Source organism: Orbicella faveolata, unplaced genomic scaffold (genome assembly GCF_042242905.1).
Source record: "Orbicella faveolata isolate gen_17 unplaced genomic scaffold, um_ofav_v1 contig_1, whole genome shotgun sequence".
In the NCBI taxonomy this organism is placed as follows: domain Eukaryota; kingdom Metazoa; phylum Cnidaria; class Anthozoa; order Scleractinia; family Merulinidae; genus Orbicella; species Orbicella faveolata.
In genome coordinates this window covers 30,655,108-30,798,004 of record NW_028301536.1, presented here as the reverse complement: position 1 = coordinate 30,798,004, position 142,897 = coordinate 30,655,108, and the positions used below count along the sequence as shown (strand labels likewise).

At 39.2% G+C, this 142,897-nt stretch overlaps 6 protein-coding genes and 2 long non-coding RNA genes across 9 annotated transcripts in view; 6 read left to right on the top strand and 2 right to left on the bottom strand.

The window, feature by feature from the left end:
* Window positions 1–29,310, top strand: part of LOC110053595 (talin-like) — a 41,774-nt gene extending 12,464 nt beyond the window's left edge. For both annotated transcript variants that reach the window (XM_089272158.1, XM_089272163.1), the window contains 49 exons: window positions 116–181; window positions 727–828; window positions 1,191–1,267; window positions 1,629–1,720; window positions 1,980–2,068; window positions 2,648–2,788; window positions 3,021–3,129; window positions 3,875–3,926; window positions 4,303–4,465; window positions 4,579–4,677; window positions 5,285–5,554; window positions 5,965–6,195; window positions 6,670–6,801; window positions 7,183–7,311; window positions 8,779–8,892; window positions 9,254–9,367; window positions 9,497–9,631; window positions 10,017–10,145; window positions 10,278–10,361; window positions 10,508–10,735; window positions 11,559–11,678; window positions 12,160–12,357; window positions 12,846–12,985; window positions 13,288–13,381; window positions 13,655–13,744; window positions 14,272–14,394; window positions 14,602–14,745; window positions 15,079–15,240; window positions 15,531–15,671; window positions 16,456–16,637; window positions 17,068–17,200; window positions 17,646–17,747; window positions 18,261–18,431; window positions 19,521–19,667; window positions 20,216–20,335; window positions 20,764–20,883; window positions 21,180–21,326; window positions 21,525–21,694; window positions 22,050–22,233; window positions 23,021–23,146; window positions 23,574–23,690; window positions 24,028–24,213; window positions 24,667–24,771; window positions 25,362–25,467; window positions 26,084–26,208; window positions 26,768–26,893; window positions 27,183–27,245; window positions 27,490–27,672; window positions 27,840–29,310. In XM_089272158.1, coding sequence (XP_089128284.1) covers window positions 116–181; window positions 727–828; window positions 1,191–1,267; window positions 1,629–1,720; window positions 1,980–2,068; window positions 2,648–2,788; window positions 3,021–3,129; window positions 3,875–3,926; window positions 4,303–4,465; window positions 4,579–4,677; window positions 5,285–5,554; window positions 5,965–6,195; window positions 6,670–6,801; window positions 7,183–7,311; window positions 8,779–8,892; window positions 9,254–9,367; window positions 9,497–9,631; window positions 10,017–10,145; window positions 10,278–10,361; window positions 10,508–10,735; window positions 11,559–11,678; window positions 12,160–12,357; window positions 12,846–12,985; window positions 13,288–13,381; window positions 13,655–13,744; window positions 14,272–14,394; window positions 14,602–14,745; window positions 15,079–15,240; window positions 15,531–15,671; window positions 16,456–16,637; window positions 17,068–17,200; window positions 17,646–17,747; window positions 18,261–18,431; window positions 19,521–19,667; window positions 20,216–20,335; window positions 20,764–20,883; window positions 21,180–21,326; window positions 21,525–21,694; window positions 22,050–22,233; window positions 23,021–23,146; window positions 23,574–23,690; window positions 24,028–24,213; window positions 24,667–24,771; window positions 25,362–25,467; window positions 26,084–26,208; window positions 26,768–26,893; window positions 27,183–27,245; window positions 27,490–27,672; window positions 27,840–28,076 — 6,618 coding nt within the window. In that variant the 3' untranslated portion in view covers window positions 28,077–29,310. The remainder of the gene's footprint in view (window positions 1–115; window positions 182–726; window positions 829–1,190; window positions 1,268–1,628; window positions 1,721–1,979; window positions 2,069–2,647; window positions 2,789–3,020; window positions 3,130–3,874; window positions 3,927–4,302; window positions 4,466–4,578; window positions 4,678–5,284; window positions 5,555–5,964; window positions 6,196–6,669; window positions 6,802–7,182; window positions 7,312–8,778; window positions 8,893–9,253; window positions 9,368–9,496; window positions 9,632–10,016; window positions 10,146–10,277; window positions 10,362–10,507; window positions 10,736–11,558; window positions 11,679–12,159; window positions 12,358–12,845; window positions 12,986–13,287; window positions 13,382–13,654; window positions 13,745–14,271; window positions 14,395–14,601; window positions 14,746–15,078; window positions 15,241–15,530; window positions 15,672–16,455; window positions 16,638–17,067; window positions 17,201–17,645; window positions 17,748–18,260; window positions 18,432–19,520; window positions 19,668–20,215; window positions 20,336–20,763; window positions 20,884–21,179; window positions 21,327–21,524; window positions 21,695–22,049; window positions 22,234–23,020; window positions 23,147–23,573; window positions 23,691–24,027; window positions 24,214–24,666; window positions 24,772–25,361; window positions 25,468–26,083; window positions 26,209–26,767; window positions 26,894–27,182; window positions 27,246–27,489; window positions 27,673–27,839) is intronic.
* A 1,080-nt stretch (window positions 29,311–30,390) lies between these two features.
* LOC110053609 (centrin-3-like) lies at window positions 30,391–35,680 on the bottom strand. Its single transcript, XM_020759861.2, has 4 exons — window positions 35,389–35,680; window positions 33,360–33,474; window positions 32,115–32,306; window positions 30,391–30,980 (listed from the first exon to the last, which is right to left on the bottom strand). Exons 1-4 carry the CDS (start codon window positions 35,542–35,544, stop codon window positions 30,937–30,939), a joined length of 507 nt encoding a protein of 168 aa, XP_020615520.1. The 5' UTR covers window positions 35,545–35,680; the 3' UTR covers window positions 30,391–30,936.
* Window positions 35,681–35,737: 57 nt separating this feature from the next.
* LOC110053608 (uncharacterized) lies at window positions 35,738–42,265 on the top strand. Its single transcript, XM_020759860.2, has 6 exons — window positions 35,738–36,090; window positions 36,392–36,536; window positions 37,170–39,122; window positions 39,933–40,145; window positions 40,599–41,075; window positions 41,581–42,265. The coding sequence occupies exons 1-6, from the start codon at window positions 35,810–35,812 to the stop codon at window positions 41,776–41,778; spliced, it is 3,267 nt and encodes a 1,088-aa protein (XP_020615519.2). The 5' UTR covers window positions 35,738–35,809; the 3' UTR covers window positions 41,779–42,265.
* Window positions 42,266–54,018: 11,753 nt separating this feature from the next.
* Window positions 54,019–58,716, top strand: LOC149118738 (uncharacterized). The gene is made up of 2 exons (XR_016201678.1): window positions 54,019–57,685; window positions 58,411–58,716. It is a non-coding gene; the product is annotated as an uncharacterized LOC149118738 (long non-coding RNA).
* A 21,722-nt stretch (window positions 58,717–80,438) lies between these two features.
* On the top strand, window positions 80,439–117,497 carry LOC110053534 (uncharacterized). Its single transcript, XM_089272127.1, has 17 exons — window positions 80,439–81,031; window positions 88,434–88,679; window positions 91,388–92,096; window positions 93,780–94,183; window positions 95,017–95,092; window positions 96,565–96,761; window positions 98,146–98,284; window positions 101,793–102,048; window positions 102,653–103,200; window positions 106,459–106,631; window positions 109,775–109,976; window positions 110,815–110,948; window positions 111,155–111,226; window positions 111,661–111,759; window positions 112,155–112,359; window positions 113,568–113,672; window positions 114,985–117,497. The coding sequence occupies exons 1-17, from the start codon at window positions 80,468–80,470 to the stop codon at window positions 115,521–115,523; spliced, it is 4,668 nt and encodes a 1,555-aa protein (XP_089128253.1). The 5' UTR covers window positions 80,439–80,467; the 3' UTR covers window positions 115,524–117,497.
* LOC149118737 (uncharacterized) lies at window positions 106,638–109,675 on the top strand. Its single transcript, XR_016201677.1, has 2 exons — window positions 106,638–109,343; window positions 109,419–109,675. It is a non-coding gene; the product is annotated as an uncharacterized LOC149118737 (long non-coding RNA).
* A 2,564-nt stretch (window positions 117,498–120,061) lies between the features above and the next one.
* LOC110053612 (transmembrane protein 267-like) lies at window positions 120,062–122,444 on the bottom strand. The gene is made up of 2 exons (XM_020759864.2): window positions 122,028–122,444; window positions 120,062–120,448 (listed from the first exon to the last, which is right to left on the bottom strand). The coding sequence occupies exons 1-2, from the start codon at window positions 122,427–122,429 to the stop codon at window positions 120,113–120,115; spliced, it is 738 nt and encodes a 245-aa protein (XP_020615523.1). The 5' UTR covers window positions 122,430–122,444; the 3' UTR covers window positions 120,062–120,112.
* Window positions 122,445–127,421: 4,977 nt separating this feature from the next.
* LOC110053614 (uncharacterized) overlaps window positions 127,422–142,897 on the top strand; it is a 23,143-nt gene continuing 7,667 nt past the window's right edge. The window contains exons 1-17 of the mRNA XM_020759867.2: window positions 127,422–128,147; window positions 130,926–131,333; window positions 132,012–132,208; window positions 133,080–133,302; window positions 133,838–134,068; window positions 134,271–134,501; window positions 134,656–134,934; window positions 135,189–135,339; window positions 135,824–136,032; window positions 136,654–136,838; window positions 137,454–137,540; window positions 138,478–138,636; window positions 139,019–139,180; window positions 140,144–140,329; window positions 140,736–140,947; window positions 142,109–142,149; window positions 142,274–142,370. Of these exons, the coding sequence (XP_020615526.2) occupies window positions 128,033–128,147; window positions 130,926–131,333; window positions 132,012–132,208; window positions 133,080–133,302; window positions 133,838–134,068; window positions 134,271–134,501; window positions 134,656–134,934; window positions 135,189–135,339; window positions 135,824–136,032; window positions 136,654–136,838; window positions 137,454–137,540; window positions 138,478–138,636; window positions 139,019–139,180; window positions 140,144–140,329; window positions 140,736–140,947; window positions 142,109–142,149; window positions 142,274–142,370 (3,173 nt within the window). The 5' untranslated portion in view covers window positions 127,422–128,032. The remainder of the gene's footprint in view (window positions 128,148–130,925; window positions 131,334–132,011; window positions 132,209–133,079; window positions 133,303–133,837; window positions 134,069–134,270; window positions 134,502–134,655; window positions 134,935–135,188; window positions 135,340–135,823; window positions 136,033–136,653; window positions 136,839–137,453; window positions 137,541–138,477; window positions 138,637–139,018; window positions 139,181–140,143; window positions 140,330–140,735; window positions 140,948–142,108; window positions 142,150–142,273; window positions 142,371–142,897) is intronic.

Below are 142,897 nucleotides of genomic sequence, written 5' to 3'. Positions count from 1 at the left end.
GACTGCATTGGAGTTTGGCTAGTCAGAATAATTCTCTGTTATTAAAGACGTTCTTATCCACAGTGTGTAGATCTCTACTGTAAGATTTGATACTATTTTCTTGTGTTAACCTCAGGTGATGAAGACCTGGCCCCTGACTACAGTCAGACGCTGGGCAGCTTCACCAAACAGTTTTACACTGGTATGTTAATTCTCACAACTTTTAGCCTGTTACTTTTGTTAATTAAAAGCATACTAAATTATACACTGGCGAAAAACGGCTTTAACTTCAACTAACTGCTTTGTGAGAACTCTATTTAAACCTTTAGTAAACTGATTTGTTTTGATTGTGGGATTTGTTGAAAAACTGTAAAGTGTAATTTACCATGGAAGAAGGACAGATAAAATAATTTTGTAGTTCTACAATTTACAAGTTGGTGAAGTAAAAGTAAAAGAAATGATGTTATATAATTATTTTTATTTGCCGTGCTTTCATGAAAATAGTAACATTTTAATGCTGTGTTAAAAGATTAGATTGAAGTTACTGTTGGTCTATACAGAATTACAATTAACATCCTTTTGCAATAGAGATGTTGAGTCCACTGGTACCTATTCTTCTAATGGAATTTGTTAGTACAGGAACTGAAAGTTTTTAGTGGTATGTTTTTTATCAATGCCTTCAGACTTCATATGTTTGCATGCGAATTCTTACCTGCCAGTAAATGTACTTGTACTTCCTTTCAACAGGATTTTGGTGATTACCTGGAGTCTTATTATTCAGTACAAACAAATGAAGGAGAGAAAATATCTCAGCTCATTGCTGGCTACATAGATATTATTTTGAAAAAGGTAATTTAAAATGATAAATGAGAACACCGCAGACCACTATGTCTATACTTTCCACATTATTAAGGTCTGGTTAATGATTGCAATGATAATAAAATATAATTGTGTACCACCGATATGATAAGAGTTGTAAAGGTTACATGACAAATTTGGTACTTTGAAGCTGTTGGGCATATGTACTTGTCTGTAATGTAAATTATCAGTTTATGACAGTTTCAACACCTAAATTGACAGAACGTTTGGATATTTTGACTGGGTGACCACCCCTTCAAGCATTAATGCATAAACAACTGAAAGACACCTTTTCAAAATTTTGTTTTACTACATTGTTTTTAAGGGCTTGTGCTTTTTTCCCTTACCCACAGAGAAAGGGCCAAGATGGTTATGATCCTGACTTTGACGAGGAATCAACAATGGTAGAGGATTCTGTGACTCCATCAAAGTAAGCAGAGACTAGAACTGCAGCCTATATTAAATTTTCAAGCTCAATGTTTTCAAATTTTCCCTGAATTACTGAATCTATTCCATTATAAATGAAACCTTGTTGGCCAAAAACCACCTGGTGCTGAACTGTCATGGCTCAGCTCAGTGGGGTAAAACTCACACAGAATGAGGCACAACATGCTCCAGAAAATACAAGGGAAATTGTTGCTGCCTTCTGTCGTACTAGGGTGAAGAGGGATTAAATTAGTAAGTTTCAAATTGTAAATGTACAAATGGCAGATTGCTTCACAACAAGGTGTAAATAAATTATGCTCCAAATATTGTAACTTTAATGTCTCTGTTTTTTTTGTTTCATTCAGAGGTACATACTTGGAGCGTCAAACAAACAAGGTTGGCCATGCTGCTACTGGCTCAGTAGCTTTGCCAGCGGTGATGAGAGCTGGAGGTCCAGGTATATAAAGCATCATACATGTTATGTAAAATGTAGAAGCTGAGCATCTTTGCTAAAATTTTTGGACATCTCTTTAAATTGCAAATTTGAGTTACACATAATATGAACAATACAATACATGTGCTATATTTACATGAACACAAATTTTCTGACTGTTCTGCAAAGCACATTTAGCGAAGGACCAAGGCCCTGCCTAATTGTTCTGTATTAAAAGTTTATGTAAGTAGACCACTGGTTCACTGTTACAATGTTTTTTCAGGGGCATCTAGATACAGTGTGGGTAAGATGGAGCCAGCCCAGTATGGGACAGTTACAGGATCTGCACACTCTGCTCATAGGCCTCCCATGGTGAGAAGCAATTATCCAGAAGTTAAAATTGTATGAAATATAGAGCTTTCTGGTGAAATAATTAAAGTTTTTACTGCCTTGTGGTTTACTTAGGGACAACAAAGTTCTTGAATCTGATTGGTTATCAGCAGTCCCTATATTTTGAACGTGTCACATATACGTGGTGTTATGGGACAGTTTGTGCATCCTTCTTGGTGTTTACTGGACAGTATATATATTATGCCTGATTGAGTGTTGATTGAGTAGTTTACATTGGACAGTAGCACTTGATTGTGTTTCATCTCTCATGGATCTTAGACAATTCAACTACTTTCATTTTCCAAAAAGTTAAATTTTTCAACTTTTACTTCTCAAATTTTGTCATAGTTATGATTGATAGGTGACAAGACTTAAAGTAGTCCGATTCAGTCTGTTATCATGCTCAGGATTAAATGAACAGGACTGTCACCTCATGGATGTCTTCTTAAAATTGTGTATTTCTTAATAGATGATTGCAGACCGAATTGGACTACAATCAGTCATTACCATTATTAACCACTCCTCTCATCTTGACTACTGATGTCGTATTATTGTTTACAGGGCTCACAAGCTAAGCTTCACAGTCTTACTCCTGCACAGAAGGCATACATGAGTAGTCTGAGTCAAGGATTGGACACCATTGTTTCTGCAGAACAGGATCTGGGTTCTCCTGCTGAGATTCCTGCCCTTGGATCAGATCCAGTAAGATGCAAACCTCTGTAGTGTTGCACATCACCACCAATGGCTGCTCTGTGTCCCTAAGACATTCTGTAGTCAATTTGAATAATATGAAGTTTTTTTCCATTTCTGCTGACACTGAATTCTCAAAGGAAAATCAATCTAGTATGGAACTGCTGACAATTCTTAAAGGAAAGTCAATCTAGCATGGAACACAATATGAATGTTTAATGTGGTTGTTTTGGAATGTTTTCAGGCATCACTGAAGTGGAAGCAAAACACTCTAGATCTTTCCAGACAAAATGTGGCATCCCGACTGGCTGCTCTTTCAGCGTCATGTGCTTCAATTGTCACGCTGACTTCAGGTAAAGACAGGCTTGCAAAACCATATAAACTCTGAAAATTTTTTATCAGTTTTGTGAAAACTGTAATACCCCGTCATTCACCTACCATTTGAAAGAAGCTGACAGAGATGAAAATCACATATGTTTGCCCATTTTTAAGAGCATCATAAAAATCAAAAAACATTTTAAGAGCATATGGGTTTGGGGGACATTGTCTCAAGATTAGAGACATTTGTATGAATTTTGAACCATGTTTCAAGGTCTCTAACTTGGTCCCTGTTCACCCTAAAAGCATCAAACTTGGTCAAATGACTACTCTCAATGTGGTCTTTCATGTGGTGGTGTCAGTTTATCGATTGGTTAAAATTTGAAACTCGCCCCAGTTCCCTGCGCAATTTTGGAATGGCCCATGCTCAGGGTTATAACTGGGAGCATGAAAGGGTCAAAACAACTGCACCCTTGAACCATATGTAATTCCTGTTCCTGTGCCATCATTTTTGACTGTGCTGTACTTTTGTAATGTTCTGTCATGATTCTCCCCCGTTTCTTTTATTTTAACCATCATTATATGGTAGTCTTATTAACAGACAAATAGAGATGTCAATAGTACTCTGGAAAGAGGAGACTGTTTAAAAGGAGTTGGGATATTCTTATAGCTGTTAACTTTTGATAAAGTGCCTGTACTGAATCTAGTTATGCATAGTGGAATGTATAATGTAATTTGTTACTTTGTTGAGTATTCATAACATTGCATTTCTTATTCAAGGAGAGCCAGAGGAAACAAACTACACTGCTGCTGGGGCAGCTGTGAATACCATGTAAGTTCATCTCCCTCTTAACGGTAGTGTTGTTTGTACATTTTATCAGTCATGTACTAGCTATTTTGCCTTGCACTACTATGTTATAAATATTATTTATGACCAGGAAGGACACATTCTCTGTTGTGTAGAGCCTTCTTACTGTACAACTGTACAGTACTTGTATGAGTGTATATATGTATAGGGGTAAATGGATTTGTAATAAGACTTCAAGATTTGGTCTTCCTACAGCAAACAGTTCAGGTGTGTTGTTTGGTGTAATGTGACTTGCATAATATTGGAACACTGTTTTTGTTTTCAACATGTATTGTTGTTTCTTGTATGATATCTACTGAAACGTTGCAACTGCATAACTGACTTTAACCTTTTCCTTCAGCTCATCTAACTTACAAGACTTATCAAAAGGAATCAAGATGATTGCTGGTTTACTGGATGATGACGATGATGGTAAGAACCTTTTGGATGCTACACGAGGCTTGGCAGGTGCCTTTTCGAATCTTCTGAAAGCTGCCCAGGAAGGAGGCGGAGCAGACAGTGAGGTTAGTAAGATAGCCAACTTTTCCTGTCATGGATTCTACAGATTTATTTAGTTTTCATTGTCATCAATTTCCATTGATTGCCTTGCAATCAGCACATACTTTTCACTTTTTAGTCTAGAGGCAAGTTGTTGTCAGCTGCTGGCAATGTGGGTTCATCTGGAGCAACACTGTTGCAGTACATGGGTGAACCAGAAGTTGATCAACAAACTCAAGTAAGTTCAAGACCATGTCATGCATCTGATATTAAAGATAAGTGATAGATAGGCACCTCAAGTTGCATAACCTTTGATTTGACTAGTGCCCCCAAGACTTTTAGGCCTCACTTGCTTGTGGTGCCACACTCCCCTTCAAGGGATGTCACTCAGATATTTTTTGGGAAGGGTGGTACAAATGTAACTTGGGAATCAGAAGGGTTTTTAACAACTTTTTCAACTGGTTTATGGTAGAACACACTGGGGAGCTTGGTTGAGTGATTAAGAGTGCCTGACTTGAAATTCAGAGATCACTGTAGGTTGACGGACTGCTAGTTGGAGTTTTTTCCTAGTTCAGCTGCTTAGCCAACTGGTTTGCCTCCTACCATTAGGAGTTTTGACCTTGTTATCTTAATTTTAGAAGGTTTTTTAGAAGGTTTCTTACAAAGATTTTTAGAAGGTCAGCCATGTGAATCAGCACTTGTGCTAAATTACTTACAGAGCATTAAGAAATGTCCTAATTTATCAATGCAATCTCTTAGACATAACATTAGTCTGGTGTATACATACAGTATCTACAAAGACTATACCAAGTAGATTGTTCAACTGACCTGTTTATTAAACACAGGAAATGTTACTGGCTCTGGCGCAAGCTGTGGCTAATGCAACAGCAGCTCTGGTCCTGAAAGCCAAGAATGTCGCTAGTCAGTCTAATGACACTGGAGCTCAAGGCAAGGTGATCACTGCAGCAAAGGAGACAGCCAGAACCACAGCACAGCTGGTAGCTTGTGTTAAGGTGGTTGTTCCGTCCATAAGCAGTCACATGTGCCAGGAACAAGTTGTCGAAGCTGCAAAACTTGTTGCTACAGCTGTCAATGACACTGAAGGAGCTTGTAAGGTAAGTTTTCAGACAGATCTGGTAAAATTTTAGATACTCTTTGGCGTGTAGTTTGAAATTTTGTTTTTCATACAGTGTCAAACTTATCTTGTGGAATAAGGTCCTTCAAGAGGGAGATTATTTCTGGTAATGAGATCCATTTAACTAACACCACACAGCTCTGATGTCGTGCAGTGGAAAATAGTACCACAAAACCGATGCTTGTAGGGCTAGACGGGCTGTGAGCTGATCCAAAGTATCTGGCTTTCTGTCATTTTGCATAGACTTTGTAATGCATATGCCTGGTGATTCCATGATCTTGAGTAAAAATATTTTTTTCCATTGAACCCTCCCATATAGTCAGTAAATGTATGGTGTTCCTTATGACACTATTTTTTTGGCTGTTTATGATAAATCTGTTATAATCCCAGGAAGCAGCTCCTGAAGAATCTGACTTGCTACGAGAGCTAATGACAGCAGCGCAGGCTGTACGGGACGCTTTGAATAGTCTGCTGGTGAAAGTGCGAGATGGAGGCTGGGATGCTCAACAAGCTGGACAGTATGATGCAGCATGTGATGACATTTTAGGAGCTACAGACAGACTGTTTAACAGTATGGGGAATGCAGGAGAGATGGTTAAACAGGCCAAGATCTTAGCTCAGGTGTGGAAACTATACTGTAGTTAAGAAATGAAATGCCATGTCTGAGGAGACTTGACAGTACAATTTGCATACCCTCTGGTTATTTCTCTCGAATATTCTTGCTATTTTGAAAACTTTTCTGTAATCCAATCGGGCTTGGTTTCCTAATTAAAGATTGTATTCGCATGGTTAGATTTTATTTACACCCTGAGATTATATCCGTCTTGAACAGAGTTTTTACTGTGTGCGGTAGAGAATGGTGGGCTGTCAAACCTGCCAAAATGCAGAGACCATCATATTTGAGCTTGCTAAATTTGAAAGATCAAATGTAACATGTTAAACTCCCAAGACTTGAACCATTTCACAGCTTTCAAATACCAGTTCCCCCCCCCCCCCCCCACCCCCCACCCCATCAGTTTTCAGTGATTTATGGAGGCTAAGTGAGGGTTGTGCATTAATAGGACATTACTTGTCGACATCTTGTATCCTATACAGGCATCATCGTCATTGGTAACTGGAATCAAAGCAGAAGCTGAAACCGAGGATGACTCAGACTCACAGAAACGTCTCTTAGCTGCTGCAAAGGTGTTAGCCGATGCCACTGCAAAACTTGTGGAAGCAGCAAAGGTTTGTTCATTTCAAGTAAAATGTAGTCTTGTAATTTTTCATTTTGTAAGGAGTATACAGTGTAAACACTTTAGAGACCACCTCAGGCAATTACAAACTTCTGTTGACAGGTGAACATACCTAAGGTGTTGCAGGGCATGTTTTGATAATTATTGGAAATATAGGATGATAATTTGGGTGAAGCGTCTCAGAGAATGAATGCATGCATGTACAGATTACTTCTGTGCTAAACCAAATTCATTGCATCTGAATGTAATAGCAATGGGGGACTGAGGTTACATGAAAGTTGTTGCTTATACAGCATGGTTTTAGATTATGGAAATGTTGATATATATAGAATGACCATCAGTTTATAAAATAATTAATGTCTTTTTCACACAGGGAGCAGCCAGAAACCCTAATGCTGCTGACCAACAGCAGAAGCTCAAACAGGCGGCAGAAGATTTGAGATCAGCAACAAATGCAGCAGCCAGTGATGCATTGAAAAAGAAGCTGGTCAAAAGACTTGAGGTGATTCTCATGTCAAATGTGTTGATCTTAAATCTCACTGAGTAATGGTTTGGTGTAAAGCATATGCTGTTAAGCATATGCAGTTCTTGTCATTGTAGAACAGTCTGGGTCTCAGTTAAGTTGTCTGCTAGAGATGACAGGGTCCCATAGGCCTGGATCATGTCCTTCAGTGCATCTCTCATCATAGGTCACTTCATCGATTAGTTATCACTACAGCACCATAGTTAGTTTTTTTGGGCGTGAAGGAAACAAAAAGTGTGTGTACATTATCTGTGGCAGTTAGATATAGATTTTAGCAAATTTTGTTCCTATTTTGGAGCCGGAAATCTTAAACAAAGTCCGACCTATTGATTTGCTTTTATGATGAAAAACAATGCAAAACAATTTTTGAGATAGTTACATCTACCTGCTACCTGCCTAAGCTGAGTAGTAACCACAGGTATAACATAAATAGATTGCAATTGCTTGCAGTGGATAATTGTTATGTGTTCTGTCTGTTCTATTAAGCCAAAATATTAATTCTCTTGAATGGTAGATGGAAAGGACCTTCAGTAACTTTTGAGTGACTATAACTTACTATAGTAAACTATGGGCGCTTTCCAATAGACCAAAAATTCCGGTGGGAATTTCCAGTAATTCCATGGACGAATGGTACAGACTTTTCCAGTGTGGAAAATGACAAGCCGCACAGTTTTGTTCGCTTGGAATTTTTCAAAGACTTTGAGTTTAAGTTGCAAATATAGAAGCAAACAGAACACTGATATGTCGACATCGTGACTTTTTACAGACCACAACAGCAAAAATGTTGCAAAACAAAGGGTTTAATGAGTCTTACAATGGTTCTGCACATGTTACAAATCTTTGTACATTTCTTAGCCAACCTATGCAGAACAAACAAGTACACCACAGGGGCATTATTTTTATAAAACACTTTCTTCACGAATTTAGCTGTAGCTAGTATTTATCGACATATAAGTGGAAAGATTCTAAAGTATTTCAATTTTCAAATACGCGTCGCCGTCATCCTTGCATGAGATGTCCAACTCGCTGTCATCGTGGCCAAAAAAACTAGCGCTGGGTAGAAAATTGCGAATTTGCATAATTTCTGAAAAAGAGGACAACCTCGTGATGTATACCCAAATTTGCGAATATATTTTCCTGGAAATTTCCGTTCCATTTGATTTTCGTCCCAGAATTTCCAGAATTTTCAGTTGAATGGTTCACTTTTCGGAAATTCAACAATTTCCGGATTTTCTGGAACTTTTCCCTGGAAATTTCCGTACCATTTGTCTCCGTTTCAAAAATTTCGGAATTTTTGGTCAAATGGAAAGCGCCCTATACCATATCTTTTTAGTAACTAAACAGACAGCGGCTTGAAAGCAGCATTGCTTTTCCTTGATTTTTTAATCCTGATTATGTTTGCTTGCCAGCAATCAGTGAGAACAATATATTTTTTGTTATTGTAAGGCGGCAGCTAAAGAGGCAACTGGCCAGGCTACTCAGCTAATTGCTGCAGCTCGCAGTGCAGGGCCGTCTAATCGGAATCAGGCATCACAGCAACAGCTGAATGACCAGTGCAAAGTAGGTCTCATGATTCTCCTTGCTGGTGCCATGCATCTCTTTTATAATGTTAGTTCTTAAGAATGTGGTTGTATATCAAGACTGTAATTATGTCCTTTCATTGATGGTCTTTGTTTTTTCTTAGTGTTAACTGTCTGCTTTTTATTGAATTGATATTGTGCCAGAGAAATGAAAATTAGCAACTCCTAGAAATCAGGCTCAAGAATCGTAAAGAGGAAATCTATACTTGCCTTGTCCTTTGCCTTAAGAACATGTGTACACTTTGTTAAGTTTGGAGAGTGCTACATTTGATAAAATACCGTTGTGAAAGGATTATTGTTTGCTTTTGGCGAACATAATATTTGGCAATATTCCTTTTCAGCCAGTAGAAGAACACATCAACCAACTTGTTGAAGCTCTTAGAGACACTGCAAGAAATCCTGACATTGCTGCTCCTCAGTTGGCTCTGATAAATGCCTCAAAAGAGTTTATTCAGGTAGACGATCTATAATTTTAAGGCCATTCACTGGTGTATCATAAATAAATTATGTCTATACTCTTAATTATTACAAACTTGCACAATTTTTTTTCTTTTCCATGATGTAATATGCATTTATTTTTATAGCCAACATCAAAGCTGGTTGCCAACTCTAAAGCTGCACTTCCAACCATTGGAGATCCAATCACAGCAACACAGCTGGCAAACTTTGCCAAGTCTACGGGTTCCTCACTGGGAGACTTACGAGATGCTGCAGATAAGGTGAGAGTGGTTTACTATGATTGATGAATAGGTATCTTTCCTCCCTCCTTACCCCATGTTTGCTTCTTTCATTGTACCGTATTTTTTTATTTGGTTGGTCTCTCGTGTCCATCCATGTCTTTATTTTCAGTTGCTTGCTATCACTTTCATCTTTTTTGTCGTTCTTATTGCCAATTCTTAGTCAGCTTGAATTCATTAAATTAGAGATATGTAAGGAGCCTCTGGTACATTTGACAGAATTTATTTTCCACCTTTAATGCTAAGTCTCAAGGTGATAGCCGTCAAAGCTTGTTTTGTTCTCTAATGAAAATATTATGTGTGTAGTGCTGTTTTGGTAATTTTAGGAAAAAATGACTTTGTGTAATGTCCTGTTCTTACTTTGCAGGCTACAGAGGCCTGTGGAACACTTGAGATTGATAGTGCTTTGGATACAGTTGGTTCTCTTGGTCGTGACTTGGAGGCATACGAGAAGAGTGCTGAGGATGGAAAACTGCTTCCCTTACCTGGAGATACTGTAAGTTACACAGGAAGACACATAATTTTGAACAAAACTTTGTCTTTGTCTCAATTTTGCTGTGTGATTTTTTTCTGCTATTTTTACAAGTTTGTAAGTTGTGAATGTTTCCTTGTCATCTTCAATTCTCAGGCAGAATCGTGTGGTCTTGAACTTGGTGCCACATCAAAGTCTGTTGGATCGTCAATGGCACAGTTGTTAACTGCTGCTTCACAGGTAGCTGAATTTACCTTAGTTCCATTATTTTCTTGATCCTGTCAAGATGGCTGTTATTTTCTATGTAAAATATTGTGTTTTTTTGGACTGAAATGGTGTGTACATCTAATTAATCAAGAAAATTGATGTAATGTTTTTGCTGACAGGGTAATGAAAGCTACACAGGTATTGCAGCAAGGGACACAGCTAGCGCCTTGCGTGTTCTGACTGCAGCAGCCAGGGGTGTTGCAGCAACAGCAGATGACAGAGCCTTGCAGATGAATCTTATCAAGGCAACCCAGGCTGTAGTTGCTGAGTCAGCAAAATTAATTCATGAGGCAAAGAATGCAGTGAACAATCCTGGAGACCCTAACAACCAGCCCAGACTAGCACAGGTAAGTACTGTGATACTGTCTTCAGTAGGCAGGCTTCACTAGAACAAACAGTGAGGAACTTAGAAGTGTTGTGATACGTTTGTTACAGTGTTTGATAAATACAAGAACACTGTTGACGTGTTCAGGAAAGAGATAGGCTGGAGGGGACTCCCATATGAAAAGGACATGGGTGCTCGTTGGAAATTTTGAAAAGAACCCCTAAGAGGCACCAAGATTCTGCTTTATGAGCGTGCTTGAAATGTTTTTCGCCCCTGAGAGGTACGAATTGTAAAACAACACATTATTTCCTATCATATGTTTTCGGCTCAGTACCCTTAAAGGTACCACAAAGAGGTACCAAAACCGCGTTTTTAACTTCTAAAATGTAAAACAAGTACCCCCATCCTTTTATATGGGAGTACTTCCAGGTAGGGATAGTCATTAAACGTTATTGACTGGAGTCTTTCTGAAAATAGGCTGTGTAGTCCGAGTTTTCAGTTTTGCATAACATGACTACCCAAAGAATATAAAAAATTTTAAATGACATGTAGAATTTTAAAACCATGCTGAATTTTTTAGGTAATCAGAGAGTGCAATTAAGGATTTACACTATTAGTCATATTTGAAAATTCTCTTATAATTGCATTAGCCTTTAGCTAGGGAGTGCAATTTGAAATAATTTCCAAGTATCACTCTAATTGGACCAGCTTTCATATGAACACGTGCCCGTTGATTTCCACTGCAGTATTTTGCAAAATTTGCTCAAACCATATTTGACTTGTTCTTTTCTTTTGTCAAGTCCTACCCCAAAATTTCATTAAAACAACACTCTCTCTCTACGTAGGCTGCCAAAGATGTGTCCCACGCATTGAACAACTGTGTGAACTACTTGCCTGGTCAAAGAGATGTTGATGAAGCTATAAAGGCCGTTGTCAACTCCAGTCAGAGTTTAGCCATAGAGGATGTGAGTTGAATGTAGCGGTGCTTAGCCTTATTAACTTACTGTAGTTTAAGACTATCGTGCAGACAGCTCTTTCCCTTCTATACACACACGTACTATTCATTACCAGACTCTCTTGGTCCTTCAAGGTGGCGACCGTGTCAAATTCCCTACCCTGGGACATCACATAAAATCGAAATCCCTACCCACGGAACAGACTTCACAATCAAATTTCGTGAATGGCCCGCCCTGCCCCCTTGGGCTTGGCATTGATCAGTGCATTAGCCAATCAGAGCATGCATTACATCGGCAACAAAACATCGTATCGCCTCAGCTGAGCACCCTTTTAAGTATCCTTTCAATCCAGGTCATCTTCGTGGGATTCCTTTTTCCATTATTATCATTGTAGTGCTCATAAGTTGTCACCAATTACCATGCTACTTTGGAAGGTTTTAGACTGAGGCTGGATGCTAAACCAACAGACAATTTATTTTTGGTTACCTAGTTCCCACCCACCTCCGAAGGATACCAAGTGGTCCAGGAGAAGCTCAGTATGTCAGGTGCAGCCCTTAATGCGGCAGCTAGTGACATGGTGACAGCATCACGAGGAACATCCAATCAACTGGCTGTGTCCACTAAGAAGTTTTCACTGTCTTACCAAGATCTGTTGGACAGTGGAATGAAGCTTGCTGGGCAGGCCCAGGTATGATGTTTCTTTGTTGTGGTTTGGCTTCGAGCTTACCCACGCACAGCCTTCACTGAAATCCTAATTACTCAGTGATGTGACATGAGATAGGACAACCTTAGTGGGTAATAGTAAAATATTTCTCATGAAACTTGCGGTTCATGAAAAATTGAGATAATCGATTAAAGTTGTGTTAACGTTTAAAACAGCTGCTTACAGTGGACAAAAAATTCAAGCATTGACAAGACCTTGCAAAAGCAGCAATATGGTAGAACTCTGATTACTTAAGTTACGAAGGGAAGAGAAAACGCTGTAGTCAGCAACTTGTAAATTCACCGTTTAAGTGGCCACTTGAGAATCTTTACCTTATCAAGCAGTTTAAGTATATTTCGTTAACATGATTCTGTCAGTGGCTGGTTTCACTGTGTTTATAATATGCATGCCTTTTGAATAACTCAACAGTGTGACAACATTAAGTTTACTGTAAAGCTTTATTGTAATTATAGGATGATGCAGCTAAAGATTCTCTGGTACGCAATCTGAAAAACACTTCAACAGCATCCAGTAAACTCCTTCTGGCTGCTAAATCCTTGGTGTCAGATCCAAATGCACCTAATGCAAAGAATTCATTGGCTAATGCTGCAAGGTATGTATAGTGCATATGACTTTCAGTGTACCAGCTCGGGGATCAGCAGTGTATGTGTTTATTCCTGTTGTCTCTCAGTTTTTAACAACAATCGATACAAATTTTAGTGAAGAGTGCTATTGTATTCTTTTGTTTAAATACTCCCACTCGAATGTTACGTTTCGTACACGTCCATTTTACTGAAATGAGTGTCTCGCCAACCTTGCTTCAAAGCGCGTTTTGTATCCCAGCTGTCTAAGACAGTTGGTATGACAGCTGTGAAGTTTTTATTCATGTAAGCGGTTGTTTTCCTTATGTTACAGAGCTGTGACGGACAGTATAAACATGTTGCTAAATGCTTGTATGTCCGCTGCTCCTGGACAAAAGGAATGTGACAATGCCTTGAGAAATATTCAGGTATGAACATACTGTGCAGTTTCTAAAATCATTTCATTGCCTACATTTAAGGTTCTCTGATATCAATACCCAGACACAAAAAAGCTCGAAAGGGGAGGGTGAAGTAACAGTTAATTGAAGATGTTCCCCTTGCTATTCATGATCACCATACCTGTAACCTCCATTAAGCAGACACTCTTCCTCTCATTTTCTGCTCATTTTCTGACTTTTACCCCTTAAAGGATGATTAGCTAGTACCTTGCTGTCACTAACATTTTCTGTTTTACTTTGTAGGCTGTCAGTAACATCCTGGACAATCCTGTTGAACCTGTTAACAACGACACGTTCTTTGACTGTCTGGATAAAGTCACTCGCAAGTCTCAAGTAAGTTGAAGTCTTCAATGCTGTTAAACTACTCTGGGTACATTCATACATGTACTTACACAATACAGCCACAGACCTGTTTGACCTGCTTCCCTTGGCAAAGAGTTTCACAGCTTTTCTAGCAAGATTGCCAATGTAAACCCTCATTACTTCCTATTCACTTCTTGCTTGGCTATTCGTGAAGGAAAATTAGAGACTACTAGTAGACTACTACAAGTGTCCAAAACGCTAACGCGAATAAGCTACGGGGCGTGTTGTGATTGTTGCAACATTTTAGTTTACCTTTCCTAAATGCTGACTTGTATAAATTATGCCATTGAGTGCATGTCGCCATTTTCCCAAATTGCAAGACGAAAAGGTGGTGTCGGCACATGTATTTTTGTTTTTATGAGTATCAGAAGTGTACATTTTTTTAAGTGCTTCAACTGATTTCAACGCAACTTCCGTAGACCCAAAGTTTTTGTCTTTACTTTTATTATTACAATACCTTTTTTCCAAGACTTCATCTGATTGAAATTTTATTGCAGGATCTAACAGAAGCCATGCCTAGAATCTCCAACAGTATCAAGGCTGGTGACTTCAATGAGTTTGATGATGGAGTTAAAGATGCCTCAGGAGCTGTTTGTGCACTAACAGAGTCTGCTGCACAGGTCTGTCTTTAACTTGATTCCAATGCGTTTTGGAGAGCAAATACAAAAACATACACAGGACGTGAATAGTGGGAGCTTCCTAATATATCTTTTTTTTTTAAATTTAGCTATTTTATAAGTTGTTTTATAGTTCAGGGATTGATACAGTCCAGAACATTTAGACATGAACTATGTCCAGTTCTGAATGGGTGATATGAATGTTTTCAGGCTGCATACCTTGTGGCAGTAGCTGATCCGTCGAGTGTGGCAGGAAAACCAGGTCTGATAGATCAGGCGCAGTTTATTAACTCTAAACAAGAGATCGTGGACGCTTGCGAGAGTCTTCTTAACCCAGAGGCCAGCCAGCAGCAGGTAGTGTTCAACCTCAAGATTTTTCACGTGATATTCGTCACTACTAGTATGATGTGAAGGTGTACAGTTGAAATTGGCTCACCAAATCTACTGAATGGTTTGTTTTACACAGGTCCAGGTCTGAGCAAAGCGTAAATCAACAACAGACTTGAATAATAAGTTTAACTATTTCCTCCAAAGTGCCTGATCATAAAATTCCACTTAAGTGACGCCATATTCTGACTGATTGTGCTGTACTGTTCCCTTGAGTTTATGTATCCTTCGCTCGGTAAACTAAATTCATTTTTGACTCCTCAACCAAGTAGTTTAGTGATTGTATTCTTGTGTTAACAGGTCCTTGGAGCAGCTACATCTGTCGCCAAGCACACTTCAGCTCTGTGCAATGCTTGTAAAGCAGCGTCTGCTAAAACCAATAACCCCGCAGCCAAGAGACAGTTTGTGCAATCAGCAAAGGATGTGGCCAACAGCACAGCTTCTTTGGTCAAGAACATCAAGGTTTGTACTTTATAATTAGCTTGTTAGCCAGACTCAGCTGCCGTTTAAGACTGCCCGACTACACTAGTAGTAGCGTACTACGCAGACGCTCTTTGGGGTCGTCATGCAGTCTTCCTCCCCCATGAAGGGAAAGGAAGATTGCGCGACGAGCCCAAAGAATATCTGTGTAGGAGGCTAGACGGCTTCGTCTGCGACGCAGGCCTCTTTCCAATTTTGTCAGAACTGTCACGCCAATGTTTCATCCAAGGTACGCTATCACGCAACTGAATTCTTGTGACTTTTCGTTTCAGGTGCTTGCCAGTGACATGTCTGATAACAACAGAGAAGCATGTGCAGCAGCAACCAAGCCTCTCATCGACAGTGTGGAGAGTCTCACTGCTTATGCACTCTCCCCAGAATTTGCTCCAATACCTGCGAAAATCAGTGATGAGGTGAGAAAACGTTTTTGATCTCGTGTGTTTTCACAGTGTTGAGTTGTGCACACAGTTATCTTGAATAACGAAAAGAACGGTGACTCTTATCCTCTTTAGTCTTCTCCATCCTTATACATTTCTCTGAGTGGTCCAAAATTTCATTTCTCTCTACTGTGCCAATACATTTTCAATCATATCGGTGATAAGAATTAACAAAGTCATCATTCAGCGATCTTGTCTCATTCTGGAACTACATTGTAGCTTTAAAAAGAATTGTGTGACAATTATAAGTAACGAGAATTTCTGTCTTGAGCATTACTGAAAAGGTAAAAGTCTCCTAACATTTTGTACAGTGGAATCCCGATTTTTCAATTCTCCCGTTAACTCAGACCCAAAATTGTTTCCCCCTCCTCAGTCGAACATTTTAATTTTACTCCCGATTTCTCGAACTACCCGATTTTTCAAACCAATTTTCGTTCCCCTTGGGAGGTTCAAGAAATCGGGATTCCACGGTATTGCACCCTCTGTTTTCACAGATATCTTCTCTTTCAGTATTATACTGTCAGAATATGCGGTGAAAACAGCCTGAAAAGACCTATTTAGGTAGTTCATTTAGTGTGATCACCCGAGTGAGGTTAGTCCTGAAAAGAACTGTTATTGGTGGCTTGTGTTTAGATTCTCGGAAGTCGTCAACAAAAAGTTCTTTTGAGGGAATAGGCAAGCCTCTCTCAGAGAATTATTTGGCAAACGATAGAAGAAATGCATACCTACAAATCATTGAACGAGGGTGTTCTATTTGTAGGCTCGTTCAGCTCAGGTTCCTCTGATAATGTCAGGAAAATCTATGGCCACGTCAAGTTCAAACTATTTCAACGTAGCCAAAGCACTGGCTGTGAATTCTAAAGACCAAAACGGATTGCAGCAGCTCGCTCAACAGGCCAAGGCTGTGTCGGACGCTATGCGGAGACTTATTACAGCAATCAAGTGAGTTTGAATTTATCTTGCTAGACTGCTTGCATGCACTCAGGTTACAGTAGGACATCTTGTAGTCATTGGGTAGCCTGAAATGTCAGTCTTCTTCCGCCCTCAGCCTAATCTCCGGCCCGGGGATAAGGCTGAGGGTGAGAGATTACTGACATTTCAGGCTATCATGGGGGTTTCCTTCGGCTGATCTCAAGCCCACTTTTCAAATTCCCTGTTAGAAACTGAGAGCAAGTGGTCAAGAAGTGTAAAGTATAACCGAGTAAGTGATCCTCTTTTAAACAAAGAATATACCAAGCTTTATTCGACGTTTTGGTGTAATGTTTTCAGGCATTCTGCGTCATCCGTTCCTCATAATGGGCTCTTCATTACTCAGGATTTAACAGGCTCCACCAGAAACGTTTGCTGAACCTGTTTATATTTATTATTTCAGAGACAATGCTCCTGGGCAGAGAGAATGCGACGAAGCCTTGGAGCAAATTAACTATACAATAAATCAGTTGGACCAAGCATCTCTAGCAGCTATCAGTCAGCAGCTGGAACCAAGGCCTGAAAACACTCTACAGGTGAGCTATAAATGCATATAAACTGTTCTATCTAAATATTTCCCCTGTAAGTCTTTTATATTGTTTAAACAAGGTAGACCATGGATTATGGAGCACTGAACGAGAGCAAGTGACTTTTGCGCAGACGTATCCTGTTTCCCTTTATCATCCTTTGCCACTTATCTGACCCAGGAAAGTGATCCCGAGATGTCAAAGCAGAATGCTAGCATTCCATTGATTAATTACGTTTGGTGTTTGTCTTCAAATGTTGTAAAATAATGCGACTGTAAATTCCTTAAGAACACGGCAGAGCACAGCCCTTTTAACTTTACTAGTGGCATGACGAGATTTTTTCGTTGTATCTCTTCTCGTTTTCCCTTACATTTTGCATGTTCATAATTATGTAGGCTCTGAGACTTTCCGTTGGTCTGGAACGGTAATTTAAACAGTATTTTTTTGTCGTTAGGGTTTCCAGGAGCAAATGATGCAGAACCTTAGTCAACTGTCAGACGTTATTGATCCATTAGCAACAGCAGCCAAGTCTGAACCTGAAAACATTGGCCATAGGGTACGTGTCAACGGTGTTGTCCCTTAGGTCTCGTCCACACAACGCTGGAGGAATTTGAAAACGGAGTTTTCACTCTGAAAATGCATCAAATATTTTCCGTCCACACTTACCCGGAGGATTTCAAAAACGCAACAGTCACCGGTCATTTTTGGATTTGTTTGAGGAAAACTCGATTAGGAAAATCACATGATTATCGTAACGCCATCATTTTCGAAATGTTTTCCGTCCACATGAAAGCGAAAAGCTGGCGTTTTTAAATACCTCCGGTTTGAAGAGCATTTTCGAGAAGCTTGGGGGATTAGTGTGGACGGTAGGCCTAACCTTAGAAATAAAGCTGCGTTTTCAAATTCCTCTGGCGTAGTGTGGAGAGGGTCAGTCGCGTGGAGATTAGAAGAGACACTCGGTATTATATCATACCGCAGTAATGTATACACCAGTGAGGATTGCCGTAAATGATAGTTAATCCGTCAAGTTATTCAGCTTATTGATATGTGTAATTACTGTCAATCTTAGGTAGCCCAGGTGTCGAGTTTCATTGCTCCGCTGGCCGACCTGGCTGTGGGCGCAGCGTCACGCACGGCTGATGTACAGCGCAAGGTGGACTTGTTAGATCAGGCCAAGACTGTGGCTGAATCAGCAGCACAACTTATGTATGCTACTAAAGAAGGCGGAGGAAATCCACAGGTGATAAGATATTTACTTTTCCGAAACCCTTAAGTGCATAGTACGAGAGTCGATAACCTCTTACTACGTACTATCGGTACTCTTGCGCAATGTTGACAGCAGTTATGGTCATTTGGTTCGTTGAACACTACTTCCTAGAGAGACGTTACGTGACGACCCAGATAGCATTAATTTTGCGATATGGCTGTTACTGCTGTAGGTCAATTCTTGTTCAAATATCTTTTCACACTACTCCCCTGGATTGAAAGTGAACCATTTATCAATCTTCCGATTGAAATGTGTTTTCAGTGTCAAGTTTAAATGCCTTTATTAAGTATAGGTAGAACCCGCCAGCCTAAGAAATAAAGTCGTGCAAGAGCACGGGAGAATGTCTTAAGTCACTCCTGGAGTTCTACAGTCGAGGCGTCCAAACGTTTTGCAGCGAAGTCTAGTTGCCCTCAAGGAAACCGTTAGAACGGAACAGAATGTTTTTGTTTGAAATAAGCCAATTTTGTTAGATTGAAATAGCACCAAGGCTTAGGAGACTGGAACAAAAAAAATGTTTATTATTTCTCAATCTCGATGTGATTTTCTCGAGACATTTAGCACCAGTGTTTTCACGTTAACCGTAAACAGCAAACGGCAGTTTTAGGTTAGGCGTTTGCCGTTAGATGTTTGCATTGCGACCTCTATCGCTTTAGCTACGAAGACGTGGGAGAGTTATTTCACTTAAAGAAACCGCCATATTAAATTTCCAGACAACAGCAGTGTTTGATTTCCAAATGGCAACAAAAAGATATATTCTAACTTTTTGGCTAAACATTTAATCTAAACCTGTACTAAAAACACTGGTGTACTGATTTTCACACTGAGCACGTGGCATAAACAAATTCAGGATAAAAAACGTTCAGGTAAATCACTTAGGTGAAAACCTACTTCTCGGCGTTGAAAACCCGCGTTGCGTACGGTAGTACTCAACGCGGGTTTTCAACGCCGTTTGCCGTTTGTGGTATCCTCTGAAAACAGTGGTGCTAAGTGTCACCTATGTTGGTATAATTCCCTGTTAGAGCTGAGGTTGCTTAATGTGCTTAAATATGATGCATGTTTCAGGCTGTCGACATCCATCCAGACATCAATGAAGCCGCTCAAGGAATGAAGGAGGCTGTCCGGGATCTTGGACAGACACTTGAAGAGGCCGCTAGTGAGACTGGTGTGGTGTCTGGCTTGATTGACAGCATAGGGAAAGCACTTGCCGAGGTGAGATCTCATTTTATCTGACATGCACCAACGAGTCCAACAATGACTGAGAGCTGTTTTTGGGTGGCAAACTGAACCAGTGACATATCGAATGAAGAAAAGATGACTTGCAGAAGTTTGAACATTTTGGATTTGAATATGACCGTTAGTCCAAAAATCAATCATCTCTCTTATCGAATTTGAAAAGTAATGTAAAGTGTTAAATCAGTATACGAGCCGAGTGGCCCATCATGTTGGTGGTTATTCCTGTCAGGGTATCATGAAACGACTAGAGGTATTTCTTTTTCCCCTGGATGGCATGCTAGTCCACCACAGCGCTATCCCCTAGTGTTAACTTCGCCGGTACCCATTTGTACACCCTGTTGGAGAAAGGCCCCGTGAGAGTAAAGTGTCTTGTTTAAGAACACAACCCAGTGTCCCCGGCCAGGGCTCGAACTCAGACCGCTCGCTCCGGAAGCGAGTACACTAACCATGAGGCCAACGCGCCTCCATAACTTTGAAAGGATACATACTTTCGGTGTCACTATTTTGCGACTTTTGGTTGTTAGATTGACCAGCCCCAGAATGATCGAGGAGATAGTGCTGATGTGATCGATGAACCGTTTGTGAATTATCAAGAGAGAATGACACGTGCCATGAAAGAACTGACCAAGAAAGGTCATGACATGGTGAGTAAAACGGAACACATGGAGTTTGTCAGTTTATGTCCAACGTCTCTCTTGCCGTGAGGCTCCTCTACTCTCCTCCGCATTAACAGTCCACATAGTGTTACTTAAGAGACCCACGCAAAGAAATTTCTCTTTGTATTTTTTGAAACGGTTCATTATTGAGGAAACGTTAATAAGCAAGGTAGGTACAGTGTACACGAGGTTGCTGATCTGTAAATTTGCCTGGTTGTGGAGAGATTCTAAATAGTTAGGTTGATATGAAACAAACGTGTGTTGGCATTAATGACTTTTTGAAAGAAGCGTCTGTTTCTTGTGCATTGTAAAATTTATCGACGAATCTCTGCTTTTGTAATGAACCCTTTGGAAAGCAGTTGTCCAGCTGGCGTCTGTAACTGGAATATTCATGCCATAAATTTACTTTGTTTCAGGTTGGTAAATCGACAAGAGATCCCACCAAGCTTGGTCCTCTGGGTAAGGACATCAGCAAAATTTACAATGACATTGCTAAAGACACCAGAGGAGCAGTCAAAACTGTTGGTAACCCAGAGGTACGACATGAATAGTGGCATTTGTGCAATAATTTTCACGTTAAAAAAGCGAAAACTATAGCCTGTGTAGCCAGCGTTCCGGAGGAGAGGAGTCTGGTCGCGCGAAAAATGGGCGACAGCAAAAGATCGACAAGTCGGGGCCGCTCCAATTTAGGCGCGGCTAACATATGGAAAAAAGCTCTTCGTATGTGAACGCTTGCCACGCAGGCTACGAAAAATATGACTCACTCACTCTATCAGATCTATGATCTGTACAACAGTTTTATATAATTTCTCTTTGGTTTTTGTTTTTCTAGATTGCGCACCGTATTCGCACTGGTGTCCAAGGGCTGGGAGAGGCGTGTATTAGCTTGATTCAGAGTGGTGGAGCAGTACAGAGCAGCCCCAAAGATCCTTTCTCTAAGAGAGAACTAGCGGAAAATTGCAGACATGTGGCTGAAAAGGTGACTTTTTATAACATTTGTTACAGCGCCTATCCTTTGTTTTACTTGGTACTATTTCCGCTTGGTTCTACTGGATCAGGAACAAAATCAGACATAAAAAAATCTGAGGCAGTACTCAGTTTCACCCGCGCTATCATGGTTATTAAAACATTAAAACCTTATTCGTATGTAAGTTCCAAACTCTTTACTTCTTTTTAGGTGTCTCATCTCTTAGCAGCCCTCCAACAAGGTTCCCGTGGTACTCAGGCCTGCATCAACGCGGCCAGTGCGGTGCAAGGAATTGTGGGTGACCTTGACACCACCGTGATGTTCGCTGCGACTGGAACGCTGCACCCAGAGACCGAGGGCGACACATTTGGGGATCACAGGTTGGTGTAACACGCGAACAAGCAACTTCTGGCGCATTATACCTCGTCACATTTTCGTGCTTTTCACGATTTCCTTAAGATCACGAACATTTTATGTCATTATTACGTTTAAGAATTTTGAAATTAGATGTGCGTGGCGTAATTAAGGTTCAGTTAAAATCGACGCACCTGCTTGCTAGTGGATTCCTTCGAAGAAATCAAGAACTGTGGAAGGAAGAAATGTCATTTGTAAGATAGATCCCAACATCGCGAATGTAGAACTCACCTGACAACTTCGTCTCTCATAGTTCTTGCATTTTGATCTATCGTTGTTTGAAAGTTTCATGACCTTTCGTTTAATGGTTGTCTTCTCTAGAGAGGCTATCCTTCGTACGGCCAAGACTCTTGTAGAAGACACCAAGAATCTAGTCTCCTCGGCACAGGCATCCCAAGATGTGCTGGCCACGGCTGCCCAGTCTGCGGTTGGCTCTGTATCTAAGTTAGCTGATAATGTCAAGCTTGGAGCTCTTGCTCTTGGACCAGATGACAGTGACGCACAGGTAAAAATCTTCTCAGTTAAAATTTGGAGATCTCCGCGTTCTCTCTACTCTTTAGCAATAGATTTGTCTGCTATCTCTTTAGAAGGGTTTTGGTCCACTACTGAAAGCAAACTTACCATTGGTGTGCTTCATTAAATCCCAGCCATTGTCTTCTATAAACACATTCATGTTGAAAAGGAATCCTGTGAGACACGTTTGGACTCCTTCGTAATCCTTGATGGAGATCCTCCCTCACTGACTCAATTAAAAATGTGGGCAAAATGAACATGTATAAACAGAATACTTTAAACTATACATATAATTAGAAACTGGCTATTGATCTGCTCCTGAAGGCGTTATCAATTAACTACAATCATGGACAAAAGTCTTGGGACAAATTTGTACTTTTGGCGCTTTTGCACACACGCCAGACACGAATACAACTTTACTTGCCTAACCTCTCCCCCCACCCCAGATACAACGTTTAAAACTATGTAGTACCGGCAATTTCTCCTTATTTTCAACATTGTATTGGGTGGGAAGGGGAACAGTAACGCATTTTTAAAAGGATTGCAGATTTTTTTTTCAAACTTCAGTTGTAAAACACAGATAATTCGTTACATTACAGAAGTGTCCCAAGGACTTTTGTCCACGATTGTAGGTAGTAGGTTTCACCGGCATTGGAATCCCGTGTACTAAAACCTCAGAGAGTTTTTGTGTGTGTGTTTCATTGCTATTGCTTTGCATTGGAAAGTTACATTTTCTTCAGCTTTTTTTTTTTTCTTTTCCATCGTTGTGTTTTTTGCAGCAAATGTTACTGAACGCAGCTAAAGACGTGGCGTCCGCCCTAGGAGCGCTGATCAACGCGACCAAGAATGCATCCGGAAAACCCAACAACGACCCCTCCACTGAGGTGCTCAAGACAACTGGAAAGGTACTGTATTGGTATCAAAACCCATCCACCCTACCTTGTGTATCAGCTCCGAGTCTTTAGTGGCATTCATAGCGGTCAATCGTTTCGCGTGTACATCGCAATTGTCACTGACCATTGCGTATTAATGGTCCTTCACTTCCAAGCCGAGAATGAGGCATACACTGAATCGTTAAGCTTTTTACTCCCCGACACATGAATTCGTAGTTAATATCAGTTGTAAATACCATGAACTAGTTTTGTCGCCTCAGTTGGATATGTGGCTTAAGCGTTCTGCACATGAGTACTCTAACAAAGCTAAAGACAGTGAATTTGCTGTCTCTGTGTGAGTGTGGTGGCTGAAGAATCAAATTCGATACATGTAAGATATCTTTTCAACAAGAGTTTAGTTGCGTGCTTGTGTAGTGACTGTAGTTGGATTTTTTTTCAGGCGATGGTAACCAACGTGTCTTCGTTGCTGAAGACTGTTAAGAGTGTGGAAGATAAAAGTCTTAGAGGTACAAGAGCCTTGGAGTCTACAACAGATGCTGTTAAACAGGCTGTACTAGTAAGTGTGTTTTGTTCCGCCATTCCATACCATTACAGTGTACGCTGTCTCCCTCAGTTTTCAGCGACAGTGTATGTAACTCGGTGACACGTTGTTATCTATATAGGGGAAATAACGTTGCACAGGTTAACACAAGGTCAAGGTTAATGCGAGACAGCTTCTAATATTTATTGAGTCCTTTAATTAAGAGCCTTTCAGTCGTGTAAAACTACAATAACTGTCTGCAGTTTCCCGATTGCTGGCGTGTTTTTGCTAACAGTTCTATGTAGTTTTATTTTAGCTCTATGTTGCGTGGGGTTTTTATTGAAACCTTTAATTTTCTATCATATTTGTTCAGGTGATACAAAATCCTTCTTTGCCCGTCCGGGACGCCACGCCTGAAGACCTCATCAGGAGCACCAAAAATGTCACCTTGGCAACGGCGAAAGCTGTGGCTGCTGGGAATTCTTGTCAGCAAGATGACATCATCACAGCTGCTAATATGGGCCGCAAAGCAGTAACGGAGATGTTAACTATTTGCAAGGTACTTCAACTGAGTTTTATTTTGTTTTATAACAGCTTAAACTGCTAGGCACCTTCTCTTTAATATGTTCGCCAAACTCGGTAAAGAATCAGATTCCAATATCTTTGCGTTTTTAGCACTCATATACAAAACATTATTTGGAAACAGTTTGGGCTTGGCAGGCCTTAATCACGGTGCAAGGACCAGAAAAAGGTTGTTAAATGCCTTGCACAGCATCTGGTCAGCACTACCGTACGCAGTATAATAGATTTTACAAATATTTGCACAAACCACCAGAATTCTTGCTTCAGTTTATGTGTTCAGAGGAAGAAAGAACAAAGCTTTGCTACAACAGTTGGTGAGTTCATCGGTAATCTAAAAGCACGTCCAGTTCTTTCCCGGTAAGTCACGTTTTTAACCCGGTATAATGAAACATACATGTAGAGCATTGGTTTACTGATATTTTTTCATTAGGGGGCTGCTCACAAAGCCGACAGTGATGAAGCCAGGACGCTGGCCCTTAGGAGTGGAATGGAATGTGGCGCGTCATTTGGAGAACTGCTTGATCTTGTACACGACGTAAGGATAGTCATAATAGTTATTTACAAGCTCTTGTGTTCTTCAAAAGTGATTTTGTTGGTTACAATCACAAAACTTCACTTTTAAATACCGATTTCTGGTCAATCCTATTGACAATAGACCATATTCGTATTCTCGGTACTGGACTGGAACTAGCTTGTAATAGAGGCTCATGCGGGGGAAAATCATTATAAAGAGATTTGTGTCATTTGCATTTGACAAGATTCCCTGCATTTGCCTCAAATTCAAGCTAGCTCCATTCCTATACCGTGAATACGAATATGGTTTATCGGTTCAGGGAATCTAAAATTTTGGGGTCACTCTGTTTTATTCTTTGTAACGAAATTGTTTCTTTTAGAGAACATAAATATAGACAGACGTTTCTGACTCGTCATGTTTGAAATTCGCCGAGAAATGGTTCAATAGGGAACATACCTAATGTTAGCGAAGTTTCTTTTTTGGCAAGCGTGATGAGTAGGTCACGCGCAAGTCACGCTTTCTGTGTCTTTCTTGTATTGTGTGATGATCTTAAGAGAGACTATTCGCATTCTTTTGTAATGTTTAACATCACGACATTTCTACACTAACAGATTGTACAGAAACCATCTCACGAAAAGAAACAGATGTTAACACCACAGTCGAAGGTTGTGGCGGACAAAGTAGCTAAACTTGTCCACTCCGCTGAGGCGCTTAAAGGTAAAAAACGTCGGTATTCACAGCGGCCACCATCGAGGAATGCTGTAGTGTTCGTTTAAAACAGTTTCCTATAGATATGAAATACCACTCTAACGAAAGTTGCATACTCGTGGGATACATGCCGAGAGATGTGTTTTTGTTTCTTTTTGTCATTAAAAGCGGCAAATGGCGATTGATTAATAAGAAAAACAAGTTCCACGAAGGGAGCAGATTTTTTGAACATGGATTCGAAAAGTGGAAGATGCAGAACAAAGCGCTTTTTAGCGGTGGAAGTCGTAGCTTCCTACAGTAGCCATGACCGTTTTAGACATTTTAAGAAATACCTACAAACCACTAAAAGGATCTTGGGTACTTTCCGCTCACCAAAGAGTGTCTGCTTATTATAGGTTTGACTCGATTCGACTGTGCTTCCGAAATCGGTTACTACACAGAAAATAATGAAAAGAAAAATAATAATGAAAAACGACAGTGTCAACATGTAGGCTGTATGTTCTTTCTCAAGACATCTCTACCAAATTTCTTTTAGTACTGATATCTAGCAAGCCTGTTATGTACATTGCATTTTTGACTAACACCACAAACACACCCCACGCACTAATTGTTGTGGTTATTTCAGGTTCTAACTGGGTCAATCCTGAAGACCCCAATGTCATTGCTGAAAACGAACTCCTTGGCGCTGCTGCTGCGATTGAAGCGGCTGCGAGAAAACTGGCCGAGCTTAAGCCCAAGCCAAGACCTAAGGTAAAACCGCTTGCCCGTGTGGAATGGACGTGCTAAATGTTGGAGCAGGGTTTGAGTGATTGCTTCTGAGCTAAACATATTTGTAGGATTTCATCATACTCTACTGACGATCGTAAATGTCGTTCTAAGCCAACGTGAAAAAGTCAGTCGACGCGAGAAAATGTATAGCCTTCAGTTTAAAAACCGTTCCATCAGCGTAAAAATCTGTTCTATAGCCAGACAGGAAACATTCTAGTGACATGTGGGTGGAACAATTGCATACCTATTTAATCCCAGGAAGTACGTCAGTCTGCTTCACGCTTCCTTGTTTATAAATATCATCTTCAGGAAGCTAAAGCTTGTTTTAACATACCGAAAATCCTGATCGCTTGAGAACTCTTGAAAAATGTCGAAACTGGTACTTTCCAAATTCCACTGGTGTTTTCCAGAGGATATCTCTCTTGATGTCAAATGAGATTCTCCTAAGTGACATTATAAGATACGTGTGGCGACGATTAAGGAGAATATGTGTGTTGAGATTTTTACGCTTCATGCTGTTGGATTGTCTTTGTTTTTTTAGGAAGCAGACGAGTCACTGAACTTTGAAGAACAAATCTTGGAAGCTGCTAAAGCCATCACAGCTGCAACTGTAGCACTGGTGAAATCTGCATCAGCCGCGCAAAGAGAACTGGTAGCGAGTGGCAGGGTAAGCCGCTGTTGTTTGAAGCTTGCGGTTGTTATAAGGGAGACTAGCTATGCTAGATAAGAGGCTGTAGTGTCTGTTAGTTCGACTGCGAATGCATACTGGGCAATTCAAGGCGGCGTTTCACGTATGTTTTGTTGATATTAGTTTACCTCTTTTATAATCCACAGCAAGTTAGAACACACTACTTAAAATACACTACTTACAAAGTAGTACTTATACTACTAACAATACGGTACTAAAACGACTTAAAGATATCAGTTTACTTCTAACCCACGGACCGGTCTTCCAGGTGTGTTCGGCATCCACTGATCCCAGTGAGGATGGCCAGTGGTCTCAAGGGCTTGTGTCTGCGGTAAGTGATGCTGTCAATGTTTGTACAATTGTAAGATCTCCTTTTTATTGCTTATTTGGATCATCACCCATTGCTTATTGTCACAACGGTTATCTGGTTGTCACGCAGCTCCTCACGGCGAGAAATGTTGTTTGGGACTTCATTGGGAGCCTGGGAGGAGCGTGGCGTGATGGCTCAAATAAGTGCTGTTCTTGAGAAGTATTGCGTGACGACTAAAATACTGATCACGTGAATTTAATTTCAGGCGCGCATGGTTGCAGCGGCCACGACGACATTGTGTGACGCTGCTAACGCTGCTGTCCAGGGTAACGCAAGTGAGGAGAGGTTGGTCGCAGGCGCTAAACAAGTGTCAAATTCCACCGCCCAACTGTTGCTAGCTTGTAGAGTGAAAGCTGATTCTAACAGTGAGACGCAAAGGAGACTGCAGGTACGTGTTTTAAGCTATTGATGACATGAACCCTACCTATGCTAACGTCGAGCGTTTGTTCATGTTTTTCTCCTCTTCCTTTTGTTTCCATACTTCTCATCTTGTTTGAAATTATTTTACATTGTAGTGTGATTTGCTGTGCTATAATGTATTCTTCTTCTTCCCAGACTGCTGGCAATGCCGTCAAAAGAGCTGCGGACAACTTGGTAACCGCGGCCAAGAGTGCAGCCATCTTTGAAGAACAAGAAACCACGGTCGTTATCAACCAGCGTTTCGTTGGTGGAATTGCGCAAGAACTTGAGGCTCAAGAGAAGATTCTTCGTATCGAGAAAGAACTAGCTGCAGCAAGAAGTAAATTGAGTCAAATAAGACAGGCGAAATACAGACCAGAAGACGACGACTAAACTCAAGAAAAATGAATCTATGGAATAATTTAATATTTGTAAAAATAAACCTAGGCTGCTAGTGAGTGTGACCGACAATTACCACGATAGAAATTGCTCCAAATGTTTTCAGTATAGCTTACATGTCTTCTGGTAATTTTAGATAGTATTAGTGCGAAATAATGTTGGTCTTTGATTAGTTTCTTAGGTTAATCTTAAACTGCATTAGAAATGACAGAGAAAAACAGTAGTAAATCAAGTTTAGTTTGGACTCTGGAAGAGAATCGGTTACATTATTTTAAAGATCTTCTCAAAGAGGCAGAGTGGTTGTTTGCCTCGTGGCTCTCGTTAAGAACCGATTGGTAAAGCCTCGCTGATAAAGAACTGCGTGACTTGCGCAAACTCGAGAACGGCCGTCGCGTGACAAGCATAATGCAACGGCTTGTCACAAAATGTGTCATTAGGATAACGGTGACGGCAAATGCATATCTAACAAAGAACTTATACGTGTTTAAGGTGCGTAAGTCAACATTTTTGCAGAAATCTATTTTTCGTTGATATTATTATATTTTTCTGTAATACAGAAGTTTTTGTTCTCATTTGGTTCCTTGTATTGCCTCTAGATTTTGTGAAAATAACTTTTTTCGTTTTGTAATATTTTGCTATTAAAATAATCAGATTACATTACTTAAGTATATCCAAGACAAGGTACCGCATACTAGACATATATATATACTAGATAAGGAGTTCTACTGGTAGTATTGCTTTTTGTAGACCTAAGCTGACGATGACCACGTTTTTCGGTTTTTTACTTATTACCGGTAAGCAACAAATTCATTGTAAACTATTACATTTTCTGTGGTTTGAAATTTATAGATTTCAATCAGGAGCTTTGTATTCTAGGACTTCTAGCTACTTCTAAGATCAGTCATTCAGTGTTCTGTGATTTAAAGTTACTAGACAAAAACTGGTTTTGTGTGAAGATATTATATTGAACTAGCTTTATGAAGTCATTTTGTTTTGCGATGTACAAACTAACAAACGGTAAAAAGTTAACACTTGGAATTATTGCCCGGTTGAGTATTGTAGGAGCCAAGTTATGAGTAAGAATGTCGTGTTGTTGTCTCTCCATGTATTAATCAAATTAAATAATTGACTAGCGAATATATACACATTTATCAGTTTGGAAATAATCTTCTTGAGATAACGTGGAAAGCTACAAAGGAAAATTAAATAATTATTTTGCTTAATAAAATATTGTGTCCCTTGTTTTTATTTAGAAAAGTTCCTATACAGCTCCCTCTTTAGCCCCCAATAGAATTATAACATGAATTAAGTAATACTAGAGTGGTTTTCAATTGAGTGTCGAAAGTAATCAGACTATTACTTTGGTTTGATTACGGTTTGAGTTTGGCTGAGTAGTCTAATTGGTAAGTAATTGGTTTGGTGTTGGTTTTACGACTCACTCTATCCTCTTACACTATCATTTACTTCTCACCATGCCAGGACTCGTTTTTAATACTCTGTAAAATAAACGTTGAGATCGACAAGGGAAAAGTGACAACTCCCACCCACCCACCCCATACCAGGCATAAGATCGAGGAGACTGTTACTTGACAGACACGTGCTTTGGGATCGTCATCCAGAGGGGGTGCATGACCAGTTCTACAGGAGTTGGTTAAAAAGGGACTCCACTGCACCCCTTTTATTTGGGCTTGGCAAAGTACCATGGCTACAAATGACAGATCTGCATAGTGTGTTCACGTGACGTCATCAAATTGTCAAATCCAAAACCAAAGAGCCACTAAAGGTTTTATTCTCATCCGGCATAAGAGGTACTAAATTCATAACTGTTTACAACTTTCTAGCTCAGTAGCGTCCTTCGTTTGGAAACCAGCGCATTTTGAATTTCTGAGTTGTGGCGGTGTGTGACATGAAGCTAATATTGCGTTTGTCGAAAAATATACAATTATCTCGTGAGTTTTAGCCATTTCAGGAGGTAAAGTATTAGGAAAAGTGCTTGTGTAAATGCTTTTTGGTTCGGTTCAGATAATCAGTCGACTCTATAGCCAAAGTAAGTTCCAGATGTTTACACAATTTTCCGGCCGCCATATTGGAGGACTATGGAGGTCCACCAACATGGCGGCCCCATGCAAGGCTCTGTAATTTTGCGCGGAACATTTCGACGAATATCTCAACTTTGGGACGAAGCACACATCTTAAACTTGGAGAACTGTCTTCTTTATTTATCGTCTATAACATTGCAATTTCTTGACTATATCCACGGAATGGTTTTTGATTTTAATTTTAATTGCGTGACAATGAACACACTCTATACAGCTTCAACATTTCTTTATTCAAAAGTAGTAAAATCTCTACCCTGCTGTTCCTTATAATAAATACATAATACAGTAACAAAATAAAAGCCATACTTCCTAATCAGCTGAAATCAAATAATTTAATTCAATAACACCAGCAGGTTTTGCCTACATTACAATGTGGACACTCAAATTAAGACCATTTGACATTTTCAGTACATCTTTGGGGGGTGCCTGTAAAATAAGGACTCTTTAAAGAATGTAAATACTTTTGTTGATAAAAGAGCCCTCATTCTGAGCTTTCCCCCAAGAATGTCAAGTGTTCCTGGATTGAATCCACACTGTAATAAACTTGAACTTCTGATTGATTTTTCCTTGATCATTAGTGATTTGCTGTCATATTACAAATAACTTCCTTGCATATATATACTACAACAGTAAGTCCCATTTACATCCTTGTTTGGTTATTTCCTTTACAAAAATATGTAATTGTTGACGACTATGTCCAAAGATTTTGCAACAAAATATACAATGTAGTTTCTTCTTTCCTGGGTCCCTTGTATTCATGTATCCCCTGTCATAATGGCCAGAAATTCCTCTTCATTTACTGCAGCAAAATAAACAATACGATAGCTTCAGTCAAATTGAAAATCATCAAAAACACTGACACAAGGCCATTCATGATCACCTTCCTACAGAACAAATGTAATCATCTTGGACATTACAACCCTGATACAGAGCCACTTCCAAATCAGCATACATACATGTACCATAATGATTCAATGTAGTATCTTCCTTCCAAAAAGTGCCCCCTGACAGCCAATATGTAACAATACTTAATGAAAAATAACAGACACTTCATCTCAAGCCTGGCTTTTATATCCATATTGTTCAATATTATACAATTGAGAAGAGAGAGAAGACTTCTCCAACTTGTTAATAATTCATCAAGTTAAAACAAAGAAAATTGCAACCATTGTAGGAGGTTTGGATACCCGTCTTAATGAGTATAGAGTTTGATAATTACCGTTTACTCTTTAGTTTTTGTTTCAATTGAGAAGATATATCAAACACTAAAGACAGTGTTTCATCGGCTATCCTAACACCTGAAATTTTGTCAAAAATACTCCGCTGTGCGTCATATTTTCAACTCTCTTTCTTGGTGTTTGGATATCTCAATGAAATACTTGTCTCTCATGTTTGATATATTACTTCATAAACTTTGACTTAATGTTTGGGGCACTTATCAGAACAGGGAAGCTTATTAACAACAGAAACACTCACAAAGAGATTAGTGCTTGTTAGAAAGGGGGAGGGTTTTCTATATGAAATAAAGTAGCTGGAGGAAATTGTAAAGTAGGCGGAGCACAACTGGCTTGCCATAAAGATGGCCCTGTGGGGATAAGTCCTGAAGTAGGTTAACCACTCCTGCATCAGGGAGACAGGGTGCCAGACCTGGAAATGTTTGAAAATCTGTGTGCGATGAAGCGCATTGTGGTGAATTTCTAGTACACAAAAGTGATCTTGTTAGAGGCCACTGTACTCTTTATAGAGTGACCCTTCTCATTAATGGCTGCCAATTAGAAATTCATTTGTAGGTACTACAATTAGCCAGACTAACTTTGTTTTTCAGTTAATCATGTACACACTACAATGTATCAAAACTAGAAATTAAAGCAAAACAAAACAGCTCTACATGCCACACTGAAACAGGCTGCAAGTAAATTAGAAAGGAACTCACTTTCTCCGTCACCATCTTTATCAAACTCATCAATCATGGCACGAAGCTCCTCGTCTGTCATGTTCTCACCCAGTTCTCTAGCTACTCGTCTGAGATTCCTCAGGCTGATCTTGCCACTGTCATCATCATCAAATAACCTAAATGCTTTGAACACTTCTTCCTGGGGATCTCTGTCCAGCATCCAGTCTGTCACTAAACAAATCAGAAACAAAGCCTTGAAAACGGATGCAATTGTTGCAACCATTAGTTTGTAAATTGTACGATAAAATGTTGTCTGTTTTAAATTATTTTTTTCTTTCATTAAGGTGGGTTAAGACTATAAATAATACAATTTTTCCTTACATACAATTAGGTTTACCAACTGGGAGCTGGGCACATTGTAAGTTCATAATATAACCAGTTGGTAGAGTACTGCACTGGAATCGTAGAGGTCATGAATTTGAATCCTGTTCAAGCCTAATTTTTTTTGGCTATATAACTGCGATGATCAATCATGCTTTCATACCTTTCTCAGCAGATTATTGATATTTTACCTTTTACCTTCACCATCTACGGGTATATTACAAACTCACAATATGACAAGCCCCCAGTTGTCTTAATAGCTCAGTTGGTAGAACACTGCTTCAGTATCGCATAGGTCCTGAGTTCGAATCCCCTCTGAGCCTGAATTTTTTTCAGCTTTAATTTTGTAACTGCTGAAGTTGTGTATACAACTGCGATGATCAATCATGTCTTCACAAAGTATATCATCATCAACCACCACACAGTACAACCATACAGAATAAAGCAATCCTATACAAAGCAACACTGCAAGCTCTTGTGTATAACCCAGGCCCAGAGAGGTTGACATGAGCCCGACTGGAATGAGTCATCGGGCCCAGCAAACACCCATTCAAAATTCAACAGTGTCTACATGTACATATAACTTCACCAGATACAATCAGTTCACCAGGTACAATTAATTTAATAAGCCATCTGCAGTATAACAGCCAAACTTTTCCCATCTGGTGCTCCTAGCCATTGACTAATCTCCTACTTAATAATAACTTCACTTGTATACCAGTGGATAAATACATGTACATGTAATATCATATGAAAAAAATAACTGTACAGTGTACAGGATTATTCACTGCAGATCCCTTCATAAAAAAAATTTCCTTTATGCATACATGCATTTGTACAGTTGTAAAAGCATTACTGATTTGTAGCCTTTCACTTGTGGTACATTTATATGCTTGTACTTACTGACTTCATTGAAGTCATCAAATGTAATTTTGCCTGAAGCTTCTCTGTCATAATCCTTCATGATTTTTAGAACATCAGCCTTCTTCACATCAAATCCAAGAGCTCTCATTGCAACCTGTGAAATAACGAAAGTAATTAGCACATTAGTTTAAAAATGTTCTCTTTTCCATGCACTAGATGATCCAGACTGCTATCTTTTCAAAAACAAGCCTCCCTCCCAAATCATTGGCGCAAAATGTATTTTTACAAATTAGGTCTTCCCATAAGCAAAAATGAGCTAACAGGCTGCTAATCAAGACTTGATATACATGTACATGTACTGGTGTAAGTCCCTTACACATTGTACAGTAATTCTGTACTTTATATTGTTTTTGTTTTGTTTTTTTGTATTTTATATTGTTACATAAAATGTACATAACACTGTAAAAGACATTTTTAACTGTATATTTATTGTGACTGAAAAGCCTCTTCTGTGTTTCATATATTGTGATATGCACAAGAAAACACTCTTGATTTCCTTTAAAATAAATTGATGACTGTGCTACAAGACCCAGCATGTGCATGGACATCATGTACATGTACCATGCGATATTTTTACAGGCAAGAAAGTGCTTGTAGAATAGGGCTTTTTTTTTTTCCAGAGTTTAGCAAACAGCCTTTTTCTGATGCTACCCTAGCCTGTCACTTATGAGAACATACACTTCCTGAGATTTTTATCATTCCTGCAGGCTACATGTACATGTACAAGTAGTTCTACTTTCTCGATAAATCAATTAATATGGACCAGTTCCTAAATGTCAAGGGATAAAAGCAAAGAAACATTGAACCATGACATGAACCACGACATGAGACAACTCGAATGTTCATGATCAATTGTTTACCTTCCTAGATTTGTAAATTATCAACAATTGGTCATCTTACATGAATGTAATTTGAAAAAAGGAAGAAGTACACACTAAAAAATGCCAAAGGCATTCTCAAAGCACAAGCTCAAAGTGCTTTTGTACCTCATACAACTATATCAAGGATGTTTTAATAATCTCTTCTTTCATGCTCTCAAAGGCACAAATGGGACTGACATTTAAATGACATGGCACTTAACTTGTCAAAACCATTAATTGAATTTTCTGACAAGCAGAATAAAATTAAAAATTGGTTGTTATCATCTGAAGAAAATTGCACTCTTCTTACAATGCTCAGCAATTGAAAGCTGAACAGGACTCTGTTGAACAGTCATTCCCACCCAATCCCAAATTATGCTTGATCAACACATAGCTGCAGACAGTGAGTTTTCAAATCAAATGCCCTCCAAAACAATACTCTTTCACTGGATATTTCGGCATGAGATATGTGTATAAATCTGAGAAGAACAATGTGCATGTTGATGCAGATCAAACCAAACGCAGTCTTTTGAAACCTTCCAATCGAGTCACAAAACTTCTCGAAACTGGATGAACATTTTGTTATTGTTATTAAACTGCAGAAAATTTCGTATGCTGTTTGAATAAATAAAGAACAGGAAATTGAACACCGACAGATTGCGTTCAAATTTGAGATGTAAATGAACAGAAACACGTCACCTATTTGTATCCATGTGAAGTACTTCTTTCCAGTATAAGCGATACATGTAGGCTTACGTTTTTGTCAGCAGAAAACGTAATTGACCTTCGGAGCAGGCCTTCGCTGGTCATCACCTCGCTATTTTCTGGCGGGCCAGAAAAGGCTATAAAACGGCCCCAGACGTCGATTTTAATTCCACCGAACTGCAGCCATTGTGATCTTTATGAATGGTTTCAATTCACCGGTTTTGTTTCCTGACAATGCCGAAAGAATAATTTCTTAAGTATAAAGGTCAATTAGTAGAAAAGTCCTGCTCAAAAAGGAGGTCACACAATCATTAGCGAAACAAAAGAGAAAGCAATTTCAAAAATCCCTCCCCAGTACTATTACGTTCTACAAATTAAACCATTTTAAGTCATCAAGATCAGTGAAAAATCCTTTAAAGTTGATCGTTTAAGGTATGCGTTACCTTGAGTTCATGGTAGTCTATCGCCCGATCCTTGTCTGTATCGAACAAGTCAAAAGCCTCTTTGATTTCTTGTTTTTGCTCCTCGCCCAGCTCGCGCCGTTTGCCTTTTGAGCCTCTTCCTTTGCTGAAATCAGGCGTCTTTAGCGAAAGACTCATCTCTGCTAGCTATGATGGCTCCGATTCAAAGTTTGAAAAAGTTACGGCGGTTTTCGAAGCTGTTGTTGACGCTGTGATCGTTCACGCGCCTGTTGCTTTGGAAAATGACGCGCAAAATGCGATTGGCGGTTAGACCCTTGGAACGCATGCGTATGTCAACATCATGAGCTCCCAATGTTTTGTGGGACAGGTAATCAAAATGGCGGACGAAGAGTGAGTTTTTCATTCCAAAAGTTTGGTCAAGTTTCTTTGCTGATTTTTCACCATGAACCCGCCTGATTTACGCTACATCGTCAAAACAACCATTCTAAAGTATTTAGTTTGTAGCAGTGACATCTCACGAGATCATTTGGTGATGCTGGAGTATTTTCGAGGTTGGGGTCAAGGTGTTTTCGACGACGACATTCTTACACAGATCATTGAAGACTTTCCCAGTCAACTTACTGATGAACTGCTAGTTATTCTGACACCTCCTCATCTAAGACATCTAAAACTCACCAACTGCACCCGTCTGTCGTGCAATGGACTTCAAAAGACAGTCGCGAAGTATGTGTGTTTTGAATGCTGTTACGCTGTTCTCGTATCAGCTGTTGTATATGAGTTTGACAGTGATGAAGTGTTCTCGAGATTCGATCATGACCTAGTCAACCTGGGTTAAAATCCACCCATGCACATTTAACATGTAATTTTTCAATGCCAGTTGATGCTTAAGGTCATGACTTTTAATTTCCTGCATGTGCATGTACGTATGCAAAGTGTTGAAGTGCCCCTAGCCCCACATTTTCTATATTTATTTGAAAAAAGAATACATAATTTGGTGAAGATTATGTATAAATTTTTATTGTAGGTGTCAACAGCTCCAGGCACTTGACTTCAGTGAATGTGTTCATCTTCTTCATCCAACTGTATTTTGCTGTATCAGAGAAAAAGCTACAAACCTAGTGTCTCTGTCCTTAGAAAATTCAGAAGTTGTCTCTGATGACATAGTTCAGGTTTGTTGCAAAATTGCAGGGTTTTTTTTTCTTTAAAAATTGAGCATTAAGCATGTCATGAATGCCTGTGGAAATGAATGTGTTGTGGATTAATTTTGATTTGGTTGGGAATTTTCTATTTTCCTTTTTTTATTATTCACTATTCATTCATATTATTCACTATTTATTATAATCTAACAAAAAGTAAGCTACAAACTACATTTATTTCAAAAATTTCAGGCCTTAAACAAGTATACAGTGTAAAGTGTAACAAATGTAAAGCATGTAATTTCTTTTCCAAGAAACTGTGGAGCCAGGTAAAAGGTTGTTGACCTTTTTTGCAGCTACATGTTTGTGTAGGTTTTCGGCACAAGTTATCCTGCTCCATTCAGAAGACCTCTCAGAAAGACATTTTCCTGTTGGGTGACATTTTTGAAGATGTTCTACACATACATGTAGTTCTTCCAACCGGAGTGGAATCTGTGACACTCTATCAATGACCTTCTATATAACAGTCAAGAGGCTCAGTGTTATAATTGCTAAGTTAAATATGTGATCAGATATTTTATAATATACAATCAATACAATAATCATGTAATTCAATGTTTTCAATTGCCGTTTCAGAATTGTTCTGAAGTTATGTTTCCTGTTTAGGTGGCCTTGATGTGCTGTCCTTTCTTGAAACATCTCAACCTTTCCAGCTGTAAAAGCATAACTGACGCTGCTTTTGCACTCTCTAATACCAAGAACAACACATCAAGTACAGCTTCTTCTAATAACTCACCTCAACCTGGACGTAGTCTCACCAGCATTGATATATCAGGTTGTCAGTCACTGTCAGCTGTTGCAGTAAAATATCTTGTGGGTTTATGTGGGGCTAATCTAACCAGCATCAGTCTTGCTTGGACAGGAATCAATTGCACAGCACTGCTGTATCTGGCAGGACTGAACATGGAAAAAGTGGCAAAGATGATGTGCTGTGCCGATCTTGTACAAACTGATTCTGTTCCATCATCAAGTGAGGCAAAACAGAAACTTGCATGTGCTAATCTTGATGAGTCATGCAAGGCATTGTATGGCAGTCAAGACTTCTCAACACAAGGCTTTTTAGGTTCTAATCCAGTAGAAAAGTCTGCAGAAGATACTTATGGCTTCAGTGATAGTCAACTGAATGAGATGGAAGTGTCAACACTCAAGAATGTCCTACCCATCACATGTGAACCTTCATTGTTGCAAACAACAGAGGGCATCCTACATCTACAAGAATCAAATGAACCTTCTGAGGTGCCTTGCCATGAAGAGTTGACCACTGATGTTGATTTAATACGTACATGTAGTAGTTTCCTACCAGAAAAGGTAACAAGCAGCACAGTGCATGAAAAGGAGAGCACATCAAGTGATGAACAGTTACGAGAAACAGAAGATAAAGAAACATGTGTGCATAGTGATGAAGACATCGTGAAGAAAGCTGCTGATATGGAAAGAACATTTCAATGCTGGGATGTTCCTTCTGAAGTTGAACCTTTGAAGGACTCAAAAATGAAAGATGAATCTTTCAACAATGTGTTATTACCTTCTGTTCAAGAACAGAGTCTCTTAAATGGATTGAAGACTGTGCTCATGAAAAGAGAGCACAGTATCGAAAGAAATCCCACAACATTGACTACTACTAAGAAATCTATTGGAGAACTTGAAACAGAGGACATTCCTGAAGATGGGTTTGATATCGAGAGTCATCCTGTGGAAGATCAGTTTAACCATGGTTATGCAGTTGGAATGAGCAGTTTGAGAATGGAGTGTGACATTCCTAGCATGCCAACAGTAGTGTTGACACTTCCAAGCATTCCATTGGTCAATGGAATGGAGCCTGAAACTCCTACAATACCTTGTGAGAAAGTCAAGGTGAAGGAGTCAGTTGTTATAAGTGAAGAATCTGGCCATCCAATTGTGACACCAGCAGGAGTGAAACATGAGAACTCTGTTTGTCCAATCATACCTTCAGTGGAATTACACAAAATGGATGAAGAAGCAGAATGTGAGGAACCCAGAATACATTGTAAGGTGGAAGGAGTGGAGAAATCTGTTTTGCCCATGGTACCTTGTATGAAAGAGACAGACTACAATAATGACAGCCTTTCCACCATTCCATGCATAATGTCTGAAACTGCTGAATCGTCCACTTCATCTATCACTGCTCGCAAAGATGAAAAGGGAAGGGAATTTGACCACTCTATTACAACTTTTTGGGAAGATGAAGCTGTGTTACTTGATTGTGAGACAGAACAGGATGAACAATCAAGTTACTCTGTAATAGTTCCTGATATAGGAGCCACTGCAGAGAAAAGTTTGCAAGACTGTACATTGTCACACAGCAAAGTCATTCAAGTTACTGATTTGCTTCAAGCACAGTTGTTTCAGCCACAAATTACAAGTTTGGACATCACTAACATGTGGTATCAGAGCAAGCCTTTAGGTCAAGCATGCTTGAAGATATTTTCAGATGCCAACAAATGTTTGAAGAATTTTGCAGTTTCATGGTCTGAATTGGATGACAGAATGTTGACATATCTCCTCAAAAATGAACCTGAGCTGGAGTGTTTGTCTCTGGTATGTTGGACATATTAAATGATTCCATTTCTTTACTTATTGACCCTTTGTAGATCTTGTCACAAGATCTTTTCATTGCCAATTCTAAGACAACTAATATACATGTATACATATAAGTTTGAGATGAAAGCAATGGGGTATTTGAAGATCTGGAGTGTGCTGGAACAATGTATCCAGACAAATTGATTCTGATTTCTTATAATATGGTAAATCATCTGATTATACACTGTGCATATGTTGGTAAGTCTTGATAAGAGGCTATTCTGAATCACACACTCGGGTAGTTCTTTCACCATTAAAATATAGCCTGTGAAGGAACTGCTAAAGAATATTTTTGACATAACCTGTAAAAATATGGGCACCCTAAAGTCACTGGGCTGTCATATTGTGCTCTTGAATGACTTTGCAAGTAAATTGCAACTAGAGTAGTTTTGTACTCTCTCCAGATTTTGCTGTCAAATATTTCAAGAAGTCATCTCCATGATTAGATGTGACTCTCTGTTGATTTCAGCACAACACATACAGTAGAAGGATCGTTCATAGCAAAGCAATCAATATTATCTCTTTCTCCATTGTCCTTCATCTTAGTAACCAATATCACTGCAGTATTTGCTACTTGTATTCAGGCTGTGAACACCCAAAGACTTTTCTTTTCTTCAGGGAGTTACAAACATAGTGTGAATTTTGTTGCTGCACTTAACACTTCTTTGTGTACTGTGTCAACTTTATGATCTGGGTTATCCAATACTTTTGAGATATGGGACACTCTATTTACAATAATATTGTTATTGACTTGTTTTGTTTTATTAGGTTGACTGTGAAAAGCTTAGCAATATTTCTCTGAGCTCCATTCCTATACACTGCCCCAAGCTGAGCAGTTTTGACCTCAAGGGTATGTGTTATGTTACTGATCATGGTCTCATGCCCCTGACAAGGAGCAATCATCTTCAATCATTGTCTCTGGCTGAAGCTCCCATCACTGATTGTACACTTGACACCATAGCAAAGGGATGTGGAGCAAAGGTAAGGTGCCAGAAAATGTTAGTGGGGTAGTCTGTGATGAATAGATTGCCCAAGAGAACTATACTGTAGGTACACAGCAGGTATTACTGGCATCATGTACAGAGGAAACTGTACGCATAGTAGCCTGTGAGCAAGTTGTCTGTATCGTAAGAGAACTTGCTCACAGGCTGTAGAGCTGAATTAGAGCCGATTACAGTAGTCTACCAGGAGGATCAGAGGTACAGTGGCCTAATAGTGATTGTGCTGGAGTCTGGATTAGAGGATTACATACATTGTAGGTGGAGGGAGGGGTGGGGGTAGTGTGAAATCTGGACGGCGACAATACAATTAGGGTATTATTTTAAGCTTATTTGACAGTGGCCAAGTGCAACTCCCTAACAGTTATCACAGTAATTTTATAGCTATATCTATTTTTGCAATAATGTACATATAATTTTTTTTCGCTTTTATTAGTTAAAAGTCTTGGATATTTCTTGGTGTGAAGACGTCACAGATCAGGGAATGTCAATCATCGCAAAAAGCAGTTGTTCCCTTCAACACCTCGGCCTGCGCCAATGTGCTGCCTCTAAGCTCACTCTTAACACACTTGCGAATAATTGCCATCTTGTTTCATCGCTAAACATTGCTGGAATTGACAACTTAACAGACGCAGCACTCGGCAGCTTGGCGGAAAACATGCCGCTGCTTATAGAAATAGATGCGAGCTGGAATTCGAGTTTGTGTGACACGGGGATCAGCGCCCTGTTAAGATGCTGCAACAAGCTCAAAAAGGTGGTTTTATGTGGATTAAAACTCATCACTTCTCAGCCCTTCCTGGGGATTATTGGAGATTTGAAACGCTGGCAGTTGTTGGAAGAGTTATGGCGGTGCAGCAGGAGACCCCAGACTAGTTCCTCTCAAGGGAAAGTTGCTTTGAAGACCTGTGACTTGGTGAGTTCTGAATTATAGAAGTGACAGTTTCTTAATGTTGCTGGACATGACAATTATAGTCAACCTGGCGCTATGAAACTATGGTTCTCCTGGAGTAATTCCTACAACTATGTATTTATATGTATACTGCTACGAAAATTTGGCAGCAATGCATGTATGTATTAGCAATGGATTATAAGTGCATTCTGATTGGTTGATAGCTACTGACTATTAAATTTTTAATGGTAAACAACAAATGAACATGGAATCATCATCATAGAAATCATAGAAATACGTTGTGTGTTGTTTAAATAGTAAACCGTAATAGAAACAATTAGGTTCGTTGATTTGCAGTTGCACACGAACATGCCTTATTTCGTTTTTATCCCGTATTTGTAAGTGGACAAAGTGTTTTGGCTCACACTCTCTTTTGGCGCCTTTTCTTGCCAGGCACAACTCAGGAAAACAAAAGCTGCTTATTCGTGCTTTATATAAACAAAAACTTATGCTATCCCTTTCGTTGCAGGAAACAGCCAAATCACTGGGAGATGAGATCCCATCTCGCTCCATGTCTTACGCGCCATCGTTACGTCATATGGTACTTGAGTACAGCGACAAAGTGAACGATGACCACTTGGCAGCAATTGTAGCAGTCTGTAGGGGAACTTTGTATGTGAAAGATTATTATGGACAGCAAATTGAACCCAAATGGATATTTCGATAAATTAGCAACTAATAATATGTAGTAACAATTGGACCTAGGTTTTCATTCATTAGGACAAACACTTCCCTTTGCCCGTTCCCTTTTCATCCATATCGCTTGTGCAAGTCAGTTGATTTAAGATGCCTTCCCATCGTTAGATAATAATAGCAATCATTTTGATCAAGCTTTTTCAGTCCAAATATAGAAATGTTGTCCTTGTTCAGTTGTCTTTGTTCACACTCGAACCAAATATTTCAACACCTGACCATGTACAGTGGAAGCAAAATCTCACTTAATGGCCTTAATAAAGGTAATTAATGCGATGGACAACCACTGACACAGAAAACGATAACCTGCAACTGGAATGACATTTAGAGTAGAGGAGACCGAGTAACTGTATGGGAGCTAGAAAAATACCTCTGAGAACGACGAAGAACTAGAACTCCTGTAAAAGACCCTTCATTAAAAGAATACTTTCTCGACTGCCAGTAGTACCGGCACAAAGGACGAGCTAGCGCTTCCCTTGATTGCGCTCTTTTTGACTGCGCTCCTTTGGATTGTGCTCCCCTGGATTGTGTTCATCTTGAATGTGCTCCTCTTGATTGTGCTCCTCCGGATTACGCTTTTCTGGATTGCGCCGCTCCTCTGGATTGCGCTCCTCTGGATTGCGCTCGTCTTGACTGCGCTTCTCTTGGTTGCGCTCCTCCTGATTGCGCCTGAAAATATATATATGTCTAAATCTAGTCTGTTCTAGAATAATTCCTATACTGCAATGCAAACATTTCCCTGGGTTTAAATCGTTATTTCTATAAATGATTTTTATGGTTTCATGATAAGTTTCACTACTAACGAATCGCGAAAGTTAAAACAAATCAACATTGATGAGACACAGTAGCTCACCAGCATGTAAATACCGGCCATACATTGACAAAGATTCGCTAAAATCAAAAGCCATTATAACATTTCAACACAATCATTTCCTATGATCAAACTTGCACAGGTTTGTGGGTTAGACAGCGTATTTTTGTCCCAGACCGTTTTCCCTGATACAACGATGTTACTTCATCCGTGAATACTTAATTCATTATACTTGATTAGCTTACATCGGAGATCGCGGATGAGTTCGCGTCGTTGATTTAATGTACACTCGGTTTGCAAGATTAAACGTTGTGTTTCGAGGTTCTAGTACTTCAATTGTCTGTCTTAGCTAAGATATGCTTATTGTAAAACAAGTTTCCTCCAGTTAAAACTGCGGGATTAGAACAAGCATTTCAAAAACTGCTTCTGGTTTTGGGAAAGTTACTGCAAGAAATTTTATCAGTGTATTATTAAAAAACAGAAGGAAACGACAGAAATTCAGGCTACCAATATACATTTTTTAGATGAGTTCAATTCGTCGGCCGTCTTCTCGTACCGTAGGTTCATTTCAATGAAATAACAATCGTAAAGCGAATTGTTCTCGGTAGCTAGCTCAAGCTAAGCGTATATCCACGTTAAATAAAGCATTCATTCATTCATTCCTTTATTCATTCGAGAAAAAATGTAAACGGTGGCGCTCCGAGTCTACACGAAATTGATCGGAATTATACAAATTGCCAAGAAAAAAAGGTTACAACACATAAAACAACGTTCTTAACGACAGCAGAACCCTTTTCTAAATAAAAATAAAATATCTAAGTATTTCAACGACAAGTTATTAAAGCTGCAAACAATTTCTGCGGGGAAAGCGATCAGTTTCTTTAGGCGCTCACAGTGGAACAGTTCTATTTTTGAAACTGTCGAACGTGTAAAATTGATGTAAGTAAGCGAACAGGAAGAGGGCAAATTAATTGCTACTTGAATAAAACTCAAAGGAGAAAGAAAACATGGGCTTATCTGAAGGAAGCACATCGAGATGCGCTTCCTCTTAATTGTGCAGTTGCAGTAAATACCAGATTGGGTGTGTCGGCCAACTCTTCAATATGTACCTCAATTAAAATTCAAGTATTCTTGACGCGAGAAACATGGTCATTATAAAAAAAAAACTTGAATTATACCTGTTTTCTGAATGTTTCGTTTTTTTGTCTTCATTAGGTTTTACCATGAGACGAGAAAAGCGCTAACTTCAAAGCTTATAAGGAATGTCGTGTGCACTCTTTTTTTTAATAAGAATATATTTTATAAGAATATCGAAGCTGAAATTTTCGAAATCCTAAGTAAATTTTAAGTATAAATCGCCGGCCGAGGCTGAGATTTTGAAAAGAATATAATTTTGTGTGTTGAACATTTGTAAATACATAGAATTATATGTTGTTAACTTAACCGTGTAAAATTAGTCCACTTTCTAAACGGCAAAACTAGCCAAAAACCAACAAAAACAGCACTAGCCGTATGTTCGATGCTAACGACATTTCTGCAAGATGTTATGTGCGTGATATTAGGCTTTAATGCCTGCAGACTGGCTCCAAAATTAATTCGGAAATATAAATGTCATCCGCTATAATCTAAGAATATCACAAGAATATTTCTGGCTAAAATCGGCAGAAAAATTGGAATATTCAGCCTCGGCCGGAAAAACAATACTGTAAAATCTCACATTAAAGCCCCCTCCCCGGTTTTAAGGCCCCCGGATATAAGTCCCTCTATTAATATTTGCTAACAAGGATATCATTCCGGATATAAGTCCATCTAACGTATAAGTGCGTTCTTTTTGATAACCTTAAGGCTTGTAGTTTTTTGACTTTCGTTCGATCTGTTCCGTTCCAGTTGTTTCAGTCGCATTCATCGTGGTGTTTTATAGATATCTATGAAATAAACTCTCCGTTTAATGGCATGAGACTCACAATAAATGTATTATAAATGTAGTAGCTCTAAATGTAATGGTATTTTAGCTTTAATTCGTTTCTCAGATACGTTTTATCTCGTCGTTCCGAAACATTTTTTTCTATTCAGTCGGATATAAGGAACTTCCCCCGTTTATAAGCCCACCCAAAACCCCTTATTAAGTTATATAAACCCAGAGCTTTAACGTGGGATTTTACGGTATTCTTATCGAAAAAGAGTGTATTTTTTTAATTGAGTACTTCAATGGCTTTGCGGCAGGGTTTGGAGATTTTATCAGAGAAACACCCTGACAACAACTACAAATGCAAAGAGGTAAAACTGTTCGTACAGTCTGAATGTAACACTCATAGCAGTTTGAGAACAAATTTGTTTGCATTTTACGGAATGCATGTATCAACGAAATGCAAGAAAGTAGAAAACACTCGGCTTCAGGCGCGGATCCATAACGGTTTCCATCCTTTTACGAAAATTGGTCAAACTTTTCAGAACGACTTAGAAACGCAGGAAAGGCGACTTCAAGGAGTTGAAATCCATAACATTTCCTGGGGAGCATCGACCGCTCTAGAAGCTTGCATCTTCGGCGTTCATTGTTTCGGAAATCGGTCATCGTTTATCCTAGATCCCCGCCTGCTCTTCACACAAACAGTCACTGGAAAATCTAAAAACTCACTTCCGATGTGAAGACTACAAGGAACACGTCCCCAGTTTTCAATCGTGGATGTTGGGCGAGAGGTACAAAGATCTACACATTAAGTCGTGCAAGAAATGGGACAATAATATTTACTATAATAACTATTTCTGGACATAGAGCTGATTCATGCACCTTCTCATTCAACTCTAATCCAAGTGACTCAAGCATTTGACTTCACATATTTTCCATGCAATTGCATATTTGTCCTATTTGAACATAATGGGCTTCTAGGAAAAAATTCGATGTTCACAAAATTGTTTCGGGGTTTGGGTGCGGGAGAGTTCCGACGAACAACTTTCTAAAGGAGGGTTTTAGTAGCTAGATGGCCGAGAGGGGCTTAGAAAGGGTGACTAAGACTAACGGCGCTTTCACGATAACTTCTACCACAAAAAAAAAAAAAGAAAAATTAAAATGCTCATAATTGTCATGCTGAAGTCTTCCTCTTCCCTAGCGATCCACTATAAGACTGTTACAACAAGTACCAACGATGCCATTGTGGCAAGCCGCTGACAAACGAGACTGAACTCACTTTCACTCGATGCACTCTGGGTAGGATTAGTACAAGGCGCGGGAGTTTTTAAACCAAGCAAGCTTTTAAAATGCCATTTACCGATGTTTATGTTACGGTAAATTGGACGTAATCTAGTTTTAGTAGCTATGTTTAACCACTAGCTGCTGTTGAGTGTCGCAGAATCTGTTTGACTTGTTTACCGAGCTTGAAACACTCGTCGGAAAAAAGCAGTGACAAGCTGGCCCACGTTGCATTGTGCGTAAAGGTAAGCTCACAAAATGTTGTTAGGTGTGTACGCTGTGGTTATAAACTAGTGAAAACCGGTTACGTATGTTAAAAGCAGTGCTTCATTCCCTTAAAAATTATGTTCCCATGATCAACTGTGGACCAGTTAGTAAACAAGACCTTTCGGTACAAGTTTAATAGTCAAGGCAGTCTATTATTTAGCCTGGAAGCCAGCTCATTTACCGCTTATAAACTGTGATCTACTGAAGTGTTCATTTACTGAGTTTTCTTTCTTCTGCGAAGACAAGTTCATGCGATTATTTATTATTTGAAAACTGCATACGAGTTTCAAATTGGTCCCACGTCGTTACTTTGCAGAAATTTGATAGCTGTTGATAGTCAGTGTTACAGTGAGTACATAAATAATTTTGTTAGTCTGTTTGGCTAGCGTAACAAAGATATTTGCTGTATACCTGGCCAACTATTTATATTAAAATGACAGTTTGTCTTTCTGGTATTTCAGTGCTGTTACTCCATCATCACTTATCATCACTGTAATGTTTATGAATAACGAGCAGCAAAAGGTGGGACTGAACATGTATGTTGGAACAGTTTAAGTCAGTTTTCTGACTTAACATAATCATTATTGTAATTAATTACACGACTGTACAGAGCTGGCTTGTCAATGACATTTACTATTACCTAAAAAATAGCTCCTCAGTCCTAAAAATTTCCTCTGACCTTACTCATGTACATGGACAGACCTGAGTGAAAGGCAAACTTTAGTCTAAGTCAAGTATCCATCATGCCTTAATGAAAAGAAGGTACCTTTCTTCTAGTTCTTGAATTTTTTTTGTCCAAATTCTTAGTTCTCTTGCCGAATTTCATAATTTGCTGTGGCTCGCCTTTTGGTGGATTTGCAAAACATTCTCTCCTGCTTTTGTCTGTGTTTGTTACTAATATCCTTTTTTCCTTCCAAACAATTTGTTTTTAAATTTTAACTTAAAGAGGGTAATTTGTATCCCAAAATTATATAATAAAAAATATAGGTTACCGTCATTATTCATTTCTGAGAGAACAAGCATATGTTTCGCTGTCATGCTTAGCTTGAAGGAAATCTCTTGATGTTTTGTATGTGCATATACTTGTGAGCATACACTTAAAAAAAATGATGTGAAACTCATGTGCAGTAGGGATGCGCAATGCAATACTAAGGAATCACCTCAACAGTAACATTTTTTGCAAATGTTGGGAGGGGGTGGTGGGGTAAGTGGGTGGCGGTGAAGAATTGATGGCCTTGTGGTTTGTCAGTTGGACGCTAGATTGGCAGGTCCAAGATGGAGCCCTAGCTGGGAACACTGTGTCATGTTCCAAGGCAAGACACCTTACCCTTGCAATGCTTCTCTCCACCCAGGAGTGTTAATGGTACTGGCCAATTTGTGAGGGCAACCTGACAATTGCTGGGGGTTACCTGTGATGGACTAGCATCCCATCCAAAGGGAGTAGCATCACTCCTAGACACTTTACGTCACAGAAACTGGAGTTGAGCACCCATGCTGATGATCCATCTGGCTTCTCTGATCCCTTAGGAATGGAGCTGATTTTCGTACCTAGTAGCCAGTGAAAACATCACTGGAATGTTCTCATTCTTAGCCTTGGAGACTGGTTCCAGGGTGATTTCGTGTCCTGTACGAAACAAACCTTTTACCATTTAAGTCCAACACCCTTCACTGGATATACCGCAGAACTTTTAAGTGAGGGAGGGATAGAGCATTTGTTAACATACACTTTTAGCAAGCGGTTATGCGACAGATGACTGGAAATGCGGATTGACAGATTGGAATTAGGGCAGTAATGGATTGTGTAATGGCGTGGGAAATCAGGGATTGGTATCCCTTGAGTTTGGTTGTACAGTCAGGTTGATTCAGGAATCCACATTGAAGGACTACTCTTCAGTAGTAATTTGGTGAGCACATGTTATTGTGGTTGTCAAGGTTAGGATTCAGACCTCTGAATGAGTTGTTTTGTTATAGGAAAAAGATGGGTTATAGAGCAACAGTTATTTGTACTTTATATGCAGTTGGCACACCTTATTTGGATGATGCACAGCTTCTGATTGGCTGTTGAAAATTGTGAAAATGATGTATTGCATGCTTGTCTGGGATGATGTTGCATGTCTTAAGCAATAACAGAGCAGCTGATGGGTTGGAAAGTAAGACATGGTGAACGATCCTTTTCTCATTTCAGAGACTCCTCCATCCTTGTGGCATTTAGCTCGAGGTGTTTGAGTGTATTTCTTGCAGGAACTACAGTGCGACGATTTTCTGGCTGTGACAAAGCATCATCTCCCATGTATTTAGGAGAAGCCTCAAGTGGTGAACTGACACACCTTGATGAGGGAGTAGCTAACATCAGTCACATGAACTGAGGATGATTCAGCATGCTTCTGCACAAACGTGTTACAACAGCAAAGATGGAGGCAATGCAGATGTGGTGATGGCGTGGCGGAAGCGCACGGTTGGAGGCAAAGGTCGGCGCGCGTGGTGCAGGGGTGCACGTGCGACATCTTTGTTGCTGTGATACCTTTGAGCAGAGAACCTGAATTCTCCTCAGTTCATGTGATTGCTGTTAGCCACTTCTTCATCAAGATGTGTCAGTTCATCACCTGATACTTCTCCTGAATGCATGGATGATTTTGCTTCATCGCAGCCAGAAAATCCTTGCACTGTAATTCCTGCAAGAGATGCACTTGAACATCTTGAACTGAAGGCCAAAGGATGGAAATGTCTCTGACGTGAAGGGAAGATCATCCATCATGACTCACTCTCCATCTTACCTACTGCCATTATGGCCTGGAACATGTAACATTATTTCTACTGAGCATGGAATGCATTATTTTCCCAGTTTTCAACAAAAATCAAAAGTCGAGTTTCATCCCTATCAGATGTGTTATCTAAATATCAAAAGGGATAACTGTTGTTACAAAGACTGCCCATCTTTTTTCTGTAACAAAAAGAAAGCTTTTCAGACATCTGAATTGTAGCCTCGGTTACCACAACACCACATGCTGACCACATTACCACTGGGTGACTGTCCTTCACTGTGCGTTCGTGAATCAACCTTACATACACACACACACACACACATAAATACATACATACATATACTTCTTGTTGAGGCACATTGGTTTGAGGCAACCTAAAGGCTAGTGGGGACCTGTACAACCGCACTTGAGGAGCACCACTCTCCAATTCCCCTCCTCATTCCATGATCCACCATTGTCCTAATCCCAACCTGCCATCTACATTTTCATCCATCTGCTGTGTAGCTGTGTGTTTGAAGTGCATGTTAACCAATGTCCTTTTCCCACCCTCACTTGAATGTTTTGTTGGCACATTCAGTCAAGGGGGTTAAACTTTTATGGTGAAAGGTTTGTTTCACACAGGACATGGAACCCCTCTTCTGGTTTTTGGGGCTCAGAACAAGAACACTTTAGTGATTATTTCACCGGCTCCAGGACAGGGAAGTCTGATCCACTTCTTTGGGGTATGGAGAACCCGGATGTCTCATCAGTGCTGGTGCTTACCTCTGGTCTCTGTAACATGAAGTGCCTAGGGGTAATGCCACTCTTCTCTGGGTGGGATTCTGGTCTATCACAGGTTACCCCCAGTTTTTTGTCAGGTTGCCCTCACAATTGGTCAGACCCATTTCCACTTCTTGGAGGAGAGGGGTACTGGGAGAGTCAAGTGTCTTGCCTGAGAACATAACACAATGACTCCAGCTTGGGCTTCATTTTGGACCTATTGATCCAGATCCCAACTGACTAACCATTAGGCCATCAACTCTCCACCCTCACACAACGTCCCACTCCCCCCTCCCAACATTGGCAAAAATGTATTGTAAAGAGTGCACACTAGCACTTTTGATGACAATTACATGTAGAATCATGAAGAATTTTGATTGAGTACTATTTATAGAATTTTAAAATTTACATCAGTATTATAAAATATATATGGAAAGAGAAATGTTACGTCATATAGCCTATAAAGAGAATAAAAAAAAATTGTGTGTGGTAACCATAGTTGCCATTGGCTTTCGAGCTGGTTACCACCATGTTAAAGTAGATGCAGAGAACAAAAAGACATTAATGAGAATACATTACTGGAAATAAATACACTACAGAAATATAAGAAATACATACTGTATGCTCACAAAAGCAGCCCTACATCAATTTTCATATCTAAGCAGCCGAATTTACCTGCCTCGATACATATACATTGTTTCTCTTCCTGTTTCCAATAAACTTAGTTGCTCTTGGCACTACTAAGTAGCTAATGCAAGCCAATTATATTTCCGTGTAAAGTGAATATTTATCTATCTAATATCTATTACGTGTATTAGTATGGTGGATACTTTGCTCATGATTAAAGTCTGTTCTTTATCAGATTGATCGCCTAACATGGTGCACAATAGTGAGGAGTTTAGTTTGAAATAAGTGGTAATTATGTAACTACATCTGAAGGAGGTCATTCAACTCTCATGACTTGCAATGCCATACCAACCAAAATTTTGCAGGATGCAAAAGTGAAAAAAATATTATTTTTCAGTCAACATATTTTGTCAGTGTCTAATTTTACAACATGTACAAAGTGATACAGTAGATCTGCCTTTCAAACTGTTTTTTTCCAGCTTTGAGATCAATAAAAGCAAAAAAAGAATCGGCAATCAGGGTGGATAACCACCCCACCCCATCCCCGGCAACTATCCTATTGTTTGTCAACAGAAACTGTTATTAACTTTTTAATACATACAATTGTGATTGTGGCACTTTTACTGGAAAACTAAAAGCTTTGCATTTTCAGTATGGAACGTAAAACTTAATATGAAATATTCTTTGAGGTTAAGTCTAAAACAGGTATGATTCATGACAATTACATGAAGCTTGAGAAATTCAACTGCACAGGATGGGATCAGTGATAATGTTGTAAGAAGACCACAAATGATGGTGGAGCTTGAATGTGGATTGTCAGGACAGTACTGACAACAGCTTCGCGTTGATGCAAAATGAATAACCGGCCCATGGGAGCTAAGTATCAGACACCATGCATGAACTATGTAGTGTGGGTTGGGTTGCTTGAGATTACAGTATGTTCAAAGTAAGATGAAGTTACATTGTAGTGTAGTCAGTTTTGTTCATTTTGCTTTTGTTCACATTTTGTATTATCATTTATTCTATTAAACAAGTTTTAAGAGATATACTTTAACACCTGCAGTGCACCAGGTGCTAAAATTTACCTCTTAATTTGATCTTTCAACAAAAAGCCTACTGTTGCTTCAAAATGGTGGAAGCATAAGTGGACATCACAGACTGTAAGGGTCGAATGATAAGAATTCTCCATCTGTTTTTAAATTTTTATAGAGAGATGATGAGTATTGATTTCAAATAAACCCTGTCATCCATTTTAAAATTTCACTCTATGAGCAATCAGTTGCCCAAGAAAAAAATTGTGACTTGGTGACATTCATTTTTTGTGCTTCTGTGGCTAATGTTTATTTGCCTCAAGTTCTAAAGTCATTGATTTGAGTTGTGTTGTTTTTCTGTTTCATGATAATCAATTACATGTACAATATTACACAGAAGACTTGATTTACAACTGCTTCAAAAGTGTAAGTGGGAGGCACGGTGGCCTCATGGTTAGTGTGCTGGTCTCCAGATCGAGCGGTCCGGGTTTGAGCCCTGGTCAGGGACATTGTGGTGTGTTCTTGGGAAAGACACTTTACTCTCTCAATGCCTCTGTTCACCTGAGTGTATAAATGGGTGCCGGCAAATTTAATGCTGGGGGTGACCCTGTGATGGACTAGCATCTCATCCAGGGGGGAGCAGAAATACTCCCAGCCACTTCATGCGGCAGAAACCGGGATAATCTCTGGCCTGATAAGCCACCTACCAAAACTGTTATGCTCTTGAACTGATACAAGAGTTCAGTGCAATTTAATGAACTGTTTAGTCAATACCATTGATATAACATTTGAAACAACATATCACTAAATGAATGGTTTTTAATTGTTATAGTTTATACATGTTCCGACTTGACATCCTTGTCAGTTATAAAGAGTTTTGAAAAACTGTTTTCAGAACTTACAACGACCTAGTTTGAGGAGCATACATAATTACATGTAACTATAATTAATAACAAAGTTCTTGTTAACTACAGCTGTAAACATGGGCAGGATTATTTTAAATAAGTTAACCAGTAATCAAGCCTAATTAAGAGAATGATTCATTTTTCAGGCAAAAAAGTGATGAATTTCTGATTGACTCAGAATCATTTTATCTCCAGACTCTGAAGTGTTGCTGCATCAAAGTAAAATGTAAGGAGTGGCCAGGCCACATAGTCTAAAGCTATATAAAGTCTTCTACAAAGCAGGGATCACACAGAGTGTGAAGATGTACACACATAACCATACATTGTATTCTTGAATACACGAATGCAAGGCCTCAGTGCAAGGAATTTTATGTTTCAATTTAGCCTGGCAACATTACTCTGAAGAAAAACAGCAAAGAAATGTGTCAGTAGCAATCTTACATCATGCCTTAATCCAAAAAAGAAAAGAAATGTTTATCTCTATTTGGAGACAAACAAAATTATTCTGGAAGAACAGCATACATTGAAGATTTTGCATGGTAGGTGGAAAACAAATGAGCCATTACATTTGTTACCAGATCTTCTGTCTTATGTGTAAATCCTATGGTGTCAAAAATGTTTCATTAAAAAAGAACCATTAAGCATCACATGCATGTCCTAGGATTCCTTGTCGGTGAGTGACGATTGTTGACTGCAGGGCTAACCCTAACCCAAAGTGTTAAATGAAGTGGTTTCAAAGTGTCTTACAGGATCCTTAGCTACAGGCATAATTACATCCAGTTCCATCTGCTTAAGTGTCACTGGCCTCCTGAATATTTCAAGCTTCAGTAGCAGGAAAACACAGTGTTAGAAGTGAACAAAGTCAGAAATCACTTTCATTTGAAGGTCTGTGTGAAAGTTTATTGGCGTAATTTCGAGATTCAGCTACTCACAATAGGCTGTTAAGGGAATGCCCAGTCTCTAGATTAACAGGATGTATAGAGGTTCTAATAGAGGCAGTGAAATGTCAAAAATGCACAAAGAGCATCTTAAAGAAGTAGTGCCTGATCCTCAAAATATAGTTCATGTAACAGACAAACAGAATCCTGGAAAGCAAAGTATAGTCTTTCAAGCCATTGACAAAAATCCAGACAAAGTGAACCCTTAAGGTCCTATGTGACATTTGTGAAACTGATCACCTTATGACACAGCCAAATGTCCGGCTTCTGGCAAGAATGAGTCTTAAGTGTGGTAAATGGGGACATTTTTCTGTGAAGTGCTAGGAAAAGAAGCATGCCCAGCTATGAGTGTTTCAACCAACAAAGTACATCAAACAAGAGCTACTCATGAGAGAATATGCCGAGGGAGGCAGGGAGTTTGAATGTTGATCAAAAACTGAGTTTGATGCTTCTATCTTAAGTTTGTCTCTGAACAAATGGCCTTTCAGTATATGGTGCAGTTGAATGTAGCCTTAAAAAGATGCAATACCTCCAAACCACGAGATATTCGTCAATTGTTAGAAGAAAGTGATCCAATCAATTCCAAAAAATAAGCACCAACAGCTGCCATCCACTACACCTCATGCTACCACGACTAAAACAATCATGAACAAGTCTAAGATGTGAGAGCTGCCAGCTCCCTCAAATAAACACTCAATGTTTTAAAAATAGTTTTATCAACAGGTTATGTTTCAACAATAAATTAGCAATATAATCTTACCTCTTTGATTTTACCTTTTTAAATTTGTAAAGTGCTTTTTAGATATTTTTAATCATTTTATCATTTATTTCATATGTAATTTTATCACATGAATTAAGAAATTATTCTTCTAGTTATTATTATTATTATTGCTATTCTTATTATTATTATTATTATTATTATTATTATTATTTTGTAACGGAAAGATGGTACCACTTACGTTTCACACAGTAAATTTATTCATACCCCAGTGATGTCACAACTCGGCTGGACACAGGAGCAACATGCAGTGCAAAGTCTTGAACAGATCTCTTCAATGTATTACAGAATGGTGAAGCCAACTTAGACCCCTCTGGGGGAACACCCGCTAACCTTTTGTGAATTTTTGTGCTTGAGTGCTGCTACCATGCCCAAGAATGACACTGTTTAGGAGAGCTTGGTACTCGGAATGTCCTGTACACTAGAAAACTGTTTTTGTGGCAATGAATGCATTAGCCTCCTGACATGTAAAATATGTATAATACTGTGTCCAAATCTTAACAACCTAAGCTTTTGGAATCAAGCCTCTTTCATTAAAGAAGGATCAGAATGAATAAATGATAGCTATATTTTGTTGAGGTGTGAATGCTTTCACAAACCAATTTTTTGGTAGGTTTATTCAAGTGGTCAAATGGGTAAATGGTTGTAAATCGCGTGGTATGAAAAAGGATCAATCATAATAAGTGCTATTACCAGGAGATGGCAACTGTTGACAGAATGACCTATAACATCTGAAAGGGCCTGTAAAATTTTTGCACACTTGCTTGCTTACATGTAAGTAAGTAATTACTTTTGACACCATTTTCTCCATGCTCTTTGGGGAACAGATAGTAAAATTCAATTGTTCTTGAACTTAGAAATAAACTGAATAAACAATACAACACTTACACCAAACTGTCAATGTCTAATCTTAGTATTAGCTGTATATAACGTATTAACTGAATCTCAAGTCAATTCTGGCATTGATCAATAAATAAAAAAATGTCCTCTTGGAAGTGGATTGGCTTTCTTGCAATTCAGCCACTCAAGGTCTGGAGAGTTTTTTTGGGAGAACTGTGCGAGGTAATCAGGTCACGGTGTGACTGTGTGCTATCTAGCCTTGTAACACATTGAGTCACATTTGGAGGTAACTCTTTCACAGCAATTGTAGCCAGTGAAGTAGGCTTTTCTTGACTGAGAACTTGTTTTGGTTCTAGGTCTGTAGACCTCACACCAGTTGTAGGTCTTGTGTATTACTAGACATTGTTTGTATATTGGTACTTCAATAGGCCATCAATGGTGTATTTTGGCACTGACTGAGTTGTGGATTGGACAGTTTGGCGTGGTTGATTTGCTCAAGTTTGTGATGCCGATCATGACATTTCAACTGCATCAACATAAGCTGTGATGCCTCATGAATTCTTCTAAGTCCGATCCTTGGGAGGAAGGCTGAGAGTGGTTCTCTAGAAAGGGTATCAGCAGCTGTGAATGTTAACTACAATGACAACACGATGTCTAACTTAAGACACATGAGGCCCTTCAAATTGCTTTTGCACATGCTTTTGGTAGTAACCTTAATTGTACAAATTTGGTGATCCTGTGATCAACAGGTGTAGCTAAAATTATATTATCCAAGAGTGTTGCTTCCAGAGTTTTAAGAGCTGGGGAGTTCTTAACTTGAGAGAACTGAGAAAAACAAGGTAATATAGTAACTGCAAAACACTGATAGCAAATCAGTGATGACCTGTGATTTTACTTAACATCTAAAATAATAATAATAATAATAATAATAATAATTTAATATGATAATATCAATCAATAATAAATTGATATTGATAATAACACTTTTAAAGCACACACCTCTCCATTATTTGTCCATGGCATTTAATAAAACATTCCAAAGAAAAACGTTATAAAAGAAACCCTAAACCCTTAAGGTAGAACTTTGCAATTACACCAAATTTTAGTCAGAAAGAATGTTACTCTGGCCAAGGTACATGCTGATAGCTGCAAACCTTGTATAGAGCCTCCAGGCTCAATATTTGTACCTTTTTAATGGGTGTGTAAGTTAAATATTTAAATTGTTAAGTAGTAAAAGAGCAAATAAAATTGTTGTCTAGACAAGGCAGTTCCTTGTTTCACTCTGACAAATCCTTTGTTAGCAATCAGTGATCGTTAAGTGTAATTCAATAATACAAGATAAAACTAAATGACAATGAGTATCGACAATAACTATTTCAGTTCTGGCAGTGGACAAAATAAAACTGAATGACAGTCAGTATGGAGAATTGCTATTTCAGTTCTGACACTGGACAAGGTAAAACTTAATGACAATCAGTATGGAGAGTTACTTCTTCAGTTCTGACAGTGGACAAGATAAAACTGAATGACAGTCAGCATGGAGAATTACTATTTCAGTTCAGGGACTGGACGAGATAAAACTAAATATGACAATCATTGAGAATTACTATTTCAGTTCTGACACCAGACAAGATAAAATTGAATGACAGTCAGTATGGAGAATTACTATTTCAGTTTCGGGACTGGACGAGATAAAACTAAATGACCATCAGTATGGAGAATTACTATTTCAGTTCTGACACTGGACAAGATAAAACTGAATGACAATGAGTATGGACAATGACTATTTCAGTTTGGGCACTGGACAAGGTAAAACTAAATGGCAATCCGTATGGAGAATTACTATTTCAGTTCTGACACTGGACAAGATAAAACCGAATGACAATCAGTATGGAGAATTACTATTTCAGTTCTGGCGCTGGACAAGATAAAACAATGACAATCAGTATGGAGAATTACTATTTCAGGTTGGGGACTGGACAAGATAAAACTGAATGACAATCAGTATGGAGTGCTCTTTCAGTTCTGGCATTGGACGAGATAAAACTGAATGACAATCAGTATGGAGAATTACTACTTCAGTTCTGACACTGTACAAGATAAAACTGAATGACAATGAGTGGAGAATTATTCTTTCAGTTCTGGCACTGGACAAGATAAAACTGAATGACAATCAGTATGGAGAATTACTATTTCAGTTCGGGGACTGGACGAGATAAAACTGAATGACAATCAGTATGGAGAATTACTACTTCAGTTCTGACACTGAACAAGATAAAACTGAATGACAATGAGTGGAGAATTATTCTTTCAGTTCTGGCACTGGACAAGATAAAACTGAATGACAATCAGTATGGAGAATTACTATTACAGTTTGGAGACTGGACAAGATAAAACTGAATGATAATCATTAAGGAGAATTACTCTTTCAGTTCTGACACTGAACAAGATAAAACTGAATGACAATGAGTGGAGAATTATTCTTTCAGCTCTGGCACTGGACAAGATAAAACTGAATGACAATCAGTATGGAGAATTACTATTACAGTTTGGAGACTGGACAAGATAAAACTGAATGATAATCATTAAGGAGAATTACTCTTTCAGTTCTGACACTGAACAAGATAAAACTGAATGACAATCAGTGTGGGGAATTACTATTTCAGTTTTGACACTGGACAAGATAACTGAATGGCAATCATTATGGAGAATTACTACTTCAGTTGTGACACTGGACAAGATAAAAGTGAATGACAATCAGTATGGAGAATTACTATTTCAGTTCACTGGACAAGACAAAAGTGAATGACCATCAGTATGGAGAGTTACTATTTCAGTTCTGGCACTGGACGAGATAAAACTGAATGACAGTCAGTAAGGAGAATTACTGTTTCAGTTCGGGCACTGGAGAAGTTAAAACTGAATGACATCAGTATGGAGAATTACCATTTCAGTTCTGCCACCGAGCTGGACAAGGTAAAAGTGAATCACAATCAGTATCCTATGGGTAAGATGGTTGGACATTGGCAAAGTTCTTGCTCTGTGTGTTTATGGACTTGGACTGCGCTGAGGTCCATAATTATTTAAACATGCAAAAACAAGAGAGGCCATTATATCCAGCCATCTTCACTTCAATAAAGGAGTTGTAATGTGGGGAAAGAACTATTTTTTTCAGAACAAGCTGGGTAATCTTGAACCCATTGATCTCTTCAACAAGGTTAATAGAAGGAAATTTGCTGATACGAAACTCTAAAAAATTTCCAGTTTGGATGCAGCTGCAAATTTAAGTTTAATTACATATAAATAATATTACAATTCAGTTTGACATCGCTTGAAATGAAGTGAAGTTTACTTTTACTTTAAAGATGTTGAGAAATTATTTGAAATCATTCTTTGAAGGAATGTTGAAAAGAATTCTACTAATTAATATCTTGTAACTTTGTTTCCAGTCTCTATGGGGTGATAGCTGATTCATCTTTCCTTATTTTGAAAATCTGAAGACAAAAGTTAGCTGTAGTTTGTTAATGCACAATTATATAACCCAACACTGTAAAGTTTTACTTCAGAAGAAAAAAACTGGAAACACAGTATAGTAACACAGCAATACCTGTATTTGGACAATTCACTGCATAATTAATTAGCACATGTTGATTCTAGGTAGCACAATCTAATGTATCATTAATATTTGATTCTATCAATAGGTAGGCTGAGGGATAGTCAAGAACGTGAGCAATAAACTCGGCACCACAGTGAAGATCTGGTTACAAGACAAGTGCAGGAACACTTTAATAAACGCTTTGAACTTGGAGAAAAACATCATTCTCTTTTACATCTTTTGATTCTGGCAGTCATGCACATATTTATATAAGATGTCATAATCATGTATGAAAATACCAGAGCAAAAATGAAAAAGAATGTGATTTTAGTAGTTAAAGAAAATAAACTTCACTGATGTAAAGAAGGTGTTAAGAGCAAATTAAAGACAAGGCTCCAATAAGTTCCTAAAACCTTCCTATAAATTAAATGATAACCAAAAACCTTAGCATGGAAAAACAAATATGCTGCAGAACCAGTAAGGTGAATGTGGTAGAACTTGTGTTGTTGTCCTTTTTAATTTAAATTTGGTTTACTTCTATCAACACTCTACACTTCCAAACCAGAAATACCGGGGAAAGTCTCCTATTCTATTTCATGCTCTCTTCTCGGGCAGAAACCTGAGGGACAGAGTTTAGACCCCTCCACAATCCTGTACTCTTCTGAAGAGGATTGGGGAATTTTCCTTCTTTCCAGAAAACACTTTATAGTAGTTCAACTCTCATTTAAAATACTCCACTTTCCTATAAGCTGAGATTATCTGAAGAGCTTTATTTCCTGTCCCCAACCCTCCTGGACTTCCCTGAATGAAATAATCGTGACTGAAATCCAAAAATCTCCAGGGTGAAGACTTGAAGAGGAAGTTTAACTCTCACCCACAGTACATCCTCAAACCCTTTAATAAATAACTTTTATTGGGTAAACAAATTTCTCTAAGAGGTTGGAGGAGTAAACATGAAAAAACCACTGCCCTTCATGTTTTTACCAATATTCACTAACTATAATTTGGGATAAAAGTTCTCCCTCAGTTAAACCTTTAACAATACAGAGGCATTAAACGTAATTTATAAAATACCAAGCTTGGTTTTCTAAGGCTAACATAAAATGTTAAAATAAAAGTTTCTACCAGCCTGATCTGTTTTAATGAGACCAATTTAAAGATGGGAGTAAACAACATTACAGTGAAAAAAACTGCTGATAATGGTTGATAATAAAAAAACATTTTTTAACTTGTGCATTTTCATTTTTTCATTAAGTAAATTGAATATATGAATAAATTAACCCTGGAAAGGTGGGAGGAAGAGTAATCTTACTCCCTCCCTCCCCCTCTCCAGGGAGTGGAGAAAGGTGGGAGGAAGAGTAATCTTACTCCCTCCCTCCCCCTCTCCAGGGAGTGGAGAAAGGTGGGAGGAAGAGTAATCTTACTCCCTCCCTCCCCCTCTCCAGGGAGTGGAGAAAGGTGGGAGGAAGAGTAATCTTACTCCCTCCCTCCCCCTCTCCAGGGAGTGGAGAAAGGTGGGAGGAAGAGTAATCTTACTCCCTCCCTCCCCCTCTCCAGGGACAGGTGTAAGCTTTGACTAAAATGATGGACTTTGAGGCATTGGCCTATTTTAAAGACTAGGATGTTAGAAACTCAGTGAAATTTGGTTCGTCATCTTAAGGATCGCAGTTTTAAAAATTAATAATGTGTTTCAACAAACACCAAATTTATACTCAAGACGTGCCGGCATCATATGTCTTTAAGACTTGTGACATCATTTCAGACAGGTTGACTGCAGCATTTCTTTAAAGTACCACAGCTCGTGTTTTGGCCTTATTCCTTCTTATCTCTGCATGCCTGTTGACAAGATTATAAATCATTATTTATCAATTAAATTGCAAGGAAAGTTCTAAATTGCCCGAGGATTTTCGCAAAATATTTTTGTCCGAATAATTCGAGACTATGATTTATTGTTTTTTTCCTTTTATTAATTTCTTTCATATTATTCTTAACTCATGCTATAACTAAAGTTTTTAAGTTTAAGATATGAACAGCAATATTTTGTAGCTTCAAAATCACAACGACTCCATGAGGAAAAACATGTTTACTCAAAAAGAAAATTAATGTTCTCGCACGTCGCTGTTAGAAAATGCCAGAAAAGAAGTACCGATTTCTTGAAAAAGATCATCAGCAGACATTTGAATTCCGGCTGTACTCAAAACTACCAAAACAAAATTGAAGGTAGCAGGGTTTTTTGTAGGTTACAGGTCACAGGTCACAGGTCACCTCTAGCCCACGAAAAATGTACCAAAACGTCATAAACCTCAATTCCTTTTATAAGGATACAGTAGTTTGAAGGGATTCCAGGAACAACTGCTAGACAATCTCCAATGTTTTAGTGCAGACTGAGTTTCTTTATGCCATTAACAGGTCGGGTGACATTGTATTGTGAAGGGCCAATTATCCTTGCTGCAATGCAGTTTTGTGATAACAGACACGTTTGATATATCAAAATTCTAACGTGGCTTCGACACTCACTCATCCTCATCGGGCCCATGAGTACTCTCGAGGCCGGTTTTGACGTCGGTTTCGAACGTGGCTTCGAGGCGTTGCTTAAAACAAATTGCGAATTTTTGAACATTCTTGTGTCTTTTAATTTCCAGACAAAACTTGAAACAATTAGCAAAAACCAAATATGGAATTTTAACCAGGAAATCTTGAAGTCGTGTTAGAATTTGGATATATCGAACACTGGCTACTGTTGCTTATGTTTAGTACATACTCGGTATAAAGATTTTAAAAAGATAGAAATAAACCAGTTTAATTTGTTATCATATTGAATTGTCTTATTTCAATGAAATATATGTAACACGACGTGTCGACGTCTGAAAGCTACATTTCAACCTATTTAATGCATAAGCCACCTCTTGAAAGTTTTCATTAAAATTATGCAGTAAGACATTTTTAGCCGAGGTTTGTTTTATGAAAACATCGATAAAACCTCCTTGGAATCTCGGGCAATTCTTACATTGCGAGTATTACTGAGTGCTTTTTGATTTTGATGTGACCTGTGACCTGTGATCTGCAAAAGAAACCTGCCGAATTGACGGTGGCTGTACCGCTTACCTTTAAGACAGGGGGTAGATCAGGCTGAATAAATCTTAGAAGCAGCCATAAGAAGGTGAATGTTGTCAGTTCTCTGGATGGAACATGGCAGTTGACTCTTGCAGGTTTTGAGCTGATCAGCTTTATCTGTCCTCGTTACCCCATGGGACGCATAATCTACAAAATAAATAAGCAAAGTGTCATGCCTTTCTCACCTTCTGAAACCTTCAACCCAACTTTTCAAGGTGTCTTATTATTTGTATCAGTCGTATAATATTCCTTTGGAGGTTTCGAAATAAATAAATAATCGATTCCTGAATCACATTTCTTCATTTTTGGATGTTTTCATATACAAGTCATCTTGCAAGAACTTCACAACATTTGTCTTCCAAAGAAATATTGACTTTTCTTTGTACTGATGCTTAAAACAACAGTATACATGTATCATTGTTTGCCAGCTCTAACCTAGGAGAAATGCCCCATTGCTTTACTATGGATGTGTTTTGTGTCTAGCATTTGAAAACATACGACTTTGCGCAGAGAAAGGCATTACGCCAGAAACAAATTGACTACAAACATTTAAAGAACTTGTGAAATTAACCTTAATAATTGGTGATTTGTTTCGCTCATTGGGGGAAATATTTTAGGAGAAATTGGCTTTCAAAAACTGCAAAAATTTGTGGGTGACAAAAGCGATAATGAGCTTATACATCCTTTGTAAAATTTTAAGTTTGCAAACCCGCGTAGCACAACGAAAAGTATTCAATACATCGGGCTAAAATTCTTTGGGATAGATAATCGTTTTGTGCTCTTTCAATATTAAGAACTTGTGTTTTTGTAGCTCCATCAGAAACTGTATCGCTTATGCTATTGAAGCAAATATTGTAAACAAAGATCCTCCTATACCTGCAGATTTAGAATGTCACAACAACAGTTTTTAAAACCTCTAGGTTATTTCATCATACAGCCTAAGTTTCTAAGTTAAAGGCAATGGTAATTTTGAGAAAACTAATTGATTTCACTTCTCGTGCACTTGGCACAATTTTTGGTGTCACTATTAAGCGAACTTTTACAAAGTTCCCAAAGAGCTTAATCGAATTCCATTCTTAAGTACAAATTCTTGTAGAGAAGGCTTTTAAGAGCTTGAAAACTGTACGTTAATTTCTTTAACCTCTGATACTATGTAACAATGAATGAAGTCAGCTTTAAATGTCATACATTAGACAATTTAGTGCTGGTGATGTTTGGTGTCAAAAAAAAATCGGTACGGAAAAAAATCCTTTATTAGATGGGCTTTTTGATTGACAATAATATACATGAAAAAATTACTCGATTCTGATTGGCTGAGAGCAGTGCAGTTCAAGTGTAACACCAGTGCAAGTTACGGATCGTAATTCTGGATTATGATTGGCTGGAAGACAATAGGAAATTTTCTAAGCCAATGATATCACGTAAAATGACAACGAAAATTCTGTGCGGAAACTGAAAAAAGTTTTCTAGAGTGAAAAAAAATGGCTTCAAGAAAGATCTTCCGGCACTTTCTCCGCGCGAATTTTTTCATGTTTATATTATTAGTAAGTAATCATACGGTTTTTCTCGTTCAATTTGGAATTAATTTGCACTTGTGAGTTTTTCAAAAAAGACCACACCTGCAAATTAATTCCGGATTGAACTCGAAACCGTATCTTTACTTATACAAATATGCAGGCTTTAATAATCTTAATACCCTACATTGCTTGTCGTATATTTCTTTTATAGTTCTATTATAGTAATTAAATTTGACAGTATATTTGGGAAAATTGACATCGAGACAATATCCCTTGGTTAACGTTTTCATAATTCTCATGACCTACGTGCTTGAAAATGTCTTGCTACAATAAGGAGAAACTATAGGTTGATCACTGGCTCTTGAAAAGTGAACAGTTCATTGCTATTAACCCCAGTACTTTGTAAGTAACTGGAACATTATTGTCCGCACAAGAAAAGTGGAAATCTCTAATTGGCCTTCCATTGATACTGAAGCAAAAAATGTAATAAGAATAGCCAAGAAACAAAACCATTTAAACATTGTTATCTCTCAAGGGCATTATACAATTATAAAGTTTTGAGATATTTTTAGAACCACCAGCCTATAACTGAGCTAAAGCCTGCGGTTTTCATTGGACTTGTTCTATATAATTCATGACTGCAAATTTATTCGCTCGCGAGGAAGAGAAAGTTCTACGTTTGCTAATCAAATCGAAAGCAAAGAAAACTCTTTAAACCCAACTAAGAAATATTGGTCCAAGAAAAGTATAATGGGAAACAAATTAAATTCCTATATCACGCAATTACTGAACATATAAATTTTTTTTTTCTATATACATGTTGAACAGCAAGTAGGTTTACATGTGTACCGAACAGCACTTGAAGCTACTTAAATTCTGCAAATAAAATGACCCCTAATAAATTGTAACAACTCCAATATGCAAAGATCTTTCTGATTGGAAGCTCTCTCTGAACTTAAGGTAATTCCTCTGAAATAAAAGTGACAATAGATTTTTGTTCAAACTTTGTCCACTGAATATTTGTCATATGATAACTTCAATCTTGAAATAAAAAAGGGGGGTGCCCATGCTCATTAAGGAGCAGTGAAGCATTGAAAATGCCCCATTTTGGCATTATTTAACGCTTATTATAAAAACGCATTCCCAGTAATTGTAAAATCTTTGTGAGCCCAGACTCATAACAAAACGCATTAAACTACAGTCAATACATTGTGTCGGACACAAATAAACATTTTAAGTTTAATTCAGACAGAAAGCTAAATCCTTGATTAAAAATTTGAACCAAATTTCTTGACGCGGTTACCGACTGCAAAATAGAAAAGACCAGAGTGTATCTGCTATTTTTCTTATTTATTCAATTTTCAGCAATAGAAATTAGATCAGTCTTTCCTCATGCGAAGCTTATGATTAGTTGATTACAATGACTGGAAAAAAAATTGGGGTGCCCATGCTCGTTGGTGAGCTAGAGCCATTTTTCAACTGAAAGAGCTCAATATCAAGACAAATCCGTCATGTTTTCAATATGCGCGTGCACGGGCGCGCGCTAATGACGCCATAAATTATGCGCAGTAAGGATGCGCAATGCAAATGTGAGGAATGACCTCAATTACAAATGACTAGAGGAAAAAATTATCTCTTCAACGAAAAATTCAAAAACCAATCATGATGGGGCAAACAAATTGAAAATTGAAATGAAAATTAACTACGATTTCAACCGCTAAACCTTTTTATTAAACATTTGCGTAGTTGAAGAGCCATTAAGTCTAACTATACCTGTTTGATCATACGCGCGTAGAAATTTTGTTCATTATTTACTTGTCGCACTCGCATTGCAAAACGAACTGACACGTTGGCGTAGTCGGGTGTAACGCAAATTTCTGAGAATTATTCGCCTTATGAGTCACTGGTGACCCCGTCACTACAGAGCGTGAGAGTTGAGTTTTAAAGCCCTGGAGTGAATGTAACAGTGTGAAATATAAATGTCTCGCGGCTTTCTTCTGAAATTACTCGCAGAGTCTGCTTCCTTTTTTTTTTTGGTATTTTATTGTTTTTATTTGTAAGTTGTGCAATGGACGAGCAAAGAGATACTGTAATGCTAGTTTTACAATTTTACATTAAAAAGGGATACACACACAAAAAAAAAAGAAGAAAAGGGGTGGTAAAGAAGCCTATTACAATGTAAATATAAATAGATCTCTACATACATCATCACAAAAACATAAACTAAATTAACGGAAGCAAGGTAGAAATTTGTTCCATTTTTTATAATGTTTTACCAATTTATTGCTGTTAGCTGCAATTTTCTGTTCAATCTGGCAAGTTGCTTTAACCTTAGGTATGAAGACCTTTAGAGAAGGATGTATGATATTTAATTTACAGTTATAAATGTAATATTTAGCTAATAAAATAATATGGTTTAGAATATGAAAGTCCTCTGCGACAACGTTTGTTGTACTAACATAAGACCACGCATCGAGACACTCTTTGTAGAAGTCCGGTAGATAAATAGGAAGTTTACGGGTGTCAAAATTGCAGCATAAAATAGATTTTCCGCCAATGTCACCTAAGAACGCTTCAAGGACGCTTTTCCAAGGGCTATTGTAGTTTTCAATAAATCGTTTCAATGTAATAACTCTCTGTGACAAATCATTGATTGGATATCGAGCATTTTTAGGCCACCGTTCTCTATATCATTAATAAGAGTAGTGCGTTTTATTCTTGTCATTCCCTTTCCAGATAAAACCATAGAGCAGTTTGTTCACATCTTTAATAAGATCTTCTGAGACTGAGATTAGCGAGGCCTTATACATAAATTTGGGGATAGCAAACGTTTTAACGATTTGAATTCTGCCGAGTAGTGCGAGACCTCGCCACCTCCACATATTAAGAGCTTTTTTAATAGACTTGAGAATAGAATTGAAGTTTAAATTCCTTCTCGTTGTCTTATGATAATCAAAATAAATTCCTAATATTTTAATCGATGTGCACGTTTTATGATAAAATTCTTCTTGTACTAATTTTTGCGGTCCAATTGCAAATAGTTCAGTGTTGTCATCATTTACACGTAGACCGGAAAACCTCGAAAAGAATTTAAGAATTACAAATAGGTGCAAATAAGAAAGCCTATCTCTTAAGAAACATGTTACATCATCAGCAAAAAGGGTTAATTTTATTTCCTCATTGTTGATTACTAAGCCGTGGATATTACGATCTTGTCTAATGAAACATGCAAGTATTTCTAAAGATAGAATGAAGAGCAGAGGTGAAAGCGGGTCACCTTGTCTGACTCCACGGCTGACAGAGAAAAAATTGGTGGCGAGACCATTGTTTAAAAAGCAACTTGATATATTTGTATAAAAAGTTCGGATCCATTGGAAAAAATACGTTCCGAAATTAAACTTTTACAAAACTTTGACCAGGAAAGCTCGGTTAAGGGAATCAAAAGCCTTCTCAAAATCAATTGCTACCAGAATTCCGGATCTGTTATTTCTCTTTGCATATTCTAAAATATCATCGATTGTTCTTATCGCGTCAAAAATTGATCTTCCTTTGATAAACGCATTTTGGCTGTGATGAACAAGGAAGGGTAAAATTGATTCCAACCTCATAGCCATTGCTTTAGATGCAATTTTGACATCCATGTTTATCAGCGAGATTGGACGCCAGTTTTTTAGAAGTATTTTGTCTTTATCTTTCTTTTCAATTAGCGTAATCATTGCTTGCTTTTGGGAGGTGGACAATTCACCATGGTGATGCGCGAAATTTAGGCATTCAACGAGACATTTTCCAACAAGAGGCCAGAATGCTAGATAAAACTCAACCGTTAATCCGTCGTTTCCAGGTGTTTTATTTTTCTTAAAAGTTTTTAAAGCTGCGAAACATTCACTCATAGTTAGTTTTTTGTCTATTGAATCGCGTTGTTCATCTGTTTATTTACTGGTATTCACTGTACTGAGAAAAGATTCAATTAAATTTTCGTCCGAACGGTCGACCTTCTTATCATACAGGTTTGCATAAAATAACTGAATTTCATTTAGAATCTCTTTAGGATTTGTCGTACTTTTGTCATTTCCTGTGTTTAGTTTTCTTATGCAGCTTTTCTTTTTTCGAGAGTTCTCCAGATTCAAGAAGTATTTATTACTTTTTTCGCCATATTCATACCAGATCGCCCTTGATCTTACAATTGCTCCTTGTGCAATAAACTCGTACATACGGTCATAGTCTGTTTGAAGAATTTCCAAATCCTTCAAATTTTTTGAGCTTGGGTCTTTATCACATGCCATTTGACAATCTTTTATCTTCCTTTCCAAACTCGTTAATGTTGCTCTTCTTTATCTAGCCTTCGATTTACTATAGACAATCTTTTCTTGTCGAATTTTATATTTAATATAGTCCCACAGAACACGAGGATCTCCAATTTCTCTACCTTCCTCAATCCACGTACAATATTTATCTCTAATGAGTGATACATACGTTTCATCATCAATTAAGCTTGCATTGAACTTCCAAAAGGAGGGCCCATGACATTCGTCTTCAATTCCTTTAATAAACAATGTGATTGCTGAGTGATCCGATTTAATCGCAGGTATAATGTCTACGCTCTCTACATCTTCTTGCAAACTACTTGATGTTAGTCAGAAATCTAATCGTCGTTGAACTACTGGATTTTTTTGTCGCCACGAAAAACGCCTCTCATCCGGATTCCTAACTCTCCAGATGTCTATTAAGTCAAATGACAGGCGGATTTGTTCTATTATTTTGACGGATTCTTTTAATTTAGGCTTTCCTCCTAAGCCATCAAACTCAGGATCTAAGATTACATTGAAATCTCCTCCAATGATTACATCACAATCAGCTTCTATATTTAGACTATTAAGCTCAGTTTGGATCTCCTTGAAAAAGATGCATTGCTCGCTGGTTTTATTTGGAGCATAAATATTGACAAAAACAAACGGCTGCTCCTGCACATTGCCCATTAAAATGATATAACGGCCTTTCTTATCATGTGTACATGATTTCAATTCAAAATTAAGCCTTTCTTTGACAAGAATCAAAACTCCTCTACTATGCTCAGAGCCGTGAGCAAAGTAAAGATCTCCTTTCAACTGGGTTTTCCATAAATTTTCTACATCTGGCGAACTGTAAGTTTCTTGCAAAAAGACTATGTCGGCCTTATTTTTAGACAACCAGTGCAAGAGCGCCTTTCGCTTCTCAAAAGTTCGAATTCTCCAAGCATTGAGTGATAACAATCCAAAATTTACATTGCGCTTTGTGAATTAGACAAATTAAGTACAGAAAAATAACTTTTACCTTGCTCCTTTGTGTGAGAAAACAATGTGAAGGACTTATGTGCGACGAAAATTAGAATGAGGTGATAAAGCCTCCCGAAAAATGAAAACCGGTCAATGACAAAAAACAACAGTATTGAAAACATACAAAGAACAAACACGTCACACAATAATATGGAAAAAGGTATTAAAATAGCAGCCAGCGTAAAGCTGTTAATTAAGCTACCAACAGACAAGGTCTTGCAACTAGAATGGTAAATACAGACAGTATAAATTAACTTTGTGGCTCCATAACATTTCAAAAAGGGAATAGAAAAAAAAAGAAAACATAGTCTGAGTGGCAAGTCTAAGCAGAAAATAATCTGCCATCAATAAACAGTTTATCAGGCTCAGCCCTACTGAAATAGGCCGACTTGCCCGCCTTCTTTGGAGCAAAAAAATTAGGCAGCACCTTCTTTCTTTGATCAACAATTTCTTTAGGCAAGTCCGCAGATATTCCAAAATTTTTACCTTTCAATTTCCTAGCGTTGCTCATGACCCTTTCACGATCCGGATAGCGCAGAAAACGTGCGATGATCTGTCGAGGTTTGGGCGCTCGCTGGTTAAAGCGGCCAGTTCTGTGAACTCTCTGAAATTCTATATCGCTGGCGTCTTCGATGCCAAGCTCTGACTGCAAGAAATCTACCAGCACTTGCCGTAGTTAACGCATTTACTTTAGCGTCCACGTTTTTGACAGCTTCCAAGGTTGTCGAGTTTTGTTTCCATCGCCTCCAGTTTTTTAAGGACAATGTCAAGTTTAGGCAACACGTCTTCCGCCATTTCTAGTACTGAATGCACTTCGTCGATTCCGCAATCCTCTTCTGACAGGATAAGTTTCGATCTTTTATCTTCAGATAGTCGGTTATCCTCCTCGCTAGAGGTAGAGCTACTCTTTCTGCTTTTTCTTTTAAGTTTTTGAAATAAATCTTCCATTAAAAACTTCAAAAAACTCCCATAGATTCAAATTAAGTCGGAGCACACAAAAGCGCGTCTACTCTCGCTCCATGCCCGACCCAGTCCCAGTCTGCTTCCTAGTAATTTCACAATTGAAGAATTCAGTAGCAAGAACTTATGATATCATTGGTCTTATTACTGTTAAGAGGGGATTAACATCGCAATGTACATCCTCTTTACACAAATCGTCTCGTAAAAAGCTACCATGCTCAATCCAGTATTTCGATGTTCTCGTATTTATAATCGAAAATAGGGTTTTAATTATCACCAAAAATCGCCTGAATATCTTCCTGGAAATTCTCAAAAAAGTTTCTAAATGTCACAAATTTTTTCTAAATATCTCGAAAAACCCTCTAAATATCTTTTACTTTTGGCTTAGAAATAAACCGATTTTCAATCACTTAGGCCAATTAACAATTTTCAAATTTTTCTTGCTGTAGAAGTAGTGGAGGAAGAAGATTTAGGCACTTCGATGTTACCAGCATCCTCCATTTTTAAAAAATAGCAATTTTAGTGACATGGAATACACTTTTTAAAGTGGGAAATCGCTAAACTGGATTGTTTCTGGCACAGAGCTGAGTATTGCTTCAAGAAAATAGCGAGGAAAACAAGGGGCTAAGCTCCAAAAACGCTAAATATCTTGATGTTTTCTTAATATCTCGGAAACCGTTAATAAATATCCCCAAAAATATCCGGATATTTAATTTAATTTGTGGAAAGGCCTAATCAAACACTTGCAGCCTGATTACCTGTCTAGGCTGTTACCTTCAAACTGAAATTTTCTGAAAAATGGAGAGACCAGAGTTCCTATTTAAGTTTCAAAAATCCTGGTTTACTTGACAAAAAGAAGTTAACATAATTCCCCCTGAATTTTTCGAACAAATTTTGTTGAAGTTCAGTTGAATAATGTCGTTTCCACCGTTTTAACGGAAATCGGTCAGAGTTTTCAGAATGACTCAGAAACCCGAAAAAGGGGACTTTTAGGGAAAAAAAATCCAGAACATTTCCTAAGGGTCATGTATGGCTCTCGACCCCTTCAGAAGACACTCGTTGTTTCGGAAATCAGTCACCATTTATCCTAGATGCGCGCCTCAGTGAATATGAAACATCATTTCGTGAAGTTTACTATATATAAATCTACGAACCGCAAGCTTAAACCTTTGAACTGAGATACTTTACAACATCCTCTCAAGATACTCTTCAAATTTACAGGATGTGAGCATGTAATACAACTACAACAAGGCTTCTCGAAATTGTTGGAAAAAAACAAACAAACAAACAAACAAACAAAAACAAAGAAAACAAGAGAACTTTCACGAGTTGGTTCTATTCATTTGATAAACCGTGTACATGCTTAAAATTCTATCTGCAGTTGCTTTTCATTTAAATTTTTCTCGAAAAGCAGCGACCCTTATTTTCAGTTCTATGGGAAAAATATTATTTTCTAAGCTCTTTTTTGAAAACGTTTGGTTCTGGTTTTGACGATATGTCGTGCGCATAATACGAAATAGGAATAGAGTTTTAAAACCGGAAGATCCCAAGACACAATATTCGACAGTGTCAGGGTGATTCTCAAAATAACAAACCTGAGTGGTAGCTCTTATAAAGGTACATCTTCAAAAGGTACGTGCTTAAAATGTTAATTCTCCTTACTGGTTTGTAATATTCTATTAATATTAATTCTGAGAATTTGGTTCTTCAACAATACAATTACTTTCGTTAGTTATTTTCTTTTTGCATATCATTCTTGCATTGAAACTGTTAAATGTCAAGAGCACAAATAATGTACTTATCTGAATTTTATGTTTCCAATGGTCAACTTGCTCCTGAGACCAAGAGTGCTCTGCGATCCAGGATGGCGGCACTTTCTTTCAACACTGATCTGTTTCCAGCCTTGAGGATAAAGAAATATATCAATAAATACCACTCTTTTAGCTCACTCAGTCAACTGACTAATTTGCAGTCGTGTCACATACATCAGAAAACAGTAATGATCGCGATTTGCTGTGGTTTCGCATTTTGTCTGAAGGTGAACTTGAATTCTTTTCTGGTATCCACTGTTCATCCGCTCCCCCCTGTATCCCTCTTCTCCTAAATAACTGATTGCCATTCCCGATTCCCCTGATCCTGATTCGCCGAAAACACTCCCTCCCTTCTTAGACGAAAAAATTCTTTGAAACATAAGTTCACTCCGAATATAAACCAACTTGCTTTTATTAACATTGTCTCGAAGAAAGATGCAACTCTCTTATTATAAGCGTCCCCAACGGAAGATCTGTCTTGCTTTGCATGGAGGGCTTGTTTCGTCTGTATTTTACGCCGTTATCGTGGGACTTTAGAGTGACGTTTACTAAACTTGTTTTGTACTTCACATTGTCATGTGTGGAGAGTTCTATCTCGTGGCCTCATGGTTAGTGTGCTCGACTCTGGTCGAGCAGTAACAACAAAAGTTTAAGTTTCGTCTTATCTTGTTTTCGTGCCATGATTTGTAAGTTACAGTTCCATTTTCTCGTGTAAAATGTCCAGTTTAGTGATCCAGATCTATGATCAATTATTATTAAATTGGTATTATAATTTGATTTTTCTTGCAGTGGTTTCATCAGACTCGGCGCTTTTTTTGACGAGTATTAAAGCCAATCACAGCTTAACCAGCTCAACTTAAACAGGTCGCCAGTCAACCTAATTTATCATCATCATTAAAAGTTTATAAACGACGTTCAGAACATACCAGCCAAATTACTCAGATGGTATCTTCGTCAGCTTTAAATGCTGACATCATATTTTCTTTTTACAGGGGTTATACCCAGGTGTATAAGTGATGATGAAGAGGAGAACTAATAATCAATTATTATACCGCATCAAGAATTTTCTCTTGACCGCATAAAGTCCAATTGGGCTTGCACAAGACCCCCCAGAAAAGTCACACGGGCCAGAACGAATCAGGAGTATTAGAGTGCACCTTTCCTTATTCGTCATTTATCTGTTACAAACCGTTGCATTGGCCAACTGCACTCAGGGAGTTTACGCCATTTGTCAACCCTCTAAAACAAGTTCTTCAAGAAATTTGGACCCTAAACTTAAACAAGACTTCACAAAATTTCTAACCCAGAACGGTTCTCAGATCGCAAAATTTAAATCCTTGAGAGACCCTCTCACTTCCCCTTCTTTATTACAGTTTAACCACGTTACTTCGAACTCTACGCTATCGATCTCACTACGAGCATGCACTTTCCCTTGGATACAATGAAATTTTCCGTCCTTTACTATCGGTTGTCTAGAAACCCCCACCGTATAACTAAGTACCCACGTGGTTCCATGCCGGGCCTGTCAACAAGACTTGAAATGAGAGAGATGAGATGAGACTTTATTGAACCGGCACTCCCCGGCGGCGGTGGCCTCATGGTTAGTGCGCTCGTCTCCGGATCGAGCGGTCCGGGTTCGAGCCCTGGCCGGGGACATTGTGTTGTGTTCTTGGGCAAGACACTTTACTCTCACAGTGCCTCTCTCCACCCAGGTGTATAAATGGGTACCGGCGAACTTAATGCTGGGGGTAACCCTGCGATGGACTAGCATCCCATCCAGGGGAGAGTAGAAATACTCCTAGTCGCTTCATGCTACAGAAACCGGGATATAAAGCTCCGGCCTGATGGGCCACTTGGCTCGTATGCAGACTTTACTTTACTACTCCCCGAAGGGGTTTTTCGGTGATCAATTAACCCGATTTCATGCCAAAGAAAGACCACTGAGATTATAGAAACGCCTATTTAAAGCAAATATAGTCACAACTATGATTTACTTATCTGTAATTCAGTTGAATTGTTTCCAACGCGAACAAGATGTAACAAACAGCATCTTCTCGGGAGTCCATTAGTTGTGCCACACTTCATTTCAATTCAGTCGTGATGACAGAGTTGGTCGTCAAAGCAGAGCAAAACACTACCAATACTGGTCTTTTGGATTCACCTTTGCTGGCTCTGTTCGACTTGTGGAAAACAACAACAAAACCATAGTTCAGGTTCAAGCATAGTTCAAGCTAAACCATAGTTCAGGCTCAAATAAAAGCGATTAGACTTAAACTAATTAAGTGTAGTTGCGAAATATCATCAGTAGGGTTGCCGAATCTCTTTCGCTTTTAATAATAATTTTCTCTCATCATTTAGAATAAAACTTTTAAACGACTAACAACAGGGTTGAGGGACTGGAATTTTCTTCAAATATAAATTAATGTTCTCTTTATGTCAGAGCAATGGGCAGGGGCGGATAATGTTTTCTGCTTTCATATAAAGGAAGAAAGTGCAGATGGTCGTGCTTGGAAAGGAACGGCGATGAGAATACATGAACAACATGACCTCAAAACTTCTCAACATGAAGACTATATTGGACCATTAAATGGTTGTGAAAAGCTAGGGAAGCTAAAGGAAAAGTTAACAACTAGTCAAACAAGAATTCACACAAGAGAGGAAGGAGAAACATAAACTTGCCTGAAGAACACACATCGACAAAGACGTCCTCGCTCTTGCCTTCCCTACAATGTAACGGCGACCGACGCTAAAATGGGTGTGTCATTTTACACCTCTTTATATACCGATATTAAAATTCATCCCAGCGATGGGAAATATGTATTGCACAAGAGGAATGTCTACACGTCGCGATTGTAGGCTTTCAGTATACAAAGGGTGAGAAAAGAAAAACTTGTCAGAAAGCTCGCATGGGAAAATATTTTTATTCGGGGTTTATATTGCCAAGACGGGGTCGTTTAAATTTAAAGCTGTGTTATTATGCGTGGACGTCGGGAAGCAAAGATCTAGCATGTACGCGTGCTCGGTCTCATCCCTCCCCTCCCCCCGTCATCAACAATCTACTCGTTAACTCGCCTTACTTCTCCTCGTTTTTCATTTTTGTTTTTGCTTCAACTTTTTTTTTTGCTTTAATAATAATAATAATAATAATAATAATAATAATAATAATAATAATAATAACACGATAAAGCAGCCGCGTATATACATTGGAAAGTCTGTCGCAACTATAATATAAAGACATCAGAAAAGTGCTATGACCATGAGCCGGAAACAGTTACAGAAAACGAGGATGTCACGATATTATGGGACATGCCAATACACACAGACAGGAAAATAACAGCCAACAGACCCGATATATTGATTAAAGACCACAAAACGAAAACCTGTAAATTTATTGACATGGCAATACCATCAGACAGAAACAAATCCGTGAAAGTCACTAAAAAACTATCCAAATATAAGGACTTGGAAATCGAAACGAGCCGAATGTGGGGCATGAGAACGGAAACGATACCAGTTATCATTGGAGCACTTGGAGCTATCAAAAAGGGACTAGAAACTTATCTTGGAAGAATTCCCGGCCAAATAAGCATCAGTGAACTACAAAAGATAACCTTGCTAAATACAGCACACATTTTGAGGAGGGTGCTATCAAGCTAAAAACTGGCTATCCCCTAGTGCCCCAGGACCATGGTCTTGTCTCGGCCCTAAGGACTCTAAGCAAACATTACGTGAGGACGATAATAATGATAATAATTAAACCGCCCGCAAAAATCTAAAGTCGTATACAAAGCCAGCTGCTGGGATTGTGACGCTTTCTATATCGGCAAAACAAAGCGACGACTGCATGACAGAAAGGTCGAGCATTTAAAGCCCTTACGCAAGTGGGTCACGCTTCCGCTGTTGCTGATCACGCAATCTCCACCGGCCATAACATCAAATAGGACCATTTCGAGGTCTTAGCTAGTGGACAATGTGATTTACATTGTAAAATAAAGGAAACATTGTTTATACGAGACTTAAAATCAGCACTTAATGACAATGCTAGCAGTGAAAAGCTGTCACTTTATTAGCTATCACCTTTAGTTTTCGTTATTGTTTAGTTAGTTACCAGTACCTCGCTTTGTAGTTTTAAGTTTTAAATCTTTCGGTTTTTTGGAATCGCCACTTCTGAAGATGCGTGCTGTAGCATGCAAAACGTCAAGAAAATTTTAGATTGTTGTTCCAAACCATGCGTAGCTCATGTGTTATGTTTGTTGCCGCTGTTTGCATTTTATTTCTTATTCATTGAGGTTATCGCACAATAGTAACATCACTGAAAAATAGGTCCGCAATGCGTACTGGGGTCTTATGCTTAGTTTTATTCCTTTCGGTTGGAATGCTGTTTTCAAATGTCAGAACCTGGGAGTTGAATTGCTACAAGTGAGAAGGTAGACATAACAAGTTTTTGCAATTTTTAAGTGGGAAATGTATGGCAGAATACTGTTTACTTACTTACTTTATCCTCCAATAATAATTATCTATTTAGCTCTTAGTCCTAATGGGATATAACACAACAACAATCTCTCAATTTAGCCCTGTTTTGTACAGCATGTTGTGCCTTGTCCCATGTGAGTTTTAACTCTCTGAACTCGGCACTGTTTACACATGTCAAGTGAACATGTACATGTAGTGTCAAAAGGTTTTGCTGCTGTAATGACTAAGCCTATTTTAAAACATCACAACATCAGCAACTGAGTACCGCAGGGTTGTCAGTTTTTTTTTTGAGTAGGGGGTTCCATCTAAAATGTAGGCAGGTAGGGTTTGTGTGAAAAACATGCCGCGAAGCGGCTGGACAAATTAAGACGCGCACTGTGCATCATTCGGGGAGAGTATGGGAGGGGGTCGCCCCCTCCCATTAGGAAGATTTTGAAAAGTAATTCCCTGAGATGCAATGTGGTGCTTCTTTTAGCAAATATTGTGTACATTTGTTGATGATTTTCTCCAACCTAGTGTTCGTATAACGTCGCGGCAAAAAGGTTAGGGAAGATTGACTCACTCAAACAAATCGCTCCAAAAACAAACAAGTAGAGGATTTCAATAATAAGTAGAAATTTTTCATTTAAGTTTCGCCTGCATCACTAGTGTTTGTTTTTTTTCTTGATACAATGTAAATTACACTTGCACCGTTACTTTGCACATTGTATCCCTAAATTGGTTGCCTGTTAATGACAGACTTTACTTGAACAATGCCGTAATCATCTTTAAAAGTGCTAATAAACTCTTCCCTGAGTACTTAATCGAGAAATTTACTCGGCGCTCACAAATTCACACTAGAAATATTAAACAACGCGGTCAACCGAACATTTCAAGGTGCCGTCGAACCACCGGACAGCGGTCCTTCACCCACCGTGGGGCAAGGCTCTGGAATAATATAAGATCTTCAGACTCCGATCATCGTTTTTGGAAAAGAATTGTTTACCTACTTTTTTCAGATAAATCTATCAGAATCCATTGTATGTCACTAATTTTTTAATGCATATTTATTACCTTAGTTATTTGGTTATTTTTTTAGATACAGTCGACTCCCGATAACTCGAACCTTCAGGGGAAATAGTAAAATGTTCGAGTTATCGGGAGTTCGAGTTATCGAGGGTAAAATTATATAGAAAATGGTCTGAAGGGAAATGAAAATGACTTCGAGTTAGCGGGGGGATTCGATTTAGTGAGGGTTCGAGTTGTCGAGGTCAACTGTATTTCAACTGTATTTCAGTATAATAGTTATGTAGTCTTGTAACTGAAAAACCCTTGTAGGGATTTGTAGTAAAGTATGTATCATATTTGTATGTATTGTATCTCTACTGTATTGTATTTGTGCATAAGGAGGCAATAAAAAATACCTTTTCATCTTTTTCTTCTTGGACTAACTTCACAAAGTGCACTATTATACAATTGTCTTTTTTAAAAACTTAAAAACCCAGAGAGAATAAAATCTCATCAAGAGCCTAAAAAAGAAATTACCATTTTACTACAGCAGGAGCTTCCTGAGACTACAGTCAGAAGCGATGTCTTGTCTGGCAGATAAATTTGGCAATTATGCACACAGAAACCACGGCTTTGAAGCGTTCGATATTTTGGCGCTTTCTTGGCTTTATCCCATATAAAATTTAATTTTAAAATAAGATTATTTCACGTTTCTTTCATATTTTAACCTCATGTTCGGAATTTTAGGCTTTTTTTTTATAATAGCGAACGTATTTGACACGCACGCGTTATCTGATAACCATCTCGTCTAGACTTTGCTTACGTACATTATTTTAAGTTAGCATTTGCAGTCGCGTGTTCGTTTCGCGAGGTCATTTATCGTAAACAAACTCCGTGCGACTAATTCGAGTAATTTCCCTGATGAATAAAGTAGTCTTATGGATCTTTCCTTCAGAGTACTTTTCCACCGATTCCAAACAATAAAATTTCGACCGGATAAAGACTGAGCTATCTGTCGCGACTGGAACTAATCAACAAATGCAATCAAAATGTAGCTGTTCCCACGGTTATCATCCCAAAGCCAAGTCGTGTTAATAAACAAGGACAATTCCCTCAGATTTCGATAAACGCTGCCGTCGAAGCGTTTAAATTCGCCAAAATCTGACGCTGAGAGCACATAATAGCGAGACGTACGGCGACTGAATGGAAAGAAGCCAAAGAAAGATCCATCGGAAAGACGAGCTCACATGGCCTGCTCACATACTCACATGTTCGCCACATGTCCTATCACATGTCTTAGCATTAAACGGTACCAGTTTACTGGCCGTGACATGCCCCTGCAAAAATCAAGCGGGGTGGCCATTTTGGTGTCCTTACAGGAATGTGGTTTTTTCGGCCTAGAACCGTGCACAGGGAGACCAACTCTGAAAAGCCACAGGTCAAAATTAGGTTTGCGTTCCACTTCGTCGAACGCAAAATCAGTTTCGATTCGTGTCACGCACTTTTTCAGCAAATACTTTATTCCCTACGATCCAATTTGAGTTCAAACAAATTAATAACTGAACAATTTTATTTCCATTTTATTTCTCCAATATCATGCTCAAGACTAACCTACTAGCATTCGGAGTAGGCGGCGCAGGTTTCGAGAATGCGCCGATCGCCGGCTTATTTTGACAACCCTGTAACAGCTTGCTTGTGGTGTAACCTGATTTCAAGCCAATGAATGTGGGTTTGCGAAAGCGTATTAGCTTCAGTGCAATCCGCACTAATCACAAGCCGAGTCTAGATATGTTGGCTTGCGTGTGTAAATAATACACCGCATTTTACATGTGCCGAATCTAATTCATAATTATGTTAAATAAATTAGGTTAAATCAGGGGCGGGGCAGAAGACTCCTGATCTGGATCATTCACCAAAAAGTGACGTCACATCCGGTTTAAACTGTGCCGCCCAGCTCGTTTCACAACGCGAAAAAATGGCGTTTCGATTGGGGAAGATTTTCCTCTATTTGCAAACCATCAGGTTAGTGTCCTTTCTTACTGAGGATAGAAAGATGTTGCAGGTACATTTCTTCGACTTTTTAAGCAAAACGTTCGGCCAAAGAGAACAGTTTAGTATTGTTTTGAAGGAAAATAACGGAGAGCCTTCTGTCATCGAATGGCCGATTTTAAACATTTGCAAAACTTGTGTTGTTCCAACTTTTGGTTCTTATTGTTCGTGATTCGGTGATAACACTAAGTGCAATAGCCTGTAATGTTGAAAACAACCTGGATGAAGTATTGCTGGCCACAGTTTGCACTGTGTACAACGGGAACATGTTTAACAGAAGCCGTTTTTTTCTAAAAGTGAACACAGTTGAAGCTCTGTATCCACGTGAGTGTGGTGGAAAATCGTACACTCAAGGTTAGTATCCTATTTCCGTATCTCTTGTTGAATACTTTTCTTTCTCTGTAAGAAATAATCTATGTTGAGAGCTAGAGTTCATTGTAAATGCGTGCTTTGGGGATATCAGATTTCCCCGAAAAGATCAACAAAGGGGTGAAGCAGTCCAGATGAGACTTTCCTTCAGTCATCCAGTGGTTAATTGTATATTCCTCTGTATTGTCTGAACCGCAATGCCGACCTGGGGATCAACTTCTTTGAGCAGTTCAAAAAGAGGGAATTGGCCTGTTTAGGGTTAGCTCCCAATAGAATAGTATGGTATATCCTTACCTCTTAACTTTACCCCCGCTTTTGACAGGTACCCACTTCTACTGTGACCTGGAGGGGGGTGGAGGTACTCCCTTATATGCACAATATAGATATGTGTGGCCCCAAAGGGTATGGTTTTTCAGCCATTTTGGTCATAAATAGGGTATCGATTTTGGCCACTTTGCTCTTAAATAGGGTATGGGTTTTGTACTCTAGTCTTGAATTGGGTAATGTTGTTTGGAAGAAGCTACTTTTTCATCGTTATTGACACGACCATAAACAAAAGGCCTTCAAAAAATATGTTTAAGGCAACTGTGTCAGTGGCAACGGTTGCAAATAGGTTGTCCAATTTTTGGTCTGTGTGGGTCTATTCTTATAGCAGCTTACAGTGTGATCCGATTAACACCTCTACATTACTCTCAAGTGTTTGTCAAGGTAAATTTGAAAAAATGGGCTTCTGTTAAATAGGTTCTCCCTCGTCTAGAAAACTGACATTACGCTCTTCTCTTAGTGTAATGCCTACCTAAGAGAATAGGATATTTGAACTGAGCGTAACTTACCTAGAACTCATTATTTCCACGCAAACGATGACTCCTGTGGAATTCAGCGAAGAAGAAACGACGACATTTCGTAAAAACACACGCCTTCAAAACAGCGTGGTTTTGAATAAATAATCGTTCTGCTCCTCAAAGAAACGATATGACGATGAAGACGTCAAAATTTTGTTTATCGTGACCAAATAAAACGTTAAAAATATCCCGCCGATTAAGAAATATTGCCATTTTACTTACTAAGAGAACGATTATAGCGCGCTTTTTTACCGGATGTGACGTCACTTTTTGGTGGATGATCCAAACACAAAAATAGTGCCAGGCGTCGCAGAGTGTTCTTCCCCGCCCCGCGGGCCCCCTGAGTTAAATAGATTATGTTTGCTCGAATGGAAATTAACACGTCGCTATCGCTCGCTCTCAGCAATTTAATTCGGCAAAAAAATCAAACTTATTCATTCGAGTCGACTAAAATTAGTATTTGATTCGGCGCATGTAAAGTCCGTCGTTTAAACCGGGCCTAAGGAGCAAATCGGAAATTTGCCCAATAACCCTGAGCTGATTACAAGTAAAGCGAGGGCCCATGACAGGAGATGGTTGCCCCTCCCCTCCCCACTCGGTTACGCCATCGTCTTTAGAACCGAGCAGTGTTAGAGAGCAAAATCGGAAGATGTCGGAAGAAACCGAGGGCAATCTACCATATCCACCGAGGAGTTAAAACAAAAGCATTGTTCCAAACGTTGAGTTAAGATGGAGTTGCAAGGTCAAATTTCACGACAGTCTATTTGCCCGGGCCCGTTCGCGGGCTCGCTTCCGGCATTTCCTAGAACTCGAACAAGAACCCTGCAAACGACATGGAACAATGATTCAACGGCGCAATTAATACGGACAACCTTCATTGGGAACGCCGCAATAATGAGTGCTTCTGAGCGAACACCGGCTGCAGGAACCTCTCACGAGATTGAGTATACTGTCAGACAGACTGCGAAGATCCATCGCGAAAAGGAGGAAGATTCGAGGTCTTCAGTGTGGCTTTCTGTGGCAAAATGCATCGTTGGCATCCTCCTGTTCGCTTCCGTGCTAACATGTCTTGTCGCCAGCAAAATTTCTTTGCTGTCTATGGCTTCCTTTCATTGGAATAGCGCAAATGCCACTGAAATACAGAAGAAAGACCCAAAGCAAAATCGAGAAACTCTTTTCATTATGACTGTACTAGTCTTAATGATCCCAGAGGGTTTCTCGTTCCTGAGAGCTTGTTGGACGAGTCTCTTCAGCAAAAATCGTAAGTGGCCGTGCAAGAAAGCCATCATCGTGGTAAGCTCTTTTTTCCAAGATAACAGTAAGTTTGTGACTGCGAAGTTTTCTTAAGTTTTAGCGGTTGCTCGCAAGTCGAGATAGCTGCATAATAATTGACCTGTAATAATTCAGATTGCGCTAGGCTAGCTGAGTGCGCACGAAGTCAACAGATACCCCTACAGGATTTCCTCACACAGTCAAGCAAGGCCAGAGCTAAGGCTAAGGAGAACCATCAACTAAGGGGAATAAAGGGATATGAATTTAACTGCAAATATAGGCATAATATTTACTTTTGGGCTGTATTAGCGATTTTTTTCAGCTAGGCGAAAAATGGCGAAATGCTGTAGAGAATGTTTGTCCCTTGATGTCTTGTTCGTAGCCTCACCATGACTGCAAGGCAAAGTGTTCAAACTTCACCCTACCCCTCCAATATGGTGTAAATTTCTCCACCCATTTCCACCTCCCCATCTTGGGACATGTATGGGAGGAAGTTCATGTCTGCTTGACTGATGGCCAGTACTGAAACCTGGAAGGGCGGAATGCTGGAACAGCGGAATACTTAAACCTGGAACGTCAGAATACTAAAAGCAGGAATACTAAAGTCTGGAACACAAAATTGCTAAAACCTGGAATGCATGAAAAAAAATCCTACGAAAACACAGGATTAATAAAATGCAGAATGTCAAAAAATATAAAATAAATAAATAAGTAAATAATCATCTGGAATACTGAAGACAGGACGTAAAAAAATTCCTGGATTTCCTGAGCTTAGCTCAGTTTTACGCAAAGGCAATGCGTTGGTCAGTGGTTGCAAGCTCAAGCATTTTGTGATCAGAATTAAATGGAATTAGAGAAACTATTTCACAGTGTATTCCCATAGAAAAACTGTATCAAATTAGTGTTATGTAAGGTTTTCCTTGCCACAGCATGACAAAATAAAATGAGGAACCAAGACCGCAATGAGGTCTATTGATTGTTCAGTGGACATCTCCACGGCCAATGCACTGAGTCAAATGTGAAATCTTCGATCTCATTTTCATGGATGACAGGTCACTAGCTAAAACAACTGCTTACCTTTTTTTGGGATTGAAACTAGCAAATATAATTGGTAAAACAATGATTAGTGAGCTGATCTTTAACCCTTTGTACAACTTAAGTGGAAAGAAAAACGAGCTAATTAATAAATGAGAACAAAACTCACCTTGTGGAAGTACCCTGGGGGGGACTCTCATATGAAAAGATCGGGGTGGACTCTGGTCTCACCCGGGGGGTACATGTACTTTAGGAATTTCTGGAGCTAGTTCAGCTGAATTTTGCTACCCTATACTAGAGTAAACTCCCCAAATCCCCCCCCCCCATCTATTGACATTGTGGAGGCTTATTTGTGTAAATTTAAACCTACCGATTTGATTTTTTTATATTTTTGAGTGGCAATTCCTGGTTTCCTTAGTCTAAATAAAATCTTCAACCAACTGGTCAGTTTCGCGAGAAATGATACCCTATTCTAGACCCAAATGCTCTGATTTATATACCCTAACCTAGCGTAAACTGCTTGAAAACCATACCCTTCACAGCGGCACATACCTATATAGCCCATGTATGACAGCACCCCCCCCCCCCCATACTCCCCTGGTCTCACTTAGAGTGTTGATGGCAAAACACCACTTTTTAGCTGTCAAAATATCTTTTAGGGTACACTCAAAGAAATAATATAATAAAAGAAATGCTCTGATTTCCGTTTATAAGCTCCATTTCTGCCGGTTTCTTAAGTCCGACCTACTAATGAAGGCTCTGTAACACGTTCGGTTTGGGTCCACTATCAGGAGACGTACAAACGGCTCTTCAGGAGTCAATCGAAAGTGCTTTTAATCAGGTCTCTTACTTTCGTGATCTTACACGTTCAGTGAGCTATCGAGAGTATTGAATATGTAAGTGATGCCAATCTTACTATGATCAAATGTCATGTGAATCATATCAATGTCAATAAACAATCTATTGTGTCCATATTGTAACATCCTTTCTCTTTAAAAAAAAACAATAAAAATAAAATTTAGGTGAACAAAATAAAGAAACGCTAAAACATATAAGATATAACTGTAAGCTCGGCAATCATGCAATGTTCAGTAGCACACATAATCTTTAAAGCGTTCTGGAGGCCTTCGAACACGTGCAGGCCTCAGGGTCATTGGTGAGGGGTTGACACCTGATCCATTTGATTCACAAGCTGGCTCTGGCGGTGGAATGGTTGCAGGAAGCGTTTCGGATCTATCAGTTGGGTTGCTTAGCGGAAGCGGTTCATTGTGCTGTTGGATTATAGGTGGTTGCTCTTGGGTCTTTCGAAGCTGTACGCGGTTGCGACAGTACACTCCACCATCCGCTGTTTCAACTGTGTACGAGCGCTGGTCACGTTTCTCGATTACCAGTGCTTTGCGCCACTTTTTCTTGCCCAGACGGAGTGGTTTCATGCACACTACGTCACCCTTGTCGAGGGGATGAAGATCTTTGGCTGTGCGGTTGAAATAGTACTTCTGTCGATTTTGGCGCTCGATGAGTTTTTCTTGCTCATCAGATGGTTCGCTGGCTTGCGGCTGCAGAAGCTTGCCCGTTGCTGGTAGCAGGGTCTTCGTTCTCCGGCTCATAAGGCACTGGGCTGGGCTGGGCTGGATCCCACTCCTTGTGTAGGTGTGTTGCGATGGTCTAAGATCGCCAAGTAGGGGTCAGAACCAGCTTTACATGCTTTGCGAAGGAGTCGCTTTGCTGTCTTTACGGCGGACTCAGCTTTTCCATTCGCTTTGCTGTTTCCTGGACTGATGGTGCTATGTTCGAATTCCCAGGTCTGAGCGAACGTGGCAAATTCTTTGCTGGAGAACTGTGGCCCATTGTCGGATACAACTGTATCTGGACATCCATATCTGGCGAAGTGGTTCTTGAGTTTCAAGATGACGGTGCTTGCCTTAGTGTCAGGTAGTTTGTCCACTTCCCAGAAGTTACTGTAGTAGTCGACTGTTACGAGGTAGTTCTTGTCTTTGAATTCAAAAAGGTCTGTTCCCACCTTTTCCCAGGGTTGTGATGATACTTCATGCGGTAGGAGGGTTTCTTTCTGTTGACTTTTCTCAAACGTCCTACAGGTTTCACATGCTTCGACTAGTTGCTTGATCTCTGCAGACATTCCGGGCCAGAAGACGTAGTCTCTCGCTCATCACAGACACGATTCAATTCCCATGTGTGAGGAGTGAATCTTGTTTTTCATCTCTTTCTGTAGAGTGGCAGGGATCACTAGTCTTTCTCCTTTAAAGATCAATCCGTCTTGGACTGTTAGCTCATCTCTTAGGCTGTAGTAGGGGGTTGCTTGTGCCGGTAGATCGCCCTTGTCATCTGGCCATCCCTTGAGGATTAGGGACTTTACCACCTGTAGTGTTTGGTCAGTGTCTGTTTCTTGCCTGATCTCTTTTATCCTCTGGTCACTGATGGGGAGGGCCTTGATCATGTTTACTAACTCAAATTCTTTGTCGTCTTCGCGTCCCACTTCAGGGAGGTACGCTCGGGATAATAGATCAGCTATGTACATCTTCGCACCACATTCATAGTGTACACTGATGTTGTACTTTTGAAGTCTCATCATCATGCCTTGAAGTCAGCAAGGTGCGGATGATAGAGGCTTCTTGAGGATAGATTCTAGTGGCTTGTGATCGCTTCTCACTGTGACTGGTCGTCCGAAGGTGTACTGATGAAACTTCTCGAGAAAGAACACTATTGCCAACATTTCTTTCTCGATTTGGGCGTATCTCTCCTCAGTATCAGTGAGTGCACGGCTTGCATAGGCGATTGGCTTTCCCTTTTGAAGGAGTGCAGCTCCGAGACCCTTTTGGCTTGCGTCGCATTGTATCTCGAGCTCTGCTTTGGGGTTGTAGTAGCTTAGTATAGGAGCCGTGGTCACAAGCCTCTTGATTTCTTCGAATGATTTCTCCTGTTCCTCAGTCCTCTGCCATTCCACATCTTTTCTTGTTAGTCACCGCAGTGGTTCCGTTACATCGGCCAATCCAGGTAAAAACTTTGCAAGGTAATTGATGAATCCGTTAAGTCTTTGTATGCCTTCAACATCTTCAGGCTTCGGCATTTCTTGAATAGCCTTCGCTTTCTCTGGGTCCATCTTCACACCATGACTCGTTAGTATGTGACCCATGAAAGACACTTCTTTTTGCTTGAGCTTTAACTTATCTCTGTTAAGGGCAATGTTGCGCTCACGACATCTTTTCAGTAAGGCTTGGAGGTTCCTGTTGTGATCTGCAATTGCTTCTTGTTCGCTGTTTCCAACGCCATATACTAGGATGTCATCTGCGATGTTAAGAACACCGCTCAAGCCTTCTAGTGCTTGGTTTACTCGCTTTTGGAAGATTTCAGACGAGACTGACAAACCGAAGGGCAATCGGCACCAGCGGTATCTTCTGAATGGTGTTGCGAACGTTGTGAGTAGGCTTGACTCTTGGTCGAGAACACAGTGCCAATATCCTGAACCCAGGTCAACAGTGGAGAAGACCTTGGCATGAGATAATTCTGGCAGAATTTCATCCAGTACAGGTATCTGGTAAGTTTCTCTTTTTAACGCCTCATTCAATGGCCGTGGATCGATACACACTCTCAGCACACCTGATTTCTTAGTAGCGACTGCCAGACTGCTTACCCAAGGTGTTGGTTCTTCCACAGGTGCAAGGATTCCTTGTGCGACGTATCGACTTAGTTCTTCCTTCAAGTCATCTTTTAGTGCGGTAGGAACTCGTCTCGTCGGGGTGATGATAGGTTTTAACGCTATCGTCAACTTCTAAGTGGACTTCACCGGGAAAGGTTCCCAACGGACGGTCAAATACGTCTGAGTATTGCTTTATTACTTCTTTGGCTGTTATCTGTTTAACTTGTAGCTCGTTTTCCTTTGGAGGAGGTGAGGCTGCGATGAAATTTTCATCATGAACAGTGATTAGCCCCATTTGTTGAGCCGCTCTTGCGCCGATCAAAGGTGTTAAATTGCTTTCGACAACGACGAATTCTACAGAGTACTTCTTCCTTGTTCTCGGGTTACGCATGATGAGCCTTGTCGTTCCTATGGGTTTCACCTGAGATCCATTCCACATTCGCAGAGTTTTCGTGATCGGCTGGATTTCGTGACCTGTTGCGTGTTTCACTGGGATGATTTTGATTGATGCTCCACAGTCAATTTGAAGGTTGACCTTTCTGTCATCAATAAGCATCTCAGCGTAAATTTCTTTAGCGTGACGAACAGCGTGGATGTCAGATTCTTGAGAATCCATAGCAACTCCAGTTAGAAGCTCGATGTCGCTCTCTTCTGATGACACGTCTTCAGGTTGGTCGGAGATTCCATGGACTCCTCGGGATTTGGATTTCTTGCAAACACTTTTGAAGTGGTTTCGGCCGCCACATCCGGAGCATTTCTGTCCCCAGGCTGGACATTTCTCCTTTTTCAGTGGGTGTTCACCTCCACAGAATAGACACTTCTTTGCCAGGTTTCGGTGGCACATTCCAATCATTCTTCCCATCGTGTGAGCGGTGTTTATCTTTCTTGCCAGTTTGTCTCCAATCTCTTATTTTATGCACGCTATCGTCCCCAGAAATGGCTTTTAACTGGGTCGCAGTGGCTTCATCACTTCTACAAATATCTACGCATTGTTTGAGGGTGAGACTTCACACTTGCAGAAGCTTCTTTCGTATGGTATTGTTGTTTATGCCTAGAACAATACGATCCCTGATCAAAGTGTCACGCATGCAATCCCAGAAATTGCATGACTTAACTAGATTGCGAAGGGCAGTGACATAAGCATCAATGGACTCTTGTGCCTCTTGGTTGCGACTATTGAACATATATCGTTCATAAGTTTCATTAGTTTGGCCCAGTGTAAACTCGTCAAACTTTTCAGAATCTTCTTGTCGTTTTCATTTTCGAATTGGAAGCCATTGTAAATTTTAAGTCCTTCCGTCCCGACACAATGCAGAAAGAATGCGACCTTGTAGTCCTCTGTTTGCGAGTTTAGCCCAGAAATAAGAGAATAATTCTCCCATACCTGTTTGTAGGATTTCCAAGCGTCTGCCAGATTCCCTGAAGTGTTGAGCTTTCCAGGGGGTTTAAGGCCATGCGCTGGAGAGGACATAGTAGTGTGCGTGATGGGTGCTGTCCCAGTCCCAGCTGTTGCTGTAGTTGTCGTTGAGGTTGCAGCCGTTGAAGAACTTGTTACCATTTTCAGAATGAAATCCTACCACCCGCTGCCACCATGTAACACATTTGGTTTGGGTTCACTATTATTAGGAGACGTACAAATGGCTCTTCAGGAGTCAATCGAAAGTGCTTTTAATCAGGTCTCTTACTTTCGTGATCTTACACGTTCAGTGAGCTATCGAGAGTATTGAATATATAAGTGATGCCAATCTTACTATGATCAAATGTCATGTGAATCATATCAATGTCAATAAACAATCTATTGTGTCCATATTGTAACAGGCTCCATTTTGGAACAGCGGCTGGTAATTGAGTTCAGTTTCGTTTTAAGTGGTATCTTTTAATTTAGGAGTCAAATAAAGCTCAAGCCATGCCCAGATTGGTCTCCCTTGGGGGTTAATTCAAAGTTTCCAATGAACACCCTGACCTTTTCCTTTTGGTTTCCCTCCTCCCCTCTCCCAGGATTAACGAACACCTGACTGCAGTAAACACATTAACATAATTACATTTTGGTGGTATCACCTAATTGTGCACAATTTCTTTTGCTTGAAGCATGTGTTTTAGTATTCGTGGAAGTACAAGCTTCTATCTAAGTTCTGGGTTAAGTAATCCAGCGTTAGGGTTTCTTATGTGTTGCTGGTTTTAGTAATTTTGTGTTCCGGGTTTCAGTATTCCTGGTTTTAGTATTCCAGCATTCCAGTTTTAAGTAGTCTAATGTTCTGGTGTTCTGGTGTTCTGGCGTTCCACTGTTCCAGGTTTCAGTACTACACTGTACTAGCCCTACTTGAATGATATAGACAATGAAAGAACAACATTTCTTCAAATACAAGCTGATGTTGCAATGAAATTTTAGGCTTGTTAATTTAAGTGCAGTGTCAAATGCAATAAAAAGATGCTATTTCAACTCTCAGAATTTGCAGGTTTTGACATTTTGCAAAGTTCCAAGGAATTTAGGACTTCCAGTTGTTCTGTGCAATTAGCAGAGTTCATTCTGCTCAGATGCAGTTGGATGACAATGGAAATTATGTACACAATGCTTCTCATAATAAAATCAGAACAAGCCATAGGTTGTGGCTTGCTTTCTAATTCATTTAATTATTATTTTGTTTTGTTATTGATGCTGACCAAAATGATCATGGTCCCTTTGGGGATGAAGATGGGGTAAAAATATATTTATTTCCTTCCATTATATTCCAGGGTTTAGTTTCTGGCCTTCTAGAAGTCTTTGGCCTGTGTTTCTTCACAGTTGTTATCTTGGTGCAGACAGATATCCCACCTGATTTACGCATTATCATGATGAATGGAGTGTTTGTTTTTCCGGTACTTTGGCAAGTGTATAAAAAGGGACCTTGTCGTCGAGATCAGTACTCTTGGATACAATTTCTGGCGTTTACCCTGGCGCTGATCCTGGAGATAGCAGGAGTTGGATTCCTGATGTATCTGGTGAGTGCGTGTACATGTAGCTGTACTGTACATACTGTACATGCTATTTATGCAACGCTTTCGAGTGGTATACCACTCTGAAATAGTTCAAACAGTGACTTTGAATGTTTATTTCGTTTCTATTCGTTTAATCTGCTTTTTGTTAATTTCGAGTGATTTCCGGTCAGCGGTCGTTTACTGTATTTTAGTTGTGTCATTGCTTACATTGCTACTCGGGAAAGTACTAAACATGTTTTTCGTTCCCACTCAAAAACTCGCGCAACATTACCGCCATGTTTGTAATGCTGTCGAACTGAAGTGAAATATAGTTGAGTTCCTGTCACTGTTGTATTTCCTGCTTCCCCACAACCATGGAATATCCTACTAGTCACTTGTATTTTCTCAGTATACACGCAAGCCTTTTGGCAAGTAAAGGCTTGTGTGTATTCCAAGAAAATATAAGTGATGAAAGAACAACAAAAAAAATAAATACTGTTAGTAACTATTTTATATCATGCCATAGAAAATACATTGGCCAAACAAACAATGCAACATACGCACAGCGCACAATGGGAAAGTTGGGTGTAATATCGTGGAATATACAGTGGCCTTCCTGTATTCTGATTGGCTGTATTTTCTGTGGCATGTTATAAATATTAGTGGGGGTGGGGGGACAGGTACATTTTGTATTTTTAGTGGGAAGTAAGGGTGGAAGTGGACGTTCAGACTGCCTTACTTGCAAAAAATTATGAGTGATTTTAATTTCAGACAAAAAAGTGTCCGAAAATAAAACTATGTGAAATTTTTAAGTGTCCGAGATTTTAGGTGTCCAAAATATTTTCAGTAAAGTATAAAACTTTTAAATACAATGTAGCTCCAAAGCCACTAGTCTCCTTTATTGAGCGAACCAGGGCTTGACACTAATGGTAGCCAACTAGCCACAGACTGGTAGAAATTTAGTTTTGGCTAGTAGGTTTTGGATTTCCACTAGCCACTTTGGCTAGTAAACAAAATGAAATTGGCTGAACTGGTTTCTGTGTACCTCAGGGAAGACAAACACAAACACTTTTCTCAGAAACAAGGTGAGAACTTCATTGTGGATGTATCATGTTACCAGGCATGTGCTGTCCAGCACATGTGCAAATTTAAGTTTGTATACTTTTTGCTGTGTGGTACATTGTATGTATCGCGTAACTGAACATGTTATTATGTTGAAACTTAGAAATATTTGATAAACAAGACAGCTTTTTCTGAAAGCACACATTGATATTCTTTTTTGTTACAAAATTAGTAGTACAAATCATGAGCTTCCTGACAAGATCATGAGCAAAATCTTGTGGAACTGTAAAGGGATAACATTTCATTTAGCATAACGACACATGGGTGATTTGTCATTGTATGCATAGTGACAAAACTTACCACCACAGAAAAAATTAGATGAGAAAGATTTATTTCTTCAACATTTAAATCAGCGATTTTTGGCAGTCAAATTTCGCCAATGATGGTTTGCAGTATTGTTCAGATAGTTGGTTTGCTTTTGAAACATTTGTACAGCGCCTGTCTGTGAAGAAGTCTCAACAGTTTTTACAATAATGTCTCGGGGTCTTAATATTTTTCCAAGGAAGTCTCAAAGAAAAACAGAGTCCTGGGAGTCTTTTCGGGAAAGTCGCTAGATTTTTCTTTGTGATCTGTATGAAAGTGAGTCGCTTACGTTGTGCTTTGAAGTCTTGCTAGTAATTCTGCTGTTATTGGACCAAGCCAGCATCAATGCTTGGCCAGTGAAAAGAAATTTTGGCTAGTAACATCGAATTTGTCACTAGCCACTAGGCTACTAAGTTGAAAACTTAGTGTCGAGCCGTGGTGAACCCTAGTTGAGACAGCTTGAGATACGTAATGGTTCAAGTGATAGAATTTTCCTTATTTTCCAGTCAGTGTATCTGTAAAACCTTGAGGGTGCAGTAAAACTATCATTTTCACAGATGCTGTTTTAGTCTAAAACGTGTTTTGTGGCGGTAAATTTTACATTAGCTATGTTTCAGTGAAGTGTCCAAAATTTTTGTTCGAAATTTATCCAAAGTGAGATATAAAAAGTATCTGAAAATTAATTGTCTGAAATATGATGTCCAAAATGTCAACGTTTGGAATTTTTATTGCAAGTAATAAAGTATGCACCGTACATGCAGTTGATTGCTTTCAATCCCAAGTCATACTGTACGGTACATTTCTACTAGAATGGTTTGTTCCCCTTGTAAGAACTTTATCAAGTGACATGCCCCCCATCCATGTATATGTGCATATACATGCATATATGTTTGTTCTTATCTCCCTATATATAGACAATATACATGTAGGTGCATCACTCCCTTGAAAAACAGTGGCTTTCAGTAGTCTTGGATTGCATGTCATCAGGTCACAAGTTAGTGACAAGACTACAGTGATATCATGTCTGCTTATTTATTGTTACCATCAAATAAGCACAGTTGTTCTTACATGTACATGTACGTGCGTTATCCAGTTTGCCTTTTAAATTGTAATTTCAGGGCTGTGCTCTAGAAGCGCCCGGGTGCCACAGGAAACTAACTTTTGCCTTTGGGCAACTGGACAAACTTACTCTTTTCATATAAGCTTATACTAGGTGCTTGGACTCCCAGGATTTAATGTTTAGGAACGTTTAGGCTCCTCATTATTTTTCTTAGACCACAGCCTTGAATTTGTTCTTTTGTTTGTAGGTGGACAAGAAATCATCTGAAATTGTGGTTTGGGCTATTCCATTAGCACTGCTAAGCATTTCATTTGCGTGGTGCCCCAAGATATTCAAGATAGCCATTGAACCACCCGAAGATCAACCACCTCCAGGTCACAACCAGTCCATCAATGAGTCAGTTCAAGTTGAGTTAAGTGGTGTGTCTGTGACACTTCCACAAGGGCAAACAATTCTTGGTGTGGCTACTAGTTCAAAATCTGCACGTGGAAAGGCAGCCATTATCACCAGCTTGTGGAAACTCCTTCTGATTCCTTTTGTAGCAGCTTTATTTTGCCATGTCTACAAAACAGCAGACTTGGGACAGCTTCTTTATGGGTTTTCAGAATTCAATGTCAAACACAGTGCATTTCCTTATTTCATGGTTCAAATATTCACCAGCTTTGTTGGATACATGTTAGGGATACTGGCCTGCTCAATGTGCATGCAATTTCTTGCATTTGCATTCCCAATGACTCTAGCAACACCCGTAACAGTTGCCTTGGTACTGATCAACGATGGTGTTCTAGGTGATGTTCTTCATTTCTCTAATGGGAACGAAAAGGAGGTTTTGCTTTATGTCATTGGTGCATGTTTCTTGTTTGCACAGTTTCTCTCTGTTGGCTATTATTTGTTCAAGGGACAAGATTTTATTATGGCCAAGGAGTCCAGCTTGTTTTGGATGCCTACGTATAATGGTATGGAACTGTTACCTGTTACCTGCTGTTACCTGTCCAGTTCGTATGAAACTGTGCTTGAATTATTTTTTATTTTTCAATGTACAATTGTTATGCACATGCATAATAAGCAATAAGATTATGGGCTTGAGATTTCTATCATGCATAGAAATCGAGAGCGAACAATCTGATTGTTTTAGTATAAATCTACTAGTCGTTCAAAACTTCATCTAAATCCTCTTCACAGACACTTCGAAAATGCCAAGAAGTGGCTGTCATTTTGTTAACAAGCGCGCACTTCACTATCTACGCTACTATGCTACTCACTTTCTACATTTATTAGTAGTTATTATTGATTAGTGAATTTATGGAAGCTAATGCATAATATTGCTTTCAAAAATTGTGAATTCCTGAGCATCTAACTTAACTTTATTGTAAACATACAAGTCTTGTAACCTTGGAAATTCTGGAAAAATGTCTGATTGCAGAAAGCCCTTCATTTTTAAGCGATGACATATTGTGTGACGTCATCGCTTTAAGCTGGCATGCTGCATTCCTTTGGATAGTGATTTCTCACTTACTTCGTCACGCTTATGTCTGTCGCACTTTTGTTGTGCACGATTTATAGCTCTGTGGAAGCGAAATGCACTCTGGGATTTGCTGTTTGTAGGTTCAGTGGAGTGCTTTTAATTCTAGCTTTTAAAAGACGATTTAGGGGTGGATTTTGGTTTATACAGTATCAGATAAATTTTTGTTCATGGGCAAACTCGTAATAAGAACGTATCCTCCATACATTCAAGTTTAGATAGACAAGTAAGTCACAAAGGCAATAGGTGAGGGTTTGCGGCTTTCCTTTGCTGTTTGTAGGATCAGCCGAGTGCTTTTAATATCTATGACAAGTATACAGTTAAAACAACAAATTAATTTCCAGTGAGGTAATTGGTGTTGCCAAATATTTTTAAAGATAATAAGGTGTTGATTTCAGAGAGAGTAACTTCTCCTTTGTGGCTTTCCTTTGCTGTTTGTAGGATCGGCGGAGTGCTTTTAATTTCAGTTTTTATACAAAGATTTGGGGGTGGATTTTGGTTTATACAGTGTCGGATAAATTTGCGCTCACAGGCAAACTCATAATAATTTATCTTCGATACATACAATTTTAGATAGACAAGCGGGTCGCACGCCCGATATGACAAGTATTTGGTTAAAACAACAAATTAATTTCCGGTGAGGTAATTAGCTTTGCCAAATATCTTTAAAGATAATAAGGTGTTATCCTCGCTGAAACAAAAACAAAAGTTAATGTAAGAAATTTGAAAAATACACTGTAACAGAAATTATTTTATTATGTATTGGAAAATTTAGTTATTAATCTTTCTTTTGGGTTGGTACATTTTGCTGACCCCTAGTACATGGACTTATACGATGGACATGGTACATGAACTACTTGAATGAACTACCAGTGGACTACCCCCAAATGAATGTAAACCCCTAAAATTTCTAACACAAAAGTTCTACAGTCTGCTTATGTTCCAATCTTCTAGGAACAATTTTTAAACGTCATCGCTTCTGCATGCACTGTGTGTTGTTTACGCTTATAAGCACTTTACTTTGTGTCAAGCTTGGGTCACGCACATGTTTGTACAGTGTAGTTTGACATTTGGACAACTTCTTTAGATGGCTGACGTATAGTTGTATTTCTTTTAGGTGTGCTTTTGGAACAACATCTTTTGTTGAATCGACGTAACAAAATCACGGATGACTATCAGATCAACCACAGAGAGCTGGTGAACAATTCCTGTGTGTATATATGTACAACAATGTACCATGAAATTGAACAAGAAATGGAACAACTGCTCCAGTCTCTTCATGACATTGACTGCGCAAGGGAAAAATCAAAACGCCAAATTGAGTCACACATATTCTTTGATGGTGCAATCAAAGGGGATGTTTTGAATAATTATGTTTTGCAGTTGATCTCATTGATTCCAAAGACACTGAAAGTAAAGATTGAACATTGCATGAAAATCAAGACTCCTTATGGGATGCAGATGCGCTGGAGACTGCCAGGAGGCATGTTTTTTCATATCCATTTGAAAGATAATTTGCGGGTGAGTGTCATTTTTGGTGCATTGTGGGAGACACTGTGATCTAGTGGGTAATTAATTTGCTGGTCCCAGTTGTTTGAAGGGTGTCTACTAGATAAATCACTATTCAGTGGATAATTGTTAACAAAACAAACCATGCTATTGGCTGGATAGTAATTTATAATGCCCCACCTTTCCAACAACACGGATGCAGACCTTGGATCAAGAATTCTGGGTTCCCGCCCTGGCTGGGGTCATTGTGTCGTGTTCTAACGTCTTTCACTTAACTCTCATGGTACCTCTCTTCACCCAGTTGTAGAAATGGGAACCAAAATAGCGGGGCGGGGGGGGGGGGGGGTTTAAATTCCCCTAGTTACTTCACGGTATGGAAACAAGTGGCACACAGGGTGAACATTGGCCTGATCAATGAGCTGCTCACTTCCAGTGCAACCTTTATGTACACTGTAGCAATGCAGAGTAGCTGTTGTGTTGAATTCAGATCTACTAATTAATAATGATCCTATTTTTTGCACATATGAACTGGCCTTGGCAGCACGTGCAATGTACCTCTTACAAAAAATCTTGCAATTTTCCTCTGTTGACAAACATTATTTTATGGTAGCTTCAAAGTAAATTCTGAACAGAAACATTTTGAGTCAAAATTCATGCTTTGTTACATGTATTTGCCCCATTTCTTGTATGTAATGTAAAATTCCAGGGGTATACCAAGGAGACGCTCAAAAAACACAGTGAGGGGGTCCTGTTTTTGATGTTATTGAATTTTTTGATGTCTTAATGCTGCCCAGTGTGGCACAAAACACTGTGACAGTTATAATGTTTCCTGAAATTACTTATAGGTAAAGAACAAGAAACGCTGGAGTCAAGTCATGTATATGTCTTATGTACTGGATTTTAAAGAAAAGCAAATGGAAGGTACACATGTGCGATTATTATCTGGGAAAAACCTCACTTGACAAATACATGTACATATAGTGCGCTCATTCAGACATTGTCTAATCAAATTTGTGAAATTGTCCAACTAATTTTACATTATGATAGGACATCATGACTGAGCAACAAAATGACCTAGCTAGATCTTGTTTATGCATACTGACCATGTTGTTCACTTCCAATCAGTGAGCATGTTAAAAATCACAAATCATATGGACCCTTGAGTTGACATTGTTAAGCATTGCTAAGCACACATCTAATTTACATGTAACTGTGCTTGCCCATATATATGAATTGTGGGGCAATTTTCAAAACAGTTATAGTAAATTACTTTATGTTCACCTACGGATTGAGGAATCAGATTTTTGTGTGTGCAAATTACATATTAAATTATTGATATTTGACCACACTCTCGCCATTCCATATTACATTCCATTCATTTAGGATAGGCTGGTGTAGCCATAGTTGTGTATGGGGTTCAGTTTCAGTCATAGGAATAGAAATTTCCAGGAGACTAAAAAAGAACAATTTCTTTAAAAGACTTAACTAGTAACACAGACAAGAATATGATTGTTAAAAGATTCATGCAGGTGCCAGTTATTTACCACGCCAAGATACTTGAAAGACCTGGATTCTATTATTAGGGTTGGCTAATGGTCCTTCAAAAACCACGGGTCTCACAAACTTTTTAATACAAAGCTTTCTCAGAGTCTTGATTTTTTGCAAGGCTAAGAAAGTGTCAAAGTCCTAATTTGTTTATGACGTATGGATGTCTTAGAGTCTGAATGTCACTATAAAACACTTTGAAGTCTCGCTGCTGAAAAAGTCAATTAAAATGTTTCAAGCTTGTAAAGAAAAACTCTAGTCTCACCTTCTCACATTCTCATTTACCATTGACCACCCGTATTATTGGAGTTTTATTATAGGATGGCCTTAGTTAGGCTTGATTTCCACCACTTTCTTGGGTGCCTTAGTTTACAAAAGCAGCATCATAATCAGAATGTTATGTAAATATTTAAGAAATAGAAAACATTTACTATCGAGTTATAGAAACACGAGTGGAAGTTTGGGAGAACGAGAAATGCTGTGGGAACATGAGCCGCAGGCGAGTGTTTCCACAGCTTTTTCAAGTTCTCCCAAACTTTCATGACTGTTTCTATTAAACTCGATAGAAACACAGAGAACATGTTTTCTACTTCTTTTAGAAAACAATGCGACGAAAAAAAGGAAAACAACTTGTTAACTTTGATTATCAAATTGTAAATTCTCTTTGCTTGCGCCATCATTACGTCAACAGCTCGTGCTAGTTCTGTGTTTCCATCGAGTTGTAGAAACACGATTTTTAACCAATCAGTGCACGTATTTTCTTAGGACTGTTTTCTAAAATATTATAATGGATTTTGCCATCATGGCTGCCATGATTATTATTTATTGGTTTTTGTTTGCCATTACAGTGACAGATGAGAACACCTACATCTTAACAACAGATGCTGACGTCAGATTCACTCATGAATCAGTGGAAGCTTTGCTTGATCTCATGGCAAGAGATCCCACTGTGGGTGCTGTTTGTGGAAGGACTCATCCCCTAGGGGTTGGACCTGTTGTCTGGTACCAGGTCTTTGATTACGCAATTGGACACTGGTTCCAAAAGGTACACAGAAATTATATGTATGTGTTCAGCTGAAAGTTTTATCATGTGTACTGGCATTACAAATGGACAGATAACAACAAGACTGTTGCTCTTGTTATTGAGCAGCAAGCTATGCTGTTAGTAATTCTGTGTCCCTCAGATTTAAATGTTTCTCTTGTCTCTGATTAAGAAAACGATGAGATTCTCAAGAATAAATTAATTTGTTTCCCTCAGGGCCAGTCATGAATAACAATTAGTATATATTAATGATCACACTAGTTATTGCTGTCACTGTATACACGTGTACATCCAGGAATTATTAACTTATTTGGTATGCAGCCAAGTTGTTAAGGGTTATTGTAGGCTGTACATGTATGCTTTCTATTCACAGCCAGCTGTGAAACCTGCCCCTCCCCCTCCCCCTCTTGGGGATAGGATGCTCATAAGACAGTGGGAATAAGACCAATCTGGGTGTAGTTAGATGTTTATTTGACCCCTAAAAGATACCACTTAAGGTGGCTCCCTATGGTTTTACGATCGCACGCACGCTGAGGACGAAAGCTCAAGTAATCTGCGCGCGCTCAAAGGAAAACGTCAGTGTTTTTGGATATTTTCTGACGTCAACATGAGCATAAAAAGCAAAACTGACAGTGAATTTTCTCGCGTTTCCTTCGGTGAAATTCCGTAAAATGTGGCAGATTGGTAGTAAATATTTTATTTTAGTCGGAGCTCGTTTTTCAGGGAAATCTATAAGACCAGATTTTTTGCAGCAGTAAAAGACATAAATTGCAAAAAATCGAAAAAACTGCCTTGACAAACCCTACTTTTTTTGTGTTTAAAATTCATATCCCGCGGGAAGCGATGTGTTGTAAAGATTTCACTGAAGAAAATTCAAGAAAATCACCAATAAAGCCACACAAACAGTAAAAAACACATTTGTTTGGGCATTTATAATTCAAGACCAAAGCCCAAAATTTTAACAGAGATGATAGCAAAACACTATTTAATCATTCGTAATTACATGTAATAAGTTTGAAAGGACTGGGTGAGAAAGCGAATGCAAAAACATCATTCAAAACATAACACTTGCGCGTGCAACGCCTTAAATGATTTCCCTATGGAGCCACCTTAAAACGGAAGTGACAGCATTTGTTTATTTCTTTGCACGCACCCTGACAGATACTTTGACAGCTTTAAAATTAGTGAACACCCTAACTGAGACCACAATCTGTGATTGACAGCCCTAAGTGAGAAAACAAGCATCCGAAATCTATTTATATATGCCCCCCCCCCCCAACTGGGGAAACCTGTCTTCATGTCATCGTGTTAACACTTTTCTTTGCCTTTTAACCGAGTTACCTAGCCTGCACTCATTTTTTTCTTCGTACTTATTATACATGTACAGGTGGCCAATCATGTACTTGGTTCTGTTCTGTGTTCACCTGGCTGTTTCAGTGTCTACAGAGCTGCTGCACTTCGGGATGTGCTCCCGATATATTCTTCCAAAGTTGACACCTCATTTGATTTTCTCACCAAGGACATGGGTGAGTACATCCATTAACAGCTCTTTTTTGTCTTTCTTGAGCTGAGACCAGCTGAGGCCAAATTTACCCCATGTCAAGTATTGCAGTAGGAAAAAATATAATTAACAACTAGTAGTAATCACAGATTATGAGAGTGCGTTCGACGCTCTCACTTTCATATATATATATATATACCGTAAATAAATGATTTCACCAGCTGACTTTCAACCTTTGTCTATTGGTAAAATCAACATTTTTCAGCAGCAACCGAGGTTTTACAGTCAGATATGCATAGTGTCAAAGTCCATGCTAGTGAAGAGGTCACGATTTGTTGATACGTTGCGTGACGCTGCCACTTCCTGTAGACTCACAAGTTTCATAGAATATTTAAATTACGTACATTATTCTATTAAAGCTACAATCTTGGACAAAATAAATGGAACATCTGGACCACCCCTCCCCCCATTTCAATGATGCCAAAATGGCGCGCTTTTGCTCCGTCGCGCCTTCATCATTGCTTTCGGGGGGATGTGGGATAATTGTTCCATTTTATTCTGTCCAAGATTGTCTGAGGACCACACTGGCGTTACAAGAAGCTATATTTGCTATGCAGATCACATCTGATCTGTTGTCGCACGTTCGATAACCAAGGGAAAAGAACGTTAACCGAAATAAAATCTGATGATCTCTGTGAGCGATTGAGGCAGAATTGAAATAAAATCACGACATGGTTTATTTTTGGTGTGTCATGTACTTTATTAATATGAAAATTGAATATGCATAAGTGCGTGCTGAAGCGTTGGCCAAATGCAAAGTTATTTCTTTAACCAAGCCGAATATATTTTTATTGTTGGTATTGCGCGCACGGGAAATAAAAGTATTAAACGTTGCACATCATTGATTAAGCTCGCTTTCTTAGTTTTTCAGAATTTAATTTTGAATTGCCGTCCTTTTAAAAGTACCTTATCGATACCTTCACAAGTTGATTTTTTTTTTTTGCACCTCTGACCCTGTGGCAATATGTGGATGGCAATGGTGCACGTGGAGGGAGGGTTCATTGATGTGAGGGAGAAAGAGTGAACTGATAGCAGTGCATTGGCACTGTTTGCCAGCAGATTTTACGACAAAAAAAAGAAGATTTCAGCTTACCCGCAGAAAGAAAAAAAAAAAAAAAAAAGAAAAGCAGCAGAAGAGGAGGACGGTCTCGAACCCGGGAGAGTTCTCACACCCCACCTAGACTCGCAACTTACGCGCTACTCCAGTGCGCCACTCAAGCCCTCACGCTTCCATTCCATTATTTTTAAAGCCTAACTTTTCAGGCAGTTATTGGATATTTTTCTATTGAAGTATTTTCTTTCTGTAGAATAGTTTTCTTTATAAAAAAGAGTCTTGCACGATTTTTATCTACGTTGAAATCAAATTCAACGATTTACAAGTTTTTATTGACGATTTTTTACGGTTTGATGTGAGGTTTATATGAAATAATTCATATATGAACTGCGGTTGTAGATGAAAGTGAAGAATGATCATCGCAGTTACTTTTCCAATTTAAGCAATTGGAAAGAAGAAGCCTGAAAAAACGCCCTGAAGCCCTGATTTTTTTTTTTTTTTTTTTCAGGCTTCTTCTTTCCAATTGCTTAAATTGGAAAAGTAACTGCGATGATCATTCTTCACTTTCATCTGCAACCGCAGTTCATATATGAATTATTTCATATAAACCTCACATCATTTCACTCCTCACGGGAAGATATGAACTCAATTGATTGACCTCGCTCCCAATGTGTGGCTTCATAGCTCAGTTGGTAGAGCATCGCACCGGTATTCGCGGAGGTCATGGGTTCCAATCCCGTTGAAGCCCTGATTTTTTTTTTTTTCAGGCTTCTTCTTTCCAATTGCTTAAATTGGAAAAGTAACTGCGATGATCATTCTTCACTTTCTTTTTGACGGTTTATTACGGTTTTGTAGCAGGGCAGTAAAAACCAACTTAAATCGTAGGAAATATGTCGTAAACCGTCACTTAAACGTGATAGCATCGTTTTAACATAGTGCAAGTGCCTATAGGAGAACGGTAGTTTTATTGACTTCAGTCTTTCGTGATTACTTCGTATTATGGCAGTGATACGACTATTCATAGACTCGATAGTTTTATTGATCAACTCCTGTGAAGTACGATAGATTGTTCTGTATTAAACATCTCGCTTAGTGTGAAATTCGAAGTTGTCTTCAGGTGTTTGTACTGAAACTCAGTGTTTCGTTCGGTATTCTTTTTTTTTTCAATAGCATGTTTGTACTGAGCTTTTCGAGCACTAATATGATTCGTTATTAATCCCAATACTACTCTGGAACGTTGGGATAAGAATAACGTTTTTATTTATTCATTGTTATCAAAATACACTCTACTTGTAGTACCTAAACTTAGGCTATCAGCGTTACCATTGAGCTCTGACGCGCGTGACTGCGACAGACACCACTTCCTTGTACTGCCGATAAATGTGTTGACATATTAGTTCCTAACTACTGGCTCCCTTTGTCTTGTCACGTTGAAACCTTAAATACAATCTTGGACAAAATAAGTGGAACATCTGTACCACCCCTCCACCCATTTCAATGATGCCAAAATGGCGCGCTTTTGCTCCGTCGCGCCTTCATCATTGCTTTGGGGGGGATGGGGGATAATTGTTCCATTTTATTCTGTCCAAGATTGTAGCATTTGCAATCGCGTGGTCTTTTCGCGTGGTCGATTATCGTAAACAAACTTCGTGCGACTAATTCAAGTATTTCCCCTAATGAATAAAGTAGTCTCACGGATCTTGCCTTCAGAATACTTTTCCACCGATTCCAAACAATAAAATTGCGACCGGATAAAGACTGAGCTATCTGTCGCGACTGAACTAATCAACAAATGCAATCAAAATGTAGCTGTTCCCACGGTTATCATCCCAAAGCCAAGTCGCGTTAATAAACAAGGACAATTCCCTCAGATTTCGATAAATGCTACCTTCGAAGCGTTTAAATTGGCCAAAGCCTAATGCTGAGAGCACATAATAGCGAAGCGTACGGCGACTGAATGGAAAGAAGTCAAAGAAAGATCCATAGGAAAGACGAGCTCACATGGCCTGCTCACATACTCACATGTTCGCCACATGTCTTATCACATGTCTTAGCATTAAACGGTACCAGTTTACTGGCCGTGACATACCCCTGCAAAAATCAAGCGGGGTGGCCATTTTGGTGTCCTTACAGGAATGTGGGGTTTTCGGCCAATAACCGTGCACAGGGCAACCAACTCTGAAAAGCCAGAGGTCACAATTAGGTTTGCGTTCCACTTCGTCGAACGCAATAATATTCAAGTCTTAGTTAATAATTTATTAATTAATGTTTCCCAATTGCCCATAATTCATTGGGAATATGCAGACCTCCCAAGAGCATTTCACAACAACAGTTTATACAAAATTTGGGAAGGGTGGGGGGCGGCAAGCAGAGTGAATTATAAGTGAATTATTGAAACTCGCTTCCTCGCTCACTTTAGGTGAAGACCGATGGTTGTGTACTCTGATGGTGCAGTCTGGGTGGCGTTTAGAATACTGTGCGGCAGCTGAGGACAGCACTTACTGTCCGGACAATTTTGACGAATTTTTCAAACAAAGGCGGCGCTGGATTCCTTCCACTTTAGCCAATCTTGCTCTTCTGATCAGTGAATGGAAATTAACAGTGAACAACAATGACTACATTTCATTTGGGTTCATTCTCTATCAGGCACTGATGGTTTTTTCAACAATTATCAGGTTTGTTCGGAAGTCCAGACTCTAGCCATCTCCGACTTTTGTAAGTAAATAACACTGGACTTGAACTGTGTTTCCCCATTATTGTTGATCAAGTGGTATACATGTAAAAGTCAAATGTTGGTTTAATGGACCTGTCACATTTTGGAGGAAATTTTAAGGGAAAAGACTACATAACTTCTCTTACAGTATGTGCCTGTGCTCATTAGATGGTCATTTTCCGTACATTAGCTTATTTTTTGCTCCTTACTCACAATCTTTCTATACTGTGGTTTGTACCGCAACATAAAAGTAGAAGTGAGTTTCAAACTCTGCCACCAATTTTTATGTTGTTGGTCTCAGGAATCTATACTCTTTCCTTTTTGTAATGTACAACTTGCAGTAAAAAAAGGGTAGAGGGAAATTCAGACCTTAAAACTCTATACTAAACCTCAAAACTTTGAACTTAATAAAGCTCTTCATCTTTAATGTACAGCACGGTATGTTTGCAAGGAAACTGTTGCCTTGTGGGTAATCTCTCAATAGATTTGTGATCAAAGATCGGCAATTGATTAAAAACGTAACAAGGAACAGAAATTAACGGTTGATTTTTCTCTTTTTTTTTCAGCCCCTCCACAGTGATCCTAATCATAGCCAGTGGTTTGTCTTATGTCAAATTCATTGAGAATATCATTGTCCTGGTAGTTCTTCTCACACTTCTTACGGTTGGATATGCGTTAATCTGCCTTTACACTTCGCAGGAATTCCAGCTAAAAGCTGCAAAATTGTTGACGGTCGTTTTTTCTTTACTGATGGCCTTTGTCACGGTAGGCGTGATTGCTCAGGCTGCTGATGATATCTATGAGCGTGGGCACCCACCAACTCCAACCCCAACTGCAGCTATTCCAACAGCACGACACAACATAACACCAACTTCAAACCCAACACTTAGTACAGCTCTATTATCGACCACCGCTGGTGCAGGTGATGGGCTGCCTGCTGATGTAAGCTCACTGTATTTGGGAGGCCTGATCGGGATTTTCATCTTGGCGGCCTGTTTGCACACTACAGAAGCTTTTTGTTTGATTAATGGCGTTTGGTATCTACTTTGCCTTCCATCTGGTTATCTTTTGCTGATTGTCTACTCTATTTGTAACATGACAGATCGCTCGTGGGGTAAGCAACACCTGCTCCATAATGCTAATTAATGAAGGCACCTTTTGCCATACACCAAAATATCCAAATATGAGTAGCTGTTTTTTGTTCTGGAAAGTGATTGTAACCACTGATTAACAAATTGACGTCAGTTTTTTATGTGTCTGTCTTCTTATTGATGATAAATTGCGTCATATCATTGTCAAAGTGGCTGTGGAACTACGAGTCGCAGGCGAGTAGTTCCGCGGTAAACTTTGACAATGTTATGACGAAATTTATCATCAATAACAGGACAGACGCATAAAAGACTGAAGTCAATTTGTTTTTTACAATAACAAGACCCCAAAATGGTCAAATGCCGGGAATAAATGAGGAGAGAAGACACCGTTAACTTGCCGTAAACAAAGATAAGTGCGTTTTATTCAAAATGACTCGAACATTGTCAGTAGCTTTTCTCGCTTTTTGATTGGCTACCTAAAAAGGTCCATTAACGCCCAAGTCGCTAGTGGAGGGAAGGTGCCTACGAAGCCCGGGGGCTGCAACCGCAGTCACATCCCCAAGGCGCTAGAACACCCGACTGGCCTGCCCAACCCGCAACCAAGCCACGAGCCCCCCGCGCCAAGCCCCCTACAGGCACCCGTCACACTCAAGCCAGATGGCATTGGTGGAAAAAAAAATGCTAAAAAGAGGGGGGGATAGGGAGGGAACGTCGAGAACCGCTAAACTATAATTCAATCCACAACGCCACACTAACAGAACGATGAACACACTGCGAGCACATGGGACGACAACACATGTACTAACCAAAAATACCGCTGGACAATGTCAGCCCCAGGGCTCTCACGACCATATGACTGCTGCAAACACTACAGAACGCACCAAACGCTAAACAAACGCTAACAGATGGCCAAGGCACTATCAAACGCCTACAAAAAAACGCTACTGACCAGACTAGCTCCTGGTCATAAACTATGTAAAATTTCATTGAACTATATCAAACGCCACAGAACGCACCAAACGCTAACCAAACGCTCACAGACGGCCAAGACACTAACAACCGCCTATAAAAACGCTACTGACCAGACTAGCTCCTAGTCGTTAACTATGTTAAATTTCATTTACTATATTTAAATCTCGTTGGTTAAAACGTTGACAGTTTGACAGCTGAAAGTTGAACTTGAAAGCTTGCATAAATTAAAATTTTATCCGTCTGTACTCTTATTGATGATAAAAAAGAGCTAATCAGTGCACGAGAAATTAGACAGTTATTGTAAAAATATCAATTGATCATGACCTTGGGGAGGCAACAATGTAACTGTTCAGTACAGTGGCAATTATATAAGCTAGGGTAGATTTAGATGGTATAACTGTGATAATGTCTGCAATATTTTAGCATGTAGTGATTCTCTCATCTAATTTCGGTCCCAGGGTCTCTGTTCATCCAAAATTGATTGGAAGCGGATTATAACTACAGAATATCTAAATTAAGTAACTGATCTCTGAGCGATGTAACGTCACTCTCATCAGTTAGAAGTTGTACACAACTTCTATCATATACAAGTAACTTGGTCTCACGTTATGATTTTTGTTGTTAGGTTTTGAAACATGCGTAGGCCTACGGGCACCTTTGGACTTTGGGTGGGTTGTGGGGGGAAGCCTGGCGTTACCTCCTTGCCCAAAAAAATGGAACAAAATCGGAATGTGTGAGTGTTGAAATCGGGATACAAACGCACTCAAATTGCAGTGAAAACAAAGGCATTCATTTTTCGTACATCCAATGAAACTGTTATTAATAATTCCAAAAATACATGTAGTTAGTTTAACCCTTTGAGCCCCAATTACGCATATATGCGTAATTAATGGTCGTGCTCTTTGTACCACTTGTGGCGTCATCAATTTAAATGTCATCAGATATTCTTGATAAGCAGATAGTAGTACTAGGCTAGGCCTTTCCGTACAATGGTCAGGTGTAGATATCGACGACATTCCGACGTCGCAAATCGAAAAACAACGTAATCAGTTTTGGTGCAAAAACGTTGGTAAAATGGTCCACTACGCCTATGATTGATCAAGGTCCATTTCTAGGCTTCGCCCGCAATTAACATCCAACTTTTCACGGCAGCCAGAAAGAACATGCAACGCAAAAGGTAGCCAGAGTAAAAGGGCCGAGAAAAAAAAGAAAGAAAAGGAGCAACAAATAAAATTGAGAACGATTAATGGCAAAACAAAAAAACAAAAAAACAAAAAACAAAAAACAACAAAAAAAGAAGTCCAAATTTTGGCTTATGCGCATGCCCAGAATTGAACTATTGCTCAATTTTGTACCTAATCCTCGAAAAATCTCTCCTTTTGTATAAAAAAAAAAAAGCTTTCTTAGCAAACCTTGGGTTATTTAGCGTCATGGCAGCCAAAAAACCTGACTAAACGCTTAAAAACTGTATTTTTTGGCGAAAGTTTGGTATTCAAAGGGTTAAAACCTCGCATACTCTCTGACCCCGATCGACAGCCTAAGAAATCTAGCAAGTTCAGAAACTTCTACAAAAGAAAACGTTATTTCTTCCTTGCACAAAAATCTCCAAAAAATTGTTAAAACGGCTCTTCCGTTTCCAAACTGGTTCACTACACTAATGGGCAGACGGTTAGTTTAGGGTAGTGAGTACGATATCCCGGCTGGGATCAAAAGTTCAGGTCCATGGATATGCAGAGGTTCATTATTTGCAAAAGCACGTGAAGGAACGAAACTGCGAGAAGGGGGAGGGGTGGGGCAAAAAATGCTTGGCCACAGCTCTAAATTTGGTAAGGGAGAACAAACTTCTCCCCATTTCTTTTGCTCACCCAAGACGCGGTCGTTCGTTCACTCGCTTGCTTTATCTCCTTGCTTGGAAAATGGAAAGAAAAACATCTGCTCTGTAGGCTAATGTTCCAGGAACTCTGAAAGTGATAACCGTGCGGTAAATATTATTTTAAGAAATTATTTGCCATTATTTTGTGGAGGGTCTGCACAAGATACGTTTGTGTGAAGGCGATAGAGAAATTTGATCACCAGAGGGGATTTACTGTTTGTACCCGGTACACGAAGCACCTCAATCCTTACGAAGGGTGAAAGGTGTGTAATGGAGGGGGAGAAAACTGCTATTAACCCAGATGAAGTGCAGTACCTAATCTAACATTTTGCTGTCTGTTAAAAATTTTCGTGGGAAACTTCCAATGGCAATCAAAGTCTTCCACGCACCTATCTGGACAGTCAGGCCATTTAATTACGGGTTTGCTTTTGCTCAGGTACGAGGGAGGAGAAAACCAAAAAAGTGGATGATGTTCCTTGGTATGAGACACTTTGGACAAAAGTCAGGTATATTTGCACATGTTGCAGACCTGAGCCAACGCCGCAGCCTCATGACACTAGCAGGGTGGAAGGGCATGTACCTGATTCAGCGTCCGTGACCTCTGGGGATGTGAGTACTCCTATTAAAGTAGCGACTTTGTGTATCAAGTTCGTCGTTTGTAATCTGTGTTAATCTTGTCCATCCTTAACCTTGCTTGTCCCTTTATGGTTTTTAATTATCTCTTTGGTGTTTTTCTTTGTTAGTAAACTATTTTCATGTTTCCTTCCATTTCAAGGTTATTTTTTTATGTGGCCAAAATAACTCAAAATACCATGACTGAGTTCCTTTGAACAGTGATGTCATTCGCCACATTACTAGCTATTTTCAAATGATTGAATACATATCATTTGGTTAAAATAATCGAAAAGCAAGTGCTTGCCAAAGTTTGCTGGCGAGCACTGTCCAAAACTCGACTTCTCAACTGGTCAGTTTATCTGGGAAAACTTAGACACCCCTTCAGCGTACCAAGGTCTTTCCCAGAGTAGTTACGATTGTTTATATAAATTTACCCGTAAACTACTATTTTCAAGTTCCCTTTAATTTAAAGGTAATTTTGTACGAGGCCAAAATAACTCAAAATACTGCGAGTGTGTTCCTTTAGCTGGCATACAGTGCAAAACACAAATACTGTGTCCTACCTGGGCAGTGCATTGTAGGAAATCCCTGGACACTCTGTAATGAGTATATCTGCTCAGTATTTATAGAATAACAGAGCTACTACGCGCGCGCTCATTGGCCGATAGGTGTGTTTAGATGAGAGTATGTAAACACGGTTGTGACGTTTTAGATTCGCGCGTATTTTTGAGAATTATTTTGTAAAAGCAATAGAGCACTTTTTCCGTGTTTACAGAGCCTCATCTAAACACTCGGAGGGTTGGGAGAATTCTCGAAAGTTATGCAAACCCGAGACGTACAGTAGTCGAGTCTCGAATTTCCCAACCCTCCTCATGTTTAGATGAGGCTATGTAAACACGGAAAAAGTGCTCTATTGCTTAAATCTAAATATTCAGACTGAAGTGTTTCTGATTCTCATCATCCAATCAAAACACTTGCAAGAAAAATGGGCCAAGTGTCTCTATGTCTCCCATTAACAACAACATAAACAAAAACAACAACAAAAGCAATAACAACAACAACATTTATTTCACTCCAGAGTTAGAAATTACAATGTTTTGCTAAAGTAAAAACAAAAATGATAGGGGTGTTGGCTACCCGAAATTACGTAAGAGGTAACAATACCAGGCAGCCAGTTAAAGAAAATATATTTTGCATGTTTAGGTCAGGGACACAAACAAACACAAAATAATAGAAATAAACAAAGTTAAGCTAGTTACATCAACATTTGTACTATTAGACTAAAGTTCTTACATTATCTCATTAAAGAGATAATTTAACTATAGAGCTTTTCAAGGACTGCATGAAATGGTCCTGTTCTGCCACAAGTTGTTTTCAATCCCTCAATCAGATGGAACCCAAGAAGCCTTTTTCACCGTAGAGTTAGAAATTGATTTTAAAAAATCTGTATCTCCTATGGTTCCCATATGATTCTAATCATTGTAACTATTTTAAGGTATCATGGTAGGTGGATTGACAGTGTTTGGAAATCGCGCTCTTACGCTGGCGCTTTGAAAGAGAACCCCATCAACCTATACATTTTCTGAAAGTTTAATAGTTCTAGAATACAATCATATCTTTGAAATTTTCTAAAAAGTTATTGTCGCAGTGATATTAAAAGAAATACCCAGAAACACTGCTTCCCTTAAACTGGTTCGCTTCCGCGCGTGAATTATCGGAGCGGCGCGATTTACATTGGAAATGTCTCCTCACACATCACCCTCAAAAATCGTGTCTGCGATTTTCCAGATGTGGTTTGGTTTTTTTTCTACACCCTCCTAAACTTTGATATTTTTAATGCGGACGTTTCCTTCTACTAAAGAGGCCATAACTTTGAAACGGAAGCGAAATTAAACAAAGCCCGACAAGGTTTTTCGAAGGAGGTATCCTAGAACGTACCTGCCGATTTTCAGCCAATTCCATCGGAAGACGCGCGTAAACGAACTAAAAATGTTCATCCTTATATGCAGTTTTATTTTATCGAGAAAAACACGAAAAACCTTTTATGAGATTTGTATGAATAGGTGTTAAAAATCCCCTCCGCACTGACAGATGTCTGCATGGGTCAATTTACCACAACAATGGGTTATGACAACTTGAAATAAACAGACGACTAATATTCTGGCGCGGAAACCCGCGTCGCAGTGAAGTCGTCCGAGAATTGACAAACTACAAGTTAAACTGCCGTGATCTTTTACTTAAAAGATTTCGTCGGCGGCATGGGTATTATGTTAAGTTTAGGCTCCTTCGTTCTCCACACATTTTTTGAAACCATGCCTCGTGAAGCCAAAAAGCATGAAAAAGAGGAAATCTCGAGGTCTACATTGTCCACATCTACATCTGCGCTTGACTCTCTCGTGGAAGTTTCGGAATCGCGTCCGTTCTACAACAATTTCGTGCGACTAGCACTTGTTGTATTTTGTCCTTTAGGTTCATTGGCGGAACTAGTGTCCTCGAGTTCCTTCAACCATTCTTCTTGGTTACAGTGCGACCCACGGTCGCTCAGAGCCAAAGATCTTGTTCGACGCTGAACCTGTGGGTTCCACCAGATTTTCCCCTCTTCGACCTCTTCGAAGACGAAAATGGGCAAGAATTTTTCGTCCTGACATAAAGAAAATTTGACAAGAACGAAAGCCAACTTGCGATGAAACAACCAGATCAGGAACAGTTCGCGTGCACAAATAAAATATCACACCGCATTTCGCGTTACTTGTGACAACTGGCGGTGAATTTTAATTAGAGGTGTCAACGCGCTGTAAGGGGTTAATGATATTCAAAAATAGTTTTTTTGCTTTAAGTTAAAAAGTAAAAAGCCCTTTCCCCCATTCTTTTTGCAAAATATTTATCTCAGTCTTCTCAATTTGAACTGCCAAAAAAAGATTTTTCGCATTTTTCGTAAATCCACCTACGATACCTTAATTCCCAATCATTGTAACTAGATATCAGACATTTGTACAATAAAAGTTGATTTATCAAAAAAAGAAAAAAAAAAAAAGAAATTGATTATTGCAAAATTTGGTACAGTGTCTGCACAAGCTGGTGTACTGCTAGAATTCGTGTAAAATGCATCATTCTTCAACCGTTTTGTTTTATTCAAGGAGAATTCCACCTCTGACAGTGGCTTGCAACCTTCTGAAGATGAAGGCGCTGTTGTTTCTGTTCAGGAAGACGATCCTGGTAAAGAGAGTGATGCAGATTCATTTGGTATCACTGACCATACCACTAAACTCTTGGATGAGGCACCGCCTAAGTCAGCACTGAAGCACACTCCAGTACGCCGGCAGCCGTCTCTAACTCGAGGTCAGTGTTGTAAGGAGACAAGCACAAAAGTGCTTGTTAATTGATACATCTTTTTGGCGTTACAGTGAAGTTGTGCGTTGTTGTCAGAAAAATTGTGATCCGTCAAATGCCACCCACTGGACCCCCGGGCTGGACCCCGCTGATTCCAACTCGGCTTTTTTGAGCTCCGTGTTATTTTGAACCTAAACGCATTGCCCTTAGATTAAGGTGATTTTCCATATTTTATTAGTACTTGGATGTGATTGTGATTAGTTTTTATTTTTTATTTTACTCTATTTTACCTTAGTTACTGAGTTCCTCCCTGAAAACCGCGCAACGTGACGGGAGCTTCCTCCATAAAGATCATTTGATATTTATTTATTTGTTTGTTTGTTTGTTTATTTATTTATTTATTTATTTATTTGCCCTGTCTTTTTCAGTCATTAACTATCATCTATATTGACCTTGCTTATTATAAATTCCCCACTGTTTCGAACTGATCTTTGAGTGGTCATTGTCGGCACTACGTCAGGTACCTTAACTGTGCACGCTCATTTCTGTTTGTCTTTCTCCTCGTTATTCTGGATTATTTCGTTATTCGAGTCCATCTCGTACCCCTAATGGAAACCAGAAATAGTTCGAGATGGCAGGGGCTTTTGAGAAAGGCGATATCAAATCTGAAAAAGCAAATCTAAGGGAAAATGCTTTGAGTTTGAGATACATGTATCGGGGAATTCGAGGTAACTGACTTGGGGATATTGAGCTGTTGTCTTCCTCGAGAAGTGAGCTGTGAGCTTCCAAGACTTCATAAGACGAGTTTGGTTTCGTTATGGTGGCATATGTTTGTTTTTCTTTGTAGAAGGCCAAAAAGAGGTTAGCGGACGTTTTATGAAATTCCGTTACCCTGGGGACAAAAAGGTTACGTTTGCAACCAAACTTCCCCGGCTGCATCCTGAAACTCCAGTGGAGGACTGGCTTCAAAGGGATTTTCAGGTAAGGGCTTGGAACCTAGTAGTTTGCTAGGAAATTTTATGTATAAGAAACTACATGTGAGCCCTCAAACTTCCTTCTCAGGCTAATATTTGTCGCTAAGATGAATTTGTTAGCCTTCTTAAAATTTGCACGGGGTTATTTGTTCTAAATTGCCCTCGAAATCATGTGATTGCCTATACTTATTTTTTGTTCCGTTCTCTTTACAGCAACTGTACTTGAACAACTTCAGAGACTCTGGCTATGACAATGTGAGCTTCATCGCTGGCATGACAGACAGGGTTAGTATTCGCTCCAGGAATAGTAATTGTGTTTTTAGCTCTTTCTGTTCGAGGAATGTTCTCTTTGGCTTCAAGCTAGGGGACATTTGAGAGAATGCTAAAGTAAAAACAAAAATGGTTACGTTTCCCTCAGTTTAAGCCGTTGATTAAAAAAAAAAAAAACAAGAAAAACCGTGAAAAGTTGCCTCTGATTTTGTGTTCGTCTCCTCTAATCCTTAGTGAATCTCACACAAGAGCGAAAAAATGTTCCAATTCATAGCAAATGCAGGTATTCTTACTTCAGTCAAAATGTCTAAAACGAGAACGGCAAGAGTTCCATTTGTGCTGTCTTCGATGATACAATGTGATTTGTTTAAAACTTAACTATTTCTCAAGCTGCTTGTGTCTTAAAGATTGTCATACTGTCATGCTGAATATCGTTTCCAACCAAACAGCACTTAAAAGCCATTGGCATTGAGAAACGTGGTCACCGAAAGAGGCTGCTGATTGAAATTGAGAAGCTCCCTCAAGTAGAAATTCCACAGGAAGTGCCGGTAAGTCATGTTACTGATTTTAGGCATCCTGCATGTTGTCTTTGGGACTGGAAGGCGTGACTTCCCTTCCCCCCCCCCCGAAAAAAAAGTGTCCCCCCCAAAAAAAACGTGAACCATGGTGGTTTTCTCCTTACAATACCAACTACAAATTGTGGTTTCCCCTCACTAGATGTGTTCCTTTAATACAGGTATATAATACAGGTATCAGATAGTACATTTTGCAGGCACAGGAGTTTGTGTCCCAAAGTTTAGGCTCAATTCTTGTAGGAGGTGAAAAATGAAGAAGGCCTTCAACAAGAATTAGAGGTTTAACCATACATCATATTTATTTGATTGTGGTGAAGATATGAACTCATCCGAGTGACCAGACATTTCTTGTGGCTTTGTTTGGTTAGGAAAATGTCGAAGACTGGTTAACTGAACTGGGTCTTGATGAATACTGGGAGAACTTTACTCAGAGTGGCTACACAGAGCCAAGAATGCTAGAAGATCTAAAAATAATGAACAAGGAAACACTGAAAGAGACCTTCAGAATCATCAAACCGGGACACTTAGATAAGATGTACAAGGCCATACAGAGAGTACAGTACCCAAGTGAAGGTAGGTTTCTGTTATCCTGATAGCCATATGACACTGATGGTAAGTGCAGAGCACTCCTCACTAGGGAGTATGAGTTGACGGACTGGCGGGTTTTTTGGTTGTTTCCTTGCACAACACGCTTTACTAACTCTCAAAGTGTTTTTTTTTTCCACCCAGGTGCATAATACGCCATTTTCGATATATTAAAATTCTAACTTGGCTCCGAAGCTTAGGTGAAACAAAAACAAAACAAAACAAAAAGCAAAGCAAAGCAAAGCACAGCACAACACAGCACAGCACAGCACAGCACAGCACAGCACAGCACAGCACAGCACAGCACAGCACAGCACAGCACAGCACAGCACAGCACAGCACAGCACAGCACAGCACAGCACAGCACAGCACAGCACAGCACAGCACAGCACAGCACAGCAAAGCAAAGCAAAACAAAACAAAACAAAACAAAACAAAAAATCACATCGAGGATGTAAGATGAATAAATAATTTATTTTGTTTTATTCCCCTAAGCCTCGGGGCCAGGTTGGGTACTGAGGAATTCATTCTTGTCTCCAGAGGCTGCAATCCTTTTGATCAGCACGAAGAACAAAAGGATTGCAGCATCTGGGGACGAGAATGTGGGAATTATTCCGATAACACGGCAAAATTTAGCAGTTGGCTGCGATGGAGTAGCAACCCATCCAGAGGGGGTTAGGTGGATTACCAATAGAGATAAGTCCCGTGAGCTAGGAGCCATCTAGCTTGTCTTATCCTAAGGAAAGGGTGTAAGGAAATCAAGACTATCAGGCCAGAATAACAGTCAGAATAACTTGCATGGGGTAACATTCTGTTCCATGTCGGCATGCTAGTAAATAGTTCAGATTCACTAGGATTGCTTAAATACGAGTTTGAAAAGCGATTTTACTTGCTGTGTTGAAAACACCGGAACACTAGCTCCAATCCCCAGCTGGGGTCTTTTGGGGCCTACAACACTTCATGTTGTAGAGGTTGTCGGGGACTTCTGACTGGGGAATAAAGAATATTCTTCCGGAACGGATGGTTCCATAACTGCCAATCAATGAGCTTAGAAGAGGAATTATTTTGGAACTGAAATGCTTAGCACTGAAAAATCTGTTCTTACCTTTTTCAAGTCGTTTTAAAGCACGTTATAACTGTACAAAATGTGAAATTACTAAATAAATACATTAAATAACAATTTCTACATCTCTCAGCTCAGAGAAGAATTCGTCGGGCACGCGAAGAAACAAGCAAATTGGTGGTCATGGATTTAAAGGTGGATAACCAAGACCTTGGACATGAATATCAGTTTTGGGAAGGTATTTGTAAATAACGAGTTTCTGTTGTTGTGCTCTTTTCTAGTTTTCCATCAGTCTGGGAGATGGCTGAATTTGACTATGATAATCCATTGGTGTCACCTTTCGTTCTCATCTGAAAATCCCAAAGAACAATAGGCCAGTTAACAGTTGTGTGTAAATTTTCCTGGCCTATGAATGCAACCAAGGCTGGAGGTGACGTTGCTTTGATACAGACCTCTCTGCTTTTTCATTTAAATGCCAACTAGTGGCCTTATGCTCCACTCATGAAGAAGCGAAGAGGATGAGTGAGTGAGAGTTAGCATAAGAACAACTTGACTTACACAACAAAAGCATTGAGATCTTAATCAAAACAAGGTCAACTCCAGCCTCGCTGCCATCCAGTGGCTAGTTCACTGAGCAGATAACTGTAAAATGGTCTATTGCAAAGTAAAACAAAACGCTTGTGCGTTTTTGTGTTTGTATGCAGAAACGTTCTTCCTCCCGATTTCTGAAAGGTTAATGGTGGAATTTGGCCATGTGATGACTGTATCTTGTCAAGTGTTAATTTAGATTTCTGATTAATCACAGGCAATTTTAGACCGGCGTTCCAGGTTATCCCACAATTTCTGTACGATCATGAGGTAGTTTTCTGTAAAAGAAGATACATGTTAAGTTTCTAGATCAACTTAGAATTGTGACAGCGAAGTTGTTGTTTGATAGACAGCAATCTTGAAAGCTGGATCGAACACCGTAATGAAACTACGTCACGGCTTGCGCATCTTGAAAAGTACAGCCTAAATTTTTCAAGTTCGTCCATTGTAATCCGTGTTAACCTTCTCAATCTTTCACTATCCTTGTTCGTTTGTGGTTTATTATTATCTCTTTGATGTTTTTCTATCTTAGTAAGCTACCATATTGAGGTTTCCTTTATTTTAAAGGTAATTTTGTACGTAACCAAAATAACTGAAAATACCGTCACCGAGCTACCCCTCTTGTATTCGTAAAAAAAGTCAGGATCGAAAGATTTCAACCCATCGTTTCTGCGCTATGCTTTCCGTCTTAAAAACTGAGCGGCACGAAGCCATAGGGTGATTGTCTGTTGTGCGTACATGGGTTGCTATGCAGGGACTGGAATGAGATGTAATGTAGATGACAATGTGTCACCTGCAGATAGAGTATGGAGTGTAGAGTTAAGTTCGCATCATTTAAAAGCAGATAGATAAATAACAAATTTGACTTTTCGAAGTGAAAAAAAAAGATGTTATTAAATGGAGGTTTCTTCTACATGTAACTGACATCGCAGCTTTTTCGACTTTGTTGATTTTACACACAGGTCTGCGGCAAGCCTGTCTTGTACCGGAGTCAGCCGTGTTTGGGGCAGTTGAAGAATTAAAAGAGAAGCTTGAAGATCTCCGTAACGAGACTCTGATGGTGTTTGCGATGGCAAACGCTATTTGGATAATCCTGATAATGGCTCTTCTCAGCCAGCAACACCTGCAGGTCATGGGAACCAATTTCCTGGGTTTTTCTTTTCTCGTCATCTACGGCTTTCTCATAGTTATACAGTTTTTGACTTTGCTATGGCACAGGGGTGTGACGTTTTGCCACGTGATTGCACGTGCTCCTTGGAGGCGTGGCACGTTGCACAGGGTGTGGGCATTTGATGACCAAAATCTGCCTCCTCCTCCCGATGAGGGGACCTTGGAAGACGTCCGGAACCGTCGACGCCGGAGACAGCGCAGAAAATCAAAACAACCATTGCGCCGCGTATTGAGCCAGTCTAGTGAGCCCAGCGAGGAACGAGAGAATCTCCTGACGGATGGAAAACCGCAGTCGAGTTATGGCTCACGATCAGTGTCAAAGTTGGTTTAGGGACCATGTGTAGATCAAGATCTGTCTGCACTGTGCTTTAAATAAGTAAGGTTATCGGTATGTTAGCGTGCATTAGTGCAGTTTAGTTTGATTAAGAGCAAAGTTATCACAAAACCAAACATGGTGGCTGCTAATGCTGAGTGCAATACAAATTATACTACAGTCGAACCATCCGTAAGCGACCATCCAAAATTTCAAGCCTAGGTGGTCGCTCACGAGTGCATAGACCATATTGGGTGAAAATTTTGCCTCATTAGCATATGTTAACTGCAGTTAACATATACTGTGCAGTTATCTTTAACCCATGTTTTAAAAGTTGTCTTCATATGAAAAGTCAATTTGGAGAAAAATCTGGTACTTCCCATTGAAAAAATTTCCGCTTCTTGTACTACTCAGGAATGCGATAATGTTACAACACCTTATTATCCAATTTCCGCTCTATTATCTGTCAAGAGGTCGCTCACGGGAGGTTAAAAACAAAAGAATTTTTCGAACTTTCAGCTGTAAAAGTGATCACGGTCGCTTACGAGAGGTGGTCGCTTATAAGAGGTTCCAAATATAGTGATTTGACTTGGAAAATTTTATTATTTTGGGAGACTGGTCGCTGAGGAGACGTTGCTTACGAGAGGTGGTCGCAACCGGAGGTTCGACTGTATTCAGGAATTTTAGCATGATCTCGTAGTGTGGGGTGTAGCTGTAAGTGCCTAAAAGTCCATGTAAATTTGGCTTAATACACGATTGACCAAGGACAATTATAAGCATTCTGTGTTTTGATTGGCTTAAAGCATGAAAAATTACTGTGAAGTAGCATTGTGGTTGACTTTGTAACTTTGCCACCTTCTCAGTGGCAGCCCTAACATTCTCTGAGATGAGAACAACAGCTCAGTGTCGGCTGAAAAGTAAATTCAAAAGGTTCCATTTTGTTACTGTTTTCAGTGCCATGTTATACTTTTTAGACAGTGCTTTTATTTTTATTTCAAATCTCATTTTTATAAGAACGTTGAATACACTGGCATTGCGTTTCCTAAAGTAAGGATTCACCTCGGAAACATCAGCAACTGCCCATAACAGTGATGGTCAAATTCAGTATCTAATATACACGATAATGGATGGTTCTTTTTCTCTGGGAAAAAAAAGAAAAGAGATCTTCCGGAAATACAGTTTGACAGCAGTCTTGTGTGACAAAATGTTGATTTCACGACTTGTGAATGAAGTTTCATATGTGTCTGCGTTGTCGTGTCGAGGTTTCTCAAATTATTTTTCAAAAAGGTGGATTTTCTTTTGTTCCTCAGTAGACAGTAGTATAAGTCGTTCTTTGGTTCACCGACAACGATCATCAACAACTAATTTCTCTAGTTAGTCTTCAATTTGTTAATATTGGCTCTCGGTGCAAACAGTGTATTGGTTGGCGGGAAAATCCGTAGGCCTCCACTTTGGGCAGGTAACCCCTAGACTGCATAACTTTCCCTGGTCTATATAACCCTACACTCCAGCCATGAGCCCAGGGGAGGAAGGGACAGGCGCGCGCTGGGGGGCAGGGGCGGAGGGGCACTGTCCAAACAACGTTGGCCATGAATCCCCGGGCCCACGGTTCAGTCCCAAAACACTGCGTATGTGCCTCACAACAGAGTAATCAACAGAGTACAAAACTTAGTGGAGCATTTAAATGCATTCCAGAAGAATTGTACAATCAAATAAATTCGCAATGAAGTCATTTACAGGGTTATCGCTAATTTATCTTTTAAGTGTTAAAGTAGTTAGGATATGTACTTGAGGAAAATGAGATATTTTACTATTAAAATTCTGCAAACTAATTAGCAAATATCAATTATAAAGGTGCTATACATAGCAAGTTTTTTTTTTCTTTTTCATTTAAGTAGCTCCAACTTGTTCGGTACATTAATTACGATAGAGTAATCATTTCCAACTGCTCCACCACTACCACCTAGCTGAATAAAACGCCATTATCATGTACTGCATGTGTTTTGTTTAAAGTGCACTATATCTGATAAATGTGAAACAAAGTAATGGCCATCTGAAACAAACCGTCCAATGGTACAAGAAATTTCAAGTCCAGCTTCTCTCCAGCTCGGTCAGCCGTTAAGTCGCGGCCCAACTGCAGACCTAAGTGGTAAGACTCTGGGCTCGAGATTGTGGTACAAGATGACAAACAAACTCGTTCCTAGGCTCTTTCGTCCTGCACCCTGAGAACGAGTTAGGTTGAGACAGCCACCTCATATCACTCCTGGCTGGTTGCCGGAGGGTCAGAAGCGGTGAGAGGTCTCTTTATTAGCAGACTACAATCCTGGCCAAAACGTTAAGAACGCTGCCACTTTTCCATAAAAACAGCAATTCGGTCTGCTCCGCTTCCCCTGGACAGTGTTGGATGTCAAGAGTCAAACTCGTAAATCTACCAGAGTTTACATTGTTCAGGGGGTGTGCGAGAAAGATCTTCGAGAAAAAAGAGAAATGTCCCAAACCATTTTGGCGAGGACTGTAGAGTCATGCGACAGCCTCCGATCGAAATAAAGTAACTTAACCAGTCAAGCTATTCTTTGCTGTAAAATGTCATGTTCATCGCGAAATGCTCATTATACAGAGAAACCTTTTTATCATGTTTATTGTTGAGATCAGTGATGGGTTTCCCTTCAGCTGACTCGAAACAAGATTTCCAACCAACTGAATCAGGCTCACGACTGGATATGGAAAATAAAATTTGCATTATCATGCTTGGGTTAGGGCGCGTTGAGAAACCATGTAGTTTACATATCAACTTGAGCTCGTCGAGGTAAATTAACTGCTGAAGCAAGATTGTGAAGCAGACGATTTGAGTGTCAGCGTTAGTAGTGAACTCGCAGTGCTACATGCATGGTCCTACATTTCCAGAACTGGAAGAAGTACGGAAAAGATAAGGATAAAGTCAGAGAAAAATAAAGTTAAAAAACGTCTCGGAGTCTGGGGCGGATACAGGATTTTAGAGAAGGGGGTTCAAGATACGGACCACCTAAGGCGGACCCCGGTGGGGGGTTCCGGGGACATCCTCCCCTGGAAAATTGTTCAATTTGTGGTCCTCGGAAATGGGATTTCTAGCATGCTGAGGCCAAGTCAGCGCGTTATGCCTCCTTTTTTTTTAACTGAGGGGGTTCCACCGAAAACCCCGAACCTCCCTTCCCCCATCGTGTTTCCGCATTACATTGTAGTTACTGTGCGTTTTCAGTTTATGCTTTTATGAAGTGTGATTTGACTGAGATCCAAACCTTGCGTTTTGTAAAAGAAAAATTTGTTTGGCAAAAGTCGAATTATGTCTACAAATTCGTGTACGAACCCTGCATGGCTAACTTAAACTTTTGGCAGGCTTACAACTCTTTAAGATTTATTAAAGGTAAGGTAAAGTTTGCATACGAGCCAAGTGGCCCATCAGGCAGGAGCCTATTCCGGTTTCTGTAGCATGAAATGACGAGGAGTATTTGTATTCCCCCCTGGATGGGATGCTAGTTACCCCTAGCATTAAATTCGCCGGTATCCATTTAAACACCTGGGTGAAGAGAGGCACAGTGAGAATAAATTGTCTTGCCCAAGAACACAACACAATGTCCCCGGGCAGGGCTCGAACCCGGACCGCTCGCTCCGGAGTCGAGCGCACTAACCATGAGGCCACCGCGCCTCCCACTTTAAGATTTATTAGCTGGGTGTATACACTGAGATGCACTTAGCAGATGATGACCAAACCATCTCATTATTGCGGTCACATGATTTGGCATGAAAAAAAGAATGAAACAACCAACAACAACAACAACAAAAGGAAAATAAATGAAAACGCTAGGGGATCGATTTCTTTTTCAAGAACCCCTTCAATGTACGTGACCTCGATTTTATGGCCCAAAGGTGGTAGCGTTATATTTAATTAGGTGGTGTTAAGACTTAACGCAAACACTGAAATTGTATTGAAAATCAATATCGTGTAGCATTGGGCGTTGGACGACTTTCAAAGCAACATTTTGTTGCGGCAACATGTCGCTGGTTCCAAAAAGTTAAACCTGCGCGTATGGTCAAGAGCAATGTCTTGCTATTGACCATGAAATAAGGAAAACGCACGAGAATCTCGGCATATCTAACGCAGCCTTCACACTAAGCCAGAGAAATTTGTATGAAAAAGCGGAGCTTTTCGAAAACACTCTTCAAACCGGAGGAATTTGAAAACGCTGGCTTTTCGTTTTCGTGTGAACGGAAAACATTTTTAAAATGGAGCTTTGTGAAAACGATGGCGTCACGACAATTATGTGATTTCCCTGATTGGGTTTTCCTCTGACACAAATCCAAAATGATCGGTTATTGTTGGGTTTTTAAATTCCTCAGGCGTAGTGTGAACGGAAAACATTCGATGCGTTTTTAGAGTGAAACCTCTGTTTTCAAATTCCTTCGACGTATTGTGGACGGGGCAAAAATTCGTCCGCTCCGCGACCGTTCTCGCGCTTCCCGCTCATTTTCGTGCGCTCGCTTTTCAATGGAGAAAAAAGGCTCTGAATAGACGAAGAAGATTGAGGAAAGTTTATAGGTCTTTATTTAATTATGATCTTATCAACGTTTTTTCACACATCCACCAAAACAGAGTTTTGCCTTGATATAGGAATAACAACGATCTTGTCTAAGGAACGTTTCATTTCCTTCATAAAGAAGGGTAAGGCTACAGTACAGCTTATGTACAGCCAGTACGGCAAAGGTGGTGTACTACCAAAAGGCCAAAACCATAAGCCACGCCTGGTCCCGTCACGTAAGTGGTGTGAAATAACAGCTACAACAAACATGTATGGCAGAGATCGAAGAAATGAAATGTTTTGTGCAAACCACACTTGCAGTATTGGCACCACAATGAAGACAACTGTTGTCGCATGAAGAAATGGTCTCCTGCTGAGATGAAGGGCATCCTGAAAAAACAACAGAGCAATTATTTACATTGCACATTTTAGCAATTCTCAAATACAAAGACTGGGCTTTGCTTTTTCCTGAACTGAAACTGTTAAATTATTTTACAAATTTTCAAATTACGGCAAGCTGAAGATGTTGAGCTAAAATTAATCTTGAATTTGTCTAGCTACAGTACAGCTCAGTTAAGGTGAACTACACATTAATTGCACTTGAGTAAGCATTTTAACATTACGAATACATATGGTACACAATGATCTACAGAACCTTGCCAAAAGTGGAATAATTTATGTTTTCCTTACCCATGAGTTTGATCTACATTTAACAACTAAATTAGCCTACCAGCAGGCTCTCATCATTGGCAGCAAGAGCAAAGCCATCTTTGAGCAAAAAGCCATTATGAACAAAGCCATTGGTGAGTGAAGTGAAGGGGCCTGGCACAAGTGGGCAAGTGAAGCCAGCTGGTGAAAATGAGAGTCACTCATTTCTCGTGCCAGGCCCCTCACTGACTTGCTTCACTCACTGACTCATCTCTCGCGACTTTTCTCATTGACTTTGCTCCTGCTGCAATGCACGAGAGCCTGCTCGCAGGCTACAACTAAATACTACCTAGCAGCATGTGCCATGCCTGGAGGGACCCCATATGAAAAGGTTGGGGATGCTGGTTGACTTGCTTAGGGGTATCGATACTCACAACTTTCTTCATCATTGATTTTCATTGTTTATATTGATTGTTATTATATGGCTGCATCTCACAAAGACTGGGAACTACCGAATCACGAATATTATAGACTGAAATCAATATTGACCGTGGTCTAGATTTTCCCATCTAGACCGGCATCTAGCTAGACCGGTTTCATTTTGCGTTGACAAAGTAGCAAACTAAAATACAAAAATGTTCACCATTTTCTTTTATTTTCTTCTCAATCATTTATGAAAGTGCCAAAAAGCCCGATGACAAAAAAGAAAAAGTAAAGAGGACGAGCAAATTTCGGCGGGTTTAAGTTAAGCTCATCACCGTTCGCAAGCAAAATGTCAGCAAACCAGTTACATTAAACGAATTAAAGTTTTCTTCTTTGCCATATAATAAGCTCACTGCGTTCGGTCTGTACTCATGACCTCGGTCAAGATTCTCCCATACAGACCTCCAGCTCGGTTAATAAGAGCTAAATATTGATTATATCGATTATCAGTTTTCATCTATTGGGCAAGCCGGGAATAAAATAAGCATTAAGGGAAAACATCATTTTTTTTTTTTATGTGAGTATAATGGAGCATAATAGGGACGCCTTCTGAGCATAAAAGTGAGATTCTCTGAGCATCGAACATTAGCATGATAGTGAAAAATTTGAACATAATGTGTATCTCACTACTAATAACTGCGTGCAACTTCATCTAAAAGATTTTGGATTGGTGTTTAAACAATCAGGGATTTATGGTGGTATGGAAACCCAGGAAAGGGCATTGGCCTTTTTTAATCTTTAACTTCCATTGTGATGAAATTTTAGAATTTGTGTAGAATTTGTAGTCAATATTTAAATACCATAACTTGGATAACACGGTGAATTTTGAATATCTTACCTGTAATTTAAACGACCTAGCAGCAATGAAATGATCTACATCTATACCAAAAGCTATGACGCCACACACGATCGCATCGATCAGATCTTTCCGAGTTTGAATCTCACTTATTATACACCAGCTGACAAGAGCAATGATTCCATGAGCAGTATTGTCAACAACAGCTTTGAGATAAAACCTGTCTTGAACTGACGTAAAAATGATATCAAATCCATAACAAATGCTCCCAAGAACGAAATATGGAAGAAGTCGAACGATTGAGTGAAGTATTGTACGGGGAAAACAATTTGATAATATTCGTAGAAGTTGAACAATCAAAGACGAAAAGTTCGCCCACATCGTCATAATATGTCCGCCATGTTGGCTAGTCAGTTTACGTTCTAGGCACCATGCCCTGCGCATTTTAGCTTTACTCTGAAAAATATCACTGGACTGGACTTGACTTAGGCAAGATGAATCAAATCCTGCGCTGTGAGTGGAGGGTCCACAATAGGGTTCTCAGATCCCGCTTTCCCGCCCATTTTTTCCTGATAATCCCGCCATCCCGCTCTTTTTAGCCTGGGAATCCCGATCCCGCCCACTTTGAAAAGACGTTTCTGCGTTAATGATTAATTTGTTACATTAATAATTAGTTTAATCATTAACACAGAAACTTTTTAAAAATAGATATCGCATAAAATATCAAAAAAGAATTCAATGGGTAGCAGATAAGTAAGCAGAAATGATTCTAACGTCTCGTTCTGTAAACGGTTTACTGTTTTGTTTTCTTTTGTTCGCGTATCAGTGAAAGAAAAAGATTGTTCATTCCCATATTCAAGAGATGGCCGATAAACGCACTTGACAGTTTCTTTTAAAGCTTTCAGCGTCTTCACTTTCCTTGAAATCTGGGCTCAGAACTTTTCTTTCCGAATGAAGGCAATCCTGCTCGAACATCCTTTTCGTAATATATGATGACGGAATTCGTAATGCCGCGTACTTCGTTCGGGAAATCACTATCACCGCCATTCGGTGAGGTCATCCTGGCCAAAACAAGCCATGCGCTCTGGAAAAGGTCGAAAGACTAGAAAAAGGAGAAATGATCGGGGGGATTACAGACCCAAACATCGAAAATGTCGGAATGGACAGATGTCATTGATGTCAGAGGTAAGCACAAATGATAGCCTGCGTAGCTTGGCGGTTTAAGCATTTTTTTTAACGCAGCCTTGGCGCTCGTTACAGTGCGGCTTCGCCTCTTAAAAAGCGCCAAGCTACGCAGGCTACACAAATGATCGCAATAGGACTCAAAGACCTCCTACAGTCTCATGATACTAACGTAGTCAAGCGATAATAGATACGTTTAACAGAACCTGAAAAGGGTGCAGAGCCGTTAATTGCTATTCATTACTTGAAACCTGACACAGCTATACGTACAAAAGGTTCGTTTCTGCTAGCTTGTGGTTTTTGCGCTGGTCAATAAAAATTTACGAGGTCACGTAGGAATTGAAATCCCGTATCCCGCTCTGTTCCCCTTGCGAATCCCGCATCCCAACCCCATAAAAACATGAAATCCCGCTCCCACTCGTAATTGTAATTCCCGCTTCCCGCCCCTGTTTTCAGCTCAAATCCCAAATATCACGGCGAAAAAAAGCCAAATCCCGCATTCCGCCAAACCTATTGGGAACCCTCTGAGTGGCTACCCGAGCGGGCAAGACGGAGCTATCTTGGAGTTATCTTACCTCGACTCCGTCTCGGTCCATAAACACGCAAAAAAATCAAAGAACTTGGCCAATATCCAGTCATCTTGACCTCACACTTGGTCAATAACCATACATAATGTAATTCAAGGACTAGACTGGACTGGATTAGTAAAACGCAATGTTAAAAGCTGTTAAAATTGTTGCTGAAATGGAAATTGTTCCTTTCCCAGAAGGTAAAAAGCGTATTTAAAGCTAAACGCTCCCCAGCTGACATTCTGTGTGACAGAAAGCAAACGAGAAAAAAAAAGTATGAAAATCAGAAATATTGCGTAAAAAACAATATTTTAGGCTGTCCACATAAACTTTAGAATCTGAAGATTTGATGCAACCAAATTAATTCTTATTTTTTTTAAATAACGCAAGATTTGTTTGTAGTGTTGGATGTCACAAGTCAAACGAGTCATAATTATGAATCTACTACAGTTTAGACTTGAACATTGTTCAGGGGGTCTGAGGGAAAGATCTTTGTAAGGCTTTTTCCGAGTGCAAATTGTTGGTTCAATACTTGCAGTTTCCTATGTACCTACTTAATACCTTTATATGTTTCTGTTTCTGATAGAAATGTAATACAGCTGATTCAAAATATTTGACATTCTTTGGATAAGAGATGATTGTGTCAATAAAGACAATCAATTTTGCGCGTTTTACTTTCTTACTAGTTCATGTTTTACTGCTAATCCTCCTTTTACTAATTCGTGTTTTACTAATCCAGTCCAGTCCAGTTTACGAAATACAGTATCCCTTAGCAACGCGGTGTCTCGAAACATTTTAGATAATGCAGACTAAAAACCATAATACGGATGTATAATTTGCCTTGTTTGTCAACCGCAGAGTCATTTTAATAATACAACCTGGATATGAAGTCTTTGCCCACAATGAAAAGAATAAGGCTAATTTGGCTCCTTTCCCAGATTGCTGCACTATGTAAAAAGTGTGTCATTAATAACTCACCAATTGGTGACTGCAAATCGCGGGCTAGTTGATGTTGCTCATAGATAGTGGTTTTGTATTTGAAGGGCCCTCCTCTTTGCCTTCAATGTTAATTAACAGGTCTCTGCTTCAGTCATTTCAATGACAACTGATTTGAATTAATTTTTCAACTTAATCCCATGTTTCTTTAATTTTCACTGTACGTCAGTTCCACTTATTTCCTGTTCGCAGTTGCCGTCCCTTCATCCAAGCATAAGGATTTGCATAACATTGTCATTGATGTCTAGCAGGAAATGGAAATTGTACGTCTTAAAATCTCTTCAGGCCATGAGATCAGTCCAATATTCAGCCTGTCTTTTGTAGAGAGTTATCGCTTGATTGGAGCATATGTAATGATAGCTTTTGCACCACTACTGAACCAATAGATTTCTCGAAAAGGGACTTAATTTGAACTTTACTGAGCGGGATACATTCTAAGCGTTGGGGAAATTGACTTTGGAAAGCACCACTTGGCTCAGAGTTCCGGGAACGGAAACTCGACACGACATCTTGGTACTACAGGATCCCCGGCTTCGCCAATGTGACTTACGAACCTCAAAGACCAGACCGATAATAGTTGCAACAGCACTTTATTATAACGTCGTTGGTAATCGTCGACTTGATCATGACGAGGTAACCATGCCGCGTTACTTGCTTATGTATGATTGTACAAGTCTTTGTTGTTTGCATCTTAGGACATGGCAAATAGTTCTCGTAAAGAGCACAAAGCACTATATAATTAAGAACGGAACTATCCATAACAAGGCAAGCAGACTCCAAAAAATAATTTCAAATTTTAACATGAAGAAAAAGAAAAAAAGAAAGGGAACTTCAATTAAAATTTCTACTTATTTCCGAAATGTTTGACTGAATAATAACAAAGGAGAATTAACTCTTGAATTGAACAAATAAAGTTTCTTTTAAGATTATATGTCCAGCTGGCAAACTCCCGTGGAAACGAATATTACACAAACAAGGAACAGAAATGTCAGGGAAATCACAACTATATTTGACTACTAAATGAAGCTATTAGCGGCAATTTTCAAGGCGGATGTGACTGCTGTACAAATAGAGCGCGTATTTCAAAGTACAATTTTGAAACGCAGCAGGATGGGATTTCCTCTTGTTAGAAACGAACAACTTTTGGCTTTAATAAAGGGTCGTTTTAAAATGCTAAAGAATTCTTGTTGGCATTGCATGCCTGCCTTTCTTCCCTGCAGCACAGCAAAATGCCCGTTTATGAAGGTTTGGTTTCTTGGTATGTACGCCCTTAAGAAATGTCGGTGAACTTTTGCAAAGTACCTCGATTCTGCAATTAAAATGGCAAAAAAAAAAAATGACTGTTTTCCCAAAGTTAGTGATCTTAGTTTGATTCTTTTCATTGCTTTTTCTCGTCCATTGAAGGGCGAAACTCTTGAGAAACACTTGACCGAAAGTTTCCCTCGTTAAGACATAGAAAGGTTAGACAATGCTAAGGTGTGAAATCACCGCACCACTACCACTGTCATTTTAAACTTTTCATTCGCCACCATCACCGGACGATAAAAGTTAATTTCTTTCCCCCTTGAAGACCCTCTGTTATTGCTCTGTGCTTCTGAAATAATTGATACGGTAATATTTAATCATTCGCTCTTTTTTTTTTACTGATTATAGTAACTGTCAAACACGTATTAAAGAGTCATTGGACAATGGAGATTGAATATTTAGAGTGAGCGGAGCAGGCACATCTCGGTGACGATAAATAAAATTATACCTTGACAAGAGACTCAGAGATACAATATTCTGTAACAATTATACCGTGAGAAATGTCAAACTGCGAGCTAGACATCTTGGCCATTTTTTGTTTATTAGTTACGTGTTTGTTAAGTAAAAGACCGTGTTTAAACTCGATGAATCATTAATTACTTTGCCAAGAAAACAACATCCGCGTTTATATTTGTCGTTTTCTTTTGGACGAATGAAAAGGATGACTGTAAAGGTGAGATTCCTGGCTTTGCTTCCTTTGGTGGCAACCATAGCTTCAGCTGGTAAGTTTCATTTACTTTGCAGTTATATTATTAAATGGTCACCAGGAAACTAAGGTGATAAATTTGAATTTTCAAGCAGCTTGGCAGTGAGGTAATTATTTTCTCTCTCTTTGACAAAGTTGTGGTTTCGTCGAAGTATCATATAATTTATAAGTTTCTAACATTCCCAATGTATTTTCGACCATTTCCCCAAAAGAGACTTGAAGCAAAGACCACAAGACTAAATATAAGCAGAGAACCTCGGCGTCTTGTTAGAATTTTGAAGCAGGATATATTTAAGAGGCAATTTGCAGGTGAACTGCAAACTTACCTCACACGGGTAATTAAGGAGTTACGCGCTACTTCATCTACATAAATTATCGTTTTTATTCTTCACCCGCTCTGTCTGCTATTATATGTATATAAAAGAAGAGAAAACCGATGATTTTCGGTTTTTCATTGAGAAAGATGAAAGTTTTCTTCTGCTCTAAGATATTTGTCATATGACGTCATTAATTACCCTATTCGTCTGTTAATTTGGAAGAACTGCCTTGAGGCAAACTGAATTTAGAACTTACGATTCGTCGTTTTTTTTTTGGCTTAATTTCAAGAAGTGCGTAGATGAAAAATCAGCTTGAGTTATAAAATTTGTTCCACTCAATTATTTTTTCCGCGCACCCATTTTCTTTTCAAAATTGGACCAATTTAGGGCGATAACTTTTATTCAGAAAATAAGAACATTTTAGTAATGTCTTGTTATCCTGTTAGGTGAATGAAAGCAGTTTGTTTTGTCATTTGCCTTTGTGATCCAGTTACCATGGCTACGTTTCTGGCACATTCTGTCAGTTCTATTATAATCTCCTGTTGAGACTTCATCATAGATCTACGCACTTTATCTCGACTGACGGGTTAATCACATTCCATTTTTACCTATTCTTCTTGGCGCACAGAAAAATGAATTCAGCTAAAACAGATTCGAATGCGAATGTTAGTAATCAGAATGAACTATTCGTCTGTTATGTGCGTGCAAGGAAGATATATTGCGTTCTACGAGGACAAGGTTACGGTAGCGTTCGGACAAAAGCATATACAAAAGAAAAAACAAATATGGAGTCATCGTGATCATTATTAAAAACAGTGTCCTAAAAATCATAAAGTCTTGACGATCATTATCAAGAATAATAACCTGAGGTGACGTGAGCGAAAATTGCTTTAATTCAGTCTGTCCTAATTGTTTACTGGTTTGCATTGTTTGAAGGAAGACATCTGGCTTTATTTTGCGGTTCTCTATTATATGCTGTTAAAGCACAACATCCAACATGTCTGTTGTGTTTGTGTTTTGCTTGAAAGGATGATGACCATCACCTGGATCGCTTTACTTCTTTTGGTGGCAACAACATCTACATCTTGTAAGAGAATATTTTATATCATTCAATAATGAAAGACGATTCGTATAACAAAACGATTTATCCTTTTTTCTATTCAAAATATACCCGTGCGTGTATTTGCTGTCACGTGAAGTAATCGAACAATTCAACGTGAGCTTATGAAACCTTTAACAAAAGATATGTTTAGTAAGTGTGGTCATGGTAGCAAGATAATCTGTAAGTATTTCTCTAAGTTCATTCACAGGTCGTCTATTTTCTCAAACATAGACGCTTTCGAGTAACTGAATTCGCCTTTTCTTCAGAAACGGAAAATTCCCATTGGCTAAAAGGCTATTAACACGTCAAGATCCATCACACGTGCAACATGCGATTGCCACTTTATACAGAGTTGCTTGTCGCCACATTTGGTAATACATTGTCAATCTTCATGATTACGAAAACACGCTCTCTTCTTCAATCGAATTTTTGACTTCCAAACGTTTACGCTCGTGGTAGTGTTGTTTAATCATAAAGTATTTTCTTGACGAATGTTTTGAGACGTTTTAGAGAGCCTACTTCATGACTCTATACTCACAGGAGGTATATTGTGCAGCAATTCTCAGCAAGCTCTCGGCTTCTGTCATAGAAATAACTTTTCCTTCGAAAACTAGTTAAACTAAGTGGTAGCCACATGTAGATAGAAAGTGAGCGCTTTACGGAAATCAGATCATTCCGATGGTGCATGTTTCCTTAGCCTGCGTAGCAAGCGTTTCCGTGGGGTTTGGAAGCAAAAAAAGACCGAGGGACGGGATTTTCGGTGTTTTGTCTGTGCGGGAAATGGGGCGAGAGCCAAAAAAAAAAAACAACAACAAAGAAGGGGGTGGGGGAGGGGAAGGAAGGAAACGTTTCCTTCCTTCCTTCCCCTCCCTCTCCCCCCTCTTTTACTCGCTCCATTTTTCGCGCTGTAATTCTTTGCTCCTGCACCCCACAGAAACGCTTGCTACGCAGACTAATGTTTCCTTCGTGTGTGCTTCTTTTTTACGGCGTTGAAATAATTTTCAGATGACATACACTAGGCGAGCGCGTTCTTAACGTGTGAAATCGAATGGTTATTTTGAGTGTTACTAAATACCGGAACGGAAACCAAAATGACCGACTGCAGGAATGGAGTGGAACAAAAGCCGACCGAGCCAAAATTCTTTATTCGCAGGGCCCTCTTCGAATGAGGCGCGTTAACAATCTTTGAAATCCACATCTCCGTTCCTAATGTAGGATGTCGTTTCCATTCGAAGAACTCACATCGTCTGAGCAATTTACGAAAATGGTCCTTTGAAGATAAGTGATTTACATGTGAAAGAAACATTAATGCATTAATAATTAATGTGGACTTAATGCACCTTTTCATTGTTTCATGAACAGGTTATTAGTCATGGTTATATATATAAGCACGATTTTCCCAGGATTATTACTCCTTGGTAAAATTAGCAAGGGTTTCAATTTACCTTGGTATTTATTTAAGGTTACACGTACCCAGGGGGTCCTACAGCTGAATGTTTTCAAGACATAATCTTTCCATTCAAGAGATGTTTTCAGTGTTTGGTTTTACAAATACAGCTGTGGCGGGTGATTAGGTTCGGTAATGTTTCTCTTTATTAAGAAAAAAAAACGAGAAGACGAAGAAAATATTCTCATTATCATACACCTGCACTACTCCTGACAATAGATTGATTAACAAATTAATTTATGACATATATCACCCACACGTACGTGCACGCAGTCTTCAGGAAACGACTTCCTTAATTTGTTGAGTTTAGAGTGGTTTTTAATGGAGTGTCGTAAAACCAAAGCCATTTACTCACCAATTAGACTACAAAGCCAATCTTAAACCATAGTAAAACGAAAACTAAAGTAACTGCCTGATTAATTTCGACACTCAGGTGAAAACAGGCTCGAGTACCAGCCGCTGTTCGATAGACCGGACTCGAGAGAGCGGCGGAAATCGAATCTAAGTTGAAAACCGGTCTATCTGAGGAAACTGGGTTTCAAATTAGCCGTGGTTACAAGAGAGCATCGTACAGGTTTCCCGGGGGAAAGTACTTTTTTTCCGTGTTACCGATGTTACCTCAGCCTCGTGAAGATTACCTTGGTACCTTTGAGAAACCATATTCAATTGAGTGTCGAAAGTAGTCAGGCAATTACCTTGGTTTTGGTTTTACTAGGTTTTGAGATTGGGTGAGGAGCCTAATTGCTAAGTAATTGGTTTGGTTTTGGTTTTATAACACACAATTGAAAACCACTCTAAGTATTCCAGGCAAGACCTTGCTAGCCAAGGCTGAAGGGGCGTTTAGTTTCCCCAGATAAACTGACTAAGACGCGACTAATCGAGTAGTCGATCGTTGGAGAGTGCACGCCAGTAAACTCTGATAAGCCCTTGGTAGACTTTAAGAGAAGTCGTTCGTCGTGTTTATTTAGTACCCGCCGACCTCTCGCGACTTCGTCGCTCGCTCGGCCCCTTCGCATCCTAAAACATCGAAGCTCGCTTCGCTCGCTTAGCTATTCTACCCTGAAACTCATGAGGTCGACTTGTGGCAAGTCTAAGCCCTTGCTTGTTAAACATTTTAACCAAACGATATTTATTCAATAGTTTGAAAATAGCTAATAATGAGTATAGCATGACTGTTGGAGATCAAAATGAAACTTACATTTTGGAGAACAATATTTTGCGCACGGACTGATCAACAACAACAGCAAAAAAAAAAAGGAAACAATGAAATGATTTGCATAATGAGTCACATTAGTGCATTTTATTTGGGTTTCTAGTTCTGGACTGCCCGCCAGGCTGGGATGAGTTTGACGATTCCTGCTACAAAGTGATGACCAGCTTCGTATATTCACAAAGTCTTAGTTGGGATAATGCTCGTGCAGTGTGTTTAGGATATGGAGGAGACCTCGTTAGTATAGAAAATGCAAGGGAAATGGAATTCATAAGGCTTCGCTATGCAGAATACATCAGCTACAGTATGTGGATTGGGTTGAATGACCGAATTAAACAACGTGAATTTGTTTGGAGCGATGGAACACCATTCAATGGTTCTGTTTACAGTAATTGGCGTGATGGCGAACCAAATGACTGGTCAGGCCAGGAAGACTGTGTTGAACTTTACAACAATGGCTGGAATGATCTGGCCTGCTCGAGGAATCACTACTACATGTGCGAGAGACCTAAAGGTGAGCTCATCGCTTAATGATTCTTATGGCTTGTTCAGTAGAATTATTCATGCTTGTAATGATCTCTTGTTTGTAGCATTTATATATTTTCCTAACCAGGTACTCATAACGAACGTTAAGGTGTTTGGAACCTGTTTCGAGTTTTGGATAAATCTTTTGGATCATTATCAGTAGCTGGGAACTGAATGCTACATAAAATGGTCATAGCAAATAACAAACTACCCTTATGTAATTCAGTTCATCTGAATATCGTTATGTAAGTATACGTTACGTCGGGGCTTTTAAGCAACTTTTGGAACGTGTGCTCACTTGAACACTTTTAAGATTCTCTTCAACTTAAAAAGCCAACATTGTAATAAAGGAGTCATAAAAATTCAGCATTTTAAGGAGTTTTAAAAACTGAGCCATCATGCATTTTACGAGTCTTGAAAAGCCAACATTTTAAGGAATCGTAAAAAGCAAGCATTTTAAGGAGTTTTAAAACGGCATAATTTTAAGGAGTTTTACAAAGCCAGCATTTTACGGCTAACGCACGAAAAAAAAGTTCAGGCTAAATGGGGTTAAAAAGCAACCTTCACTAAACCTTAATATCTTATCTATCGGTTATGTCATTGCTTCAAGTGCGCACCACTGCTGCTTGTAATGTAAACTTCATAGTGGTCTCTTCCCTTCCTTTAGGCAAGCTTTCATGTCCTGATGGATGGTTTCCAAATGGGTTTTCCTGCTACAAAGCGAGTGAAAGCGAAAAGTCATGGAATAATGCAAAACAGGATTGTTATGAGTCTGGAAGCTATTTGATGAAGGTAGATGACGCATCGGAGCAACATTTCCTAGAAGTTTACTTGCGTTCAACCGGAATTGTACAATTGTTCAATGTAAGTAGATCTAGATTAGGCGACACATAGACGTAGTGAAGAGTGTCTTTAAATAGGAGATTATGACTACAACAGAAATAGAATAGAGAAAGCCGGTTGCCATCCTCTAATTTTATTTTTAATAACATTTTTTACTGTAAAGCGCCATGAGCCATGGATATGGCGCTATACAAATCTATTATTATTATTATATTAAGCCAGATAACTGAGCTGTTTCTTTGTTAAAGAAATAAGTTTTAATTTTTCATGTTTTTCAGTGGTACTGATCACGAATCGGCGCAGGTTTACTATTTAATTTTGCTCCTTCTCCGAACCTCAAGTAGCTAGTTCAAAAAATGTGCTCCGTCAATGTGTAAGAGACCGTGAGTCAGGCAACGTCCAACAATGATGTTTTAGGTGCTAAAACCGCTAGGGAAAAAAACTTATTTATGAGCTGAGCAGCACATTTTTAATTCAACCCAGATCGGTCAATTCTCTCTTAATACCCCTAGCATGTGCGGAAAAAAATAGCACAACGGTTCACAACGGATAGTCCTTAACGGTAGATGTACAAACACTGTCTGTCGTACAGACTATTCACACTGCACACGTTGTCGGCATCACATACAAGTCAACAAATTATGAATAATCGGTGACACTGTCCATTGCAACGGGATAGTAAATTTACCAATTAGTGCAACCGAATGGAGAGGCCACGGTATTGTCAGGGGGGTGGATGAAAGATAGAGGTGCGATGACTTCATTCACTCCGTCAAAGTGCAACGCCCCCCAACCTCTCTAGCTTGTTGCACTGGCGAATCGTGCCCATTCGCCGAGTTTGGCCCAAAATTAATGTGATGTATTGTGCACTGGCATTTGTTCTTGTTCATAGCAAGTGTGGATAGGCCTGAGTGACATCGAACACGAAGGGAGATTTACATGGGAAGTGGATAACAGTACCGTAAATTTTAGCAATTGGGAACCTGGACAGCCTAACAACGGTGGTAATGGCAGGCAGCACTGTGTTACGGTGGGGGCTAAAGAATATTTTGGTTTGTGGAATGATGATTACTGTCCTTATCCGTATCTTTACATCTGCGAGAAACCTCTTGATGGTATGTGCAAGCTATAATGTAAGAAAATTTTTTTTCTGGAAAATCAAATTTCAATAAAGTAAAGCAAAGCAAATCAAATAGAAAAAGCTTCTGATTTCAAAAGCAAGATATACATATCAAATCAGCACAGTTAAATACTCCACTGACGCTAAGGGTGTTTGCTTGATTCTCCACCATTTAACGACGAGGTTACAAGATCATGAACACTACTGGTTCGGAACCGCAGCACTCTATGAGATTGCGGCTTCACTGGGTGGAGCTTGGGTACGTTGGAGTGATTAACCCGGATAAGGCTTCAGTCTGTCCGAATGCACAACGTTGAGACTGTGATTTTTTGTCGCGATGAACAAAATTATGAGGCTACAGAAGGTTAATTTGGCCAAAGATGAAAGATGAAAACAATACGACTAATATGGATCAACGGTTTTAATCAAACTTCACATGGCAAATAACTATTACTGAAGGGTTTGTGCTTTTAACTCTCGAAGTTAAAGATCATTCGTAACCGTGTTAAAAATTGTTCTTATTTTGTCAGGCATTTCTTGTTATCAGTGTGAAAGCAGCACATCATTTGCCAAATGTTCAACGAAACAAGAGACAGTCAATTGTGCATTCCCTCGGAACTACTGTTTCAAACAAAAGAATACAACAGGAGGAAATATCGATCAAGAGACAGTTTTTTCCAAAGACTGTACATCAGCAGATCAATGCAGAAAAAAGGGGAATCATTCTCTGGAATGCTGTGAAGATGACCTTTGCAATACTGGTAATCCAGACTTTTGTTTATGTACTTGTCAAAATGATGTGAGTTTATACGTCAGTTTGTGTGCGCGTGGTTTCCGGGCTTGTGTGTTCGCGTTTAATACGCGCGGGAGAGGGACCATGCCTACGTCTTGGTGCCCACATGTTTGCGCTTCGAAATAACTTCATAAGTAGCTGAAAGTTAATATAACAGCGTTTTTTTGCAGACATCTCTTGTTATCAGTGTTCGAGTAACATATCCTTTGCCGACTGTGCTAAGAACCAAAAAAGAGTGAACTGCACATTACCAAAGAACCGCTGTGTTAAAACCACATATGGCACCAAGGAGGACAACAAAACTGTAACATACCATAAAGGATGCGCCACAATTGATGAATGCACAGAATTTGCCAAGGGACCATTTGCAGAATGCTGCACTGGTGACATGTGTAACAAAGGCAAGTTATGAGAAACTGATTTTTATCTATACGACCATCTCTATCTCTGGTTTAAATTCAATTGTAAATTTCCAAAACTTGAACAAGGGTTTATCAAAAAGGGCTTTTTTTCTTTGAATTTCAGTTAATGAACCAACTTGTTCTGTTTCCCCAGAATCGGGTCTCAGTTGTTTTGAATGCAGTAGCACGGTCTCTCATGAGGCGTGTCAAAAACATCAGCAAGAAGTCAAGTGTAAAGGTTCCATGGATGATCGTTGTTATTATGCTTCGATGCAGCAGACCTCACAAGATGGATCCAGTGTTTCCAAGCGCATTAGGCATGGATGTACCAATAATCACTATTGTAACAGCACTTCCAAACTTTTCGATGAATGCAGCTCTACCAGTTGGGAATGTGAAGTTCGATGCTGTCGCCAAAATCTATGCAATGAAGGTAGCAACATTTTTAAGAATATGAATTTTTTATACCTCTCAGGTCTGTCAGTCTCTTTTGTTTCTTTATAGCTATGGTTTTGCCACTTAGGGTAGTTTTAAAATTCAGTTATTTTGGAGTGGCAAATCAGGATCGGTGCAAGTGCAACCATGCTCGACCATGGCAGTCACCATGGCAACGTCATGTAAATTGTAAACGTCAACGTCATGTTAACTGATTTTCCACTCATAGCCTTCTTTATATTATTTTTTCAGAGAGCAAAGAGCTTGTACCAACGGACCAAAATAGGACTTCCACTGTCACCATTGCCTACATATCATTCGGTGTCGCCTTTATCTTGCTCGTGATGTGTTTCATGGTCGCCTTTTGGTGCTATAGGAAGTACAATCGCGAGCGGATGGAAAGGTTTACCTCTTATAGCTGAGCTCTATCATAGCATGAGTCAACCTCGGGCCCGAATCAAGCACATGTCACGATCCGCGCTCGAACCAACGTCTGTTTTCGACTTTTTTTTCCTGATGTGCTTTGAATTTTAATCGTTTTTCAATGTGACAGACTATCAATTGAAAGATAGTTATCACTGTCAATCTTCAGCTCAGTTCTACACAGAATGAAGCAGAAGAAGCAGCACTTCACCGATTTGTGACAGTGATGGCCCCTAGCATAAACCGGTTACACAGTACAAAATCCGTCATAGTTGATGTAAAAGAAAGCCCCTCTTTTTAAGCTGAAAGCAACCTCATAGCTCACCTTGTCAAACTCAGGGTCAAACATTACTTTCTCTGTTTCTGTTTTATATGTACTGGTAACAGAAATGTTGAGAATTCAAAATTAAAACTATGCTTTATTGTCAAGACAACTGTATTAACCATCTTTCTCTGTATTGAAGGTCTTCTCGGCCAAGACGTGAAATTATTCCGTTAGACAAATGGGAGATTCTTCCCGGGCAAATAGAATACGAAGAAGAGCTGGGCAGAGGAGCGTTTGGTGTTGTCTACAAAGCAATTCTGAAGAAGCGACAAGGAATAGAAGTGTTTGACAGCAGAGATGAACCCGCGTCACAAGATACACAGGTGGTCGCAGTGAAAGAATTACAAGGTGCAATGTTTTTGTAATCATTATATTCTCATCGGGAGATCACAGCGGAGAACCAAGATGTTGAAATGTTATTCTATAAAATGTACGATTCTTGTCGAGCTGTGATTGGCTATTATGGGATGGGTTTTGAAGAGTTTAGAAATCGCATAGAATGTTAGGACACAGCCTTCAAAGGGAGAGAATGAACTGGTTTGTATCAGCTGAAATGGGAAATATATTTCTTTTTCGCATATAGTCCACATTTGGTTCTGCTAAACAACTACATCTCGAATAGACAGATTCTGCTGACGTGTTTATATCCTTGTTGCCACCCAGTTCAGATCTTATGATGATTCATTTGCGAGGTTATAATTGTTCTTTTTGTCAATAATCCCATGCTATCAGTTTTGTGTTGCAAATTGCACAATTGTAACCTTCTAAATGAACCATCACGCCGTCTGAATTGGGTGGCAACAAGGATGAAAACACGTTAGTCGAATCTGTCTATTCGAGCAAAACACATGGGGTACAGACAATCAGAAAAAAATCGACTGAATTAGCATTTGTACTCGGTAGCCAAGTTAAAATTCGCCCAGACTCACACCCCAATTTTCCCCATAACTTCCTTGTTATTGTTGTCAGATGATCCAAGTGAAGTACAAAAAGAAGAGTTCTTGTTTGAGATAGCCATGATGAAGGTGTTGGGTGCACACCAAAATATTTTGTCCCTGGTTGGATGTTGCACACTACAGGATCACAGGTTCCTGGTGATAGAGTACGTTCCGTTTGGGGACTTGTTGCAATGGTTACGACGCAAGAGAAATTCGGTAGGAGGTTGTTGACTACAATTTGTACCGTACACCGGGCGTGTTTGGTCTGCTGGTACAGAGGGGGTTGGGGGTGGGAGGACTTTTGGGGTTCGAACCCTGCAACTTTTAGAGCATAAGCTATGGTAATGAACCTTGGAAGATTCAGAAAACTATTATTATTAAATAAATGGGCAATTTATGACGTTACCTTTATCCGCAATCCTGAATTTTAAGATTTTTGTAATACTTTCGAAATCCGCCGAAAAATGGCCCAAAAATAAGCACAACCGATAAAGCTTTCTAAAAATAACTAAAAAGGTAAAAGTTGGGGCATGAATAGTAACTGTTTTTCATCAAAAGCAATAAAATTCAAAATTTGCGAAAACTGTCTGTCAAAATATGGATGTCATGGAAACATCAAGTTTTTGACCAATGAAATGTCATAGCAGATTGAAACCGGTAAATCCTGTTTTCAACATTCTGAAAATACGTAGCAGGGAGAGGGAGAGGACGGAGGGGAGGCTCCTCCATTTTCTCTATTTCTCCCGCTCCACTTCGTGAAGAACTCTCTGATCAATGACTTGACTGCATGGCTACTGCTTACTAATACATAACAATCTTGTTATATTCTAGATTAATCCGAACTGGGCCACTGGAACGAAGGAGAAACAGTATGATGACAAAGAAAATATCGAAAGACCACGGGGCAAACTTTCTCGAGTAATTTACTCACATTAATAGACTGAACTAGCATATATCAATTAATCATATATTCAAATAGAATATAATTACACTGCAAACAAGGTATAAAATAAATAAAAATCAATAATTAATTCCATGATTACATAATTCGTACAGCTCGAATATTAGACCTTCGCTGAAAATAATACAACTTACAGGTACAGTACTACTACTACTGCTTCTACAAAATTACTTTAACAAACAAAAGTTAAAGTTGATCTCAAATTTGGTGTAAAGTATCCATTTATGGCTGGTATTAAGCTATAATTTTGCGCTTGGTTTGGAGTAGTATTAGATGAGAGATCCGGCAGTACAAGTTATGTGCGACGTACTCAAGCATTCTCTGTAATAGCGCGCCATGCATTCATACTCTGCAATTAAAAATCCTTCTTAAAATCTGAATATAAGTACACTATGGATCTAAAAATTGGCAGACAGTATATTTGTATTACTGGCTCTAAAACAGCTATTTCTTGTTGGATTTAATCAGTCCATAAATTTCAAAAATTAATGTAATTGTGTTAAAATTCACACCAATCTTAGCAACTTTCTTTGATTGCGGAGAGGTCACCATTCCTTAAGGACACTCTCTAAGGTAAAGAACATTCAGAAACTCGAAGCAATACTTACTGAGCTTTTGTATGGAGGTCTTCAGTCATTAATTAAATTAAAAAATGCATATCAAGCCTCAGTACATTATGGTAAGAGATTAGATATTCAATAATATATACTCGATTGTTGACGTGAAAAATTGCAAATACCCGCATGGGAGACTGATGAATTGTCGTGACAATAGACGTGGTTATTGACCTGCATTTGACTCCACGGAGAGATGATTGGACCTGCTGAAATACATACGTTAACCAGCGGGATATGCTTTTAACTAGCAAGATGAAATGGTCATTTTCTCTTACAGCAACGCCGTGAAAATAATTTAGACAAGGTCCTGGAAGAAGATCAGACTGTGACAGGCAATACATCAGTGCAAATAGAGTCTCCCTCAACTCACGAAAACAAAGGCTTTGATTTTGACATGCCTGACGTGACTTTTCACGGTGCGGCCAAAGTAGGCAAGGTATATATACAAAATCCAACATGTTTCTATCCTTTGCACTCGGCCTATGTTGGAATTAATAGTTCTTAAAAGGCTTGTAGCAATTTATTTGATGTGATTAAAACGACAGCAGTGTAAATAATTTTTTTATGCTAACAGGTATCGAGTCCGTGCGGCAAAAGGAAGAGAAACCTTTACAGTATTATCAGGAAATATCCGGGATATCAGTTGTTGAATGTGTCAGATGCATCTGTTGTTGCCAGAATAATGGGATGGAGGGGCAACACTTCAAAAACGTGGGAAGTCCTTGGGAATGAATCCCAACCGATCTTAATTATTTCCCATTAAAAAGAAGGAGAAAAAAGTGTTGTTTTGCTAGAAATCTATATTTTACTTCAATCAGGAAACCGCAGTTGTTCCGAAAAGGATAGAAGACGGTCCACGTTATCACATCATAACCAAACAAACCTCAGTCCAGATGGATTCAGCCCGGGATGCAGCCCCTACACATAACCCTGACGATCTCATCCTTGATATGACTGGCTCATCCGATAACAATTTTGAAGTAAGAGGAAGTTTTCTCTGTTTCTATGTTATATTTCTACTAGTCATAGAGGAAACAAAACACCAGCCGGCGGTGAAAGATAAAAACAGATAAAAGGAATAAAATTAAATGGAAAGGTGAATCCTACCAATTTTACATTGTTTGTATTCGTACATCATGTGTTCGGGACATCTTCACATACGTGTTGTTTGCTTTGCACCACACAAGGTTTGGATCTAAGCAAAAATTAGACAAACAAATATATACGTAATATGTATAGGTTTTTGATCAAGTGTGAGGTCAAGATGGCTGGATACTGGCCAACTTCTTTTTTTGCGTGTTTATGGACCGAGATGGAGTCGAGGTCCGAACAAGCTTGGTCAATAAAGGATGTATTACACGGCTTTCGGGGAAAGTTTTCTTGCGGGACGACACGGAGGGTAGTCCCGAGCGGACAAGATAACTCTATCTTGCCCGCTCGGGTAGCCAATCACAGCGCAGGATTTGATTCATCTTGCCTGCTCACGGAGCTAGCCATATAATAAAGCAGTATAGGTAATCATTTGGAATTAATTTGCTGGATGAGTTTTTCGAAAAAACGAAAACTCACATGTGCCGGAAGATCTTTCTTGAAGCCATTTTTTTAGCATTCGAGAAAGTTTCCGTGCAAACTTTTCGTCATCATTTTACGTGATATGATTGGCTTAGAAAATTTCCTATTGTCTTTCAGCCAATCATAATTCAGAATTACGATGTGTACTTCACATTGGTGTTACACATGAACGGCACTGCTCTCAACCAATCAGAATCGAGAAATGTTTTCATGTATATTATTATTTGGGTTATAATCAACCCTTTTAAAATAAGGTCTTGGCTGATTTTAATTACTTTTCTTACATTGCATAACATTAATTGTCTCGAATTGTCGTAGACAGATATTCTCATGATTTTTCTTTTTTGTTATTGTTGTTTGTATTTGTTCAGGAAAAGAGCAAGAGTTACCTGGACCAGGAAAACATCAAGCTGTCAGCGATACGGTCGACATCACAGGCAAACAAACAAACTGCTGACGTGTTTTCAGCCCAGAATCTTATTGCTGGACATGGAGAAGATGGCAGTTTTACTACGCAACAGCTGTTTTCGTTTGCTTGGCAAATAGCACGGGGAATGGTAACGTTTATTACAAGCTCCAATATATATCTGGAGACATTAGCTCAACTAAGCGATATTTACAGTGAAACTCTTAACTTCATAAACGGAATTGGCTGTATTTTGGAGCCAGCTGTTTGTCAGATATAGCTCAAAAGAAATGACAGAGATGTCTGCTTCCTGGTTTTCTCAATAGTCTCTTCTCTATCGCTCATTCTCCTTCGAGTTTCCGCGCGGTAATTTTTGCATTCAATTTTTTGTGCTTGCTGCGCCAAAGAGAGTAGACTTAAATAGTTCCAATTAAAGCAAATTTACCAGCTTCATATTGAGTTCTAAGCTGACAGTGCTTAAGAAACCAATAGAAGAGCCTTGATTCTTTGTGGTCCATTTTCTAATTCGATACATTTTCATTTGTTCGTCTTAACAGAATCATCTCGCAGAGAAAGACTTTGTTCATCGTGATCTTGCAGCCCGTAATATTCTGGTTGGTCATGATAATCGGGTCAAAGTATCGGACTTTGGGTTGATGCGTCAAATCTATGAAGACGTTTACACCGCCAAAAAGACGAAAAAGCTTCCTGTGAAATGGATGGCCCCGGAATCCATTCATGACGGTGTTTTTACCATCAAAAGTGACGTGTGAGTATCAATTTTGCTACGAAAAGAACTAATAGTGAAATCAACTAATGCAACAACAACAACAACAACAACAACAACAAAAACAACAACAACAACACCATCACCACTGAACAGCAATCACCGTGAGCACCACTTAAAAAAGTGTTTTAACTTTTGGCAAGTTTATCTGTCGCGTTAATGCATTACCATCGACGTCTTTAAATATTATTATTTTTTTAAGATCACGTTCCCGGAAATTCTTCTAGGCGTACTTAGAATTATACAGCAGAGACATTTTACATAAAGGCTTGCACAGATGAGTTCCTTTAATTTTGTAACTCAAGTATCCGAGGTAAAAAGTTTGCAAGTTTCATCAGCACAACTGGGATGTTATTGGGGTCTAGAAATATTTAAAACCAGAAGAATTCAACGACAATCAAGGTCGTCTCACTGATCTATCCTCTTTGTCCCATGGGTGACATAGGGGCGCCTGTATGCCTTGCATTTGTACTGATCTTGAGTCTTTTTTTGGCCTCGCACCGTGTCATGTTAAACTCTCTCAGGACCTTCCAGATACTCCTCAGCAACGTAATCCTGGGTCTGTTACATTTTCGTGCGCTTTGCGAGTCTTTGCGGGTTGTAGCCCATCGTGTGACGAGCTGTGTTCCTCTTATCCTTTGTTTGATTGTGTATGACCAATCCATCTCTAGCGTCCTCTCGTAATGGTGGTGTTGATATATAGTCTCTTCATAAGTTCTTATCCTCCGGGCCAATGTCCTCTCAGGACACCCCTAAGACACTTTTGATGAAAGTTTGTACTTTCTTGCTTGAAAGAGTAAAACTCCATAATATTTCTGTCCCAACACTGGAAAAAGTTTACTTAGCGCTGAACAGAAAGGGAGGAACGTTTTTCGAATATATTGAAGTAAGCGAGAGTGTTAGAGCTAGCGTTATTTCCCTGTAGAAGACACTGTACGTTTTTCGAGCTCACGCAAATATATATACTGTTCTTATGTGGCAAGAGTTTCTAAGAGAAGTATACAAGGCACGGTATAGGTCCTAGTAACCTTTGTACGGGGATCACTGTAGCTCCATACATCTCTATAGGTGTACTTTAATTTTTTAAAGACAAAGCTGATCATAAAATTAAAGAACCTCTTGTTTATTTATATTTTCTAACAGTTGGTCGTATGGCGTTCTTCTCTGGGAAATGGCAACAATGGGTACGTTAAACCTGTTCAGATAAAATCTTCAATTAGTTTTATTTCATCAGTGTTTATTTAAAACTTTGAATTTTCTTTTATCCCGGCCATTTTTATCTTTCTTTTTAATTTGAATTCCACATAGGAGGTGTTCCTTACCCCACAATGAGTAGCGCAGAACTTTGTAGAGCCATAAAAACTGGTTATCGCTTGGAAAGGCCTGACATGTGTTGTGATGAAGTGTAAGTAACTACAATGTAGAGCTACTCTAACCTAAGCAAAGTGAAGTTTGACTTTGGTCAATTTAGCAACGAGACGAGTTGCAGAAAACCACGAAACTTCTTTGGAACTCAACAAATCTTCTTCAGTGGCGGATCTAGGGGTGGTGCCCAGGGGGCCCGGGCCCCCCCTTATTTTGGGGAAAAAAATAAAAAATCACAGAACGAAGAAAAACCGGCAGGGTAAGCAAAACAAAATCGCCCCCCCCCCCCCCCCCCTTTAACTCAAGATCTGGATCCGCAACCGTTCTTTATTCTTGGCAACACTTCACACTAACTCATAGTACAAACTGCTAAAGGTAATCTTGGTAATCAATTTACAACAGTTCTCGCGTTGCTTGTATACAGACGCTTATATATAGTTGTCTTTTGCTATTGTTTTCTAGTACAAAAGAGATGTATTGTGCATGAAGACAAACTGATTGGTTTTTCGTTCGAAAGATTGATGTATTTAGTATTTTCATTGGTTTAAGTGGTAATTAAAAATCCAG

Coding starts and splice junctions, on each gene's coding strand:
- LOC110053609 (XM_020759861.2), bottom strand. CDS start 35,544: ATGAGTCTTTCGCTAAAGACGCCTGATTTCAGCAAAGGAAGAGGCTCA. Junction 33,475..35,388: donor TAGACTACCATGAACTCAAG/GTAACGCATACC, acceptor GTTATTTCACAG/GTTGCAATGAGAGCTCTTGG. Junction 32,307..33,359: donor TGATGACTTCAATGAAGTCA/GTAAGTACAAGC, acceptor TGATTTGTTTAG/TGACAGACTGGATGCTGGAC.
- LOC110053608 (XM_020759860.2), top strand. CDS start 35,810: ATGAACCCGCCTGATTTACGCTACATCGTCAAAACAACCATTCTAAAG. Junction 36,537..37,169: donor TCTCTGATGACATAGTTCAG/GTTTGTTGCAAA, acceptor TTTCCTGTTTAG/GTGGCCTTGATGTGCTGTCC. Junction 41,076..41,580: donor CTTTGAAGACCTGTGACTTG/GTGAGTTCTGAA, acceptor CTTTCGTTGCAG/GAAACAGCCAAATCACTGGG.
- LOC110053534 (XM_089272127.1), top strand. CDS start 80,468: ATGGAGTTGCAAGGTCAAATTTCACGACAGTCTATTTGCCCGGGCCCG. Junction 111,227..111,660: donor TCGCTGGCATGACAGACAGG/GTTAGTATTCGC, acceptor CCAACCAAACAG/CACTTAAAAGCCATTGGCAT. Junction 112,360..113,567: donor AGTACAGTACCCAAGTGAAG/GTAGGTTTCTGT, acceptor TACATCTCTCAG/CTCAGAGAAGAATTCGTCGG.
- LOC110053612 (XM_020759864.2), bottom strand. CDS start 122,429: ATGCGCAGGGCATGGTGCCTAGAACGTAAACTGACTAGCCAACATGGC. Junction 120,449..122,027: donor CTAGGTCGTTTAAATTACAG/GTAAGATATTCA, acceptor TTGTTTTTTCAG/GATGCCCTTCATCTCAGCAG.